The sequence below is a fragment of the Plectropomus leopardus genome, chromosome 12, assembly GCF_026936395.1.
Source record: "Plectropomus leopardus strain MGB_pleo_1.0 chromosome 12, ASM2693639v1, whole genome shotgun sequence".
Taxonomy (NCBI): domain Eukaryota; kingdom Metazoa; phylum Chordata; class Actinopteri; order Perciformes; family Serranidae; genus Plectropomus; species Plectropomus leopardus.
Genome location: NC_142187.1, coordinates 29826587 through 29951831, shown reverse-complemented (window position 1 = coordinate 29951831; position 125245 = coordinate 29826587). Strand labels below are relative to the sequence as shown.

The window sequence follows — 125245 nt, the reverse complement described above, 5'->3', positions numbered from 1 at the left end:
TTTAATATAACTAGACTGCAGTCTGCCGTAGAAATGCGTAAATACTTTTGAAATTGGAGCGACATGACCACAGAAAACAGAGAAAAGGGCTGTGGCATTCACTTTTGCTCAAGACTACAAGAAAAAACATACCACAAAAAATGCTCCCACTGGTGGGTGACATAATGCAAAGATGCCCATTTTACACAATGGTGGCCAGCTGGTAATAAACAGTTAAATGTTAAGTAGATACATGTTTCTGAAAATATTTGAGGCGAGAAATAGGCAACAAAATATCATAATCTTGATTTTTATTTTTGGATTTGGTTTGAGTTTGTAGTTCAAACCAGCAAAATACCACCAAATTACTTATTTTGCGTCATTCACTGTAGTGGGAGAGGGGAGACACAGTTATCACAGTTCATTTACACATATTATCCACATTGTTATGATACAAAGCTGGATGAAAACCAGCGAAACATCCCTTTGAAGTGTTCTCTGGACAGGCAAAAAGAGGTTGAACATCATGTGAGAGCCTGAAGCAACACAAAATGCACTTCATGTGTTTCATGTACAATTCATACCGTACATGCGGCTAGGCACACTAACACACCAACATCTACAGGACCTTCCGCCCTCTCCATCCTAATCAATTTGTCAGCTCCAGCGGTAGAAATTGTATTGACTCCATTCATGTGGCAACACATCAGGAATGGCAGTTATGGTGGGGTGGGAGCAGCATGCCATCTGTGGCTTTATCAGACTCCTATTCACATCCGTGACATCGCAAGGACAGCTGGTGGGTGGCTGGCTGGCTTGGCACACAGAGCCAGAGTACACTGGAATCAATAGACAGAACAAAGAGGAAGTTAAGCTGCCTCCGCTGAAACATAATGGAAATACCTTTCTCCCCACTGCTCTTTCAGAGGTCTTGGAACTGGCCAAACAGGAAGCAGTGCGTACACTCTGCTGCCATCCATTAGCTCAAGGAACATGTGAAAAATAGTATTTTTGAAATCATGCAGGTACAGATTTAAACTACCCTTGTATCGCTGAGGATTTATACTACAAATTTGTATTGGATGTAATGGACTCAATGTGGGTGTCAAGTGATATGCACAACAGTTATTCAAAAAAAAAAGAAAGAAGGATTTAATATAATTTATCCAAAATACATAGGCAGCTTTAAGCAGGGCTGTTTGAAGCTATGAAAGAATTTTGCTGTCTTGTCACGACCACAAACCAATCTGATGTCCCCTCATTTCAATACAATCTAGGGCAGCAATCGGCTCTTCGGCTATAGATGGTAATCCTATTCAGTGTCACACACGATCACAGCTCTTGTCTATTTTTTCTCAATGCCAAATCCAGCAGTTCTTGGCCTTCAGTGCCACACCTAAATTGCAAATCAGCCACGGCTGGGATTGGCACCGCAAGCCCCCAACACCCTGTTGAAGAAATTATTTATGTATCACACCGACACCGTCCATAAATAAAAGATACCATTCACAGTCTGTTCCAGAGTTCCCGGAGCTTGGAAGAAAACGGTTTATCCTCATTTTTTTCACGTGCTGGGAGGGATGTGTTGCTCCCTGGGTTGCATCATAAACACCTTTGACTGGGAAAACAAAAATAACATACCTGTAGAGTGTATAAAAGATTACACCCTGTTCCAAAGCACACTGCACACGAAGACTGCTGTGAGTCCAAAAAAAAAGTCATTCCAGTTTTAACATTTAGTATTTCTGCTCTGCTATTCTTACAGTGGGTTTTGAGGTTTGCCCAATAGGACCCCATCTAAGGACCAGAAAGGATAGTGTTTAAGTATTTGAGGTTAGGCTACTAATTTTAACATCTACAATCCTTATTAATTAAAATGAAAACGAAGACTGTTACGCTGTAGACATGGCTGTAGACTGCTTACATATATTTTGTAAAACGTGTTAATGATGATTTACATTTTGCATCAGAGGCGCAGTGTTCAGCCCTTTTGAAATCTCTTTACCTCTCTCTCTCGATGGCAAGAAATCAGTGGGTTTACCCAAAAAAAAAAATCCCTCACTCATCTAGCTATATCTGACTAAGCATGGATCCCAGCAGTAGTACAAACAACATTAAAAATGTAAGTGCAAAACATATTACTAGCGCAGCAGTGTAGCATCATTAAGACGCCTCAACTGATGTCCGCAGCACACCGCAAACCCAACAGAGAAAGTTTCAAGGTACAGCGGACAGACCACTCAGATTGTTGGATGTTGTGATAAAACTGCTGCTTTTCTGAGGAGTCAACATGCATCAAAGCTGTGAAAAAGGGCAGTGATGTGTCCCATTCCACAGTTAGTTTACATGCACACTTTATCTCAATCTGATTGAAGATTTCGAGTCAACTGTTTACATGGAACATCCTCCAACACGATCTGGTGTTTACATGCACCGACTCATGGAAAAAGAACAGCTGTGTGACATGCGCAAAAAATATGAATGTAGTAACTTGACAAGGCTGCCAAATCTCGCACTGACCATGAGAGACACACACTTGACATGTTCACACAATCTCATGCTACAAGTGCATTTTCTTTTCTTTTCCTTCTTTTTAAGTGCAGTGAAAAATAAATGACGGATAACTTCTGACAGCAGCAAAGCGCTCTCTCCCCCTGCGCGCACCTGGGCCGGAGTGAGCAAGTTTCTATGGTTACGTGGCCGCTCTGCCCCCCCTCCCCATCTAATGGCTAAAACGGATATTTATCATCTGTTCAGGGCAGTATTGGATGTTGTTTTGATGCTCTTACTCAACTAACAGTGTGATACGAACAGACTTCTTCTGGAGGCAATGAAGAGGAGAAGAAGTGAGGATGGAGCACGCGCAGAAAGATGGCAACCAGATATGAATCAGTTTCATTGTTTACATGATAAAAAAATTTCTTTTGATCAGTTTATGAAAAATTTTAAATGACCTCTCTGCAACCTATTGAAATTTGAATACGTTTGGGCCTGTTTAAGCTGACTGAAGTATTTTTATGGATTATGTTTAATCTGTTTGGGCTTTTAAACATATTCGAATCAGATTAGCAGGCTCTGTGTAAACGTGCCTCGTGACACAGGTCAAGATGCCGCCATTGCGCAGACTTACATCAGGAGGTTCTTAACCTACATATTTTGGAAGACTGTGATCACATCACCAATGCATTCAGTCGGTTCAAAAATTTTGGTGGCATCTCAATGTGCTGAACCACCATATGCATTAAATTAATTGACGCTTGATCTTCCCGCAAACAAAGCTATACAAATAGTATTCAAAAAGTTAAACTATCATCCAACAATCATCTTTAACTTGTCATAAAAGCGTTTTCTTCATCTGTTAACTGACATTATCCTACTGTGATCTTTTCATGATAATTCAAAGGTGCATATGCTTTTGCAGTGAAGTTTTTGAAAAATATAAATACAAAATCACTTCAGATTACATTAAATCATATTCATAGTTTCCTCATACTAGAAAACTAAATTTCTAAAAAAAAAAAACAGTCCTCAATAGGTTGTATGAAATTTTCAAAGGATTCCTGCTCAGGATGACCCTGACTATGATCATGTCATATTTCATATGGTCTGATGGTAAAGTTTTGGAGAAATGTGCAGGGAAATTTAGCTCAGATCACATAACATTTTCATAACTTCCTGAAATTCATATCATAGTCCCCCTCTAATATCATTATGTGGGAGACTATATTTTAGTATGATTTAGTTTGTTGTAATATTTCATTTTACATGTGAACTTTAAGTCATTTTAAGGCACGTCGTCAACATGTTTCTTTTACTAAACTTAACTACAGAAACTTTATTTGCCTAAACCTAAGCTCTATAAATTTATGTGAATTGTGTAACTTTGTGTAACATCATTTGTGGGACGCTAATACGTAGGATACCACACAAGTGTGATGTCCTTTCCAGAAACAATGTCCAATTCCTAACAGACCTCAGCTTTCATAGGGACTATTTCCTCTGTAAAACAACTCACCTCTGATGTATTGAGGTATCAGCAGAAATGTTTATCTCAAAAATAAATTAAAAAAATAAATAATTGCTATTATGCCGCCAATCTACAGCCTCTAGTATCTTCTGACATTATTTCAACATGTCTGTCATTTTAACAAAAAGTGTCTGTTCCACAACTGTTGCAAACCAGTGTTAGCGATAGTACTGGTTAATCCAAGGACCGTTGTCTTGTGTATTGGAAGAAAGAGAGGCACAGGTGGTGGCAGTAGCAGAAAATCCCAAAACAAAGAGCTGCTACAAAAGTGGTTAGAGAAGAAACAGAAACACAGAAAGATAGTCAGAAAGACAGACTGACGGGGACACGAGAAGAGGTTGTTTAGAGGCAGACAACGGGCACACAAAAACAAAGACACTGAAGTTACAGTGGGGAGAAATAAAGCGGGGAAGACAGAAGCCTTCATCACAAAAGCCCGCCATGAAACAATGGTTCCCTGATGGAAAGAGGCAGCAGTAAACATGAACACCCCTGTTTGGCAGACCTAGAGGAAAGGACTGCAGGAAAAGAGCGAGACACAGAAGAAAGAGGGAGAGAGAAGGAGCAGGAGGGGTAAGAGACAGACGGGCCCTGCCAAAGCGGCCCCCATGACGAGCAGCGCCACCTCGTTAAACCTGTCCGCAGGAGTCACAGGCAGATGCTCCGCTTTTTCTATGATAATGGCCGAGCTGCTAAGCAGCTAGCGGCGTCACGCTCCTTTGAACAACTATTGACCTCAAAGCTGTCACTCGGTTTCAAGCCAGCGCTGGTTCCAACTCGCCACACTCAGAAGGGGCTTGTCGCACCATAAGTTTTAATGCGGGCCTGGATGTATGAATATTGCTTGTTATCAAACGCTGTGCAAAATGCCTTTCTGCCAATATGGTCTCCATAAGTCTGTTAGGCTTCTGCGCTCAGCTGCGCTGCATGTGGGCATCAGATCAAGTAGCTACGGATTCATGATCACCAATTATGTCTTAAGACCTTTGAAAACACGCTCCCCAGCCAGTGCAAATTGGCATTAAGGATATGAAAGTGTTACCCATTAATGTGCATTTATTCACCATTTTACATTTAGGAGACCCACCGCTGTCAAGCATCAAAGCGCAGTCAGCACATGGTGCCATGAGTCAAGAGGAAGGAACCAGGGTGAGGGAGAGATAGAGAGGGGGAAAAGGGAGATAGACGGAGGAGGGGAGAGCAGCGGTTCTCTGAGGATTAGCTCATTTAGACTGCTTTGATCTGGGAGATCTTAATTGCTGGGTAGTACTGATAGAGTCCTCACAGCGACTTAGCAACAATATCCAGGCGAGGAGGGAGGAGGGTGGTCTTGTCCTTAACTTCTCTTCCTCACTTCTTTCGCTGGATAAAATCATCTGAATTCCTGGACATTATTATTTAATTCTATTTCTATTAATTATTAGACAGAATTAGCGCCTACATTCGCTCTGACAGCTTTGGGAGGCTGAACTTTGGCACAGCAGAGCTTTAAACGCTGAAATTATTGTTCATAAATGCTCATATTTAATGTTCACCATCTGCATTTAGTGTTTTTTATGTGCTATTATTTGCTAAACACAAAGTGCTATTGAGGAATATAATTTTTATAGGTAATTAGTCAGACTATAGTGTAAGTATGAAGTGTGAATAATGAAATTTTTACCTGATGATTGCAATTTATATAACATATTTCAAATTTTGTGACTTGGAATGTCAGTTAAGGTTAATTTTGCTTTTTTTAATACCCATGAATCAGCAACTAATCAGGGCTGTACCTTCTGGACCAAAATGTCCCCAGAAGTACACTGCACTGAAAAAAACGACTGCTCAACTTGAAACGACTGAGGGACTCTGATTAATTATTTGAGCCTCCATCTTTCAACCAGTTACATTTTTAAGAAATAAAAAAACGCAAAACGACGTGAAATGCAAGAGGCTTTTCCCAGGTTACCTGCACATTCATTTGTTTGTAGCGACCCACTACCATCACGTTTGAAACATCTGCCACCACATTCAGTTATTTTGCATCTCTTTGGGCTCACAACATACTGTGGGCACAGCCGGAGCAGCAAAATGACATGCACATTGAAAGTGAAACTTAACCGTTCATTGCACTGGGCCTAAAAGTCTGCAAGAGCTGCTCCTCTCATCTATAGATCTGATCAGCTCTGACCTGATCCACAGCTCAATAATCCACACCTTGATTCATACTCCTAAATAGGCTGCTGAGCAACAAAAAAACTCATGACGACATCCGCTTGCACTGCGTTTATGAACTCACAGAAACATCTAAATTTGGAGTGGGGACACAAAATGATATAAAAGGGACACAAATATTGCTTCCACTGCAATGTTGAGTTGTGACGGTATTTGTGGTAACCACCAAATGAGAGACTCCACTAGCCAGTCCACACCAGATTTAGTTGGTGCGCAGTGCATAAAACTAAGGAGCAGCAAAATTAACCTATAGAACAACATGTGTAACCGGTCAAAAATATTCAGCGGTTAACTGGGTAACAGATAATTGTTGACATCCGTAACTGTGTCTTGCCATAACAGATATAGATACATTTCACCAAATAAGTAATGAATTTGACCTGCCAGCTCCACTTGATGAAAGCCAGTATAACTACAGAACATAGGTGGTACCAGAATGACTCACGTTTACAAAAAACAATCCAAGAGTATTATCTGATCTGCCACCCATGTCACGATAGAGATGGGCCTACGGTTAAGATTTGTCAGCTAATGAGGCTTTGAAGTTCAGTGAGGAAGCTCTTTTGTCTCATTGAATATCTGCTTTTTCATCCAGCTACAAACTTATTTAAATGCTTTTGCAGAGCTCCTCTCATTCACACCCTTTTACATCACTGAATCTGGCCAATCATCATTCTTCCCAAATTCTATGAATCTTGCACTTAAAAACATTCCCTGTTGTCATCTTAAAAAGAATACTGTGTATATATTTCTAAATGATCTATCCTCGTTGAAAAAAATGCTTAATTAGGTTGAGGAAAACATCGTGGTTAAAGTTTAAGTTAGAAAAAGATGGCCTGTGTGGTTAAAAGAAACTGACTGTTGACGGAAGCAGGACTTGAACATCCACTATAAAGATGAGATGAGAAGAATCAGGGATGATTTGCAGATTAGGTAGACACAGATGTTTTCATTCACCACTCTGTCAGCTCCACTGCATTTCTGCGTCTAATTTCAAGTTTTGGTGGTGCTTTTTGTGATCAGCATTGGACAGTGGTGGCATGTGGCTGCGTGTCACTCATGAGGACAAGAAAATCAACTCACCAGTCTGTAATCTCTCCTGCTATTTTCTGCTAATTAACCAGGTGGAGGTTTTCAAATGTAAACATCAGTAACATCTAGAGAAAAGATGGACAAGAAGGGCACAGCCAAACTAAAACCCTGCAAGCCATTACACAGGCTTTTAAGAATAAACTGAATGAGCGTTATGGTACCAATATGATTATAACAATTACAATGTCCATTGATTCACCAAATTTTGACTAAATCTTTGTCAACGCCATTAAACTAGGGGGGTCGTGTATGTAAAAAGAGCATACAAATTTCTATGGCAAGAAAAAGAGAGGAGTGTGCTTAACGGTGAACATGGACTGGTGTGACGGTGAGAATGTGAGGTGCAGTCCTGTTCCTGCTGTGGATCACCGCGACTCTCTGTTCAGAGGCGACTGCTACATGGTGCTGTCTTTAAGAAAACCTTGTTGGGTTTGGGATAAATGGTCCATTAAATCATTCCACAACCAGAAACCATGATTTACCAGAACCATCTGAAAAAAGGACAAATACGAGGCAGCAGCAGCAGCAGCAGTTAATTATGTTATTGGAAGCAAAATAGAAAAAAAAGGACTAAATTACAGGGCACAAGGTAGAGGAGCTGATGGGATCACATTGTTCTGCAGTTGTATGTTGTAGAATGTGATGGGATAAATGATTGATTTTAATCAATGCAAATATTTATAGTATTCAGTTAAATCATAAGATTTCACGACATCATGTGGCCCTTGAATAGCAAATATCAGGAACAACACCTGCTATGGGTTTTGAAACAGGACTGTATTTTTTCTATACATTCCTCTTTTCTCTAGTGAGGCAGGTTTTATGTACCATGTCTGCATACAGAAAAACTCTGTACTTGTAGATTTATGATTTTGTAAAGGGGGGGTTGATGGTCACAAGTCAGCAATTGAATATAAATCTTACAGATAAAGTCTTCTGGAGAGTCGAGCCCTTCTGAGAGAAACTGAGAGCTCACCGTATTTGAGGGCAGCTTCAGCTTTTGCTAAATCCCTGTTTAACCCCCATATAGAGATCCAAAGGGGCTGACTGGCAAAGACTGGGGGTTAAGGAGATCATTCAGACAGATGAAGATGATGCATGGCTTTCTTCGCTCTCTCTCTCTGTCTGCCTTTTTCTCTCTCAGATCCACACATATTTACTTACACACCATCTTCTTTCTCCATGCACTTTATCTACTCCATGCAACCTTGTACACCCATTTCTCTCTCTCTGGCTGCTGTCCAACTGCTCTGTCGTCGCCTTTCATCTCTTTGGCTAAGACAGGAACAGGCAGATTAAGGAGAGGAAGAGTATTAGGGGAGCCATTCTTTTCTGCCTCTTTTGTGACGGGAGGGTTACTGTTAGCGCAACAGAGCCCTCCCTCTGCTGAGTTTGGTCATTAGAGAGGCTGCAGAGCAGTGGGGGGGAAAGTAAGCCTGAGGGAGTGTTTACATTACCAGAATACTGATACTGTGAGACTCTGGTGGGTAAATGCATCACAGAGGATTTCTGTTTAATCTTAAAATTCAAAATCCACAAAATACAAAAGGAATAAATTAATATAATTGTTCAAAACAGTAGACTGAGCTAATTTAAATAGCAAACAGATAACAAACAGCAATGTCATGAAGAAAAAAACTTCAGAGCATTACAACACTACACTGACAAAAACCATTACAGATATATCGTTATGGCAGACATAATTGAACGATAACTAGCAGCGTAAGAAGGGCTCAAGGATCCAAAACAATATTCCAACTGGGGGTGTTGCGGTATATTGGTATTGACAATAAAGGTCCTATTTAAAAAATGAAATAATGATATAATGTTCACAATACACAAATGAAAATATCATGTAAATAATCAAGCACCTCTCAAATCATTGCTGTCTTTACGTTTTTGTTTTGTCTCCCTCTTAAAATCCCCATACTTGAATTTTGAAAGCCATTTATTTACCAACACATAGACAAAACGCACAATAAACAAAGTTCAAGATAAATTTGACTGATAGCATTATTAGTAATATTTTCAATTTTTTTATAGATATCACGATAACAAAGTTATCATGAATCATTTTGATAATCCTGTTTAGTGAAAATCTGTTATCATGCCAGCCCTAATATTATAAACCTTTTATGAATTGAAAATAAAATAAAACACCTCTAATTGCTGGAGAGAATAATGTAAACCGTAATATTCTCTCGGCATGGACATCCATGCTCGTCTGTTCATTATGAACGTATTTGGATAAAGCCATGTTTATTAAAACATCCCATGGAAGCACACTGTTTTGGTAAAGCAACAACTGTACGCTTGCTTTTTGTAATATCTGCTTGTATGTAATATGTAGAGCAGCTGCTTATCACAGTCATTATTCTGATCTGATCAGCTGTGATTGGATCAACTAATAAAACATCCAACTTGTTACTCAAACTCTATAAAACTGCTGCTGAGGAATAAAATATGTCATGAAAAGTTCCAGTTTCACTGTGTCCAGGGACCCAAAACTGTCTGGTTTTAAAGAGGGGACACAAAATGATACAAAAGACAAAAAATAAGAAACGGAAAGTATGCTTAAGTTTGGAATCATATCCAGACATATGATGTTTGCAGTTACAGATTTGCATATCATCCAGAAGGCTGATGTTTTGGCCGATGGTCTGCGCTCCCTGGGTGCCCTTCTAGTTTGGAAAAGTGAAAGCACTGTTATTGCTAAAAGTTGATTTGCTCCTCAGCAGTTATGAGGATCCCTTCAATACAACATTCAGTGCATTGTAGAAGTTAAAATGTCCCCTTACAGCACACCTCCATTTATTTTATTCTTTATTCTGTATTCTTTTTATTCTTAATTTCTGCATGTAATATGAGACTGAACAATGCATGCAAAAAATGCATCAAAAACTTTGACCTCATTCAGCATAAAATAACTTCTAGATATCTGGCATGAGATGAGATTATAACTTCAATAACTATTTTCTGTGAGGCTCAGGAGGGTTGTCCAATAATCGCAAGATCTGCGGTTCAATCATCGGCTCGTCCAGTCCGCATGTCAAAGCATCCTTGGGCAAGAAACGGAACCCCAAATTGCTCCCGATGGCCGTGTTACTGCATATGAATGTTTCAACTGAGCATCAGGAGGCGCCTTGTATGGAAGCCTTGGCCACCAGTCGATGAACGTGTGTGTGAATGTGACATTATGTAGTGTAGTGTAAAAAGCGCTTTGAGTGGTCAGACGATGAGAAAGGTGCTATACAAGTCCATTTCACATTTTATGTTTAACTTTAGATGAGCTATTCCTTTCAAGCAATAGAAAGAGGGTCAGTGAGAAAAAGGGCTAGAAACAACTCCCACAAGCAGGTAGTTCTTACATGCAGACTGCAAACAATGCAACTGTGCATTTTCACCTCACCCAGCAAATGACAGATAAATATGGGAGTCCTAAAGGGCTCTCACGTGTTCATGCATGGGCTGCACATGTGGCATTTGTTTTAGCTGGTGAAATATGTACATTTTTAACACAAGAGGGTTTAATCTTGTGTTGCAATCTTGGAATTTCGACCGAAAATCTTCACTGACCTAATACATACATATATGTGTGTGTGTATGTATGTATGTATGTATGTATGTATGTATGTATGTATGTGTGTGTGTGTGTGTGTATATATATATATATGTGTGTGTGTGTGTGTGTATATATGTATATATATATATATATATATATAGTAAGAGAGAGAGTAGATAGATAGATTGATAGATAAAAAAAATATTCTCTCTCATTTTGGTCATTTGTGTTAATGACAATTAACATGTATGTATTAATATCTCAAATGGTTATATTTTGAAAATGTAATGTCGCAAAAAAAATTTTGCTAAAGCATCACAGACAGAGAACATAATAAATTTTGAACCTGTGTTTTCAAGAGGGGAAAAAAAAAGATGTTTCTATACCACAAATGCTTTTTGGTGTCTCTCTTTTCTGTTCTGTTGTGTTTGTTTAGCCATTATTTGAGCACAGCCAGCTCTCCACTGCACCTCCCCAACTGTGTCAGACTCAAATAGCGTCAATCACACTATGATTCGTGATGCAACCACAGAGCCTTTGCTCCTGCAATGTAACATTTGTCTGAAAAGAGAAAAATAGACGATCAAATTTCAAAAGTACAATTCAAAGAGTCTGCTTGTATTAAATATTGATGTCACACACATGGTTAGCGGGATGTTAACGTTTGAAGGAAAACAGCATCACTTAACGCCCTTGTGCTACCTTGCTCTACAGTGAACAGCAGTTACATCACCCTTGAATCATTCATTCTGAAACCAGAAAGAGTTGAGGTAAACATAAAATCTGTGGAATGTAAAAGGGCTCCCCAGTTTCTACAGAGAATGATCAAAAGATGAAGCAGCTCGTGGTGAAGTATCGACCTATACCTACAATTGCACAATCCCCCCCACACACATGCACTTTTCAAAACCTATTTGTCCTTGAATCCTTTTGTGCATATTATTTCTCTTTGATGACTCCACATGTATGAAGCCTAACATGAGAACAGGGTGTTCCTTTTTCGCTTTTAGTGCCATTAAATGGGAATAATGTGAAATATTATCTGAGCGTGTACTCTTTATTTTGACTCTCATGAGTTTTAGTCTCACAATGCTAGTCATAACTGTACTCAAATTTGGCTTAAATTAAACTTTGATGTTTTGGGAAATACGTCCACTCCTTTCTTGACAAGAGTTTGATGGGAAGATTGATACCTCTTAAACTGGTGTCCATTAAATATAAAGCCAGCAGACATTTGTTTAGCTCACAGATGAAGAGAACACTACAATATTTTACCTAAGTGCAATTAAAACCACGTGTGAAAATTTATTTAGAGACTATTTGTTATTTATAATGGGGGAAGGGGGATGTAAAATGTGGAAGGCATGTCAGATATCTTTTTAAGCACTGGAGAGGGATTTTTTTTTATCTTGGCTCAGGAGGTATAGATAAGTAGCTGTATTTTATATTTATTTTGCTGCCAAATTTTAAAGAAAAGTTCCTAACAGAAGACATAGTTTTGTTACAGATTGACAAAGTTACTCCAAATACTATATCAAGAAACTGTAAACGAAAGGCTTCTATCAAAAAAATAACCAATTCTGAGGCTAAAATAGTGGTATTTCATAGAAATAACTTTTTCTTGGTCTCATTCAAAATTTGGCCAAAAACAAAGTTGGCACAGACTAACCAGCATGCACAAACAAAAGTGAAAAAGGCTTGTGTCTTCAACTTTTTCACTTTCAAACATCAAATGGTATGCCTAAGTTTTAAAATCGAACAACTTTTTTTGGTGAAGGGAGGGTCATGTCACTCAGAGAGGCTTAAGGAAAAATATTTGTAGCTGTGGGTTGGGTCATGATGATGTATTAAAAAAAAAAAAAACAAAGACATACCCCAGCCACCCTTCTCTTATAGTAGCTAAAGAACAGTCCCTTAAACAGAAGTAGGTCACACTGACCCTGAGCAAAAACTAGTCAAGGAAGGATGAAAAAAAAGTATATGATGATGACATTATATGACAGTCACATTAAATCACAAAATAGGCCACAAAATAGCCTACAGAGCATTAAAATGTCAACCTACAGCCTGTACATCACACCAAAGAGACCTTATGACCAAACCAACACTGTATTTCCTCTCTGTATCAGGTGCATGCAACTAAAAATCACTTACATCTTCCTCAGAGTAGCCAATAATTTACCAGAAAACAGGAAAACATGAGCGACAATACACACAAAAAACAAGAACACCACGGCGGGTGTAACAAGCATCAGTAAGCCACATACATTAAATGACATTTCTGACAGAAATAACAACAGAATAAAATATAACCAGGGCAGAAACAACACGGACATGCACAAACAAACTGCAGAGAAACACTCACAGGCCTACAGCAAAAACACAGCTGCAAAGTTTTTGTACTACCTGTACTACATGCACGCGGACATACGCGCACAGCCTCCTCTGAAGAGTTACAACATTTTACAGTGAGTTTGTGGTTGTACTCACCTGTTTAAACAGCTCTGCGTGAGTCTTGTGCACAGCGAAGTCCTCCAAAATCTGCTCCATTTTCAAAATGCTTTAAGGTCCATTGTTGTAGCAAAGTATATCCAGTTCACGCGTCCTCTCTGTCCGCACTCCTCAAAGTTTTCAGACATAATGCTCCGCGGTTATAACATGACACCAATTATGTAAAAAAAAACAAACAAACAAACGCCGAACTTAAGTAAAAATACTCCTCAGTGAAGACCAAAGTTGCTGCTGAAGTTTCCATTAACACTTAGCATGTTAGCTAGGCACCTGTGCTACGTCAACAACTTGGGTGTGTTTGATTGTGATCACCTAGCGTGCCGGCGGGGCGGAGCAGTGATTTATTAAAGGGATAGTTCACCTCAAAACGATATAAATTGTATGGCGCTCACCTCCTGGTTCCAGAAAAAGTGTTGTATCAGTTAGTGTGCAGTGAGCACTTGAGGTGTATTATGCTCTGTTTATAGGGGTCTTATCCTGAGGTCAAAGGTTAAGGGATGGTTAGGCCTTGGGGTCTAATGCCTGGAGTACGGACACATGGCTTAAATGACATGGAATGTGTCCCCTTGGGGTTTTTGTGGTTGAACACAATGGGTGACTGATAAATGTGTAGATGCTTGTACCTATATAAGACACATGCATGAGTTGTAAGGGAGAGGGATTCACATTGGTCCCGAATCTTCTCCCAGGCAGACCATGGTGCCTGGTGGATGCTGAACTTTGTTGTAATAAATTGATTCTTATGCAACTAAGTCAGTGTCAGCGGAGGTTTCTTCATCGTCTACACATCATTGCTGCTTAGGAAACAACGACACACTCACGGTCCCCTTGTCTCGAAGTCAATGGGCTTTTTAAATGTCTTTTTGTTAGATAAGTGTAATAAATTCTGTGGTCAACACCACAGACTGTATATAAAGATGGACAACGCGCCCCCACTTACCCCCACTGTGCTGAAGTGAGGCTAAGATATCCACGATAGGGGCGTCATTTTGCGATGGTAAAGTCCTTCGAAGCCGGAGTCTGCACAGTGGGGGCGTTCCCGCCAAAACACCCGTCCAACCAGTCACAAGCAGCTCCATTGAATGCAAGCACACGGATTGACTGTCAAAGCTGTCAGTCATGCCGGAAAATCCCCTTTTTGCAGCTATAGTTTAATAACTGATTAAACCCTATCTTATCATAAAAACAAATACTTGAATAAACATTAAGGTGATGAAAACTACCTTCAGTGACAGAAACCGTCTTTGGTAAAAATTGATTTTGGTGAATAATTAAGACTTTTAGTTCTATTCACTAATATGGAGGGACGGGCTGTATGACCTATACTGCAGACAGACACCATGGGGCAATTGAGATTGAAAAGCTACACTTTTGAGGGAGCTGTCATGTAGATGCTACTTTGTTGGGTTTTTTTAAAACCTGTACTAAGGTACAGATATGATAACCTTAACCTATAATGACTTTCTTATGCTGCACTATTGGAGGCTACTGTTCACAAACTGCTTATCCCAGCAGTACTGCATCACACACACGCACATTCAACATGTATCGGTCATAGTGTCAGCGGACTGCAGTGTCACCTCTTTGGACACGGAGTGCTCTGGAGCTCTGTCCTCATACCATCAGCTTCAGACAGACACCAGCCGCTTCTTCTCTTCTGCAGCTGCTGGTTTATTTCTTTTTATTTTCTTGCATTCACACACAGTATATCAGGACTTTTTATGTGACTTTTGTTTTTTACTCTTTAAGGGACACCACTTGAAAAGTAGCAAAGTGCAATGCTTGAGATTAAGAACACTTAAAGCTGAAATGATAGCCCCTTTTTTGGCGAGATGCAATGACACGCCATCACAAAACGTCATCCGCCTTTGTCAAAGCAGCACTCAAACGTTGTTCAAAATTAGTCTGCACTAAGTTTGAAAGAGAAACTGAATTAAAAGAAGTAACAATCGTAATGTTTTCAGAGGCCTCCATGATGCTTTCAACTGTTTACTAACCTGTTTTCCAGCCTGTCCATGATGTCAAAGATGACACACCAAAACAAAATAATCAAAAAACACAGACACACAGAAAGGCATACTTGTTTACTGCAGGATGGCGCGCACAGCTCTGCTCTCCTGGCAATGAATGACTTAGCAGGTTTCTTACGTACATGTGCTAATTTTGGTGGACAAGGTGTATCATAAACAATTTCTCACAAAACCAATTATTTGTTTTTGGTACGGATGAAACAAGCATGTTAATTAGTGACTTTACAACGGGCTGGGGAGGCAGATTGTTCTACCTTCAGACATAGCTAGGCTGGCAGTTTCCCTCTGTGTGCAGTCTGCACATAAGCTAAGTTACCCAGCCGCTGTCTCCAGCTTCACATTGAACAAACAAATTGAAAGTGTGTTCTCAAAACTAACAAAATCAATCTATTGCTTTACATTCGGCTGGAAACAATAAAAAGGGGAACTAATTTGTAAATCCTGAAACAAATGAATTGTCTCATGAAAATGCTACTTAAAGTTGAGGTGGTGATAGAAACATAAACAATGATTTAAAAGAAACGATACCAGAATAAGACTTGGGAGACGTAGCTTTATCAAACTTTCCATAACAACATTATCGACTACTTTGTGTCCAGATGTGTTGCTCTGTTATGATATGATCAAATCACTTCTGGCTCCACAAGTATAATAGTTATCAAGATTGCACCACATGTGAGTGACAGATCCATTGTTCATGCTGTGATACTGAAATCTTTCCATCCTTTTTCCAAACAGCATCAAATCACAATTCAGCAAGTGCATTTAAAATATCATGTTGCTCATATCAGTCCAGTGATTTAAACTGTTACAAATAAAAGTCTTTGACAGAAAGTTGAGCACAAAAGTCTGAACAGCCAAGAGGGCCACAGTGCTCCAACAACAGTCAAAGCTCCTCCTGCATTTCAATTTGGTGCGGTACCTGGGCGGTGCGCTGTCAGCAGGATCTGTGTTCCAGTTGGGTGACTGAGCCTTCCTGGTATCGAAACATGATGACAGTGAAGGCAAGTCTCACCAGCCAATGGAGTCATCAATAATAAGACAAGGTGAGCAGGAAGGGAGGAGGGAGGGTTATCTGGGTACAGCACATGCACTTCCCAGAGGGCCGCAGGGGGCAGACAGGGCCGCTGAGAGGCGAGATATGGCGTGACGCTCCTGGAATCTGTGATTTGACATCTGCACTGTGTGAGAGTCTGTCAGAGGGCAGGAGAAGGTTTTTGAGGGCGCCGCCACATCCTCTTTAGTCCGAGTCTCTGGGTTTTATCAAAGAGATCTGACTTGCAGGGCACAGAGAGTGGCTGAGCAGCAGGGCGCTCGCTGGAGGTGGTCGGCTTTGAATGGACGCTAAATAGACGTTACCCCTTCTGCAAAGTCAGTCCTCCTCTTCCACGTAGGTAGAGGGGAACCAGCCCATCTGAGAAGCAACAAAACAGGAAACAATTCAAGCAGCAGCACATGTATTTGACAGGATATACATCTTTAGGGTACTTTTTGCATTCCCCACCTCTCTCTCCGAATTTTGAATCGTGAATTGTCCTCACACTGCAGCCCTTGTCACAGCCAACTCTTACTCTTGGCTCAGCCTACACATAGCACTAACAGTAAGGAGCTTCACAGAGGTTGCATAATGCACACAAAGTTTCAAACTAACCCTTCCCACTCCTCAAACATCAATCCACCCGCCATGCAGATTCCATGAGCCCTCAGGAATCCCTAAAAACTTGGCATTTCACCAAGTGGGCATGGCTTTCTAGGACGTAGAAGTGTACACTTTGGCAAGCTCTGTGACCATCTCAGCCTGTGCAGAGAGCACATTCATACCATAGCCTGCATATATAGCTGGACGACATGTCTCCCACTGTACAAAAGTGAAGCCAAAATATCTCAGCTATGGCTGCTGTCATCTTGCGCTGGTGATGTCATTTGGAGCCAGAGTCTGGGCAGTAGCAATCTCTGCGGCATTGGGTTTCTGCCGACCAATTGCAAGCCAAACCACTGATTGTAAGCCCACTTCTTGGCACACACAGCTGTCAATTATGTCCTCAAACTCCATTTTTAGAGCATTTAATGACCAATTAAAACCAAATTTATTGGAAACACAAATCCTTCAAAATACATCAGTATAATAATAACTACCTAAAATGAGAGAAAATGGTCACCTCTGGCCACAAAAAATTCAAGATTTTGACGGCTGAAAAACTGAACTCAAGTCTTCAGAACAGTAATCCAGCAGCCAAGGGGTGACCTCACGGTAACTATGTCCATTATGTACACAGTCTACTGTATGTGTGTGATGCAGGACTTAGGGAACCACCCCACCAAGTTTTTAGGGAGTCCTGTAAACCCTCACCATTTACCCTACACCACCTTGGCACCCAAATCTTACAATATGTATGGTCAAAAACGACTGATTGAGCCATAGCATAGGTTTAAATGCTAAAATATTTGTGAACTGTTTTCATCAATACATACTGTACACTGAAACTCTACTGCTCAGACAATTAACCCTCAATACTAAAAAAAAAATATCTTACTCCTTTTAAGCTCTAAGAAAGTAAAAATTAATTCTGATTAACTGACAGCAAAATATGATACCAAAATATGTATGACATTCAAGAGCAAACTGTTCAGTTGACTGAATGTGTAGTAATACTGTATGTATATTTAGGATAGATGTATAAAAAAATTCTACATTAGCTACCACTGTATAAGATAAAAGCAAAAATGGCACAAAAACATCAAGGTAAAATTAAATAAAATGTGTTACCAGATCCTTCAGCAGACCTACCCTGCCATCGACCTCTCCCTTCCACCACCCGTTGGACATCTTGGTATAGATCTTTATTATGTCTCCCTGCAGCAGGGAGAGCTCCCGCGTGTCTCTGGAGCAGAAGTCATAGCGCGCCACTGCAATCCCCACCACCCTGGGAGAAAACACTGAGACAAAGAGATCTTGTCTTATTATCGAGAGACATCTCTTATTTAAGTTTTTGGAGCAACTGTTGGACAAGAACGATATTATCTCTGGCACCTCTCATTGGTCCACCAATAACTATCGCTCTCACTAAATCAGAGAGTCACGCTCCATGCAACAATTTAATCAGAATCCAATCTAAGAGTATGGTTTCTCGATGCTCCTCTGGGTAGCCCAAGCTGACTATTTTTAAAACTTTAATACTCCCTAACTTTGAAGTGCACAATTGAATCTGCAGCACTCAGCCATTCAGTGTTTGGAGAACTTCTCACCTGTGTTAGGCTCCTGAAGCTCTCCAATCCAATCGGAAATCCTAGGCTTTCTAAAAGTTATGCTCTCACCCTTTAGGTTTATCACCTTGGGAGCACATGCAAGGGCAAAGATGTTTGGTGACTAACTCTTATACCTTGAACTAATCATATTTTTTACATTCTTGTAAAACTTTTACAAGAAAAAAGTTAACTCAAGGTCCCAAAATAATTACTTGAACTATATCAAGCCTTTTGAGACTCAAAGGGCAATCAGAACTGGGCTAAACAAATCAGTTTCAATACCTTAACCCTTTGAACCCTGAGCAAATTGGTGCGATTTCTTTCAAAGACATGGGAAGAAGGCAATGAGCAATGAAAGAAGAAACAATCCAAAAATTAGCAAGAAATTACCTGAAAAAATTACCTGAAAATTAGTTTTTAAAAAAATAAATAAAAAAGAGAAGGAAAGGAAATGTCCTGGAAAAAGTGCTTTTTAAATTATACAAATTTTGAACCATAATTGTATATATATAATTATGATAATTATGAATATAGTTTTCCCTTAGCTTTTTTCCTGATACATTTTTTTCCTGGCTTTTAAAAAATAATAATTTCCTACATCTACTAATTTCTTGCAATTTGTGAAACATTTCTTATCAAGTTGATCATTGCCTTTTCCCCCATGTTTCTAAAAGAAATCGCACCAATTTGCTCAGGGTTCAAAGGTTCGTTAAAGCGACTGAAAGCAACACAAGGAAAGTGAAATAATATGCAGAAGTATATTATCTAGTAATCTAGTAATTACTAGATATCTAGTAATATTATATTATCATTATCTTTCTTTGAAGTTTCTCACAGGTGTTATTGATAGCAACAACTATCTGGTAAGAATGACAGGGCAGCAAAGAGCCTTGACTCCTGGGCCTGAGTCATACAGGGTGTCACAGCAAAACCAAAGAGTCACAGATGAGGGCTGAACTCTCCTTATTAGTGAGCGAGGAGAAATAAATCGAGGTGCCCAGCTCAGCAGTGCCAAACACACAGTCAAGATGACAGGTCATGGGTTATCGTGGTCATGTGTTGATCTCTTTAAAAGTTAATGTTCAACGCAGCACTTATCAGGTTATACAAGGTTATTCCTACACATGCAGGTCAGGGCTCATATCATTTGTGAAAACATGTGTACATAGGTTTGTTTACCTTATCTGTGGAAATACAGGTGACACAGTTGGGGAGATATACTGGATGAAAGGCATTCATCTGCTCCCTCATGCACACACAAGCACATCATGCCAACACAGGAGTGCAGAACCACACATGCACGCATGCATATAGACTGAACAAAAATTTCAGTGCAAGACTTTTGTTTTTGCCCCCATTTTTTCCACAGTTTTCAGTTAAAGATCTAGGAGTTTTTTTTAATGTACTCAATGGATACATTTATTTCAAATCTTGGTCACAAATTTGTTAAAATCCCTGTTGGCACACTTCTCCTTTTCTAAGATAATCAAAAAAATGCCACAGATGTCACAAATTTTGAGGCCACTGGCATGCTGACTGTAGTGTAGGATGAGACTTATTTTCGTAAAGATTTATTTTATTTGGTGGATAACTTTATTTTATTCTCTGATTTATTTAGGCAAATAAGTCAATTTCATTTATGGTAAATTCATTCATTAGACTGTATGCTGCCTTTTAAGTTAAAATTAGGAACTACATAATGTGGTGCACCTTCATTTTAAGGTCAAGGATGGTTTAGATAGCGGAGTGATATGAGAGACGTAAAATGAGGAATTGCTGTGTGTTCAGTTGAGTTGTTGTCCTGCTGATGAAGCGGAAATTAAAGTGACGGAGAAACTAAGACATGGTGCCCATGTCTTCCTAACCACCGGCCTCAAGTAATTCAACTTACAAAGTTAAGACTGGAAGAAGACAACCTTACAGTAGGAATGCCCACCAGAGGTGCTGCATGTGAACTGAATGTTTATTTCACCATGATAAGACGTCTCCAGTATAGTTTTCCTGAATTTGGCAGTACATCCAACCGGCCCCACAACTGCAGAAGGCCATTACGATGACAAACTGCCGTCAGGTCGAGATCCTGGTGAGGACGATGAGCATGCAGTTGAGCTTCCCTGAGATGGTGTATTTTATGTAGACGTCCTGAGCCGGTGTGGCTACATATTGTCTGCTGTTATAAGGAAGGTTTGATGTACTGCCAAATTAAAGGAACTTGGAGACCACTTATAGTAGTGAAATAAGCACTCGGTTTGCAGGTAGTAGTGATGCTGTAAATAACTGATAAATAAACAACTTCAACGATGTCTCCTTTAATTTAGCCGAATTGATAATGTTATCACTGGATTGCTGTCAAATGTAAATGATGGCTTTGCAGCTCTTTGTCACTGATTTGTTGAAAATTCTGCAGTTATTTTTACCTCGTGGGAGACATCAGAGCTGTCAGAAATGGAATTACAGGAGACTGACGTGAATGTTTTTTCCCCAAATGACAACTTGTACGATTCTTTGCGATATGACGTAAAAGCGGCATCATTAGACTACATTATTTAACAGAGACAGGAAAAACAAGACAGTTTTGTCTTTGGAAACCTGGAAATGTGGGCATACAGCAAGGGAGAGACAAAGAGAGTAGAAAAGCTGTACCCGTACCTGACCAGAAAGGCGAGGAGGAGGGAGGAACAAAGCTGCAGCCGCCAAGAGGAACTACAGAGAAACGGAGCGAGTGATGGGAAGGGGGGTTCAGGCCGTAGTGGGAGCAAAGACAGAAGATAAGCAAAGTAAACACAAGTTTGACAGAAAGAGAGTATGAGAGAGGGTAAAGGAGAGAGAAAGTGGGGAAAAGTTGGCAAAGTCAAAGAACAAGCAGAAAGCAAGGACGGGCGGGAAAGAAGAGTGAGAGAGGAGGGCAAAACTGTGAAAGCATCAGATAATTTGTCATTTCACCTTGCATATGATTTTTAAGTAATACTGACCAATAGAAGGGTATTTAGTCATGAACATGCATACTTAAATTACTACTGAACATGTACAAAAGTATGCAGACATGTTCACATACTTTGGACTGGAGCTGTTTTCATCAGGCTTAGTTCCAATCAAGAGAAGTCCTATTGCTACAACAAACAATGATATTTCAGACAATAGTGTGCTTTTAACTTTTTGGTAACAGTTTCAACATGACACCATTACACAAAGCCAGGTCTATTAATGGTTTTTGAGAGTTTATGTTTGGAAGAGCTTGACTGGCCTGCACAGAACTTTAACCTCAGGCCCATACAACACCTATAGGACTATTTGAAACACTGTGACTGAGGCTCAGTGCCAATGCAGGAGTGACAAAAACTGCAGTTCTTTGAATAGCCACTTGAGGCTGGGTTGGCTACAGAAGCCACTCAATCTCCATTGACCCATATGCTGAAATGCAGAAATAAGCATGTCTATAGCCTTGTACAAAAAAGCAAAAAAAAAAACAACAAAAAACAATTTTGGTCACTAAAGCTAATTTCAACATTTATGACAACTCTATGAGAGAGAATATCTTATAAACTCCCCAGTTTATATTTTTTTAAGGCATTATGTTGCACTTATTGAGGGTAGGGCCGCTTTGAGCGGCAGGCTGATTGCGAATAGTGGCTTGGCTTCTCAGTTAGATCAGCCCCTCGCTCCACACAGCCACCCTCTCACCCAAATATGGTCACTTCTGGCTCCAAAGAAACCAAGATGACAACAGCTGATATGCTGAACTCGAGCAACGGGAGTCCACAAACCAGTAGGTGACATTACGGTAGCTACAGTGGTTTATACAGTCAGTCTATGACTGCCATTCACCGTGCTTGCTTCTACAGTCTATGGTTGCAATACATTCTCATGTCCAAATTGTCAAAAGCCGACGCTCAGTCAGTGGCACTTCAAGCTAAATAATAACGTGCTAGGTACCCCTCCTGCATCGGATCTGGACGCTCAGGGACAGCATGACAATTTACCTTCGTACATGCTTTGTGTTTTTGCAGAATTTCCACAGGAAATATACAGTTTCTACTTGTTAAATGCATATAGTCTCCTTATAAAAAACTTCAAAAACTGGAAAAAAAATGTCATGGATTGGCTCAAAATAAGTATGTCTGTTACTACATAATGTAATTTCATATCACTAGCACAGTATGCCACACATTTTAAAATACTATACTGTTATTTAGTAACTCGGCTGACTTTTGGTTTTACATGAGACACAAACAGCAGAATTCTGGAGTTTGTTTGACCGATTCACCACCACTCCTGCCTACCCTACTTTCTCGCTCTTTATATAGTACAGTAGTTGCCAGGAGCATCAAAAAATGCTGCATCTTATACTGCTGCTAAACGGTGCCTCTGTGTGTCACTGTCTAAAACGCTGAGGGCCACTGATGGATTAACGGTATTTGACGAGTTGGAAGTGAGAACAGGTTCTGCATTTCTACTGTTTGCTGTTGTGATAATATTTAAGAATTTTTAAATTGTGTCTCAGAGTATCATAAATATCGGTGCAATGTTTTACCTTCTGATGAGCCTTCAGACTCATCAATCTGTTACTCAAACAGGACTTTCATGATCGTTTTTTTTTTTTTTTAAATGATCCCACTGGTACCTGAAGTAACATGCCAAGACTAAGGCAACCTCTATGTGGTCATTAATATCTGTCTGTTTTTCGGTCTGAGCACCCACTTATTGCCCAACAGCAGTGGCTGACCTCTCGTGGCTGAATGGGAGCAAATCCCTGCAGCCAGGTTTCGAAATCTTGAGCAGAGCCTTTCCCAGTAGAGCTGCAGCAGCATATCGATGCCTGTGGTTTCTGAGGATCAGGTGTTGATAGGTCTAGATACCTATGACTATGTAGTGTAGCTTCTATTATCTTCCCCAGGTCATGCTGCTTAACACAATAATAATAACCTTTTGAGCTTCAGACTGGGCAAGCCAAAGCAGCAGTTTGGGGGTAGGTATGCGTCTGGGCACAGCATGGCACCCTGACAAGGCAATTCATGCCGCAGAGCCAACGACTTCTGCTCCGGTATGAAATCCCATCTGAGCCAGCAGACCCTCACACTGAGAAAACCACCTGCTGTCATCACAACAATATGTTTCCATGCCTTTTTCCTCTCCCCCACAGGGATAAGTAAATGCAGGGCCAATATGTGTCAACTGTTTGTCTGACCAGAGTGCACACTAACACAAGACTACACACAAACCTGCAGGAAGTATAAACTAACACAAACTGTATGTGTACATATATAAATAAGCATGTGCTGTACATACAACCATAAACTCACACAAGCATTTTATAAAAATCAAACTAAAATATCCTGTAGCAGTTTTTACAATTTCTCTCATACATTCTCTAATATTTTCAGATCTCATTTTGAGATTTTGTATATTTATGCTCAATTAAAATACCCCCCTTGCCCCTTTCACTTCGCCCTATCCCTCCATTTCGCATGTTCACATCTAGAGGAAGGATGCAGGGCAATTCTTGTTGAGATAGAGGGGTAGGGCGAAGAAATGTTAAGGACAAGACACACCAAACTGACATCAAAGAAGTAGCGACAAAGACAACTGCTTCGTCACCTCATGTCGCCTGTGTCTCAGCCAAAAAGTTGTACATATACACACCACAAAGACCACAACCACTGTGTGTTCTGCGCTTGCATGCGAGATAATACCCCTTCACACTGGCAGATGGAGGTTGTCTGTAATTGCCATTAAAAAAGAGAAACCGAAAGACAGTTGATGCCACTTAGCCAGATAGCACATTAACAGCACAATCCATTGTTAAAAGAACAAAGCACATTCACCGTGCGCCAGTGAACAACAACACAAACCATCAGGAAACGTTTCTGCTTAAGAGCCCAATGGCTAAAGAAAAACAATCTGACCTAATATAACAAGTTTGATTTGATCTAACTTCCTGTTAACTTTAGCTCTTTGTTTACATTCCCCACCTCCGTTTCTCTTTTTGTGCACTGAGCTAAACTACCAATGAGAGTGATTTTATCCACCGAGGGATGATCATCCCTAACACTGATTCTCTGTGCTTAATTGGCTGGATAAAAGTAGACAAAGGTATACAAGGGCAGACAAGGGCCAATGACATGGGTCACACCGCAGTGACTAGGGTTACGCTCATCAACGATCCAACACCAATGGCCGACCGGCCCGTCGGTCACCAGTAGCTACCAGCTATCTAACGTTCTACTGTTATTGCTAATTTGTGCATGACAGTTATACATTGTGACACATTTTCATATTGCACCCCCCACCCCACCCCACCTCCCACACCTTTGATAGCAGATGACACCCAAAATGAATCCAGCAGCACTGTTTTAGCATTTTAGCACCTTTCACCGCCTCTCCAAATATCAGTGCAGACTGGCAGGGTGGGAGCACGAGTTGCTAATATTAGCCTACAGAGCGCTATTAATGGCCTGGTAATGACACTGTGTTTTTTTTTTTAACTTACTGAGTGTAATGCAAAACTTAAGTTGCAAACGAAGTGTTCGTGCTTTTCTACCTCATTCGATAAAATGGCACGTCATTGTAATAATACGATTATTCCCATTGTCGCCTCTGTTAACTTAAACGCCTTTGATGACGTTTGATGTTTGACCTTTGATCAGGATCTTAAAGAGAGAGGAGAGGAAGATTTAAACTGTTACCTCTTATATCTCTTTTCTGAGGGGAAAAGGGGTGCTTGAAAAAAAACAGGTAGGGGTTAAAATAAGCGGTCCTGGGCCTTATAATCACTCATTTCAAACAATAGAACTGCATATCCTGACAACACTGGTACTTAACTCCAAGATGATTTTAAATTATTTCCCATCCCCAACATTCAGGCAGATACACAGATGAAAAGCACTCAGTCAGAATTAATTAAAGATGCTGGCTGGGGTTTCTCCAAACAAATTACTCCAGAGTTTTGATGGTTTTTCAATAGTTCTGCATCTTGTGATTGTTTACTCAGCCTTGCATTCTGTTTTCTTTGCTATGAGGTGTCTGTTTTGAGACTCAAACCATTTTGTGTGTGTGTGTGTTTTGTTTTGGCATGACATCTGTCTTTCCATGGAGGCTGTTTACCAGACAGAGAACGTGGTGCCCACACTAAGTCTGTCTATGGGGGTGGACGACTTAAGGCAATAATAATCTATCCCAGAATGCACTGAGGCAACGGCGGGTCTGTCAAGGCTTTCTCACAGAAGCAAGCACGGTGAATGGCAGCGATGCACAAACACACCTCTTGCAGAGCTGCTTTGAAGCGTGATGCGCTGGGAGACCGAAGCTGCCAAAGGAGGCTGAGGGACAAGGATGTAGCAGAATTTTACATCCGAACAGACACAAAGGGCTAACTTTGACTTTGTTCCGACGCTCGTTTCTGCTTGCCTCTGCTGCTGCTGTTGCAGCGGCTGTGGTTGTTTACACGTACACCTCTCTTAGAGTTAAGACAGTTTACCTCCAGCTGCTTTCTGCTCTTTTACATCAGATCATATTTGCAAACTTTTCCCAGTTTTGTGGGAACAGGCGCAGTCCCTCAGTTGGACCAGGGGTATCCCCCAGGTGTGTGTCAGCAGGCGGCTGTCACACAGTTTTCTCCGCTGCCAGCCCAAGTGAAATGTCATGTCCTGTCAGGAAAATTGTGAAGCCATCTCGGAGCTGAGCAGCGTGCAGAGTGTGACGTTTGAGGTAGCAGGCTCCTGGTGCTTGCCTGGGGCATTGGGCCTTAACTGGGACCTCTCCGCCAAGCCTGGTGAGCTGCCGAAGCTCCTTTTTATTTCTTTCACTCACTGTCTCTCTCACTCTCTCCTTTGTCTTTTGCATTTCCTCTGTATCTTACCAAATACCTTCCCTTTATAGCCTGAGTCTCGCTTTAATCCCATTCACACTTGGTATTAATACACCATCTGTATTTCTCTGGTTAAGGAATAACACATTAATTAGAGGTGCAAACACATGTGGAATACAGTGCAATCTGAATAGAACTGCAACACCACATCTGGAAGTGGTCCAGCTTGAATTACGTTTCTCTAAATATAGTCTGTACATTTTTTGAAGGATGGTTTGACAGTTTGAGAAATGCACTTATTTACTTTCTTGCAAAGACTGATTAATACCTTCCATGTGTCTGTCTGTTAGAGACAGGAGGTGCTTCCTTAGCTTTGCATAAAGACAGAAGGACATATGCAGGGAACAATGTCGGGGGCTGAAAAATAAAGCAAATGTGAAAGCGCCAAAAACTGCAGATCCTCTAATGGCCACTTGAGGCTGGCTCCAGAAGTGAGTCAATCTGCTTATACCCCCGTGTTAAAATATCCAACTTTAAGCAGAAATAAACATGCTTACAGCCTGGTACAAAAAACGATTTTGGTCCCTATAGTTAATTTCTCCCTCCTTAAAAAATGACAGGGGGTGAATTTTTATATAATTTACCCATTTACATTTAATTAAGGCTTAAAGTTACACATAATTAGGAGCAGGGCCACTTGAGTGACAAGCTGTCTGCAAGGCAACAAATTCTCATCTTAGCTCGTCAAATACCGCTGCTTAGTCAGTGGACCTTCATGTCTAAATATGATGCACTAGGTCCTCCTGCTTCTTTTTTGGACATTCTTGGATGATGTGTCAATTCATACTTATTACGTGCATTGTGTCTTTTCAAAATTGAGAAAAAAGGTTAGCATTTAAAAAGTATTCACTTCCTCCTACTCCTTTTCAGACATTACTTTACTTGCTGTTCTTTACTAAATATGTCTGATGGGAATTCTAGTATCATTTTTCTTGCTAATATTCTATTTTGTGCTCCTATTTTATTTGGCACGTTAGAAATAAAGATCTAACAACTACTATAACACGAAGTACACTTCAGTTTTGACAGGAAATGTACAGTTTCTGCTCATTACATGCATTCAGTCTTTTTTAAAATGAACTTACAACAAAGGTAAAACACTTTGTTTTTATGTTATTTCCTTAGGTCAAGGCACGTGTTTAGGTTTAGAAAAAAAACATCATGTTTTGGCTTAAAATTTCCAAAAGAAGTGAAGAGCAGGATCACAGGTAAAACTCCCTCCTGTCTGCCCAATAGGGACTTCATGGGTCTTTATATTACTGTAGTTGCTGGCAATATTAAGGAGTGCTGCTGCACAGTGCGTAACATACCACCATGAAAAAAGTCTGGTGCAACCGTGTCTGACACCAACATCCATGGTGGTATTTGACGAGTTAGGAATGAAAATGGGCTGTACAATAAGTCGGATCCACCCTGCACTCCTCAAAAGCATCAGCTTTTGTTCAAATATGGACACTTCTGGCTTCAAAACCAAGTTGGCGATGGGCTAAATTCCAAACTTGAAGCTTTAAAACAGGCGTCCACAAACAAGTGGTGACATTATGGTGGCTGCATCCATTCAGTCATCAGATCTGGCCAAATCATTCAGAACAAAATACTTCTAAAAACAATAATTTTATCTTTTCTGGGTTTTTTTTTTTTTTTACAGATTAAACAAATGAGATCTGTCCATTCTTGAGCTTTTTAGGTGCAGAACCAGGTTAGCTGTTTCACCCTGTTTTCTGTCTTTATACTGTAAGCTCAAATAAATAGCTCATTATTTAGTTTGGGGCAGCGGTGTCTCAGAGGTAGAGCAGGTCGTCCTCTAATTGGAAGGTCAGCAGTTCGATTCCTGGCTCCTCCAGGCAACATGTCGAATTATCCTTGGGCAAGATACTGAACCCCAAATTGCTCCCAATGCTGCGTCATTGGAGTGTGAGTGCGTATAAATGGATGCTGAGTGGCAGGTGGCGCCACATCCAAAAGCCTCGGCCACCGGTGTGTGAATGTGTGTTTGAATGGGTGAATGTGACATGTCGTGTGAAAGCGCTTTGAGTGGTCAAAAAGACAAGAAAAGCACATTCGAGCGCAGTCCATTTATCATTTACCATATTTACTGCGCAGACAGAGAGTGGTTTCAATCTTGTGATGTAACTTGGTTAGTTCAAAGACTTCACTCCAAAAAGCTACAGATGACTCTCCAAAATGGGGTTTTTGTCCTTTTCCATTTTACCTCAATTTCTTCCACTTTCCTTTTCTTCACTATCTTCTTATCTCCCATTCATCTCACTCTCACTCTTTCTTCCATCAATTTCTTTCTCACCCATTTCTGTCTCTCTCCCTCTCCCTTCCCTTCTCTTCTGACACCTTTTTTGCCGTTTTCACCTCTTCCTGCTCTTCCTGCTTTCCATCTCTTTCTCTCCCCCTCCTCCACTTCTTCTGTCCATTTCATTCTATCCACAACATGCTTTATCTTTCCCTCTCACACTCTCCATTCCTGACCTGTCACTTCCTTTTTTCTCCCTCTTCCTCAAGACCATTCTCCTCCACATGCCTCCTCACAGTGAATAAGCATCTAATTCTGTCTCCGAGGGCTTGAAATGACGCATTGATTGGACTTGTTGAACTTAAGCTCAACCGTGCGTTTGTTGGTGTCTGTTAATGCCAGCAGGTAGAAATCAAAGAGTTGCCACATGGTGACAGTACTTAGGCAATACACAACACTGGGAGCATGTTTTATTCTGACCCTTTGAAAGCTTCTCATGTTTGAGTCAAACAGTATTACTCTCTAATGTTTGTTGAACCAAGATGCACAGGGTCTGCAATATTACATGTGTAACATCTATCAGATAACCTATAATGATTACACAAAGAATGGTTACATTACTTAATGCTTAAAAGTGACTTTGTAAAATTTAAGTCCTTCCTGTAAAACTGTTTTATCGTGTCTATTTCAGGTACATATTTAGTAAAAGTCACTCTCAACTGAAATGACACCATTCTTTTCTTAAATCTATATTAAATTAGCATATTTCAGTACAATCACTGACATTATATATATATAAACAATATTTTGCATTTTGCCCTTTATCCGGAAAAAAAATAATCTTACTAGGCAGTTTGCATGGCTAATGAATATTTGACTAAAACTCGCGTGTACATGCAGCCTCTCATGCTCCGAGTGACCCTGACAGAAATCTAAGCAAATTGCTTTGATTTCTTGCAAACACATGAAGAGAAGGCAATGAGCAACCTAACATGAAATGGCCTCAAAAAATAGCAAGAAATTAGAAAACAGTTACAGGGAAAAAAAGAAAAGAAAACTACCTAAAAAAAATAAGCAACAAAAAAAGGAAAGGAAAAAAAAAAGAAAATTGGGCCAAAAATTGAGGAAAATCTATTGGACTAAAAAAAAAAAAAGAAAAATTGTCCCCATTACTATACTGATAATTGTTATGATTGGTCATTGAGATCTTGCAAAAATATTATAACTGGAATAAAGGACATAAACTCACCAAAATCAGTGTAATTAAATTATTATAAAGCCAATTTATAAAAAAATTGACTTTATTTATGTTCTAATCTGATCTAATCTAATTGAAGTGAACTATAGTAAGCCCTACTTGCTGGTTGGAGAACATTTTGTATCCACATTAGGTCTGGCTGAGCTCTAAATGATCTATCTAAAAAGCATTATATATGTGTAAAAATGATGTGTTGGACTTTGCAGTGATAAGGATCAACCGAGCAAAACTGAAGAGGCACATCTACTAAGAAAACACTGCTGCTGTCTCTCACCTAGCGCTGCTCCGGCGGGGACTCCTGTTAGCTCATTATGCTGTGCTAAATATTTCTAGCATGTCTCGCACGTCAAAGATGGGACTGCCTCGGGTATTAAGACACAATTTAAACCAGAGTGTCTAATAACTAAGGAAATGCTCTGTCACCATGACTTTGTAACGTAACATGTGCATACAGCACATTAACTGGTCTGAAATAACAAAATCTATCAAGTGAGACTTCAGGAAACTGTGTCTGACCTCAGCTTTTTTGTATTTGATGACCTGGAAAATATCCCGTTTCCATTGACTGTTTTGGTCATACAGAGAAGCTTTATAAGCAGGTCGGAGAAACAACACCCCTTATTTCATCAGACCTGGACTGTTGACTGCAAAAAAAAAAAGTCACCCCTGTGGTACTCCAACAGGTCAAAACAAATGCTCAGAATCACTTTCAGCTGTAACCGGATCAAGATCAGATCTGAACTAGTAGCATTTCCCTCTGTCAGACAGTCTCAGGGAGGGAGAGTGGGTGTTTTTGAGGCAGACTCACCACTGCCAGCCTTGGTAATGGCCTTGGGCATGTTTCCATTGGACAGTTCCCTATAGGGGACCTGCAGAGTGGTGTCAAGACTGCTGAAACCCTCCTTCAGTGAGTGCTGCTTGTAGTATTCCACCAAGTCCTGTGTAAAACAAGCACAAGCAAACAAACCTCTGTGATAATCCTGGGTGAATCTAGATAGTATTGTGTACAAATGTATAGAAATGAAAGACATGTGGGGGTGCTGGTTAGTGGCGACTTGCTTGTTTGATCTTGATAATTCAACATCAGTCGGTACTGAGGAAGTGATCCTGAGCAGGGCAACTACCTGCCATATATCTTTACATCTAGTACTGGAAACATGCTAATATTAAATACTGAGATACCACAGGCAGCTGCATACTATGCTCTTGTGCTCTGTAAAATCTATTTCTATAATATATAAATATATATATATATATATATACACACACACACACATATATATATATATATATATATATATACACACACACACATATATATATATATATATATATATACATATATATATATAAACGTGTAATATTTCAGTTGCAACCACTTTGTGACTTAATTCTGGAAACAAACCACTACTGGTATTTTATCATTGTACAAAACAAAAGAAAACCTTTTTGCTTGGATGCTGGGGTTTATCCCAGGGGACTGCTGCAAAAGCAATGTCAAAATGATTATACTCATTGATGCAAGAGTAGTTTATAGGGCACAAAATCCCTAAAAAAAAAAGTAAAGAATTACAACATCCATCCTTTACCAGCACAGTCTTGAAGAGGCGGCTGTCAGCGATGTAAAAGCAGCCATCCTTGGTCAGAATCTTAATGTGCTTGACTTTGTCGTTGAACCTGTGGAGGATGAATAAGACATGGGCTGCTAATCAACTATACATGCTTCCACATCAATCCAGTCACTATGGTGAAAGTGTCACGAAGGTCTGTTTAAGCTGACTGCTGGTTACAACGCTGAGCTGAGCCAAGCAACTCTGTTTGACAAGAACACCTTGTTTTTTTTCCTGCAGTGGATATCAGATCCAGTTCACTCATATCACACAATAATAGAAGAATATAAGGATTTCCCAGTCTTAGTCTGTAAGATGTCTTTATTCTGTATGTGTCTACCTGTGACCCTTCATTACAGGTAATGCTTTAAAGTTGTTAACAGCTATACAAAACAGTGGTTTTCCTTTTTCAATTATTTCATTTTAGATCTTTTTAGAGACATTAAGAGCTAAAAGTATCAAGTAATTAACAAGAAAAGCAACGCGTCAGAAAAAAACATAATTAAAAGTATTTCCCTCTTTGTTTCTCCCTTTCATGCTGTCTGAATGCAAGCTTTGTAAACTCTGCAGGGATAATGCATTGTTTTGTGTGGAAACAAACAAAGTATTCAACTTTAAAATAATGCAATTAAAGAAAGAACTATTACAGTTTTAAAAAAAATCCCTCAAGAACGAACAAGAAAGAAGTTCCTAAAATCAACATTTTTTTTTATTTATGTAAAATAACTAATTTTTTTATGAATTAAGTTAATTAAGTTTTTTGTTTTTTTTGCCAAACATTTGAGAAACAGCTTTTGTTCTACTTAGAGGTGATTGGCTGATGAGCATAAGGAAATGATACAAAAGATGCTCTTACAGACGGAAAAAGCAAAATGCAAAAACAAAGCAAAATGTTTTGATTGAATTCTTTTTTCATTTTGTTTTTTGTTGTGTGATGTTTCTGGAGCTGTCACCACCATTTATAATGAGCCTTTTTTCCACAACAAACATTTAAACGAACAGCAGAAAAAGCACATCAGTAATTAATGACAATAACAATAACTTTGGTGCATTTAAGTGTATCAGTAAGCCTTGTCAGTGAGCCAGCATACACATCTGAATCCCGAAAAGCTTAATGGAATGCAGCCCTTATTAATATTAATGACACCTGTGGTGTTCCTGCTGACAAGTCAAAACGTCTGCTGTGAAAAAGGCAGTTTTTCTTATTTTGCTTTGCATTTCTGTGTTTTATCTCAATTTGCCAACAAGCACTCCCATCCTTGAATACGCCGCATGAAGTGCTTACTCAATCCAAGATAGAAACATGTTTCACAATCAGCTGTTAAATATACCATACAGTACTTGAGATGGTATGCTATAGGCTTACTTAAATAAATAAGTGATTAAATAATCATATGTTATGTGAGAATCATAGTTCAGGCTACAGTAAGGCTGTCCAACCTTGAAAACACACATTCTGTAGGCTCCAGTGGGGATGTGCTGTCAAGACAATTGCAGGCGCTGTGCTGTATACAGCATGGCCTCCATATGGTGATGTGCTAGTTCCATGTGGAGATAGATCCACATTGTAAATCTCCTAATGCAGCGTATAACGGATGAGAAGAGTACTGTGTGATCAAGTTGCAAATTTGCAGATGCATTATGAATATACGGAGAGCAATACATTATTTATGTGTGTGTTGAGTTATATGGTGCATACGGTAACACACGGAGACAGATGAGAAACTTCACTTCCTCCTATAGGCTCTCGAGTCTGCACACAAACATGATTCAACACACACACACACACATACACAGACTGTATTGTTTGACACTCGACAGTTGCAGTTGATTAGTAGCAGCTCTCTGTATAAAGCTCCATTATCGCAAACGGCCATCCTGATAATGATCTTAAGCAGTGAGACAGGCAATTAGGATTGGAGCGTTCAGAAACTGGCCCTGTACATCAAAGCTTTGAATGAGGGAACGGTATGAGTCCACCAAACCAAATGGGCTGGAATGGTGTGTCACTGGCTAAATAGTCTTAACATCCAAACACTATTTCAGAGTGCACCCTCAATCGTTATAATCTCCCGCAGCCGTCATGCCAGGTCAGGAGGACGCGATGGTCCTTTTTTTTTAACGACTGAACAAGCTTTGATGTAGCCTGAAAGATATTCGCTGGTTAAATGGCCAGTGTTGTATTTCAAAAGAGGGATACCGAGGCACTCAACTTGCAGATAAAGCAGCCATTTATTGGAGCCTAAAGGGATAGATGCTTTATCTACAATTCGAGTGTGCTGCTAGCCTTCTTTTGAAATGCATTTCTAAGAGTGATAGCCAAAGAGCAGCAAAAGTATGATGCAAAGCTATCGGGTTGTCTTTGAATATGTGTCTGAGCAGAGGACTCAGACAATGGGTAGATGGTAAAATAGATCATCCAATGCCACCTCTCGCCGACGCCGCATTCAGCTAAGATGTGCATGGACAGGAAGGCCATGAACGGCAACAATGTTAAGGTATGACGCGGTTCAAACTCTTCCCCACTGTCACAGGGAGGACGAACACCCAAATTCGACTAACATTTTCTCATATACCATCAGTATCAAACCATGCTAATATGGATACTTTTAATACTTCTAAAAATCTTTTTAGTCGGGCTTTTATGTTGTGTCTTACTATTAAAACTTTATGGTTTATACTTATTCTATTTTCCATCATTTTTTTTAAGATTCCTTTTTGCTTATATCATATATTGCTCTTGTTTTTGTTTCTTCAGTCACACTGTAAAGTACTTTGAATTGCATTTGATTTGTTTGAAAGGTGCTACATAAATAAAATGTCATTGATTGACCATGCCTAAAAGTAGCAGCATGTATTTATAGATACAATATTCAAACTTTAGTGAGAGCTGTTGTAAAATGTTAGCAACCTGATGGGCAATAAGCAGATACTGATATGTGCAGCTCTTGAGGTCATATAAATTCAAATTGACAACCCCATTTTTAATTAGCTATCATGATGAGCTGACGTTATGGCAAATATAACATCCTGCTGGAGGCTTCATATGACCAAGTAACATTTGTTAAATGCAATAAAAACTGCAGGTATGCTGTCAGTTCTTTTAAATCAAGGCTGAAGTTGTTTCTGATTGCCTTTGCTTAGTATTAACTCAAATATTTATTCACTTCTTGCACTGCACCATAACTTTTTTCTTGTATTTTATACTTATCTTAGTCTTGTTTTTATTCTAGCTCTTTAATTATGTTTCTTATTGTATTTACATTTTCTTTGATAATGTGTATCTTTTGCACTGTCTTTAAGTTCATGATGTTTAATGTTAGGCACTTTAAATTCCCTTGTTGCCAATATGTGCTATATAAATAAACTGGCCTTGCTTTGTTAAGCACAATCGCACTTGAACATTGATCATGATTGTAATCAGCACAATTGCGAACCACGATTACCATAGTAACTTCAGGTGCCTACATTTGCTGACTTGTTGTTCTACGCCTTTTTAAAACAAATTCAAATGTAATTTCTAAAGCTAAAACTTTTACAACTGAGAAACATAAATGAGCAACATTCAGAGTCCGGACCAAGACTTCCAACTCGCAGCTCTAACTTTGATCCTGAGGGCAAACATTGGGGTGGCTTAGAAAAAGTGGCGGCGGCTAACAGTGCTAGCTGTTCTAACGCTTCTAACTGCATGAACAGTGCAAACCACATAGTTAGTGCTGAGAGTTAACAGTGTTAATCTGGGGGGTATGCCTAATGGAAACTCAATTTTCCACACTCACATGAGATGGTATTCAGGTGATTTGAAAAAGCCATATCTCTCAAAACTGCAATAAAAAACCCTTCATTCAAGAGGTGTAACTGCATCATGTAACTTGGAAACTTGGAATCTGATTTTCCTCTGTTAAATTGTGGACTATCATTTCCCAAAAATCCCTCAAATGTGGCTGCTCCCAGGTATAAGGGACTTGCCTTTCCATTACTGCTCACATAAAGGCCAGTGCGGTGGCTGCAAAAGAAATAAACCTGCTAATGTTTTAAACATCCGTCGCCAAGCTTGATGTCCCATAACACGACACAGTCATCTCACAATTGTGTTTTATCGACACTTCAAAAATATCGCTATATCTATATAAGTTTTGCCCAAATCTGTAATGGAAACCTGCCTAGCGGTAACTGCTATATGAGCGCAGTGCAGAACATAGGCAATTAGCTAGCCTGTGTTACATGAAGAGAGGGACTAATCAAGCCCCCAGGAACTGCGTCAGACCAAAGCCAAAGCCAGTTTAACATAGTAGTCAGATATAAAATTAAAAATCATAATTACATTGCGAAATCATTGGATACTTTTTTTTTAGCATCACAAATCCATGACTTGTTTCACTGTCAGAATTTGATTCATTTGGTTCGATAACATTTTGAAAGTGTAGAAGAGAATCATTTTATCCTCATTCAAGTTAGCTGAGCGCTAAACCAGAATCCTGTAGAAGCCTGTAAGTCTCTAGTACACTTGGGCCAGAGGATGCAAAAAATCTGGGCTGTTTCTACTTTCATAGGAATAAAAAGGGTCTTACGACAGAGGTAGAGGTAATGTGACATCAAAGCAACAGCAAATATCTGTTTGCTGCTTTATTAATGTTCAAACATCTTCAAGAACCTTTAAGACAAACAACAACGGTCCGCAATCCATTAATGTTTACTGAATGAAATACGATGGCATCTAATGCAGGGTTTGGTAGTGTGCAGTCTAAAAGCTCTAAGATATATATCTCAAAACTTGGGCAAAACTATTTGCTTTATATGACTCAACAATGAATGAGAAAATGTATTTTAGTTCAATTTTTGTAAAACAGCCCTTTGAACTTAAATCTGCTCCTCACCATCTCCATTTTAGACTCAACTGTGATTCATCAGACCAGGCAAACTTTTTTCAACTCTTCATGATTGTGTAGTCGCCATAACTTTTTGTTTTTCATTGGCATGAATGAAACTCAGCATGACCTCCTTCTGCTGCAGCACATCCACTTTTAACATTTGATGAGCTGCTTGTTTCCAGATAACGCACCGGTGTTGTGCGGAGCTATTATTTGCATGTGGGCATTTTGTTTGCCTGAATGATTCTTGCCACTCGCCTCTCACAATAAGGTGTTTTTGCCCACGAGACTGCCGCTGACTGCATGTGTTTTGTTTATACCACCAATTTTAAAGTGAGTGAAAATTGTAGGCAAGTCAGTATGGAAATAAATGAAAAAACATGTCACTTACTTTATACTGATGGCGTATTCGGTGCACTCTTTGCTCCTGTGTCGAACCAGATAGGTGCTGTTTCCTCGGTCCAGAAGCTCCACCTCAGCCTGGTATCTCTCCATCGGCCCTGCAAACCTGAACCACCCATGAACAACTACTGCACTTACACTGCTATCAATCATTCTGAACATGAGGATGAAAACGGTCAATACAATCAATAAAATAGAGTAAGAATGATTTGTGGTTATTGTTAGCAATCTGGAGTCATTTGTTTGCATTGCTTACCAGAGCTGGGCAGAGTAATCGACAGGTTTTGGAACCTGGCGTGGAAAACAATTGTGGTTATTTTGTGTTTTAATGGAGTCGATGCAGAGGGGTGGAGGTCATTTGTGGTAATGTGATATTCAAGCCACATCTAATGGCTAAAATCACTCTTCTACAGCAAAAAAGTGCAATAGAAAAGCACTACATTTCTTTGCCAAGACATCAATAGTAGCCATTATCCACTGACTGCATTGTAATCACACTAAATGTGTCTTATTGATTACGAAAAATATGCACACTTACACATGGGCAAGGCCTCACAGCATCACTTGGAAAGAAGCCAATCTTGCTTGTCGCCAGGATTTTTCCCTGCAATGGCAACTGGCTGTTAATCGCATTATATTTGTCTGGGAGCGACTACACCTCTCTCTGTCTCCCTCTCTCTTTCTCTCTCTCTTCCTTTCCTCTTCCCCTCCCACACTCGCTTCAATAAATCCTCAGCAATTAGCACACAACAAGCAGTGCATCTAATTTGCAGCCCAAGTTAATTATGGTTCAAACTCTGCCGGCAGTTAGATTTGTACTGCATCAAAACAAGAGCCTCGTTTAACACTAAATAATGGATCTTATTCTGGTCTTTGAATATCCAAACAGCGTGAGCTCTGTGGCTTGCACTAAAGACTAACAATTGCATTTGAGCTAACCCGCCTCTAGCACAACACAAGTTTTATATGAAAATCATTAATTCTTTCAACAAACATTGTGTAGACAGACTTTTTTCTGCAACTAAATAAACCACTTTGTTTACACAGATTACTTAATTCTATAAAGACTTGCTCCTACACAGAAGTTTATTCCATAACATTCATTCTCTATTATGTACATTATCTGGTAGACAGTAATATCAACATTAAGTTAATTTCAGTTTCCAGTTCTGAGTTTGCGGTCAATTTGAAGTCCATTGAGTCAATCTGAGAAGACAGTGAGTGTTGAGGGCATGTGGAGCTCCTCATTCAGCTTCCTGCCCTGTTTATGCTTTCCTCCTCACTCCTCTTTATTAGAGTATGAAATGCTTTTTGGGACCGTGCAAGCCCCGGCAGTAACTAGATTGGAAAGCGAATCTTTACCCATCTCTATGATTCATTCTGTGTAATAACATTTCATCAAAGGTTTTTTGAGAGCCCCTCTCTATTTGTTATGCCTTCGATAAGCGTATGATAAAGATTAAACTTATTACTCTGTTGGCATAAACAGGCAGCAGCCAAAGGATCAAATGAAATTACAGTGATTGATTGTATTGTTCTGCCAGTGGGATGGGGGATAATTGCCTCCTGGGTAACAGGGGATATGAATTCTCAATGTTCTGTAATTCCATCCTCTGGCGCCACTGGGGACGCTGAAGATTAAAGGTACCCTGTGGAGCTTTCATTGTAAACAAACTGGGTTTTCTTTAGATTCTGTGTTTCCCTCCAAAACACATTGTGTGCCACTGTAAGACCCAACAAACTTGTTGAAAACAGTTGCAGAGCCTTTTTTGCTTGCTTTGTTAAACTTGTATTGTTTATAAGGGACCTCTATTAATTTATGCTTTTTATATTTTGTGTTACAATGAAGAATTTTCATTTTAAATCTGGCCAGAGTGGTTCAAAATAATGAGGTAAATGTATGTAGAAGCAACCCCTCTGAACACTTTTAAAAGTTTTTCTACCATGGCAGTATGATGTCATAATGTGCTATGGATTTCTATATAGAGAAACCTTGTAATGAGTCCTAAAACCCAGAAATCCGTATTAGCAACTCAAAGTCAACTGGTTTTCTGAATGTTTTTTGGGGGGTAGAACCCTTAAATAGGTCTGTGGTTCACAATTACATAAAAGACTTTAATGTTTTGTTTCATGACAAAAAATACCTTCGGAAATGCCCCATACGCAAACTTTGACGCATTTATGTTTCCTAAAAAAGACGGTTGCTAAAAAGTGGATAAAAGAGACTACAGAATGTCGTCACGCCAAACTGTGTAGCCTAGCATTAGCTTTTTACTTCTGGTGACTGCATTCAGGCTTAAAAAATCCTGAAAGTGGTGTTCATTTGTGAAAATTATTTTGCTGAAGAAAACATGTAAGTATCATAAAACAGGCTGTTTGACGAGGGAACCAGGTTGATGTTCACTTCCAGGTTGACTTACAGAAAAACATCAACCCTCTAACACTGGGGCCACTGGAAACATGGAAGAAACTGAAACACCGATCATTCAAATAAACAGACACTAAAATGGAGAGTCTCAGACAGAGGGTGAATACAGGTGTTCCAGCACAGACAGTATAAGAAAAATCAAGTTTATTTTGAACCCTAAAGCATGTAAACATGTTCTGGTAGAAACCTTAGATAGTATGAACCAGAAAATGAGCATAATAGGTCATCTTTATATGAGATTTATTACTGCATTCTACATTTTTCAGCCCATACTGCCACCAGCTGTTGATATGCATTACCACCTCCTGGTGGGTTTTTTTCCCTTTTTTTGGAAGAAATGTAAATCTTAAAAAATATGTATAATTTCATACATCTGCAAACAGACTTAATGTAATGCGACGTTTTGGTGGATAGCTACAAGTGCCGTTGTTGTAGTATCATTATGCACGGAACAGGAATAAACACAAATGTGCATTATCTTTTAATTCCTTTAATTATCCCCCTCCCAGCAAGCGTGGTTACCATGGCAGCAAACAATGCAGTGCCATCAGGTCTGCAGCATGACATTCTGCTAGCCCTTCTATCGGCTTACAAGAAGTCTCCTGGCATTCATGTCCTCACCCTCCACCTTGTGCTCTGTCACAACAGAGAGAAACACGGAGCATAGGAAATCGGGCTGAGCGCCAACTCCCAGCCGTGCCGTTGGCAAAGACTGCAGTCTGATTGGAGCAGCACCAACAGCAGGATGAGGCTTTAATGCCGCCGTAAAGCAGAGTGAGAAACAGCTAGGGAGGCTGCCGAAAGACCCCAGATAAATCGCCCATCCTTTCAAAAATAGATAAGGTCAAATGCTGTCAACCTTTGGCTGACCTCGTGAGATGGTTGCTAAATGTGCCTGTACATGAGGTTGTGCACCAACCATTAAAACATCCTCCAGAGGCTCCAGTGTCTGCTGTTTTATTGTCTCACTGTGACACTCAATTAATCAGCTGAAGCCGCTAATTGGTTAGATCATCTGATGGAGGCTGTGATTCAATCCGAGGAGTGAAAGAACAGACAAATACCTATTTCTAATGTAACTGGGGTTCATAAAGTTCTTCGACTGATATTTCTAATTACTCTGATGTCATAATAATATCATATTTATGGCTCACCTGACAGCACACACAATGTGATAAAACGATATCATTTGTGATTTATAAACAATAATGCCCAAAGGGAGATAAATTGTTGATGTCATCCCATTCATATGTTATTTTTTAAAGCTTTTCCAGATAACGAGACACCCAGCAGGAAAGAGAGAAGAGGTGACACGCAGCACGGATTCAAACCCATGACACTGCAAAGACTTTGCTTGCACGCAGCTAACCCAGTGAGCCGTAACATGTTATTTTTTCATAGAGTCACAGATGTTGAGATAAAACGAGGATGAGCTAAGTGACACGCACCTGCCACCAGGAGCTGTGCAGGTCTGCAAACATCAGTTCAATGACATCCCCCGCATGAATGCTTAGTGGGGGCCCGCACTGGGGACAGGGGCTGCCACTGTAGTCTCTGATCACAACCATCCTGGGTAAACCTAGCAGACAGGGAATACAAACACAGTCATACTCATACTTTAAAACATTTATCTGAGAGGCTTATCCAGAGGAACATACAACAGGTGCAAGAGTAGCAATAACCACGTGTAGCCTCATTACTTTTAGGTAATAGATCAAAAATACTGCAACCATGAGACGCTTTTTGAAAATGACAAAGGAAGAAGGCACAGGTGATGTTTTTCTTTTCTTTTTTTTTTAAGAGAGAGGGCATTTGAGAGAAAGAGCTATTTTTGCTCAGGCTATGACTAAACTGGAAAAATCGGATTCCAAGTATTCTAGTAGACTTGTAGAATTACACTGTATGCTAATATTTACTTCAACTGATATTGTGATGCCTATTCTTTTCCATAACTATGCACTGATAGTATACATGTAAAACACTTGTGGCTTTGGCATTTTCTGTGTGCAGGGTATAGAATAAATTAATGAAACAATTATTTTCATTTTGGTGACATGCATCACGATAACCAAAAAAGGAATAGCCTGAAGCCCAAGGCTAATTTTTGTGTATCCTATATCAAACAAGAGAACCTAAAATAACAGCAAAACCAAAGAAAGAAATTGAACAAAAAAAAACATTTCAACCAAGAACTCAAAGAGTATTTTGAGTTGTAAACAATAGTTTTAGAATGTTTTTTCACATGTGCAGTAAACACACATACACATGTATCCAATGTGAAAAGTATTGACAGAAAAATTAAAATAAATTTAGTGCAGATTCACCAAACGCTCTTAACCATTCTAATCTGCTCTTCCCAGGTGTGCTTAATGATGAATCTCACTTGATCATTAGTGACCTATTAGCACAGGTAATGCACCCTAGACACTATAAGGGCAGGGGTTGTGTCATGTGCAAAGACTTTTCAAATAAAATAAAATTGGCAGATAGTATATTTTTAGCCCACAAATTTTAATGTGCCTTGCTTCCTCTTGTTGCATAACAATTTGTGAAGAGTGAAAACGAGATGTTTTTTTCTCTTAAACTATTAACGGTGCTCTGAAACATTGTAAAAAATAAAGAAAATAAGAACAAATTGTGAATATAAACAAAAATAAGATAACATTTGTAAATCGCTTTTTGCATGAGGCCCATTGTTAGTTTATGCACTCAGTAAAAAACTGTAAGTCAGAGACTTCTTACTCTAATTAGAGCTAACTGCAGCTACGGCCTACATACACAAGGATATGTTCTGATGCATTATCTGTTTTCATTTGCTTTGTTTTGTTTGGTTTTTTTACTTCTTCATACTGACAACAGCAAACTATGGTGTGCTGATGCACTCTGGAGTACACTTCTGTACTATTGCAGTAATGTGAGGTTGGAAAAAACAAGATTTCTGGCTGCTGTTAAGTTGCTCTTAAAATGTTTTTTTCCATGCTCTGAGCACGATAAACAAAATTTTTCCATCACAACTGCTTTGTGTTGGGTTGACAGCACAAATCTCAGAGGCGGATATGTCAAAACATGGGCAAATAAAACCAAAACTATCTGCATGACTAGATATCACTGGGGGTGGATGCATTTTTTTTTGTTTTGTTTGTTTGTCTGCTTCAATAATTATTATAAGAATAATTATTTCTTGCAATAATCGTGCATATAAATCAAACTGTATGCAACTGTCATCATCCCAAATGTTGCAGCACAATCGCTCTTCAACGTGTGCATAAATGTGGACGTCCTGACAGTCAATTTGATTGGGCTTGGTATAAACCATCAAAATGGCACCATCCCTAAAAAGCAGTGATTTACTCTCACAGAAAATTAATCTCTTTGATTCCTGTACAATGCAGCTCCAATCTTTCCTCAGCGTGGCAGACAAACACAGCCACAAGCATCCGGCTAAGGCTAAGACTAAACACCCCTGCCAACTTTAAAGACACAGCCACTTACTCTCCACAGACTCACACATCTAGCCCCCTCAGACACACCAGCCACAGCTCCCCTGCAAACCAGCCCGGGGAGACTATTAGCTGACGGTGACCTCAAATGAATGGAATATCTCACATTCATGTTTTTAATAAGAACAATAAGCACGGCTGTCTTTTTCATAAAGCCCCTTATGGAAATTGATTTATCATAAAGGCACAGCTCAGCGGTTGAGGCCACGGCATATAGACTGCTAGAAGTGCTTTTCTGCCAGCATTTCTCTCGCCATAGTCCTCATAATGATTCCACCCACTCCAATTCATCTCAATGCCATCTTGGATTTAGGCATCACAGCATGCGGTGAGAAAAGGGATTTTTTTTTTTGTGCATTGGTTAAGGGATCTTTCTGCATCCTATTATTCATTGGTTATTCTTACTCAAATCTATTTGTCAAAAGGAAACTGTTGAAACCTTCTTTGAACCCTGTATGTGAGCAGGAGAGATTCATGTCAGTGCATTTCTAAGAAAAACATTTCAGGGTTTTTTTAGGGCAACAAAAAAAAAAAAAAAGGAGTTGAGTAATATTTGATCAAAAATGAGAAGGGCGGGGGGTTTGATAACATCTGAGGGTTAGCTTTAAACCACCATCTATCTCCTCCAGGTCTCTCTCTGGCCTCTGACTAACCGTCTTCTTTTCATCCTGCCCATGTTTGTTTTGTTACAGGAGAGAGATGAAAGCAGCTTAAGAGGTACCACGTAAAGCCCTTAGCAGGTTCACAAAAGTGGTGAAGTGGTCGTGCCATACTGACCTGGGTCTGGTGGTGTTGTGCTTTCCTGTGGATGGAGAGAGAAAGTACGTGAGACAGAGGAAAACAAAGGAAACAAGGAAGGAAGACAGATTTACAGAGAAAGAAAAAGAACACAGGATCAGCCTGACCTGAAGAATGAGTCATACTAAATACAATCATCTGTGAATGTTGCAATGTTGTTTAAATGTGGTCTAACCATTTTTAAAGTGCAAGACAGACATCAAGAGTAAATTTTAGGAACTGTATTTCTTAGCATTTTGTCTTTTGGGGGATTTTAAAAGAAAAAATCATAAATACTGGATCTTTTTATCCTTTTGTCCACAACACACCTAGAGAGAGTTTCCACGTTTTAGATTTGTTGTTACAAGTAGCACAAACAGACATGTCTTGGAGGCAAACTTGAACTTTTTGCATTTGTTGCAAAGTGATTCATTTTCTCCATCTAGCGTTTTAAAAGTAAAAGCCTTCATCAGTTTCTGACAAGTGATATATGGAGCTTTCACATGAATAAGAATACATGTGCTTTTAAATAGTGTTGGGTGTGGCAGCGCTGTAATTCCACTACTTTTGGCGCTGACTGGACATATAAATAACTACTTTCTCAAATCAATAATGCAATTAAATTACTGATATTTATATTTACATAGGTCTATTACTCATGACTTTGGTCTTGATCCTAACAGTAAATTGCAGCATATTCCCTGAAATTGTTCAGTGCAAGGTGGACTATTGCATACAATAATTTATGTTCCATTATCCATTACATTTAAAGACATGTAAGCAATGCACCACCAGAAAATAAATAATGTCCATCCCACAGCGCAGCAGTAGGAGATCTGATTGGCCAGCTGTTGACAGGAGTAGAGCTAATCTTGTGAATATTATCTTTTGTGCTGTGTTGTGCCTCACTTATAATGTTGGTGTCTTAGCCAAAGAAGAGAAACGGTGCAGGTCTTACCTTGGGTTTCGGCTTGGCAGAATCTGCAGTCGGGTGAGAGACAGACACAGTGAGAGGAATACGATATGAGCGTGTGGTGGCTTTCTGACATACAACCTCAACTGTCAACCCCTGCTGGCCCTCATCACGCCTCAGAATGCATAAAGACCACAGCGCTTCTGCTGAGAAGGCTTGTCAAAGGCCCGAGCTGCCTTTAACTGTCTGTGTATTCAGAGAGGGTAATGTACCTGGACTGCAGCCTCGGACCAGTGACAAAGAGCTAAGGCTTCACTCGGGAGTAAGATGCAACATCTGCTGAATATCTTAAGGACATAATTTACCTTCAACTGCTAAAACACCATGTGTGATATGCTGTCTTTTGAATTTATTTAACCATTTAAAATCTGGACACCAGTTTTCTTTTGCTGCATTCAAATTTGATTTCTCTTCAAAACAAAGCTTAAACAGCAATGAGCAACTTGGCAAGGGATGTTCTGCAAATCGTAAGAAATTAGGAAAAGGTGGCAAGAAAATGACCTGAAAATTAAAATAAATGTAATTAAAGATTCAAGACAGAGAGAGAGAAATTATTAGAAGTTAATAATAATTTTAAAAAAGTTCATCATTATATCATTGTTATTATTATTATAGTTATTATTATTACTATACTATGCAATCTATAGCTTTATTTTTTATTTTAGTTTAATTTTTTTACCTTTTAATTTTCTTGTTTTTGCTTAGTTTCACATAATTTGCTTGTAACTCATAGCCAATTTGCTCAGGTTTCATAGGGTTAAGGAGAAAATAAAGGTGTGTTTAAAGGGAAATATAAGCCTAAGGGTAGCACAGATGACATCATTCAGAAAGATTAATCTTTTGGGGACCATAAATATTTCTAACGAATATACCTGCTGTAAGATATTTTATGTACAAGGTTGGCAATCTGGTACGAGTGTCGTGTTGGAGGAACTCATGGAGAGCCAAAAATGCAACAAAGTCCTCCTTTAGGGAGCACAAATATGCTCGGTAAATTTCATGGAAATCTGCCTTTTAAATTTTGATATTTTGTGAGTTTAAGTAGAAGTTGTGGCCTGATGGTGGCGCTAGAAGAAAAGGTCACCAAAAACATGTTCTCTGAGGGACATAAATATACACAGCAAATATTATGGAAATGACACCATTGGTTTTCACGATAAGCTGTTAAGGACAAAGGTTTGGGCTTCCATCTCACCTGTTCTCCCACAGACTCCCAGTCGACCCAGACACTCCTTATGAGCCCCGAGCCCACATTTCTGACAGAGATAACCCTGGTTAAAGATGCCCCTGGACACAATAAACCACAGGATATATTTCATGCATAACAGCGTCCTTAAGAGAAATACCTTGACATTTTGAATTTTCTGGCTTCTGTCACAGTCTCGAGATAAGAAAAATGACACAGGAAAATGTCCTTCAGCTTTCCCAAACCATAAAACTGATTCTGTTTGCTGAAAAACTGAAACAGCTAACAGTCTAGTTATTTCAATTAAACCCAGCGCTAATGAGCCATTTTCAGTTAATTTTAGAGAATTGCTCGAGGAAAACTGACTGAAAACTGAAATGTAAAAAGTCATGGTGTTCCTTTCATTCCATCAATAACAAAAAAGATTTGAAAGTGTAATTTTCAAAGAACAGTGAGTCCCATGTCGAAACCTTTACAGAGACTTCATCAGGTTCACATAATAATCCAAAACAGAAGAGTCTGTTCATGTTACCTGAGCAAGAGGTGACAGAAACTACAAGAGGTGATCCTTTCGAAGGTGTGCATCTTGAACTGGTGGGAGTTGTGGTTGGCTTTCTCTGGTCGGATATTTGATCTGAGAAATGATGGAGTAAGAACAAAAACTTGGTTTAATGCAGAAATGAGTCTATGGCTTTGTGATGCTGTATAGGCATATATATATATATATATATATATATATATACATATATATATATATATATATATATATATATATATATATATATATATAGTTTTCAGTGTTTTTCAGGCCAAGACCCTGTACTACATCTTTTGCATAAAATTGAGTTGCATTTCAAATAATTCTCTAATAGTAATTCTCTATGCAGCTGTAGCATGGCTAGGTGCATTAGCCCAGGGTCCCTACAGCTTACAGCAAGTGGAGTCAAGACTTTTTCAAAGTCAGTCAAAACGAAATTTGACACTGATTTCACGATAACTGAAATTTGGGTGAGAGAGGAGGCCCAAATATTTAATTCAACATACAACATGACTTTTGGGTGACAGCAATGCAAGCGTTTGTCTGTGAAATTCTTTATTTTTATTTTTTTAAACTTACCTTTATTATTTTTAGATTTTTACAATACAATTACAGAAAAAAAACATAAAATTGTATCTTTTATGTCTTAGTATTATTGAGAAAAAAAAATAAAATTAATTAAAGTAAAATTAATTGAAGACATTTGAAGGCCAAACAAGGCCTTGTTTTTAGACTAATTAATTCAATACCTTTTAAGACTTTTTAAGGATCCTCAAGGACCCTGTAGCCTCACCCTCAGCACTTCACTTTGGATGGTGGTTTTTGCAGTAAACAGTGTGTCAGAATCTGTTACAAAATTATCCAATGTGGCTAAGAACATCTTTATACTTGTACTGATAATACAGCAAAGTGCTAACATGTTTCAGTGAGTTCACCTCATCATTATGGAAAAGTGCCTCCCGGGGATTTAGTGTTATTTCAAATACTGTGTGACTTCAGATAAAAGCAAGTCCCAATTACTAGCCAGGTGTGGCTACATATTTTGACAAATAAAGACCTGTCTCAGTTAGAAGCTCTGGTTACCAAGCAGTTTATTTTTATAGAAGTTCTTTGGATGTATAAATGTTGGCTACCCGCTGGAGATAATGCTAGTTATCTGCTTAGATCACACTTACAAAAACCGATGTATTTCCGATGTGTTTAAACTTTTGTCAATATGGACATACTACTCATAAGATTAGTAAAATTCCCTTCTTTTCAATCATTCAGTTGATTTTACTGAAACTATAAGCACCAAAGAATACAGTAATAGTAGCACAGTAAATGAGAGACGCAAAAAAGAGGTTTAAATAAATAACTGTATTTGCCTAGCAATATTTTTCTGAAAAAGAAATTAAAAAGTCTCTCCTAAATATAAGTCTGTTGAGTTTAGTGATTAGAGCAAATAAAAGCCCGGGCTATTCATTAAAGTTTGACGGTAGTCACACACAGATTTATTGGTAACAGTTAGCTTAGTTAACTTCTTGGGGCTGAATGCATACCAAAGTTCTCGTGTGTCTCTGTAGTGGGAACAATTTTCTTTTAATCTGCTAAATACACAAAACAGTCTTAATCACTTTGCTAAATAAAACCACTTTGTCATGGCAAACACAATCTGCAATTTGTTTCTTCAAATTGGCCACATTACCCCCCTGCGCATGTGTAGGTGTAAATGAATAGGGCTTGAACCAGCCCAGACAAATTCAATTTTGAGCTGCATGTGTTTAAATTTGAGAGGGGAGACATGAATAGCAGAAGTAGGCAGCCTTTCTGGAATGTGAACAAACACAACTGACACAAAAACGTCTTTTTGCACTGAACACCACCATCCAGGAGCCACTTAAACTGAGTGCTCCCGTAAGCGAGTCCTTCATCAGGAGCCCACATCCTCTTTACAGGTTCAATTTTCTCTTTGTGAATGGACTCCTCCTGCTGTCATTACCCAATACAAACAGGCACACACAAAATCTGGATCTGTGTGTGTGTGTGTGTGTGTGTGTGTGTGTGTGTGTGTGTGTGTGTGTGTGGTGGTGGTGGTGGTGGGGGGGGGTTTGAGCATGTGTCAAGGGCCTGTTGGTCTTGTAGGTTTTAATAGTCATGCATGACAACTTTCAGTTCACGTCGGAGAGAGAAAAGCATTTCAATTGCACATGGATAGATGTACATCTCTACCAGAGCATACATCGGTGACACTTATGACCCTTGTGTCTCAATTCATTATTATTATTATTATTATTTTGATAATTCAGACAGGCCTGGGTGGATAATAACACATTTTTCTATGTATGACTGATTCATTACACATTTTTTCCCCTTATTATTAACTCCTTTATTCACCTTTATCAATATTATAATCTATTTGTCTGAGGGCCACAATTGGCCCCTGGGCCGAACTTTGGACATGCCTGACTTAACAGAAAGTGTTATCCATATATCAGATTTAATCCAGAATACTATAAAAAGTGAAAATTGTATTCAGGAAGGCCATAGTAAATAGTCAGCGTGCATATCAGGAATATTTTCTTTAAACATATCCACCCCAAACAGACAAGCGTTTGTTCAGTCAATCAGAGTGTAACGTCAAAACAACACCATCTACTCCTGAATCAACATAACAAAGGATGCAGACAGGATATCTGCCTGACAAAAACCTCCCACTGTTACAAAATAATACAAAAGATATACCTCCGTAAAGCACTGATTTGAAGAACCATCGAGGCAGGGTGACTTCTTTGTAGTTTTGCAGCTCTTTGGAGCAGTTTACGTGCAGTGTGTGGGTTTGTGTATGTGCGTGCGTGTGCGCGTTATCGTACTGTTGTCAGCAGTGTGTGCTTAATTACAGCAAAGACCTGATCAAACAGCGCACATGAAAGAGTCAACACCTCTGTCGGCCTTGGAATAACATGCATGCAAACAAAGGAAAATAAACACTACACACACACACACACACACACACACACACACACACACACACACACACACACACACACACACACACACATGCATGCACATAGCTGCACATGGTCATTTTTCCCTGTGATGTACACACACACACACACACACACAGGTATTCTGTGTGGTGTTCATGTTTCCGTGTACTTACATGGCCATTTCAAACTGATCCAGCCACTTCTTCTTCAGCTCTCTGGTCTTAAAAAAGAGTTCAAAGCCTGCGTGTCCCTGCTGGTGAGTCACATAGAACCCGTAGCACCACTGTGGAGGTCAGGAGGAAGACAGCAATCAAACTGAATGCATTTTCTCATGAATGCATATGCACATTTGCATATTAATGTGAACAGAGGGGAAACTACCATGGTTACATTTGCACTGTAATGATTAAGTACACTTTAGATGGTGGGTGGCTCAAAAGCTCAGTGTTATTTCACAGCAAGTGCAATCTTAAAACCAGACTGCCTCTCTTTTCAGACTTTGCATGTTTTTCTTTTCATTTGAATCATAAATCTCAGATACTCATGGCAGGTTGTTACATTTTGTTTGTAGATTTAGGTGTAAACATGATACTCTGTACTTGAGGGTTGCATAAATAGGTGCACTGTTTTAAATACCAAATGATGCCTTTAGAGCTAAATCCAGCTAAAGAACTGGATAGGAAAAAAAAACATACCCAAAAAAAACAATTTGCAACTGCAGGTAGTCTGACACACCAACATTAAAGATGCAATGTATAAGATATGGCTCAATTTGAGTTTTTTTTTAGTTTTATGATTTAATTTAGATTTCCATTTAATGTGACAAACATGTTTTTTCACATGATATTCATGTTATTTTGATTCACTCTTGGCACTGTACATCTGAAAACGAGTGCTATTCACATAATTTTTCGAATGATTTTCTAGTATTAACTAGGTCTATATGTATATATGTAGATATTTACATTTATCTATATATGTGTACATAGTGATTTTTGCAATTTCATGTTTCTTTTCTCTAATTATTGCATGTCTAATCCACATTAGCTGTTATCTATCTATGTGTTAGTCTTTATGTATTTATGAATGGGAGCTTACTGGGTGACCTGGTCTATTAGTATTTGCAGGTGGTGTCTGCAATGTTAACTTGTCTGATAAAGAACATCTGGCTTGAAACGTCACCTTGGTGGTAACTACATTAAATATTCATCGGAGCCTAATCTATTGTGGGGATTATATTTTTTCTTCTCTTGTATTATCTCTTGTGAATTAAGGGTTAATTTCAACCAAACCAGAGTTGGTGATTGTTGCAACATTGGAGAGAAGAACGAAATGTTTTTGTTTCTCTTTTTGAATGAAGATTGTTTTATGCCTGGATAGCAAGGCAGTGTAAAATACTACTTTTATTGACATCTTGTAGATTTATTTTGTTTATTTATTGGACTGAAAGAGGTTAGAGAGCTTGTATAGTTAGTTTGGACCAAATGGTAAAATTGACTTTTTAAAAAATTTATTAATTGTAGTTGTGTAGTTGTGTAATTGTAGTTTTTATCATTGTTGTGACTGTATGGGAGCTAAAGTATACAAGAATTTCCCCATAGCGATTTAATAAAGTATCTATTTATCTAAATGAAGCTCGTGCAGAAGTGCTAAAAACTGCAGTTCACTGCAGTTTACTATTAAGACCCAAAGGTATGCATATTTAAGGGTGGGGCAGCTTGAGTAACAGGCCGAGTGTCCTTGGTATCTCCCCTCACTCCTCCACAACGTCAGTCTCTAATATGGCCACTTCTGGCTCCAGAAAACCAAGATGACAATGGCCGGATGCAAAATTCGAGGTTTCAAAACAGCAGTCCACAAACCAATGGGTGATATCACAGTAGCTATGTTCAATATTTATACAGTCTATGGTATGGAGGTGACATGCTGCCCCCCAATCAGATGGAGCACGTAGCCAGGCATGACACATTGCACCTTAAATGCCGTCATCAATCATCACTGGCTTTACTTTCTATGTCTTTGTGCCACAAGGCTCACAGATCAGCCAAGAGAGAGTTGGCTGCTGTTTTTACTGAGAACATCAGGAGAGAAGCAGTTATTAGTTTAACCAGATTTCTGCCCAGAGAGGACTTAAGCTGTGATGATTGTGAGGCAGTCTGCTAATCTGCCTGACAGGAACCAAACATGACGTATGATCTTAATTTTCCAAATACTTTCAAAATTTAGAAACATCATCAAAACTTTGAAGCCACAGTTACAAAAATCCTCAACTGTGGTGTTTCAGAAATTTTCCAAAAATTCTGGGTATAAAATGTTCACACTCTTCAACTGCCGGCCACCAAATATCCACTACCACTGCACCACTTACACGTTAAACTCCTTGCCCGGGCATTTTTGGGAACGATTTTCAATCAATTCCCAAACCTCTCAGTTTGTGCCACCCTAATCTGTTCCAGCTTGTTGTGTCGTATCTAATAATAGGAAAAGTGGTGGGGTTTACCCGTCAGTGATTGGCCAGCCCTGCAAAGTCCTGAGTGTTTTAGAGCTCAGCTGAGTGTTAAATCATTGATGACTGTGTGGGTGCTCAGTGGCACCACATCCACACTCTGAAGTTTCATTTAGCAGAAAATGATATATAGCTATAAGCAGCCTTGGAGGACCGCGCACATTCATCACCTGATATTAGCATCTCGGTCCTTTGGTGTGTGTGTGTGTGTGTGTGTGTGTGTGTGTGTGTTTGTGAGTGTGTGTGCAGGTGGATGACGGTACACAGAATCAGGATGTCTGCGAATATTTGTCTTTTTCTTTGTTTCTGTGTCTTGCTGCAAATTAATTCTCACACGTGTCTGCGTCCTTTTGTGCGGCGAAATGTTGGAAGGTGAACAGAATACAAGATAATGACATATCCGAGCAAAATTACACCATTTGTGTCAGAACAAGATTGTTAATTTAGAAATAATGCTAGAGACAACCAGGAATAATGCCCCCAAACACATCAAGACCATGACCGTACTTGTTAAATACCAATCACTGGCACACACACACACACACACACACACACACACACACACACACACACACACACACACAAATCATGATTGCACAATAGAGTAAATGAGGATGATAATGGAGTCCCTTTGATAAAAACCGCACAACCATCCCATTCTGGCAAGCTGTCAGTTTTCACATTAGCAATCAGCAGCAGAGTGAGAAGACACCATCTGCGGGCATGCATCAACAAGACATCAACAAGTTCCCTCACTACGATACGGCCTGCAAACGTTCCCACGAGGCGAAAAATAGCTCACTGCATAAACTGTGTGGGGTGACTGACCCAACATCAGAAAGAGAGAAAATATCCTTCTCGATTACTCTAATTAGACATTTATTTCCACAATAATGTCTGTAGCCAGACATGTTTAATAGCAACATTTTCATACAGTAGTGTAGTTTATTGGTATGATCTGTAAAATCTAATCAAAATGTGAGGGTAGATACAGATAAAGAGGCAATATTTAATGGGATGTAAAGTGCACAAATACTAATATACGAGGGCAGCATCTGTTCATTATTGTCTTTTTGCAGCCAACTGACCTTTTTACTGTCTCTGTCTGTGGTGGGGTTGTTTGTGATTTTGAAGTAGCTGAGTTCCAGGATGTCCTTCATCTCATAGTTGTCTCCTCGTCTCTTGCACACAATGACAGCCACATCAAATAGAAAGATATGTCTATAAAACAGATGAAAGAGTGTTGTATTAAGTATATATACACACACACACAAATTTGCTCATGAACACTGTTGACCTAGAAAGTAATTATAATATTTATTGGAAAAATAAAATTATTACGCTACAACAAAAAACAACACACCACCGTCCAAAATAACCATTAGCAAATGCAATTATAATCATAGATAAACTTAACAAATTGCCTTTATTATTATTAATACTGCCTCCAGTATTACAGCGTACTGCAGTACTGTGTGTGGTTTGTCCAAGTGGTATTGCTGTAACCTGCTGTTGCTCAGCTGCTACTGTATTGTCTGTTTTATTCCTTTCAAATATATTAAAAAGGCTGTATTTGTCAACTGTTATAGCTTTTGTAAGAGCTCAGTATGTCATAAAAAATGCCATAAGAAATAATATCAATTTAATTTAGTAAAATATATATATCTATGTAACCAGTTTATTTATTCATTTTTATTTCATGTCTCCAATTACTATGCCATATAACTCTTAAAATGTCCTCTGTGAGACATCTGGAGGGTTTGGTCACAGAAGGCGAGTGCTACAGGGATAACGTTTTTCTGTAGGCTGACAAAAGGCCTATGGGATTTTTCCATTGGATTTTGGATTATTGCTTAAAATGAACTCTTATGAACGCTTATGAATTCTGACGCAAAAAGATTACGTTATGCTATTTACAAACTATACCCAGGTGCATGACTTACCCTATCACAGTGAGGCTGTAAAGCTGCATTCGGCACGATGACGCTCTATAGTCTCATTTAGCCACTTCTTAGCAATCGCCTTTTTTAAGACACATTAAAGCCTCAAAATTCATGAGTGGGGTTTTTACAGAAGTATTATAAGTCACAGAACGAATTAAATATATGCATGGGACTCTTATCAACACCCACAATATTTGCACGTAATATCACATGCTATCATAGAGTACACCTATCACTATTGTAATATGACATGGTATTGTTGCCATTATTGCTGTGCATCCCTCTCCCTCTATCTTTCTCTTTCTTTTTTGTCATTATTGTAATTTAATTGTTATTTACGACATCTATTGCATGTCTGTCCGTTCTGGAAGAGGGATCCCTCCTCAGCCGCTCTTCCTGAGGTTTCTTCCATTTTTTCCCCCTATTACAGGGTTTTTTTGGGGGAGTTTTTCCCTAGGCGATGTGAGGGTCTAAGGACGGAGGGATGTCATATACTGTGAGGCCCTGTGAGGCAAACTGTGTTTTGTGATAATGGGCTTTATAAATTAAATTGAATTGAATTAGAACAAAACATGAAAGTCTCTTAAGCATGTTAACCACAAACCTTTTTTCAGGTATCTTTCCAAAAACCCACTGACTTTAAGGTTTAGGACTCATTCCTGGGGAACTCTGTGTTGAGCAGGTGTTTACGGCCCTGCTGTTGACACTTACAATAACTGTGCTGAACAGCTATGTTTCAATAAAGCGACATTTATCAGATATTTAATGTGAATTTTTTTCTTGTCTGCAATCTCTCCGGACAATGAAGTCAAACAACCTGTCCTGTTTCCTCTTGTCAACACTGGAGACCATGCGCACTTCTCCGTCACCTTTTGGTCGACCGTAGCTGCTTAGAGGCTGATTCTGAAAGTAAAATAAGAGGGTGTTAAAATGAATATTAAATACGTATGAATTATGTATGAAATATATGCATTTGAAATAAATGCATTTATAAGTAACTAATCCAAGTCAAAAGCGTAATAGTTTAAAATAATTAAAATATGGTTAAGTGTGTCACTGGGGACACATTTCCAACCATCTTTTACATAATCAGCGTCTCTCAGTGACTAAATATAACCCAGATATCCAACATGACATATTACTGGTTTTCTTATTTTTTTGATACATATCGAGGTATTTCCAGGATAACACCATTCTGGCACCATCAGCTCATCAGTATTGGCAGACTCTTGTTATTACCAATGACATTCACCTCAAGTTGCCAATTCTGTTCAGTCAACACAAGGAGAAGGTCTTCATAACCTGACAAGCTCTCGCTCCCATGATGCCTCCGCTGCTGGTTGCACGTTTTTTTCCACCCTGCTACTGGTTCTGACAACTGATTTCTTCCTTCATTAACTCGTCACATCATGTCCCTGTTTCTCATTACCACATTTTGTGATGGCTTCTCTTGCCTTATGTATGAGCTGTATTCCATATATTTCACCATACATACGGTATGTTTGCGGTATGTTGTGTTCAGCTCGGGAACGCAGTTTACGGTACTGTATTCCACGCTGAAACCCACATTGATAGTGTCTCACAGAAATTTAAAAAAATAAAAAATAAAAAAAGCTCTTTAATTTGATATTTTAATTATGGTAATAATGACACAGCTGCTTCCTCCTTTAACTGGTTTAGGGCTGCAACTAACAATTATTTTAATTATGGGTTAATTTGCTGATTATTTTCTGAATTAATTGTTTTCCATAAAATGTAAGAAACTTACTGAAGCCCTGAGAGGAAAGTGAGGAAAAAAATAAATTCCGTTGATCTATTTTCTGAGGGGGATTTACATTAATTTCTCTTCTGTGTTTATGACAGAAAAAAAGGTGAAATAAAAAAAGTTTTTTCCTGGATAATCTTTTTAAGTTACAATTAAAATTTCCCAGAGCTTGAGGTAATATATTCTGATGTCCTGATTTTGTCTGTCTAGCAGCCTAAAACCTAAGGATATTTATTATCATACATGATAAAGAAAAGGAACAAATCCTCACATTTGAAATGTTGGAACCAGGGAATATTTAGCATTTATGCTTATTTAAAAAAAAAAACAAACAATTAACCAATTATAAAAAGTTGCAAATTAATTTAAACTAATTGATTATTGGTCTAAATATTAATGCTCTAAGCTGGTCTGCCATGTTGTTAGAGGTCCCATACTTTATAATCATATTTCCATGTCTTTTTTTTGTCATTATAAAGCAGGTGTAGGTGCTATATAAATACTGTGAAAATATCAACATTCTTAATCCAGTCAGTATTCAGAAACCTTTGTCTTTAAATGTGTTGTCAGGATTTCTGTAATGTTGTAATGTCACAACTATACTATGTAAAGATAGAAAGTGCCATTACAGTGCTGTTACAGCATAGATGTATTAAGAGAACTGGATACAGCATTCAAGGTGCAGCTCCATTCGTTCCTTTGAAAGTTGCTCTGTAGTGCATTAAGCCAAAAATCTCTTTTTCTGCAGTATGAAATTACCCGAAACTTTTAGGCCCACAAAGCAAGCGCACTGGAGACTAATAGCGGTCAAGCATGGCAGAGTGAGGCTGTGCAGCTACCTTTGACAAGCCTAACAGCTAACATCCGGTTTAGTGCTCTGCTAACTTCTTGCAGACCTTCTAGATTGTCAAAAGGTTACCGGACCAAATTGATAAAATCCTGATAGTGAAATCAGTTTGGCGGGGCTTTGATGATCAAAAAATGAACCACTGATGTACAGACAATGTAAATCTATGGGGAAAAGTCTTTTTGGGCCCCAATGGCATCATGTGATGGACTCTGGAGTCAACCGTCATTCCCTGGCAGTAATGAAAGTGCAGAGCACAGACAGGGAAGATTCACAAACACTTCAGACTGGGCAGACTGGGCTTTTTCTGGAAGGGGCCTTAAAGGGACATGCACTAAAATGGAGCATTTTAGACACACGGTAAATAGAGGTATATTCAACAGTATTTTTCATGAATGCATATTAACATGTTCTGGTAGAACCTTTAAGGTTTTCTCTACCTAAAATTTAAGGTTAATTCTATCTTTATTATACTTAAAAAGAAAAGTCAGAAAAAGTTAAAAAGTTAAATGAAAATTGCAAAAATGCACAGAGCGCCAATATAAACAATGATTAGGCTAATCTATATATCGTCTGCCAAATATGTTAGTTTTCATCTGCGTAAGCCCTTTAAATCTAAGGTAATTTCTTGTATTATTAGCTGATTCCTTCAGATGATACCAAAGCTGAACATCTACAAAAAGGAAACATGACTCTGATATTCTGCACTTGTATAAGAGATACACTAACAGCTGCTGACAGTTGTAGGAAAAGATTTTGGTTTACCAGATTTTCAATAGACCTCTGGTACTGGTCGATCTCCCTTAGTGTCTCATTATCTCTCTTCACCTCATTGACAAACTGAGCCAGGTCCTGAGCAACATAGACACACACAAACACATACAGACACACACATTTTATTGGGTTAGTTCAGTGAGGAGGCGGGAAAATGTCATATATTTGTACATTTTGGGAAATATTATCAAAAACACATTTATTCTCTTGTGAGAGTTAGTCAATACCACTCTTGTATCTTCAATATGAAGCTGGGGCCAGGAGATGTTTGTGCTTTCTTAGCTTATCATCACAAAACTAGAAGTAGAAACCTGTTTTTAGGGACTGTTATTTATTTATCAGAGGAGACAAGTGGCTGAGGTGTGCCTTCTATTTGTTTGTTTGTTTGGTTTGGTTTGGTTTGGTTTTGTAAACTAGACCCTCCCAAAGTCGTCCTTGAGCCTCCCTGAGTGACTGGGGGGAAATGCATGACCATCCCTTCAACATAAATAATGATATCTTTTTGTATAGTCACTCCATATATAGTTATGGGGCCAATGCAATGAGCAAACAGCATGGTAGTGAGAGTTTTCACCACAACAAACAAATACTCCTAAAAAAAAAAAAAAGGATGTCTTGAGGAACCGAAAGAAACTTGAAAATGTGATGATAAATTCGTTTTGACAGTTTCTGGTCATGATAAATGCTGTGATTTGGGTGATTTTTAAAGAAAACATGCCTTTTCAAACCTGCCAGAAGGATTTATGATTCAGAGGGTATTTAAAAACATATTCAAAATGTAATCAATTAAAGTTCTCCCTCCCTGAAGCCATTTAAAATATTCAAGTCCATCCCCAGTGCTTAAAAAATCATTTGACATGCGTCACCCATTTTGCAGCCCCCCCCCACCCCCCTTTATAGATAATCAACAGTCGCTTACACATAATTTTTGGAAGAGATTTAAAAAACAAGATTCACCATTCACCACCACCATTAATAAGTTTCTGCTCTTTATCTTAAGCTAAGATTATCAACTGCAGGTTGTAACTTCAGACATGAGAGAGAGATCAATGACATCTAACTGCTAGCAAAAAAAGCATATAAACATACTTCATGAAATCGCCACCTATTCTTGAAATTGTACATACTAATACACATGTAAATACTAATGTTGTAGGGTGTTGTTTGTGCTTCTGTGAGCTGTTAAAAGTATGACTCAAGCCTTCAAGTTGTCTAAAGCTATGCATTTCCTGTTTTTTTATCCTAAAGTCAACTGTCGATCATGCTGAGGTTCCCTTTCGCACTGGAGCGCTCACTAATGTGATGTAAATGCAAAGTTTTTATCAGTTCACGCCCATTTGTTGCAGAGAAACATGAATGATTTATGACTCTTTTTTTGGTAATGTAATAAAAGTTGATAGTTGAATGGCGGGGACTGTTTCCAGTAAATCAGCCTGCTGTTGGAAACAAGCTGAAATCACAGTGATTACAGACCATTTACCGTAAGCACTGCACTTACTTTCATGGCATCAAGAGCAATCTTCAAGTTGCTCTTGTCAGCAGCATCTTGAGTGTGTTTGACTAGCTCCTGTTAGAGGGGGACAGAAAGGGAAAAAATGTTCACACACAAAACTCACACTCACGCAAAAACACATTTAGCATGAGTAATCAGGTTATGATTTCATAATAAAGACTACTTTTAAATTGATTTTTTGTACTTGAGGAGAGGAGACCAAAATATATGATCAGTAGAAAATTGGTCCAGCCAGCTACAACACAAAAATGCCTCTCACACATTAGTGGATTGTAGTTTGGTCATGAGACTGAAAACTTTGACACAATACCTTAAAAAACACTGATACTGGATAGGAAAAATTGACATTAAGGGCTTAACATTAAAAATTTCTAATGAATTGCAATTTTATAAATATAACAAGGACATAACATGATGAAAGCGCCGGACGAAGAGAGGGAGGAGAGCCAGCATCAGGGCGAGGCTGACCAGACTTGGACCAAGAACTGTTCCTCCACCAAGCCTTATTCTGGCTAATGTCCGGTCACAGGAGAATAAAGTGGATGAGGTGTGATTGAGGCTCACTCAGCAACAGGAAATCAGAGACTGCTCTGCACATATCTCAGCAGAGACATGGTTAACCGCTAACATCCCGGATCTGAAGGAACTGAATGATGCCACCAGCAGCAAAACGCCCAAAGAACCAGATAGAGTTTTCATAGTGGCTGCTGATTTTAATCAACTCAACCCCTTAACTCTTAAGATGTAGCAGGATCAAGAACAAATGAAATTTCGTTTTTTTAAACTTTGTTTAAAAAATGACTAATAAATCTAACTTCTACCTTCTGCCTTCAAAATGATGTTCTTTTTCTTGGCTAGTAGCAGAGAATCGAAGAATGTCTGCAGTTAACCTTAACATTAAGAGAGACCAAGAAGAGCAACTGTGTATTGATGCTGCAAAAATGGAGTGTTTAAACCATTTCCAATCATCAGAATCAATATTTTTCAATAAATTGATTTTTTTGGTGTTTAAGTTATAATTATTCACTCATATAATATATAATATTATAATGGGACTTGCAAAGTTTTTCAGTCTACTTTTGCTACCTTTATTTTCCACTGAGAGCCTCAATGTAGTTCTTATAACAAAAAGCAGAACTTATACTTTTGTAATAAGAAAATTATCTTAAATTAGTCTAATTTGAGTTCAGAAAGGGGATTTTAGGCAAAGATGTAGCACATGCGCTTCACTAGTATTATCATTTATTTTTAATCAACTGTAGAATAGAGCTAAATAGACAGATAAATGGAACTTTTCTGCTGTCTGAATTCACAGAACAATTAATAAAACATGTGTAGGAGCGAGTTCGTGAAGCTGTACAGCTTTATACAAAAACTGTCAAATGTCTGACCACATCATGCTGCCAACACCCACATGTCTGTTTTATTAATTGACATGTGGCAGTTGTTGCAAGTGTAACCTGCAGATGCACCGTGAAATCTCACCAAAACACCAGGCAAACAACAACGAAGACATGAGACAAATAACCTTATACTAGTCTAGACTGAGACATTACTGCTAATATTGTTTTTGCTGTGTAACGTGAAGTTGGGTGAAGTCATTTTAAGCCCTTCATTACCTCTCAGATAACATTATAAAATGAAAAGATTAACTCTTCAGTCATGGTGCTACAGTACTGCTTCCTTGCTGAGCTGTGTCCACTTCATTTCCTCTTCCTTTCTATCTCTTCACTCACTTCCCAAAGTCTTTCCTCGGGGGCGTCTGGGAACACTGAGGATCACCACCATTTACCACAGAGGCCTTTACCCTCCTCAACAATTTAAAACAGCTCTCTGGTCATTGTCCTCAGCTGCCCTGACAGCTATAGTCTGACCTCTGATTCATACTAACCAGTGGAGACAGTGTCACACAGCTATCAGAGGGTAGTGAAATTGGGGGGGATTAAGAAAGGCTGCATGTCTGGTTTCTAGGAGGCAGACACAAATGTAAGACAAGATAGAAGCATGTATAATCAATATGGGGATATTTACACCTCGGAATCTATTTCATAATAAGGTGACAGACACTAAAGAAATAAATGATCTCCTCTAAATTGAGGAAATTCTGCACTGAGCCAGGCCGAAATGATGTAACTTCAGTCATTTATTTATTGTATTTTTTTGCCAGATGTGAAAAAAGTAAATGCAACACCTAAATGACTTGTCAAAATAGATGAGCTTTGCAGTGTGAATGTGAGATGCTGGCAAACATTAAGCAAACATGTGGAGAATGTCGCCCTCAAGTGGCCACTTGACAAAAAAAAGGCATTACACAATTTGAGTCAACTGAGATGAATAACAGAATCTCCCAGAGCTCAATCTCTGAGGAGTAAATTACATTCATAGACAAATGTAATACAACAAAATATGCATGTGTGTGAAATCCTCTGAAAAGGTTCAAAGTTTGAATCTCTTCAGAAACAGGTCAAATTTTGGCAATGTTGTCACTTATTCTTGCCTCAAATGTGGGGTCCTGGAGTGAGGCAGTGAGCCACAAATGTTCCAGATGAGTTGCCAATTAAAGCTTTTAAATGTATAAAATAAATGTACTTTGCTGTGGATTGCTAAAAACAAGCATATATCTCAAACAAAATGATTTTAGTGATTTACGAGAGCACAAGATTAAAACAATAATGGGGTCCTCCTCTTGTTTGCACAAGACAGGTCAAGAATGAAAAACACGGCCTTTTATACCTGCTGATCTTGGGGAGAAGGTAATGGTTACAGCATGGAGAGGCCAGATCATATATTATTACAGTATTTTATATTCATGTGATATCCATGGATGTATTATAGGAAGTCTGATATCTGATATCTGGTGATATCTGGAAAGACACATTGCAATCTGGATTTATAAATAGAACTACAGGTAAGAGGAGAAGTATGTATTTTTTATTTTGGGGTGAGCTGTCCCTTTGACACACCACAGGGATTGCTGATCCCTGAAATAATATGATTTTTCCTTAAAAAAAAAACAAAAAAGAAGCACACTCACAGACGTGGTTTGACACTCGAGCTTTAAACTAGTGAAGTGAGACATTCATACCTGGAGAAGTAGATGGTACTTGAGGACTCTCTGCATCGGGACAACCAGCAGGTCCCTCAGCGTAAACTTCCCATTGTTAGCTCTCTTTGAGCACTCCTGTAACAATACACAAATACATAATAATAATAAGAAGAACTGACAGGACTTATGTAGCACTTTTCTAAGTACTCAAAGAGGCTTAAAATGCAAAAAGAAATGACAAAATAAAGAATACAATATACTGAAAGAGACTTACATGAAACAGAAAAACAAATACAAATACATAATATAGAGGATATGACAGTTCAGATTTGGGGAAGCAGTGGGAGATAGATATTGTCGGTTTGTTTTAAAAGGTGGGTTTTGAGTTGTTAGCTCTGGTTCTTGAACTGTTTCCACCGGTCTCAGGTGGAACCATTGTAATTAAGGATGTGTAATCAATGAAGGGCACTGCACAATGCACAACAGAAGTAAAGCGTAGATGAAAATCACGGATAGCAATGATTGCAGGTGAACTTTTGTTCTGTTATCCCTTTTAATGAGACCACTGCAAATTCTTTTAGTCTGACGATTTCTCACTTGAGCTTTCCATCGTTGCTTTTTCCATCCTGTCTTGCAAACCTACAGAATATGACTGATCCACTAATGTAGTCACAGTTTGCAACTCAGGTCAATGTAAACCTGCTATTTATTTTTTTTTTATTCCAGCTGAAAACCAACTTTTTGGATTCTGTTCCAATTTATCGAAATCTACGTTATCATTTGGTCTAATTTTATGATGCTGGTCGGTTCTGTGAACACCTGTTTGTGCAGAAGAAGAACAGATGTGCTCCAGTTGCTCCTCCTGAAGCTTCATCCAAACTTTCCCCATTAAAGCTTTTTTTCAGGTAGGTGCCATATGTTGAACAGACTGTAAAGCCCAATAAGACAAATAGTGACTTCTGATATTATAAAACTGACTTAACTTGACTTCCTAAGTTAATAATCTAACATTTTCTTTAACTTAAAATCTGTCACATAAAATCTGCTATTTTAATTAATTTTTACCACCATAAGATGGTTTATCATGTTTTTTAGGAGCAGTGAGAACCAGAAGGACAAAAATGAATTAATTGAAAGCTCCCAGTGAGCTCTTTCTACTGCCGAAGGGGTACTTGTGAAGTCAAGAGATATATATCAAAAATCAAGATTTACTGATTACACTCAACTATTCTGAGCCAAAAAGGGCCTAAATGACTTTAGTACTTTTAGTAAAAATTAATAAATGTTAAAAATTTTGTCCATTAGGTCTATTGTCACAAGTGTGTTTATTAGGTTTTAACATTACTTAAATCAATAAACAAAATTGGGACAAAATGTGGTAATATTTTGTTTTGGCTGTCTTAAAGTCGGTCAAAGTTTCTTATGTTCCTCTGGATTTCACCCCTTATGGGAAAAAAAAGTAATATTTATGTAATGTGCAAAATAAACACAAGGGGTCGCTGGAAACTGGATTTGTGTACATGTGTATGTGTTTGTCAGATGTCTCACCTCCAGCTTTAGACGAACATCTTCTTTCTCTTTGCAAATGAGGTCTAAAACAGCGATGGCGATCTCCACCCGACTGCAGTATATTCCATAAATGAGCAGTCTACAATTCAGAGGAAAGACAGAAAGGGACAGTGAGAGTGTGTAGCCAGATAGTCAAAACTAACTCACTCAAAATTGGAAAGTGTAGCTCGTGATGTGTTGCAATCAACATGGTAAAGATGGTATCAAGTGATTCTTTGATACAGAATTCGTTGCAGGACAGTCATCACAACATCATAATATGACTGAGAAGAAAATCCAATCCTCTAATATGTAACGATCATTTTGTCGTACTTTCAGTTTGACCAAGAATTTTATAGAGAACTAAAATAGAAAAATAGCCATAAAATCTGAGGCAACATGTAGATGTAATTCAGATATAAAACTGGCAATTGGCTAACAGCCCGTGTGCCAGAATGATCCACATTTCAAATTTTCTGATATAAATTTACCCTTTGAAACCTGGAGCGACATCACTTTTCGTGGGTTGCTTTCAGATGCATTTCACAACTATTTAAAACTGTCTTTAAAAAAAAAAAAGGAAAAAAAGGCAATCAGCAACTTGGCAAGACATTTGTTTTTAAAAGCTATGGGGAATTTCTAGGGGAAAATAAATTAGCTAGGGAAAAACTATATGTTTAATTATTATAATTACATATTTAAAATCATGTTACAAAATTCTCATAATTTCTTAAGCACTTTTTTAAGGTAAGGTTATCTGTTTGTTCGTTTTTCTTTCTTTAACTAAATTTATTTTACTCACTAAAGGGTTAAGTTTATATGTCTGCCTCAGTATTTCAAGAGAATGTATTGCAATGTTTGTGCTAGTTTACTGAGAGCAAATTGTGAAGGGAAAGTACAGTGAGCTACTGGCTAGTGGAAATTAAACTTTCTGTCCACATTCAGCTGAAGCGGAGGGGAAGTTCTGGGAGATACCGCTGCGGTTGCCACTTTTATACCTCTCTTTGTAGCTGATAAAAATCTGGTACAGATTTAAGGCATTTTTGTTTAAGATGGAGTCCTGCACGTCGACCATCAGGCTCTTGTGAAGTTTAACCAGATCCTGCATTAGAGAAAGAAGAAATCAATATCTGTACATTAATATTTTATTTCTGTGTCATGTGAAAATAAGGGAAACTTACTGGGATGTTGACAAAAACTTTGTCGATTTCAGCAGCAGAGAAAAATTTCTTCAAAGGATTCAGGAAATACTGAAAAAAAATAATAATTGAAAACCTGAATGAAAATCTCAGCGTCACTCCTCAGAGTCTTTAAATAATTATCTAACTAGAATCTATAAACAGTAATGAAGGTCATTTTTGATTACAACAGCTAGGGTGCACACATACTGAAACTATTAGAAAAAAAGTCATCACACTAGATATCAGATAAGTGATTGCAGGTGAAGTTGGAGAAATGATAACTGGGGTTTCCCTGAAATACCCCTTTTAATGACATTAAGGGCTTTTTTTTACAGATTTACAGATGCTTGATTTTTCCAGACATCTCTCAACTTTGCCCCCATTACAACAAAGTTGTACAAAAGTTGGCACCGGATTTATGAATTTCACACTAAGGAAACATTTGTCATATAACATTATATGATCTTAGTGCACTATAGAACAGGAAGTTTATGTACTTTTTCGATGGACTCCAGGGTCTCTGTGTATTTCTCCTCCGTCTGTTTGATCTCCGTGAGGCAGCAGCTGCGGACATCCACCTCAGCCTGCTTCTAGAAATAACGTACACATTAAAAATATGGTTTGACTGTCTTTACTTCTGTTTATCAGCTACACTAATATGAACTCAGAATACTCATATTAAATATCTGGCATTACCAAATTTTGAAACTCAGATGTTTTCCTTTTTTTCATTTTTCTGATACAAATTATTTTCAGACAACAGTATTTCTTAAGCAGCATGTGCACACTTCGTGCGTGCGTCTTGCACAGCAATAAGGTACAGCAGGAGGCTGATGAATGGACGGACATTTAATACTGGATCACGGCTAAGTTCCACCGCTGTAGGTGTGTTTGATATCAACAAAATCATTTCAAACATAAATCAGGGAATGGGATGATTTCTCTTTGGTTTGCACAGTGTCTGTGTTTTTGTCTAAAAGATTTATTGGATTTATAGGATGACTTTATAAAATATAATACATTTGTATAGATTGTATCTTATGATACAGTATTGATTTAAACCTTTTTTGGTTTAAATCAGCTCCAACTAAATTGGCTACAATACTAAAATGATGCTGACATGCTAATTGCTTCTATAATACTTAATATAATATAATACTTAATTTTGAATACAGGACTTTTTCCATTATGTATTTGTACTTTTATTTCAGTAAAGACTCAAGAGTTGCCATAAATAAAGATGCCGAGTCACAGAAGAAGATTCATCTGCTTAATTGCATCAGATGAGAAGTTGAGGTGTTATAGGTCATAGACCAATAACTTTCACCCCCTGAAGTTTCTGTGTGTGTGTGTGTGTGTGTGTGTGCGTGCATGTGCATGTGTGTGTGTGTGCGTGTGCGTGTGTGTGCATGTGTGACTCATTGTGGTACCAATGGGGGATGCTGCTCCGTTCTCATGAGGTCTTCATAAATCTCTCCACCTGCATAGTCTTCCTCCAGCCCGTACACTGCTGCATACAAGTCGTCCTCATCCTCGGGGGCGTTCTCGCTATCGTACAAACACACACAAATACACACATTTGCATCTCTGAAATGTGTTGATTATCAGTCACAAATTAATTTTTGCATTGTGAACGTTGCAAGGCAACAATTTGTGGCTAACAGAAACGATAATGCTTAACACATTTAACGGTAAATATTAGACACAAATAAAAACAAAAGGCAAAATTCTTTTGATGCAATAATACATCAGCAATCAAGATTTGGGCTCCCTTTTTCACATAACCATTAATTCATCATCAGGGTGCAAAATTAAGTCGTTCTAATTTTGTTCTATACATATTTGATTACTCTTATTCATCTTTTAGCTATCAATCAAACGGCCAGCAGCACCCATCCAGACCCTTGATGTGGGTGGTATGCAAGCACTCAGCAAAAACATGCAGAATTACTCATCTGTTCCCTCTGACAGTAACAGAAAGACGGAGCCAAGCCTTTTACCAAAACATGTGGGTGTCCAGACCCCTGGAGAGCATGGATGATGAGCAGAGCTGGTTCTGCTGCAGAGTGAAATAATCATGTTCTATCAACACCAGTAATGGCCCCGCAGAGAGGAGCCTCATACATACTCAATCAAGTCTTCCAGATTATTGTAAATGTCCTCGTCTTTTAGGCTCTCCTCTGTTGGAAACGGCCTGGAAATGACAGCAAAGCAGCGTGAGGCTTGGTGTTTAACAGAAAAAATCACATTGAAGAAACTATTATCAGTGAGTGACTTTGGGCAGGAAACTAACTTTTGATGTATTTAAATGTATTCAGATATGCAGGTCTGCTTGATATGCTTTTGCACAGCAGAAAAGGACACAAATTGGTAAAAACTAGTTTGGACAAGTGCATTAATTTATCAGTGCAGCTTGAAAAGCAGCAGTTGGGGCCAAAAGGCATGTTTTATTGAGATCTGCAACTCTCCTATTCTCACAGTCAGTGGACGCCAATAATTATTAAAGATGCCAAAATAAAAAGATACACACTGAAAGAAAAGTCCACATAATGCAAACGTTAAAGAGTGTACACAGCGTGTATTCCCATGATAACTCACATGATAATTATTTCTCTGATATCTTACGTTTTACAAACAGATGTTTGTCATTTCTACATAAAACACCTGTTAAAACAGGAAGTTAGTTAGCCAGTTGTGGCTAAATGTGGCTGTGGTCTGGGTAAGGAGATGAAGAGATGGAGGTGAAAATTTAGTACAGATTCTCAGGGGTTCGAAAGTGTGTAACTTTATGAAAATTTCTACTGACATCTGAGTCTGTTTGTTTTTTAATATTGGTTGAAGTGAACTGGAAGCCAGCCTGGAAAATCGACTTGCACACACACTCACACTCATAATTTGTATTGATCTTTGTGACGTTTATAACTAACCCCATTTTAAATTGCTTACATTAAAGTATTGTAATTTATTGTATTACTTTCTGTTACTGTTTTTATTGGTGCGAATAAATAAATGAAAATGAAAACTTACTTGAATCCTCCTTGCTGTGCAATTGGTGTGTAGGAGAGCTTGGATAGAGTGTCCATAACCTGGTGAGAAGAAGAGGAAGAGGAGGAAGAAGAACAACAAGAACAAGAAAAGAAGAAAAAATTCAATTTTTGTCATGTTACTTACATATAAGATACACACAGGCCCGAAACACACACACGCACGCATGCACAAACAGGACCTATACACATGGACACACACAGGTTCAATGCTTTGCTCGAGGGCACCATGGCAGCGTACAAAAGGTGAAGTGGCATCTCAAATATTATTTTAAAATGGCATAAAAATGATTTAAAGCATTTGCAATAAATTGCAATAAATATATAGCACAGCATGAAATTTATTAGATTAAGTATGGTGCTCAACATGATAAAACAATGTTCCCATTGAATTATTTGATTGAAATCAAGTGATTTTGATTAAGACACATAGTGGTTGACATATCTGATATGATTTGTTATTCAAGAAATGATTTTTTTGGTAGAATTGACTAACATGATTTCTTTTTCTTTTTCCTTTAAGGTTTTTTAACCTAACACACTTCAACAATCATTGCTCATCGTTGCTCTTGTTTTTATACTAAATAGTTACAATAGTTACTTAAGTTACAAATGTTCAATCATTTTCATGCCAATAAATAAACTTCAAACTGACAACAAGTGACAGACAGCAGACAAACAGACAGAGAGACACAGGAAGGTATGCATGGTCTGCAGGAAATGGTCACACTGCCTCATCTCACACCTTTGCATCTGACTGTGTGTGTGTGTGTGTGTGTGTGTGTTTGTGGTGGGGATTTATGTGTGAAATAGAGAGAGAAAGAGAAAAAAAGTGAGAAAAGTCCGATCAGCAGACAATAATAAATCCTTATGTTAAAACCTCTAGTTACATGTTGCGTCCTTCACCAAAATGAAATATTGTTAAAAAAAAAAAAACTTTCACTTTCACTTTCATTCACTGGTTTTAACAGACAAAATCACATCATCCCAGTGTTGTGATTTTAAGATTTTACTGATCACGTTTAAAGCTTGTTTGGGTCTGACCCCAAGTTACACGACAAAAATGTTGACCCCATAAGAGCCAGTTCACAACCTCAGATCCTCGAGTGGGGCCCTTCTGGCCGTTCCACAGTCGAGGCTTTGCAGTCAGGGCCCCTCGGCTTTGGAACGACCCGCCTGAGGAGATAATGCTGGCAGAATCAGTCACTTCTTTTAAATCACTTCTTAAGACCAATTTTATAGACTTGCTTTTATATATTATTATTTGTATTTCATCAATATTAGTTTGTCTTTTAATTTATCTTCTGATTTATTATTTCATTCTGTCTTGGTTGTGTTTAATTCCGTTATTATTACAACTATTTCTGTGTTTACTGCTAATATTCTTTGAATTGTATTAGCTCTTATTGGTCCGCGTTGTTATTGATGTTTTTGTTGAATAATTGCTTCTCCCTTGTTTAATTATATTTTCAAATTTGTCTGGCCTTTTTGGCATTATTTTTTGGATTTTATAGTTATGCTGCCTCTGAAAAAAAACCCTTCTTGCTTCTGCTTTAGCTTGTGTGTCAAAGCACTTTGTAAACTGTTTTTAAAGGTGCTTTATTGATTGATTTTTTTATTTATTTTGAACATGTAAAAAAGGAAATAAAGAAATATTGCACAAAAACAGACCGACAAAAAGCAGAGCAATAATTACAAACAATGAAAAACATAAAGCAAAAGAAATGTCTAAATACAAAATGACTCACTTTACATATTCGCAAAAGGAGTGATAATTAATTTTATTTAACTAGCTTCCTTATCCATTTATAAATAAAGTTATTGATAGTAATAGTAGTAGTCATAGAAAGTCACTTTTTTCCCCGTCACATTTGAAGTAAATATACACATTGTATTTCTGAATGTGCAAAAATACACAGTAAAAACTGTTAGAATGACCCGTAGTGTTGTTCCTTTAACTGAGTGAATGTACACTGAAAATACGTTTCACATCATTACTAACACATGAGCCACAGGATGTTAAAATCAACGTCGTCCTGGTCAATGTTGGAACAAACAGTATTGACAGTTCATGCAGTGCAGTCAGGAGAAATAGTTAAATGAAACATAACGTGTGTTTGATAAGGATGATAAGGTGCCACAGTAAAATATGCATTAATAAGATGCATTGTGTATATCTTATGTGTCATTACAAACACAGCTAATATAATCATGTCATGCTTCTATCGCCAAAAAAAGCCCTGGTTAATTTATTCTCGGTTTGATTTGAAAAAGTTTCAAGAAATGATGCTGCACCTGTTCTTAGGATTTGGATCAGCCGTGGTTATGAGAGATAGTCAGTGGGGTTAGTATGAACAGCCTGTCTATCTGCATTTTATCTCCTCTTCCTGTGTGACTGAGTGCTGTGGCTGAACCTAGGTGTGCTTGTGACTTGAAAAAGTCCTGTTTGTAGTGTGAGAGACCAGCTTTCAAACTGCAAAAGGCCTCATCACAAGTTATTTACAGCAGCCAGAACTTTCTTTCCTGCAATTAAACAAATATTCTGCTTTTGAAGTGAGACTTCCTTTATTTAGATTATTACTTGCACCTCTAGTATTTAGTTGTGTATCATTATTTCAAAAATGTAGACACCTAAAACACACTCTGGCCCTACAGGTCACATTCAGTCAGTTGATTCAAGGAAACAAAATGTTGAAAAATGATTCTCCATTAGAATCAACATTGACTTTTGCTTTGCCAAGATTGCTAAGAATAAAAATTACACAAATGATTTGATTTCTGTGGTATCTTCACAAGAGGAGGAACTTTGTTACCATCAGTATGAAGTTCATTGTACCGCAAACATCACACTCGTCACATCAGATTTAACACTGATGATAACTGATGCTACGAAGGACTAATCGGTTGCTTTAAAGACACGTGAGTAGGAGGAATAACTTAAGAAAGTGTAGAACATTAGTTCTTCAAGACAGAACGAAGAACTAAAAAAATCAAGGATTAGTTTATGTGTAATGAGTTATAAATCCTTTGAGGCTGTCCTAAGAGCACGCTGTTCTCACACCTTGCGAAAGTTTAAGCCACATATGGCCTGAAAGGCAAAGCCACAAGCTGAGCTGAAGTCAAACCACCGTGGCGAGTGTGGCCTGTTTACTAAGTGTAGCTTAAATCCCCTGAGCACTATTCAAAAAAGAAAGCTTAAGAAAGAGAAGATGAAACATAATGTCATAGCTCAAATGTGCATGCCTGACCCTCTTATTTTGTTATCGAAATTATACAAGCAGTAGTATTTAAACATGTTAATAATAAATGTTAAATTATTTCATACCAAAAAATGTTTAACCTTATTGCTGTGTTTAGAGAGATGTTGTACAAAATGGGAACATTTTGTTAGGGTATTGGGCATGTGCATTCATCTCAAAATTATCAAAACATCTTTTATGTGGTGGTGCCCCATGTGCAGAGGTTTTGTCCTCGCCGCAGCGGTCACAAGTTTGATTCCAGCCTCGGCCCATTGCTGCATGTCAGTCTTCTCTCTCCCCCTTTCAAGCTTGAGCTTTTCTATCAATTAAAGGCATAAAAAGCCCAAAAAATAATCTTAAAAAAACAATCTTTTATGTAATGACAATGATTGTTAATCATACGGTAAATGTTAAACTTTTATCTACAGTTACGTGTTTGCTTATTTAATTTCAAATTCTTAAGACTAAAATTGACACATTTTTAACACAGCAATGTCCCTATCACAAATCTTGCATAAAACAATACTTGTATAATAACAGTAAAAATTTAACTTCAGACCCCTGTATGGCACTGAAGTAATCCAGTGGGAATGATCACCTGTCACATATGCCAAAATAAATGTCACGCTTCCACTACATATGCACAGTGGTGTTTCTCCCACTGACCCCACCAACGAGCTCCAGCTCAGCTCATCGACTCAACATTGTGATGATACCACAAATTTTGGCTTTTCTCTGCTCCAGGAATGTTTTACAAATTTAAAACCTCCATGGATTAAAAATTAATAAAAGAAAGATCAATAATTGACCTTGTTTGCAATTCAAAGTGTCCTGTCAAAAATTTTACAAATGTCATTTTACCGTTGTGGTCTATAGGGAAAATGCTTTTTGGGCCGCAGATGATTTTTAATACTGCATGAAAGTGAAAGTTAACAGAAAAAAAAACTCCAAGTCCAGACACAAAAATACTTGTAATGGAGTATTAATACTTCACTATATCACACCATCAATAATACGTGCATCTACTAAAAAATAAATGATCTATTTATTATAAAGACAACAAAAAACAAACATTCCTTCAATATAAAATGCCCTTCTCTACTCATCCAAATTTAGTAAACAAACATTTCAAGGTTGACATCATTAAGTTTAGGGAAGAAGTAAACACATTTTTGGCCTTCAGGCTGCTGCATGTAGTCAGCGTGGCTGCCCGGGGTGAAGCCTGTAGTAACTCAGCAGAGGAATGTAGGTTAGAGAGCTCTCATTAGATATTCAGTGGACTAATGCTCGGTCTACGGGCAGAGTTGGCACAACTCAACCCGAGTGGATTAGAGTGGCTGAGATTTGAGATGTTCTCTTTTGGATGTTTTCTGGAGAAGAAGGAAGAGATTGAGCATTTACTCGTTCGGCTGTACAACCCTACATGGAGCCAATCCAAGCCAGTGGCTGAACCTGCAGACACCCGCATTTTTAATGAGGAAAAAAAAAAGTAATGATGCGGCCCAATCTTTCCCCACCGGAAGCTTGTTTGTTCGATTGACAACTCCTGAACATGACTGAGATTATGCAGCCCGGCTTGGATGGGCTGTACATATTTGCAGGCAGCACCTCCCCTGTGGGATTATCAGCAGCCAGATTAACTGGAAGCTTCTTTAGAAACACAACACACTGAACTGAAAGAAAAGAGGGTCTGTGTGGGAAACTGCACGCGAAGCTCAGCAATTCCTCACAAATATAGAGAGCACCACTGACCACTGTCTATTCCCTGCAGGGAAGTGAATTAAAAACGTTTATAATGTATAATTAGCCTCAATTCTTTGAAACCGGAGAATATTGGCTTGAATTCCCTCGAAAACATGGGAAGAATGCAATGAGCAACAAAAGAAGAAATTACTCAAAAATTAGCAAGAAATTAGTGAAAAATACAAGAAAATTACCTGAAAATTAGAAAAAAAGAAGAAAAAAGTTAAAAAAAACAAACAAACAAGGAAATTATGTAAAAAAAAATGTGCTAAAAAGTATAATCATTTTGTAACATAATTTTGATTATGTAATTATGATTATTATTTCCTCCATACATTTTCCCTAACTTTTTATCTTTTTTCCTAGATGTATTTCCCTAGCTTTTTAAAAATATTTTTCTAAATCTACAATTTTTTTGCAATTTGCCTTTCTCCACATGTTTCCCCAAGAAATCGCATCAATTTGCTCAGGGTTCAAAGGGTTATTGATGCCCGGAGAACTTTTTAATCAAATCACTTTTTTTAATCAAAATTTGCATGTAGTATAAAATGCACAAAACAATCCCCTTAGGGTTTACTTTTTTTTAAAAAAAATCTAGTGAGCTGGCTTCTCTGATATCGGTAGGTAGTGTGCTCCATAGCTCTGGGGTGTAACTGACAAAGGCTGCATCCTCAGATTTCTTTCATTAGTCTTATAGGTTAGTATATTGCAAAGAAAAACACACCGATCACACCCAGCTCTGAAGAGCCAGTGAAATACACTATTCGACTCAGTCTGCGGAGCCCTGAATCCCCATCAACACTGCTACACAGAGCCACAGCCAGCTGATCCCTTGTTTATTAAAATATATTAATATCGATTGTGTCGCCTGTCCAAATCGCAACAAATTCAACAGTGCACTTCTTTGGGTCCAAAGTAATATACCCAACAAGTGAGAAGCAGATAAAAGTAGATAAAAGGAAAATATTGTGCATGTTAGTTTAGTGGAGAGCAGTTACACAAATTATGTCTTTGTTAAATGATGATAACACTTGTCCAGACTTAATCCTCTGTATTTTAGAAACTAAATTATGAAATAAATATGTTTAGCACAGATTAATACAAAAAAGAATAAAAATTCAAAAACAACCTCAGTCAACTCATACTGCTCCCAGGCAAAGTCATGCACCGGATGAGCTGAACTAAGGAAATGTGGGAATAAGGCTGCTGTTCAGTGTGTTTTCTTCAGCTGAGTTAAATCAGGCTCCTGCGCTGCGAGCGAGAGTCCGCTAAGTAGCTAGGAGGAGCGCACTACAAACCCACTGACCTGGTAACACTGTGTACACACACTGAAACCAGCTCCCACAATAACACAGCAATAAAAAGAAGTGGAGCGATCCCTCCAGAAGTGCACCAGAAAAATGCAAGACCAGGCAATGAGTGGACACATAAACTCTCTCTCTCACACACACACACACACCATGCCTCCAACAAAGGAAAAGACATCACACCCAACTCAGACCGGCTCTCTATCATCCAGTTGTTTTTTTTTTATATTACTCACATTCTTCATCTAAATGCGTAACTAGATGTTCAGGCGGTCAGATGTGTTACTCTTTCTCTAAAATTTTCAGATGCAGATTGCAAATGATGACTGTTCATTTAACGTTAAATTGTTTCTAATGGAGATTTTGCATGAAAATTCACTTTTTCTTTTAAAGAAAAATGCATTTTGAAACGTGGAGTGAAATCACTTTTCTTGTGCTGATTTCAGACACACTTTCACAAGTATTTAACCTTCTCTGAACCATGAGCAAATTAGTGTGATTTCTTTCTAAAAGAAATGTTGTATGCACTGCACTGATAAATCTGCCTGTCTGTCTGTAACAAATTGTTGTTATATTGTATGTTGTCCAAAACAGGTCTCTCTTGAGCATGAGATCCCTTTGAAACACAGGGAGCACTTTAGTGAGAAAAGCTCCACAAATTGTGAGAAATAAGTAGATCTTAAAAAAAAAAGCTAGGAAAAAATATGTCTTGGGAAAGAAAAGAAAAAAATCTAGAGAAAAAACTACATTTATAATGATCAGAATTACATATTTAAATTTATGTTAAAGAATTATTATAATTTTTAGACTTTTTTCTGGGTAGTTTTACTGTACTTTTTTAATAATTTCTTGCTAAATTTGGGTCTTTTTTTTGTTGCTCAGTGCCCTCTTCACATGTTTTTGAAAGAAATCAAGCCAAGTTGCTCAGGTTTCAAAAAATTAAATTAGTTAGTTGTTCTTATACATATATATGATAACAATATATATATCAAAATATATATATCATCCTAGATTTTGGACAATGCAACATTATAGGTGTTGTTTTTGCCCAGCTTTACTGCATTACAGTAAATATGTAATTTTCTGACTTTTTCACCTGTGCCTTTACCCACTTAGTCATTATATACACACACTGATGATTATTTATGAAAAATCTCATTGCGCAAGTATTTTATGAGAGCACTTAAACTTAACCTTACAATATCTCTGCAATATAAATATCAAGGTATTTATTTACATATTGTGATACTTTATTTTCTCCATATCACCCAGCCCTGCTTTTATCACCTCTCAGTAATTGCAGCTGCAACACAAGTATCTGATGTGCAATGATTTAAAAACAAAAGTTATTTTGCTGTCTTTAGGGATTTTTTTTCACCATTATTAGATTTTTTTATGTAAGTAGTTCTGACAATCCAAAAAAGCAAAACTGTAACACTGTTTTAATGTATGTGTCACCTGTTTTTGTTTTGATTCTCACTATAAAGTCGTCTAAGTCTAAGTCTAAGTCTAATAACATTTGAACAAAAGAGAAAAACAGTCAGATGCACTTTACGATTAAAACCAAGTTCATCATCACCACTCAGCTGTAATAGATATCACATGACTTTAACACACTAAATTCCTAGTAAACAAGCGTGTGAAGGTGCTATATCCTGAAAAGCTTAAAGACATTCGTAAATCGTTGCAACAAGAGGAAAACTGCTAAAAGACGGAAGGAGAACAGAAAAGAGGAAATGGATGCATTGGTAGAGAATATCATGTGCAGAATTACATGCTTGTTTTATGGTGTTGTGACAGGAGACGGAATGATAGGTGAGGATATTACCTTTCCAAAGTCTCGAACATCGAAGAGATCAAAGGCATCAAATAAGTCACTTTTCTTCATACCAAACACTTCATTGCAACACGTCAGGAATGTTCGGATGTTCTTCAAGCAAAGGAACTGCAAAGGGGAAAAAATTGAAACTCATTAGGTTTAGTATCATTTGGCTTCATAGAGCACTTACAAAAGTCTGTGCATTCTTTCATTTGGGAGAATCACATTCAGGACAAATTTTTCAGTTACTCGTCCATAATTAGGAATAACATAAATGGTTCACGTCTTCCAGATTGAAAAAAAAGTTTTAAAAAAAAAAACATATTTTAGTGGTGCCTATGCAAACAGTTCTAGGTTTACGTGCTACATTTTGTTTTTCTTTTTGCTATCATAAGAAAGAAAGAACATTTATTGACTGAAAAATAGTATTGTATAGTATTGTTTGACAACCACCTGAACCAAATGCAAAATAAAGGTTGTTTTCACCTGAACGACATTAGTCCAGGTTTTAAGGTCATGTCTCGGATTTCCCAGAGCTCACAGCATTGCAATACTGCAAAATTAAAATTTCTTCACAAAACAGAGTCACACATCAGTTTTCATTGGAAGTACTTGAAAACTGCTGAACTGTTGACAGCACGGTCTGTGGATTATCCAGAGTAACAGTGACATTATTTCTGGAAAGAGATGTTGATATTCTGTGTTTTGAATATAATTAAAAGAAAGGTCAAGTATTATGTATTTAGTTTGATGCTTTATATGTACTATACTGTATGAACAGTTTGCAAACGGTTGTTTTTAACTGTTTGTATTATACTGTCAGCATGTAGTTTGTGTGTTTTCTTTTTCATTTATTCCTGCCTAGAAACTGCAGATGCAAATTAGCTAACTAGTTAACTCCGACTCAGCAGTTGGGTTGTGCATGGCCTCTATTCAAAAAAGTAACAAACTAAACTACAACATAACTACAGTGGTGCCAGTAAACACCTCTTATTTTGTTATCATCTTATACTTTCATCGGATATTGTATTCTTTCATTTTAGTTTTATTCTAGTTGTCTGTTTTTATATGCCTCAGTGCAAACCCTTTGGGCACAGACTTGCCAACTTTGTTTATAGATTGTATTTATGTTGGGGTTGCTGTGTCTTTGTTTTTCTTGATATTGCATGATCTATTTAATCAACCTTGTAAAGCACTTTGGATCTATATATCTATATCTATATATATCTATATTTGTACCCAACCTTGTAATTCTATTTAACCGATAATAAACCTACATTAATACTATAATGTGAGCATGGAGAAGTTGATGTTGCCTTTTTAAATGTGAAAATGAGCCACACAAACACATGCTTGCAGCAAACTGAAAGTGAAAACGGAGAGTTTCCCAGTGCGAAATGAAACCACCAAGCATGTGCTCCTTTGGTGTCACTTCCTATTACAATCTGTGTTTCGGTGGGAAAAGTGCAGTCAAACAACTTTTATAAGGACAATTTGCTTATGGTTATAGATTCAAGCTCCACTTGCACTAAAAATCCATCCACACAAATAGCCCTGTAAAAAACACCCATAAACATGCACGAGTTTGGCAGCATAATTTGCCCTTTTGCACACCAACTAATGACTAAACCAGGAACTGTGTATATGATAATTTGCAGTAAAAACAGAGCTGATTCTTGAGAATAGATAGGCTCCTATCACATCAGCTCATCATGGAGACGCCTTTAATCACTCCACCGCCCCCCGGGGGCCCCGTGTGTCTGCGGAGGAAGTGCATGAACATGATGGTTTTGCACCACCAGCAGCCTCACACTCCTGATTACTGTCACAGCCCCTCTGCATATCCACTTTCTTCACATCTACTCTGTGACAACTAAAGTAAAAGTGAAGATCTTTCTTGGTACAGGATGTTTACCTTTAAAACCTGGGTCAATATCAGTTTTCTTGTGCTGGATTCAGATGCCAAGCTTTTAAATCTTAACCTGAGCAAATTGGTTTGATTTCTTACAAAAACTTGTAAAAGGCAACAAGCATGAGATTGGTAAAAGGTGACAAGAAAATGACCAGATTTTTTTGGAGAAAATTAGAATATATGTATGTGTGAAAAACAAAAATAGGAAAAAGGTCCAGGACACTATGATCATCATGATTATATATTTAAAATACATTTATATTTAAAAATATTTTATATTTATATGTTTATAAACTATTATGTTGTTTTTCATTTTCTTGGTCATTGTTCGATTTTTACTTTTCTTTTATTCCTAATTTGCAGGTAATTTTCTTTTCACTTTTTACTCTTTTCTTAATTTTATTTATTTATTTTTTGATAATTTCTTATGAAGTTGCTCTTCACCTTCTTCCAAAGTTTTTGGAACGAAGCCAATTTGCTCAGGTTTCAAAGGGTTAAACTGATTGAAGGAGGGCTAATTTTGGGGTTGCTTGATGCCGTGTTTATTGGTTGGGATGATATTTCTGTTGATCTGATACTGCATTAGATATTGAGCTTTTCGTTTGTATCTTGACACTATTTTTTACCTTGTTTGTGCTCATTTATATTGATATTTTGCTGCATTGATTTGTCTGATGCTAAAGTCTCCCTTGAGAGACTTTTTGGAATATCAGCTGCTTTCTCACTTTTTCTGTGAAAAAAAAGCAATAAACTCAGACATGATACTGAGTGCCTGAGTGCCTATTCATGATCCATGCATAAAAAATTCACTCTCACACTGTGTTTTGCATTTGCACATATGCCACGATAAAAATAGCACTTCTGGGCGCATTTTCACCACAGCACACTGCACTCCCGTCCCCCCATTCCATTACCTTCATGCCCTTGTTTCCATTTCTGAGACTGGTGGTCAGCAGGGCACAATGAAAGGGCCACTTAAAATCTGGAACCCACTGACACACATGCCTTTCTTGACCATATTCCAACCCATATTCTGACGGCCTACAGCTGCAGGCTGTGGTTACCCATTGTTCAGCACGCTATAGCCTGCTTTTACTGTCTATCCAGAGCATAAAAGAGGGTGGACAGAGCACACACACCGCACTGCAGTTTATAAGGCAGAGCACAGTCTACTGCATCACTGAGAAACTGTTTTTATTTATTAAGGAAACAGAGATTTTTGAAGCCAAAACTATTTTGAGTACATGTTTCCATGTGTTTATGGCAATTTGTGGATTTGTGGAATTGTGTAGAATTAAAAACAGGTTTTAATTTAATTATTTTTAAGCAATTTGTTGTGCAGCATTTCAATCATTAATTAAAGGAACTCCAAAAATGTTCAATCTCATCTTTAAAAAAACTTAACATGTGATCTCAGCGACATTATTAGACCTAGTTATGTAAAAAATTTTGTGTGTGTGAGTCATATCATTGTCATTGTTATTAATGTGTCATTTGACCTTAATAGGTTAGTAATGAAAAGTGTTGTGGTGATTAACCGAAATTAGGTATGCTCCTAGTCTGAATGTAGATGATACATATTCACTTTTATCACACGTTTAAAAAAACCTGATGAAGATAAAATCACCTGCAATGTTTCCTGAATGAAGTGAGTACATGTGTGCACAGGAAATCTTGTTCTTATAGTGACATTTTACATAAAGCCATGGAAATTGTAAGTGAGTATTTCGGTAAACACTGCATTTATAAGTTAAGTTTGCCGGCACCTCAGAAAATAATTTACGATATCTGTCACATATATAAGAAGTGAAATATGCTTCTAATTACATTGTTTTATTTTATTTTATCAAACCCATATTCAACCACTCAGATTACAATACATTTCTACTTCAAAAGCGTGCTGGCCGAAGTAGTGATCTGTGTGTTTAAATGAAAATGTTTTCAGCTTTAATTATTGATCACATATATAAAAGGTAAATATATATGGATTTTACATTTTTATGTAAAGTACCCTGAACTGCATCTGTATGATATGGTGTCATACAAATAAAGGTGAATGAATTTAATTTTGAAGTGAATTGTATTGAACTGTATTAAATTAAGTGAGTCACAAAAGAAAATAAATCACACAGTCTGCTGATGGGTAACTACCAGACTACCATCTGCTGCACACATAGTAAAAGTTCTCTGACTAATGGGTGGATCAAAGTCAGGATTTTATCAGGCCTCTCTAGCGGCAGAGGGAAGAATTTAGGCAGACAGAGGTCAAGTCTTGGACTATCTATTTGGGTTTTACAGGCTGTGGTACATTAAGCACTCCCTCAGTAAATCAAAAAGAGTTTCAATTGCTTAAAGTAAGATTTTAATAAAAACACAGACTTATGGAAAGATAAATAGTCTAAATCTGTCTGGATTAATTATGACTTAAAGAGGAGGCAGACTAATAATATCCGTCTGTCGGAGGTCATTCTATGGCCTTATTTTCTAAAAAGTTTGCACTTGTCAGTTTGACACAGAGGAGAGAGGATAGGTCTGTGTTCGCAAATTCCAGATTTGAACATAAAGCTGTTTTGGCCTTATGCTTCTAATCTTGACATTAACAGTGCAATTTTGAAATAATGGAATAACACTAAAGTGAAAATAACACACATGTATCTTTGCATCAGACTTTTAAGGACCCTGGAATAAAGAATCTATATCCAAATTTTCCTGCTGGTGATCTAACAAAACAGTGATGATATGCTAACATAAATTTTACATTTTTCAGACCTTATGTGCAAAAAGCAGCTGTCTTGTGTCCCTACCTCAGGCATATCAGTGGCATCATTAGGCTTGGGCTTCCACGGCTTCAGCCCCAAATGTTTTATAAGTACCCCTGTATCTAAGTATAAGGGATTCTCTTTCTTTTTTTTCTCTTTTTTTCAAAAATAAGAATAAAAAAAATGTTTTACCCTAAAAAATAAACTTACATTCCACTATTGTTAACATAAATACATACATTTAACTATTTTTCCAACTATAGCCAAAAGATTCTCTAAGGGACCGTTTATATTGCAGCAATTTTTGCATAAAACGTTTAATTTTTTGGGGGGTTTGGCCATTTAGGGGATCTGAAAACACAAACTTTTGAAACCAGGTTCCAGAGTGTAATCTTTTGAAAACGCAACCCCTTCTGTTGCCGTGTAAACTGGCAATGCACAGATCCTGTAAGCCAGTGGCGTCACGGCCGAAATTCACACATGGCGTGGTGTTCTTCTGTGGTGTTTCATTACAACGTTACACCACCAAGTACTGGCCTGGCATGCACACTACAGCGCTTTCAGTTGTTTTTGAGGCTCTGTGCACAGGAGGATCGTTCTTAATGTTATTATATGAACACAGATTTTTTTTTTAAATGCATAGGAAAGACTTTTCTACTTTTAATAGGGCCATTCTCGTCTTAATGTGGCCTTAAAAAACTGTTTTTATTGGTAAATTGGGTTGCAAAACAGCTTGTTGCCCCAATTTCCCCAAATCAGAACTGAACTAGGAAAATGTAATTCTATAAATGCAACTTATACATCTGACAAGAAACTTAAACTTAACTTAAACTCCTTCACCATTACAGCAAATGCCATATTTCAGATCTTGTTTTAAATGAGTGTAAATGTTTTTATTATACTTTCAGATCATAACACCTTTGTTATCCTGTATTGAAATTTTAAGATATTTACATTATTATTGCTCTTTGTTTTGTATAATTTTATTTCTATTTTAGCTGTCATTAGTTTGCTTTTAATGTCTTGATTTAATGTCTTCATGTGCTCATGCTCTGCATCAATGAAAATCAGAGTCTCCCTTGATCCCAAGTTTTAATTAAAGATTTGACAAGAATGTATGAGGTGCCAGTGTGCATTTAAAAAATAGTTTTTTCATTAAAAAAAAAATGATGATCTGAACAGGAGATCCCCCTGAGGTCTGGACTAAGCCCACAATGCCCTCAAATCCTAGAAATGCCCCTGATACAAAAACACATTTTAGGTAAGCATAAGTGAGACTGATTCGGCTTCCTCCGGCTAAATTGATTCTTAAATAAATAAACTTACACTGCCATGATCTAAGACTAAAGGTTAAGGCATGCTTTTAAAATTCATCAATGTCCAGGGACAATAATTTGGATTTCACATCAAGTTTTGCAGTTCCTTTGCACACGTTACAACCACAAGTTGCTCTGAAAGCAGCGTATAAATGACTTGTCTACCTGTGACATCTGCGGCCTCAGATTGATCTCCTTCAGGTTGATAGTGTGACGTCTCAAGTTGTTGAGCAGCTGGCAGAGCAGCACCCCGTCCCGCAGGGTTTGCGCCAGGTCAAACACCTGCGCCGTGTCCGCAGTCACCCGGTGGTTTGCGGGCAGCACGTTGCAACTGATCAGCCACATCGCGCATTGCCTCCAGTACTCCATGTTGGCGGAAAGAGGTGAAAACAGCAGGTTAGTGCCAAATGCAGAAACTTTTATCTCTATCTTAAGCCCGTGCACGACATGACAGCTGCGCTCAGCGCGGTCAGCTCCGCTCGCCAAACTCCAGCATCGCCTCTGGAGGACAGACAGAGCTGCTGCAACTTATGAGCGCTGCACAGCTGGAGGAGGCTGCCCTGAAACCCCCTCTGTCTGTGTCGACTTCCCCTTCCTTCTTCTGTGATATTTCCACAGAGGTGGTCGTTAAATAGTCATTGCATTTCCCTTTACTTCTTCTGTGACAGCCTATTTCTGCATTGGTGGTCCTAAAAAAATCTCTCTTAAACTTTCCCTTACTTCTGAAATGAGGTGTCAGTAAATAAGCTACATTTGCTGAGGGTAGGCTGCACTGTAAAATCTGACGAGTTGATTTTACCTAAAGAAAATCTGGAAAACGGTTTCCTTGAATGTCAGTAAATATAACTATTAAACTTAAGTTATGTTTACTTTGTATCTAAATTCAAATTTACTTTAAATGTTAGTTATAATTACTTAATTTTGTGAAGTTGCTGCAACTGTTTGTTTTTTTTTTTTTGGTTTTTTTTGGCTTTTGCCTTTATTCTGATAGAGCAGGTTAAGTTTGAAAGGGGGAGAGAGAGGGGATGACATGCAGCAACGGGCTGAGGCCACACACACATTTTCAATTTATTTTTACAAAGTCAATTTGCTTTGTTTCCCTTTCTTTCCTCTGCTTTTCTTTGTTTATAGAAAATAATACAGCAGCATAACGTGCATCACTCGACTCTAGCTGCGTTTAGACACAAATCCTATTAAGGGGTGGAGTAAAACATTTGGCGGATTTCAGTGGTGGGAAGGGCCTCAGAGAGCTTCTACTTTTACTTCTAAGTATTTGAACTGTTTTATTCAGCCAATGTTAAGTCAGATGGAATAAATTACTTTTCAAAAACTAATCAAAATCAAACTTTTCATTTCTGGATTTTTTGGGGATTTTTTTAGACTCAAGTAATGAACTGATTGTTTAAGTTTTTGGCTATAGTGTTTTGTCAGTTGACTAACCTTTTAACCAACTAAAAAATCCTGTGCTTATTTTATCATTCACACACAGTGTCTCTATGAGAAAGTGTGTTTGTTGCAGAGTAATCTTTTCCCCTCAAAGTCTCAGCTGACATTCCACGTGGATTATAAACAGCTTTGTGTTCATTGTTGCATGTATGCTGGGATGCTGTGATCTCTGTTTCAATACATAGATTGTGTTTCTATACTTCAGACTGTAAAGAATTTAGGAATCTAAGATAAATGCAGAAACACATCCTCCTGCAATAGGATTTACTGTAGATCGCTGTCACTAAGCTCATGACATAAACACAGGAAGGAAGCTGGGGGATCCCATCTTGTTTAACCCCGAGTTAGGGAGCCAGATGTTTCCTCACACATTAACTCATAAACTTAAACTTTTATAAGAGAAAGTAGGTTAAACAAGAAAACTTGATAACTTAAATACAAAAAATATACATATTACAATGCAAATACGCACCAGATAGGACACATCCAGTGCTGCCCACAGGATCAGATAATTTTCCTAAAAAAAAAATGAAGGACAACAACTTATATTCATAAGAGATCAGTAGTAGTAGTAGAACAATAGTAGTAATAGAAATATTTGTGTATTTAGTTAGCTAGTTATTCTGCTGGGGCTGCTAAACCATAGCCAAGAAAAGTAAATTAAGAATATAATGGATTCAGAATAATATTCAAAATATTTCGTTATTAGGGTTTCAGAAGCTGTGCTATTGTTATTATTATTATTATTATTATTATTATTATTATTATTATTATAACAACTAATGAAGAATTTCATTCATTAAGAAAATACATTCTAAAATGATACATTAAAAGAGTAATTAATAACCTCAACATTAAATAGCCTAAATATTAATAAATAGGGGATATACCGATGTTTCAAAACATGTATTATTATGATTATTATTTTATTATTCTTTGCTGTTGTTTTTGTCATTTTTATATGGCCTCGCGCACCTCCTATGTAAACTTCCGGTGAAAAAAACGAAGCAAGCACGACACCGGAAATGGAACTAAAAAAAAAAAAAGAAGAAGCTGAACCGTCAAAACATAAACAGAGCAGTCAACCTTGTGTCAACGCAGTTAGCTCGGGTTATAGTCTGTCTTTTACCAAAAAACTCTTTATGCACGCATTCCTAATGTCGTGTATTTACGGTCAGAAAATCCCTAGTCAAGGCACTTAGCTCAGCTGCTAAGTAGCGAGGTGGAGAAAATAAATCTGCAATAAAGATTAGGACTAAACTAAGAAGTACGCCTCGTCGGGCCTTCAAGTAGAGGTAACGCAAGCTATGCTAGTTAGCCACTACAAGCAGTGCTAGCTCGCTTTTTTTGGACAACCAGCTGTTTGGCTGCTGCTCTGACATTTAGTCTCAATTTTCATTAGCTGCACGTAGGCTAGTTAGCATTAGCTCGCGGTAATAACACTGTCAAGTAGTCGAGCGCTGCAGAGGACAATGCATTACATGGTATCACAAAGCAAAACAGGGCATTAGTCGGGCCTGTGAGCCAGCTGCCAAGCGAGTTGGATTGTTTTTGTGGTCGCAGGCAGCGGTAGGTAGGTGTTAAAATTAGCCTCGCTGTTAGTTTGGAAGCTAACAGGTAACTTGTGCTCTACGGCTTTCAGTGCGACGTCCGGACTTGACAACAGTTCAGCGAGTGCGAGCAAATATGTCGGCTTACTTATGCGCACAACTTGTCTGTCGTCTTATTCAAACTCGTAATTTTGTTCAATAAACAACCTAAGTGTTGGTTTTCTCTTTCTAAGGTTCTTCCTCGGGTCGACGCAGGACAAAGGAGACAGGATGGCTGAGGCTGACGGCAAATCCACTGCGCTTAACGGTAAAGGATCAGTGCAAGAAAATAACTCACTATTTATACTGACCATAACTGTGCCAGCTGTCATGCTCCTGAGCGCCGAGAGATAATCAGGAGGACATGTTTCGGTTTAGGTGGCTCTGAAGAGAAAGAACCAGGAGAAGATCAAAACAAAGAGACAGACGCCTCTGCAAGCAAAGAGGGACAAACACAGTCTTCTCAAGATGGTAAAACCTCATTTTTGTAGTCTTCATCAGCTGCTGACATCGTTTGGTAATTTGTTAATATTTAAATGCATTTGTTGCTGGGATACTTTATTTTGCTATTCCTAACGTTATTGGAGTTTTATCTTCTCTAAATTTTTGCAGCCTGGTGGAGCTCAACCAGTGTTGTATCAGCAAATTCTGGGCCCTATGCATAAGCAGTCTCTGCAGGCCCCCAGCCCCTCATCTCTTGATCTATATCTCTCTCACGCACCTTTTGAAATGTTTTAATGCCTGTTTTCCACCAAAATTAGCGAGTGCACACAGGGTTTTTTAAACACAGGTAAACGTGCTTACCACACTTGAGTATGATTTATTTTTTTTTTGTTGTTTTTTGTTTTTTTTGTGTGTTAGTTCATTGTCGCAGACAGGCCAGAGAACAGGTAAACAGCAGAAAGCAGCATGGAAAGATGGCTGTGAAAATTTAAAGGTGGTTACATCTCTTTATATATACCTTAATTATTCAGTGTCTCTTTCAAACTCAGGGACCATTTACACCGCAGCCGTTTTTGCATGAAACTTTTGTTGCGCTTGGCCATTTGTTCACACGACAGTGGCCTCAAAACACAGACTTTTGAAACCGGGTTCCAGAAGGTAATCTTTAGGAAACACAACCATTTAAATCATTTTGCGTTTTTAAGGGCTGAAAGGGGCCTCAGAGAGTTCCTACGGTTTCTTTGTACAAAGTTCAGTCCCTCAACAGGTTTATTCAGCCATTTTGAATTGATTTGGCACTAATTATTTGAAATAAAAAATTGCAAACAGAATCCAAATTTTTATTGCAGGGTTTTTAAGGGTTCCCTGCCGATTTGGGCCCGGGAAATCAGTCCCACTTTTTCCCCCACTATGACGCCCCTGATTGAGCTCATTGAGTGCATTCACATGGACATGAGTAACACGTTTATGATGGAATATGTTTAAGTGTTTGAACATGCAAGCACCTTATTCCATTTATGAAAAACCCAAATATGCTAGCTAGAGTACTCTGAAAGTAACTAGGAATGTGAATAACCCAATTTCTTTGGGCTCATGTCAACACCATATTCTGAAAATGATCAGAACCAGGATAATCCTCATAAACGGGTTATTATTATCACATGCATGTAACTGCAGTCACTGATATAGTATACAGTAAAGATTGTGCAGCGGTTTCACAACTTTCGTTGATCTCCCAGTGAGGCAGTGATGTCTTAACCTTATCCTCCATGGCTCAGGCTTTTTCCTATTTCTGTAGCTCCCAAAGAAACAGGAGAGGCGTCTGGAGACAAGCCTATGCCAGATGTGGATGTAGAGACCGGCGCAAACAGAGAGGGAGAGGATGAAGAAGACACAGACAGCATGGATGGCAGCGGCCTTTATTCCCTGACTGAGGACGGTGAAAGAGAGAGCGAGGGCGGCCGACGGGAGAGAGCAAAGGATAAAGACGGCGGGAAAAGGGCGGCTAGAAAGAGGAATAGACCTGGCGGTGGTACCAATCACTCCACCAGCTCAGAGGACGATGACGATGAGGATGAAGAAGAGCAGAAAGATGATGACGATGATGACGAGGCTATGGAGGCGTGGCTGGGAGCAGAGCTCCGTGACCTGCGTGGCCCTATATGGCGGGCCATACCCTCACTGCGCTCCAGGGAGATCGGCAGGGACTCGCATCAGTTTGTGAGGCGTGTGTGTGGGGCCCGCGGTCTAGTGCAGAGGCTGGAGCTCCAGGGCCGACTGGAGAGGCACACGGGCTGCGTCAACACGTTGCACTTCAACCCATCAGGCACACGCCTGGCTTCAGGCAGCGATGACCTGCGGGTCGTGATCTGGGACTGGGCTATCCGTCGTGCTGAGCTGGAGTTTGACAGTGGCCACAAGAGCAACGTCTTTCAGGTAAAGGAAAAGAAAAATATTTACTTTTTGAGAGAAAAAAAAATCTGCCTACTCAATATTAATCAATACTAAATGACAGGTGAGTAGACGCACTTTGAAGTGAGTGATTGAGTGACTAATAACAGTGACTGTCGTGATGACAAGTTTAAAATAAGTCCTCTCTCTGCCCTCAATGTACACAGGCAAAGTTCCTGCCTCACAGTGGTGACTCCACCTTGGCCATGTGTGCTCGAGACGGTCAGATCAGAGTGGCTGAGCTCTCTGCCACACAGCGGTGCAAGAACACCAAGCGGGTAGCACAGCATAAAGGGGCAGCACACAAGGTGAGTGTTTGTACTGCATGTGCGAATGTAAGAGTTAAAGACGTATTTCAATGCCGGAAAGATGCACTTCTTGTAAAAAAGGGCCGTCTCTGCAGCAGGAAGACGCAAATACTTTTGAAATTGATGCTACATGACCAGAGAAAACAGAAAAGTGTGCTTTTGCTCAAGTGGTAGAAAAACTACAACTACCAAAATTCAGTGCGCTGCACAATAAAAGCCCTGCCGGGGGGGTGAAGCAGTGCAAACTCGTACATGTGAAACAGTGGTGGCCGGTCAGCAAGAGATAATCTTGGAGAACTATTAAACAGTAAGATAAAACTTGTGTCCGGAAACATTTGAGCCCAGAAATATGCAACTCAGTAACAGAATCTTGGTTTATATATTCAATCAGCGCTGCTTAGTTTTACCTTTGGATCAATTTTTTTTTCACTGTGAAAGCACCTGAGTGAGTGCTCTTGACTTTCACGCCTATCTTTAGTACAGTGAGCTGCAGGTATGCAGGCAGCGGCACGGAGGGGGAGCAAAGAGAGACCTTTTGCTTAAAAGGGGTTTTAGTTTTTTAAGTAACAGCTCACGAAAAGTTAATACAACACGGTCTCTGGCTCAAGACAGAAAAATGTTGCGCATTTGCAACCCATCATAAACGCAGTTAGCTTGTTTGCTATATTGCGTTAAGGCTGCCGTCACACTGAACGTTCTGCAGAGCCAGTTCAAACTTTAAAATTTAAAAACATCATCAAATATCCACTTTGAACAGCCAAATCTGATTCGACTGGCATAATTCGAGTACAGCCCCACAGCCCTACCCAAGAACCAGCGAAACTCTGCCGGAATATGTCTTTTGCATCAGTTTACATTATTCAGCAGTTTTGCTGTGGAGGGAGGAGGGATATCTAGGTACTGCTGAGATGGAGGGAAGTTTACCACAGTTGATTTACACATACAACTCACATTGTAATAATAGAGTAGAAAATATGTAAAGTATCCTTTCATGGTTTTTGTGCCATAGGTTGCAGCTGTTGTAAGTGTATTTAAGTCTCTGAAAGCCTTGTGATTAAGCACAGTCTCCACTCCGGGCGTGTTTTTTTTATTTTATTTTTTTTGTTTCAGCTTGCCCTGGAGCCAGATTCCCCCTGCTCCTTTCTTTCTGCTGGAGAGGATGCTGTGGTGTTTGGTATTGACCTGCGTCTTGACCGCCCTGCCAAGTGAGTAATTCTGTTAAAGTTTACCGTTAGATTAAATTTAATCATCTCAGGAAGTAGATTTTATGTTGGTTTTCTGACCAGACTAGCATTTAAAATAGTTGGACAAAATATCATAACCCACAACATAATACTCATTGTTTTCTATTAAGACAGTCACTGGTATTGAAACAACTCTGTCCTGTTTAGGCCACAGTTTTCAAATATCCTGTGTTTCAGTGTTGGTGAACACCCACTGTTTAACATGTTCCTCTTTGCCAGCCAGTTTTTCTGTGTTTGCCATGTTTCGTCATGATTTTTACAACTTCCCCATGCCAGAGCTAATACGTGTTTTTCCTTTGTGTCTCCTTAAATGTGTGCGGCAGTAAACTGGTGGTTGTAAAGGAGGGTGATAAAAAAGTGGGGCTGTACACCATTTTCGTCAACCCAGCAAAGACACACCACTTTGCTGTGGGCGGAAGAGATCAGTATGTGAGGTATGAGGCCGGTTGTGGTTCTAGTGTTGGTTATTTTAAACATAGAAGCAGGACAGTAATATTTGATATTGTTTATTACTGTCTCTTAGATGTTAGCTCAGATCTTTTGTGGTGGGGTTGTATGAGGTACTTATCCATAGTCAGCGTGTTACATACAGTAGATGGCAGTCAACACGCCCTCAGTTTGGAGAATGCTGGTGTTCGGCACAGAAGTATAACAGCTTTAACCTTTCGGGAACGTGTGGTGCGTTTTGCATGTCATTCTTAATTTTTTGGTCATATATTGTATTATTTCTGGGTGTCATTCTGGGCTTTTGCCTCGGAATTTATAATTTTTTTTTACTGTTTTACATCTTATAATGTCTTTTTTTTTTACCATATTTGGCAGACAGAGAAAATACATGTTATTTCCACCGGGTTCCTCTAAAACATAGTGGCATCATGAGAAAAACCTGACATTTTAAGGGTTATGATACTGAAAATTAATTAATATTTGATATTTGTGATAAGGACTGATATTGTTTAAAACATAAACTCAATGAAAGTAGAAAATAACATTAATATAATGTAATTTTTAAGCGATACGAGTATGTGTACTATTAAAGCAGACCCCGAGGGTTAAATGTATGCTCTTTGGAATATTTTTAGTACTTTATCTAACTCTCAGATAGTGATTTCCAATGAGGAACTGCGGCTGTTTTATTGAGTTAAAGTTACAGTTTTGTCAGTGAAGTCTGGTGGCTTTGACAAGAGCATAGATGGGGAACTGAAGAAGTTAATAACTCCCCTGTCAGTACAAGCTGTCTTATGGAAAGGTGAAGCAGTGAAAAATACTGTCAATACAGCATACACTTAAACTGATATAGATTTTTTTAGGTGGTTAAAATATGATTTGCAGCTGTCCTTGTATGTTGCTCAGCTCTCATGTCAGCACTCCTGTCACTTCCCTAAATTGGAGGCGTGCCAGCTGCCATCTGCTGTGTGTAATACACTGACCCTGGACAAGTACACCATATAACTCCACCTCAAAAAGGCAGAACTACCCCTTTAACTTCTTAATTGTTTTGCTCTTCTCTCACTTTCTCCTCTCTTCGCCCCCTGTAGGATTTATGACCAGAGGAAGATCAATGAGAATGATAACAATGGTGTACTGAAAAAGTTTTGTCCTTCACATCTGGTATCCAGCGAGTCCAAAACCAACATAACTTGCCTTGTGTACAGCCACGATGGCACAGGTAAAACAATAAAAATAAAACTTACATTATTCTATCATACACAAAGTAAAAATACATGAAACAACTTGCATGGAAATTATTCTACATCTCTATGGTGTGATTTCATTTCCTTGCAATCCCCATAATCTTGTTTCACATTTATATTTGAATGAATTGTGATTATCTTTACCTAATTATACCATACTCTGAATATGTTTTAGAAATATTGAAAATAATGAGCCCTACACCTCACGCTTGCTTAACTCAATGTCCAAAAATGGCCAAACTTCTGCCCTTCCTCCTGATGCAACCACACTGCAATATCAGTGAGACTCAAACAGAATGAGATCCATCCCAGAGAGCCTTAACAGTGTTCTCGTATTTGCCAAACACCAGTAAGATCAACTTTAGAGACAGTTATGGGATTTTACTTATGTCCAATTAAGATTTTTTCTGAGATCCACAACTCAACTGAGCTTGAATCTTTGTGATGAAAAGCTATGTCCATCTTCTGCCTTTATGGAATTGAAGGGATTTTTTTGACTCTCTTTGTGTGTGCAGAGCTCCTGGCCAGTTATAATGACGAGGACATCTACCTGTTTGACTCCAACCACAGTGACGGGGCTGACTACCGCAGGAGATACAAGGGACACCGTAATAATGCTACAGGTGTTAAATTCTGTGTCAATTACAGCACAAATTTACTACAGTAATAAAGTGCTAACTTATCCAAGATGGCCAGCTTTACTAGCATCTAGCTGACGAGTGACTGTTATGATTTGGCCGATGAAAACTGAGCATTTCTTTCCTCAGTTTGCACTGCAGGACTGTGGTTATCACACAGTATATAATTCTCATCTTCACCTCTTTGTCACAGTGAAGGGCGTGAACTTTTACGGTCCGTGCAGTGAGTTTGTGGTCAGCGGCAGTGACTGCGGACACATCTACCTGTGGGACAAGCACTCTGCTCGCATCGTCCAGTTTATGGAGGGAGACAGGGGAGGAGTGGTGAGTCAAAAAGAATATTAAATGCTTTTTTTGGTTTTCAAAGATGACTTTCGAAACGCTGTATACATGACTTTATAGGTTTTCTTTTGTTAAAAATGCACTTGTCGTCTTACTGAAACAGAGTTTGGGTTGACAATAACAGGTTTTATCGTAGCGGCTCAGCTCATTCTGCGTAACTGGACGAGCCCACATAGGCTGGCGATTACAGCGTGGCTTAAACTCATGAAGGAGACTGCTGCTGTACTCAGTTTCTTCCGTTTTTATTTAAATTTTCAATGAGCTTTATAAAAAATGTTGCTGGGAACTTTCTGTATATGATGTTGAGTGTTTCATTTGCTAAAGGCATTTAAGTAAAGGTTTGTGTTGAAGTTTGTTATATTCCAAATTCAAAATTTTGACAAATATCAATTATTAGTCTCATTAGTACTAATAACCGGTTTCAGCCCTTAAAAACCAATATTCGTCGATCCCTAATGCATATGTCTGTCGAAGAAGGATTGCAGTGCCGCAGTGGGTTGTGGGTAGCTGCCTGTTAAGTTGGATGGTTTTTTTTATTGTTTATTTTATTTTGGGGTTTTTTTTCCAAAGTTGTTTTTTTTTTTCGTTCAGTTTGTCTAATTTGGTCACACACTGTAGATCCTTTTATATCTATTTAATTTGTATTTTTGTGTAAACTCCAAAAGTCTGTTGACTGATAAAAACTGCACTTGCACTTTGCACTACAGGTGAACTGTTTGGAGCCACATCCCCACCTGCCGGGTATGGCCACCAGTGGGCTGGACCACGACATCAAACTGTGGGCGCCCACAGCTGAAAGCCCCACGGGACTCAAGGGTCTAAAAGAGGTATTCTGTCCTGCTCTATTTTATTCCATCCTGCTTTTTATAGTTCTGGCCATCATTCTGTTGGTTGTGGTAACATTTTGTCCGCTCTTTTGTAGATACATAAGGATGCAGAGCAACCACTGAAAGTCTTTGCGCATCAAAATATTAGTGGGACATTTAAGAAACCCTGCTTAACTTCTTTGTCTAAAGCACTTTTGAAAGTGAAAGTGAATTTGAAAGTGAATTAGTCACAACTATCCATTGTAATTCCAGCTTTGGTAGCTCTGTATTGTAATAGATATTATAATTACTATTTGGGGTCATTTTAATTCTTTTGATTGACCAGGGTAAAGTTGCATGTTATAGTTTCTGCAGTGGCTCTGCAGGTTAAAGTGTTATCATAACTTTGCATAACAGGAATGAAGGCCAAAACTACAAAAAATAAAATCCAGGATGTAAAACATATATTTTCTTATGCAATGACTGGCTGTGTTATATAGATTATGGTGGTTATGGTAAGGCTGTTTAACGGCCTCACTTTGGTTGCAAAAATGTTCTCTTTTCTAAGTTGCATGTTCCTTTCCCCATTTTCCTACCTGTTTGTTGTGTTCGTCAAGGTGATGAAGAAAAACAAGCGGGAGCGGGATGAAGACAGCGTGCGCCACGGTGAGCAGTACGATACCCAGCTGCTGTGGTTCCTGATGAGACACATGAGGAACAGACGGCCTCCGAGGGTGAGCTCCCCAACACTGCAACAAACCAAATGCAGCAGATGTTATTTGTGTTTTGGGGGGGGGTGAGTTTGAAAAGACATGAGCATTGAACATACAGGTAAGAAAATACCCTGTTGATATTCCAGTGTAGCCCGATATCTCCAGACCAAATTGCAATTTACACAGCAACAGTTCTTGCATTAAACATTAAACTTTACACAGCAAACACTGTAACTGTTTTTTGTGGATCCGTGTATACAACGATTGTTCTAATAATACTATCATATCAATACAGATATTTTTTTTTAGTAGGGCCGTTGTCATCTCTAAACATGGCCTTAGTCTGAAACATCTCAATTAAGTCTCAATTTAAAATGGGTGTTATCAATGGCCATTGTTCAAAATGCATTTGGGCACAATTAGATAAACCTACAACTAATCAAAGCAATGAAATGTGATGTAGCCCTGAGCGACGGAAAAGTGTAAACAGACTGGAGTGTGACTACTGCTATAGAGATGAGCTGTGATAGTGTAGCATCAGTATAACCCCCTTTCGACCTTGCATCAACATGCATTTTGGGTGTTTGGTCTGCAGTCAGATAGCACTTAACCACATGAAAGTGCAGGACTAAATGCATCGAGGATGTATTGTGATCCAATCAGCCATACCACCTCCGGAGGTGGTCAGTGAGCATTGTGACCACATTGAACATGGGTAAATACGATTGCATTTTCAGTCCACATAGAACAACTATTTGGGCAGAAATGCAGAATTGCGCGTGGCCATTTCAGACCAGTGAGGTAGCAGCTATTAGCAAGCTAAGTAAGACAGTTATGAGAAAGCTTATGGATATTCAAGACACTCGTGCATAGAGTCAACAAGATGAGACGAAGTGTCTGCTGTCAATTTGACAATCTGGATATGAGACATTTTAATGAAAGGTGTAAAAGGGGTCTATGTCTGTGAACGAATGTTGCCGTTTTTGCCACCCAAGTGTGAAAATAGTACTTCAACAAAGAGTTCCCAATAAGCTGCGTGTTTGTTTTCAAAAATGCTCCAACGTTGCTCATCTTTACTGAGCTATGTTTGTGCTTGCTGTCGTGTCCCGAGGGTGTGCGAGCCTAAATGATACCATCACATATTTTGCAGTAAGCGGGAAGGCTCTGCTAGCTGGCAGTTGTCGTCTTAAAGATGCCCCATATTAGATAAACGTTTTTAATTGGCCCGACTGGAAATCTGTTTAAATAGGAGGGGGACCAGACGCATCTGCTCGAGCAAATTAAACATGAGTTTGCAGATTCGTCTGGTTCCCAGGCTAAATCCAGTGTGGAATTACTGGTAATTTTGCACTGAAAATGTGGAGTAGAGTTTCCAACATTGAGAACCAGGTTGACAAGTCTTCTTACTTTTCTCTGTTTTCTTCTCCTTTGTCTCGATACAGGCTCGCCGTGAGGGTGCAGACGCAGACACAGATGAGTCCTGGAGCTCTCCAGATTCCTCTGATGAAGAGGAGGGAGGTCCAGACCACGTCCAGTGCATGTCCTCCTGAGCCACACACACACACACACACACACACACACACACACACACACACACACACACACACACACACACACACACACACACACACACATACATACATACATACATAAATACACACTTTATTGCCCTTGAATTGATGCACATAGGCAAGCACTATTGACACACTGGCACACTCAAACACTGACGAGCCACAGACTTTTTTTTTCTTTTTTCGGTTTTTACACACATACAAACATAAAAACACACATTTACTTAAACATACTTTTGAGTGACAGAGATGCTTAACGCCTGGTTTCCCAGCAGTTGTGAGTGTGCAAAAGACGACTACAGACTTGCATACACACTACCAGAATCCTGATTTTTGAGAATTGTACAAAGAGGTGTCTAGTGAGTGCTTACATCCCTATAAACCACTCGGAGGCCCCTGCTTGTCCATACATTATCTATATGCTCTGCATAGCCCCAGAACAATGTACTGTGAGTGTATGGCAACAAGCACCTCCTCTTTAGATACCCTGTAGGAAGCTATACATCACCAGCACACGATCCCCCACTCTCTTAGTAACACACCTCTCGCTCTCCAGCTCTCTGTGCTGATGAAGGGAGGTTCAGCAGGGAGGAAGGGTGCAGAATCGTACCTTCAAACTATCCCCTAAATGTGACTTCTTTTTAAGATTTGAATTCAGAGGGAAACCCCAGCGTCCCCTCACGGCATCGCCCCAGTCTCTTACTGATTTCTGGCCCCGAGTTTGTGCAGCAGGTTGCATTTTTCACTCATTTACTCTCCGAGGACTACTAAATCCCTACATGCTGCATCACCCTACATGCTGCCCCTCGAAGCTACTCCCTCGCCTCCTCTTTCCATCACGCCCCCCACCTCACTACTGAGTGCACTTTGAATCAGGGACGCTTTAGTTTGAGACACAGACAAAACGTGCACTGAGTGTGTGACTTTGGGGGGAAAGAGCTGTATCATTCATTGGAAAACCAACAGTTAAGTTTATTTCTATTGATTTTTTTCTTTTCTTTTTGGAGTGGGGAGACATTTTGCACTTAAGAGTTTTTTGACTGAGGAAAAGGAGAGTTTTTTTGCTTCCACCAGCCTTTTCCTCTTTCTCCTTCCTCTTCTTCCTCTCTCTCTCCATCCTGACACCCATCTGACAGGAATTCAGATGTTGAGGTAGATGGTGTTCAGCATGTGCAAAGGACAAGGACTGATGTTGGTATCTGTTGGGGGAACTTATTTTAAAGAGCCAGAACCAACCTGGATCAAATCCCAATTGAACACTGCCTATGTGCCAATTGAGATTAGATTAATAATGTGGTTCCTTAATCCTTTAAAACCTGGGCAAATTGGATTGATATGTTTCAAAAACATGGAAAGAAGGCAATGACTACATCTAAGAAGAAATGACCCAGAAAGTAGCCAGTCACTAAAAAGTACAAGAAAATTACCTGAAAATTAGAAGAAAAAAAAGGGAAAAGTTAAAACAAACATTAAAAAAACACAAGGAAATGACCTGAAATTAAAACAAATATATATATATATTTTCCGTCAAAAAATGAATAAATACAGTTATGGTAATAGTTGTCTGGACATTTTCTGGCAGCTTTTATAGAATTAGATTTCTAAATCTTATAATTTCATGCTGTTTTCAGGACATTTCTTGCCAACTTGCTTATTGCCTTTATTCCCCCTCTTTTTTTTTTCTTCCAAAAATCAAACCAATTTGCTCAGGGTTCAGGGGTGAAACACATCTGAACACAACGCAAGAAAAGTGATGTCGATCCAGGTTTCAAAGGGTTAAAACCCACCTGTGATGCTAAGAGTCAAAAATCAATTGCTGAATTACTTGGGTTGTTTGGGTTTTTTTTCAGACAAACATTTGAACCAGGTCGTGTGTTTGCAGCCAGCGCACCGCTTGTGAGGAAACGTGTGTGTGTGTGCTGCATTAACGGCTCAAAGAGGACGACTGGGAGGAGGGAAGGGGGGCGGCGGGGTCAATATGCTTGCCAGTCATTTGTTGTGTGAGAGCGATAAAGTCCAGCTTTTCTCATTTTCTATGAGAACTCTAGTTAGTTGAATTTATATGTACATATATAAATATATATTAAATCTGTAAAAAAAAAACTAAAAAAAAATAAATGAACTTTAGCAAATGCTGTTTGACTTCAAAGAAGAAAAAAAAAAGATGTCAAAACATTTGATTGGTATTGATGCAGAGGTTTATATTCTATATAAGGATAAAGTACTTTTAAAATCCAGAGAAAAAAGTCCACTTGAGACACCATTTTTCTTCAGTTTCGTTCCTTTTCTGAATGACTTCCCTCTGTTACGAACAGAACAGCTTTCATTTCAAGTATTAAAGTTCTGATTCAAGAAAAAAAAAAACAACAAAAAAACAGTATTTCCTTTCTAGGTCTTAATCCATCATTTGAAACAGTTATATCCAGATTTTTTCCCACTGGCTATTTTTGGCATCTTGTATACATAATAAGGCATTTGATGAACAATTTTTTGTCCACCACTGCCTGTTATTGCGTTCTACCAGTTGAGTTGGAAATATGTACGATTCGTGCAATAAACAAAAAGACAGTGCTCTTGATGTTGTTGTTATTTTATGGTCTCATTCTGTCTCTTATTCATATCATATGTATAGATTTCATTCAGTGGTTGACATAAGAGGTACTATTCTTATTTTTTGCACGCTGCCAGAAACATTCACATCTACAACAGTTTAAGCCATGCAAGTTTCTGACAGCTCACACTTACAGTTATGTCTTTGGATTAATCCAAGAGATCGATATTTTGTGCCCATATTTGTCAGGTATTTAAATGATTGCGTACTGTGCTTCTGTTAAGTTAGCGATGTTTTTGAAGATTTTTGAAAGAATGGCCACAATCTGTGCAGCAGAGCCTAAGAAAGTGATACTAAACTTGGCGGGGGGGCACAGGGGCCACAATAGGGTGCCAGGGGCCCTGCCAAACAATAAAGTCAAAATTAAAATTATTTGATTTGCACAGATTTTGGGGGGGGCTTTGAATGGAAATAAGGCACACAGAGTGCATTAAAAAAATAGTTTAAAAAGAGGATCTCACAAGGTGGCTCCAAAGAGAAGTCATAGTTTCAAATTAACCAATTGGGGTACAACACATGCACAGTGAGATCTGGTCTGCAGGTGCTGAAAGGCTCAGTAGCTGGCAAACTGCCATAGCAAGAAAAAGTCCATAATAAAAGACCCTAAATAAATGCTTTCTCAATGCAAAAACTATCCACAGTCTCAATTTCATTACAGACATCACACATTCTGCTTGGATGTGAGCCAGTAAGGTGCAGAGATGAATTCAATTTACTGCGTCCCCCACTGATTCTACTGATCAGGCACTTTCTTATTCTTATATATAAATGCCTTTCCTTATTATCTATGTACCATAACTTCTGTTGCATCTTCCTTTTGTGCAGTGCAAAAGTGTTAGTTTTTGCTTTGCTTACTCACCTTTTTCACAGCAGAAATTTGGGCTTTCCATCGAAGTAAAAAGCACAGGTGTAACTGATGACATTAATCAAGGACAACTGCATTCAGGTGACATAGTTCCAGAGTGCTGCTGTTGTGCCTGCAGCTTCACCGGGACACTTTGGATGGAACTGAGCCATCGTTACCAAAAATAGTTTTACCTGTGTTTTCTGGAAGAGCCCAACAGGCAAAACATCTCCCAAGAGCTTTATTCCTACTATGACAAGTTAAGATTATTTGGGGAGTTTTAGGGTGACAGTTTCAGTACTTAGTACCCTGATGAAGTATATGTGCATAGTCATGAGCAGAAAGCGTTGATAACACCAAAGCTGACTCATCCTGCAAACTCTTACATTAAATGTAAAGAAACCCAAGCAATCAACACTTTATTTGTATGCTTTCATCGTCTTTTGTTTGTTTTCCCTTTTTTTTCAAAACTTTTTTTAAGCATCTTTTATGTTCATTATTGTTGTTGCTTTTTTACTTTTAACCAGTACCCGATCCAATATCATTGTTGACTTTGTATTTAGTTATATGCATGCACTAAATGGTGAATAAAGGGTTAAAAAAGAAAGAGAAAAAAGGATAATAGAGCTGACCACCGATTCTTTGTGATTTCTAAACATTTTAATACCATTTTTAAAAATCAGTTTCCATTATTTCACGACTTTCTGCATCTTCTTCAGCACTTCAGGGACTCCCAGGTAACTTTTGTGTACAGAACTGCCTTTAGGTCTGTCAACACCCTCCACTCTACCTTCATTTGTGTTTTCTATTGTGTAATAGAAACTCAAATGTGGTAAAACTTCATCTACATAAAGAAGGGTGCAGATGATCATTTGTAATTGGCTTGTTTGAGCCAAGAAATTACAAAAAAAATCCTGGCAAATGATATTTAGATATTGTTTTATTCAACAGGTCTCTGAGTGGAAATTTAAACTCAATACTTGTTACTTGTTACCAAATCTCCATCCCTGATCTGACATGAAAAACACCCTTATATCACATGAAAACTGACAAAAACAAACAGTAAACATGTACAAACAAGAGGTGTCTGATCTGTGAATCTGGTGTATTTTTAAGGTAGAGAACCTGGACTGATGCGCACAGCTCACAGTAAACTAGTTCTCCAGGCTGGTGTTTAGAACAAAACCAGATCTAAAAAAGAAAAAAAAAATTTCCAGACCACATTTCAGACACCAGTGAAAGTTACAAGAACACAGCTTCTTTTCTAAACACTCTGACACATCCCACTTCCTCTCACTCCTCACAAAAAAAGCAAAATGTTTTGAAATGACAAGAATAAAAGAAAAGACAGCTGATGAAGTGTGAAACAAAAAAACACTTATGTAATTTAGTACGAATGCAGCACAAACACCTCTCTACAACTCATCCCAGTCGATGAAAATCAAATTTAAACTGATTTGATTTTCTTGTAATACAAATGAAGTATCTTTTTGAGTGAGTTGCTTATTTATACAGTAAGACAGTTTCAATCTCTCGAACACGGGAGGCAACAGTTGGGCTTCCAGCCTGTTTTCAGTCTGTTAGTTGGGCAGGAAGCTCAACACGTCACATATGTAGGAGATGTGATCTAGCCTATCAAACACAATCCGCCATGACGCAGTGCAGACATAAATATTAAAAGAGGCACTACCCTGGCGTTAGCGTGTTGCCTCACTAATGCAAATGCACACACACACACACACACACACACACACACACACACACACACACACACACACACACACACACACACACACACACACACACACACACACACACACACACACACACGCAAAACTGAAGGCACAAGAGTCGAGTCTCAGGTGTTTTATTCCTTGTACTCCAGAAACTGCTGCAATCTTTTCCGGTGCTCTGCAGACATCTGAACAGCACTGAGGATTTAAAAAATATACGTTACAAATGACTAAACTCAGCATTATCTTTTTTAATGATTTGAAGACTGTTAATTCTAATGACAGGCCTTACTTTAAGTGATTTCCAAAAGTGGTTGTTATCCTGTAGATGGCGGTCTTGAGCGTGGCCCTGAGAGCAAAGCGCAGTGTTTTGTGAGTGGAGTCTCCCATGCTGCTGGCCGACCTGACGGGTTTACTGGAGGCGTGAGGCAGCTTGAAGTGGCGATCTACTGCCTGAAGACAGGAAGGACAGGACACAACTGCTGTCAGTGGGTGCACAACGATCTGTTGTTGCACTAAGTGCAGTATCTGTATAACTGACTGTTTCCCTGAAGTCTTTGCTACTTGTGAAAAGAACATGTAATAATACTTCAGAATTGAATCTGTTAACTTGCACCTGTAGAGTGAATATCAACAGTTAAAATTTAGTTCAAACGGTGTGTTACACAGATTCAGAAAAACTCTTGCTTGTCTGAGCCTCCTGTTTGCCTGTTAAGCTCTTTCTCACTGTACAAAAAAACCCACTAACATCTGGCTTTTGTATTTAAGGTTACAATCAGCAGTCACTCCCCAGACATATGGCTCTCTAGTGGTCACAAGTATTTACCAGTTCTGATAAAGCACCCGGCTGGAAACACTAATTTTAACTCCTTTTCCGGCATGATACAATGACACAAAATACCAGCTGTCTCCAAGCAGCACTAAACCTTTACAAATTTAGTTGGCAAAGAGTCTGAAAGAGAGATTGGATAACTAATATATAAAAAACAAGTAGTAATATAAGTAGTAATAGTAGTATATATCATTTTATTTACTTTTATAAATATATTTCCCTGTTTTAAAAGAAAAAAGAAAATAAAACAAGAAAAGAGGAGTATAGATGTAATGCAGATGTAAAACAGTTTCAATTAGACCAAAAGTGTAATATCATAACTTTCTGTAATTAACAGCAAAGAAACTGGCAGTGTCATGAATGTATGCTCTCCACCATACACAGATTAACACCATGTTTAAAAACAAAATGTGTGTAGAATAACTGGCCCCTTTGATTTTCTCAAATCTCAGAAAGCACAAAACACTGAACAGTATGTTTGTTTTAAAGGCACAAAGTTCAGCTCCAGATTTGTACTCGCAAAGCCAATTCACACACTCAGGACAATACAGCTGGACAATGAAATCTGATAGCAGTCAGGGTTGGTTCATCATTGCTGTTACACCAATATGTGCTCTCGGGACAGCTGCAATAAAACCATCTCTGCTTACCTCTTGTAAGGCCAGCATGCAACTGAGAATGCTGGGTAATGTAGTCTGTACAACCCCAAACTGGTCCTCTGAGAAGGAGGCTTGAACAAGGTAAGACAGACCTGCAGGAGGATGTTTAGAGGACACAGTGATGCAAATGTTGTCTCAACAGTTTGTATGATTCATATCAAATGAAGTTCACCATCTCCTCTCACCTTCTAAAGCCCAGATGTGAGCCTGGCTGTCTGCAAACAGAGCTTGACTGGAGGCTTCTGGAAGCTGTAAGAGACGATGTTAGCTGGTACGAGTCTCTACTGAAGACAAAAGCACGTTTACCAGAAGATGGACAGGTTTTAGTGAGACTACACTACCACTAGGGATGCAGGATATAAATTTTTTTGCCAATATGTGATATTTAACAACTAATTTGGCTGATGATTGATATCAATATATCCACTTTTTCCCCCAAACCTACTTTTAATGATCATTAAGTCTCTTCTGTAGTGAAATAAACATATTATGCAAACTCTTATTGTGATGGCCCACCAGCAGATGGAGACATGAAATTTTATGCTTTTTAGTGTATGTAATATTCTTTAATTGTGCAAAATAAGAAAAATACTTCAACTTAAGTTTGATGTTTTGTACATGTTTACTTTGTCAATAAAAATAAAATTGGTTTGTGATATCAACAGAAATCAGCATATTGGCAGAATTTTGATATTTGAGTTATTTTTATTATTACGAAAGCCAGTATCTGCAGATACCAACGTTGTGTCGATATTATCGTGCATCTACAACATGCATATGGCATATACAGAAACCTCAGAAAGCACAGCTACCCAGACTAATTTCTACATATAGGAAATGGTGCAATGCAAGTACAATATTTGGCTGTGATAATCAGTACCTCACATTAATGATAAGATCACAAGGGCATGAGTTCTCCACATTTGATTGGTACAGACAACACTTGCATGACACATGTATTGCACAACTCCTTAAATCAAGCTTTTCAAGTAATTAGTGAGGCTCTTGTGACAGCTAAGGGGATGGAAAAGAGCAACATTAGTAATGTGTGCACAATCAAGCCCAAAACCAGGAGTTAAATTAGTGATGCGTACAGGATGGGGTTGTTAGATTTGCTAAAACTACATGAAAATCTACTGTGTATGTTGAGAGCATGCAGGGAGCCCCTCACACTGTGCAGAAGACACCATGCACATGCCACACATCCTTACCTTGTTAAACAAATACATTATCAGCACCCGCTTTGCCAAGAAATTTTTAACCTGAATGGAACAATTCAAGTATAAAATTGTTTTGTTTTCACATCCACTGAAAGAGTATGTAACACACATGTAGAAATAACGACTTTTCACACTTAACCTGAAGCTAAGACCACCCCAAAAAGTCCAAATCTTGGACTCTTAATATGGATGTACAGTCTATCAGAACAAAAGCGGATTATTTGACCTTTGCTTTATAAGGCAGAAGTAATAATGAGTGAAAGGACATCAGTAACCAGGCTACAGACAGGACACATTTCTAATTTTCTCCTGTCTCATCTGTCTGGTGCCAGCACAGAAGTGATTGGTGCCACTGAGCTGAAAATGAGGAAAGAGGAAAAAAAAGAGCAAAAGGAGCTCTTTCCATTTTCACACCTGTACACAACCTGGCCAATCACGGCGTAAAGCAGGAGATTACTGTCAGACTGCCAGTTTTGCAAAAGTTACAAAAATCATACAAGACAGATCTCTTTGTATAACTATTGTTAGCCAGAGGTTAATAAAAGTTAAGTATGAAAAGCCTTTTGTCAATGCTGTATAAAATATACTCAAATCTATATTGTAATTCCATATTGTAACAAGACTGAAGTACCTGTTCTTTTCTGTTCTGGAGGAACTGAGCCAGGAGACTTGGTTTAGACGGTTCCTGTTTGGGACTAGGAACTGAGGCGGGGGATGCCATGGGACTGCCATTGGCCTGTGAATCTGCAGAGACATTAGGTCATAAATGGGAACCAGCAGAGAAAAAGCTCTTTATGCAGGTACTGATCAATCATCTACCTGCTGCGAAACTTATGTAATTAGAATTTTTGACTTATTTTCAGGTAATTTTCTTGTAACCGTTTAACCAATTTCTTGTTGATGTTATTTTGCAATTTTCTTGTAACTTTTTACTTATTTCTGGGCCATTTTTGTAAAGTTTGTCAGCTTCTTCCAATGTTTTTGATTGAAATTAAGCCATTTCTGCTCAGGTTTCAAAGGGTTAAAATGCTGTGTACAATGAACATGCATTAGTGCGGATAAAGCCTCTGTCATTTGGGGTGAAAATATATAAAAAGGTGAAAATTACATCTAAATATTACTTCTACTAATCTAATAACTTTCACACCTACAAAGAACAGATCATAAGAGGTAAAACGTTGTCATTTACTGGCTAAAATCGGACTTTAAAGTGTTAATCTGAGTGACATGTCTTTCATTAGCCTCCTCTTACCTGTGGAGGTGGACCAAAGTTTTGGCACTCTCCTCATGACGTGTGGGCTCTGCACTGTGCCGAACCACGGCGAGCACGGGTCCACAGGAGCAGTGAGACGCCGCAGGGCCGGAGAAGCAAAGGGGCTGTCCAGATCAGGAGTGAACGGTGCCGTCAGAGGGCTCTGTGGAGCGCCGCCAACAGTGGAGCGTGCAAAGACTGAAGCTGGAGTTTTCATCAGATAAGTGGGCCTCGGGCTCATCAGATCCTCTGTACCTGAGGTTATTTTTAAGAGAGAAAAGTGGGACTAAAATGATAAAGGAGACTGATCATGAACCATTAAGTTTATGAATGTTTTGTAGCAAAATACCCGATGTCTCAGATGAAGTCTTCCGTTCGCTCCCAGACGACAGTGATTTGGCTCTGCCGTTGGTTGCTACAGTGTCGTGATACGCTACGAGTCTCTGGGTCAGATCAGCCAGCAGAGACAGACACTCCTTACTGATGGCGTTCCAGTTATGAGCATGCCCACCTGGAGAAGACGAGGATGAAAAGATACATACATTTAGATGTAATCCAAACATCAAAAATAGTTAAAGAAAGAACCTCATTTCTGTGTAGACAACATGACAAACCTGGCTGACTCAGACTGAAGACCTCACAGCGTCGAGATGGGGAGTGTTGAGACAGTAGAGCCAAGTCCTGCAGAGCTAGAAACTATAATGTGGAAAAAGGACAAGTTACTACACCCAAACTTAATAATCAGTAAGTATCAAAAAAAGAGGAGAATATATTCTTTTCATCTACCTTTAATATCATCGGCTGCTTGTCGGTAAGAACTTTAGGAAGACACTGGTGGGCGTCCTCAGTAAAAGACGACTGCACAGGAAAACTGTACACCTGCACATAACAGAAATATATTAGAAAACATACTTCCTTAGAGGTAACTTTAATGATCACGTGAGATGAATTCTGGGGATTTTATCATGAACATTATAATCCAGAGGAGTGCAGGGCTCCTATAGCTTACAGCAAGTGGAAGGCAAGTTTTTAAGACTTTTTCCATGTCAACAGAATTAAATTTAAGACTGATTTCACTAAAGCCAAAACTGGACGGAGGGGGAAATGAAAGAAAAAAACAGACACCAGTTACTTAGGGTTAGGGAGAAAATATTTGTCCAAATATTTACTTAAATATAAAACATGACTTTTGGAAAACAACAATGCAAGTGGTATTTTGTAAATTCTTTTTTTTTAAGTTATTTATTCATTTGACATTTAACAATGTAATATCATACAAAAAGACTCACAAAGTTATACATTTTATATCTTAGCGCTTTTAAAACTTTACATTAAGACATTTTAAGACCAATTAAGGCCTTATTTTTAGAATGATCAGTGCCTCTCAAGACTTTTGAAGGATCTGCAGGGACCCTGTGCACAGCACTCCCTGCATACGTAACATTCAAAGCAATGACAACATTGCCCCCTAGTGTTACTACATATTTTAAAAAGGCAAAGAGGTTATCTTTACAGCACAGCACTCTACATCACAGACACCGTCAGATTTGATTATTAGAACTGGGCCGAGTCTATGATATTTTATGTCGTTCACCACAGCCAGCTGTCACTTTCATCTTTGGTTAAGTGGTAAAATAAAAGAAATAAAATAAAAATGTGGAAAATTCACTTAAGCACAGTGAGACCTTTGTATTTGATCTTATTGTGATTGTATAAATTTGACCTTTATGGATACACATACCTCAGTTACAAAGATCCTAAAGAGCAGCAGTGTGATGTGCCACGTGAAGAGCAGGAAGCTGGCACTGATCCACAGGTGGTAGAGCAGGGACAGGTCCAGCAGACCAGCTATACTGTCAAGAGGGTGGACAGAGCTGGAGGTGGAGATAACACACAAATAACACATTAAAGCAGTCCAGGAGGCAGCATTGTGTGGCTGCGAGTATGTTTAATCATATCTAAGATAGTATTTATACTGACCTGTTTAAATTAAGATTCAGTGTTTTACAAATCCATGCTTTTGGAACATATCCTGTTCAAAATAAATTGAAATCCTGTGTTTAACACTGGTAACAACTCTGTACAGAAAAGGTTGAAAACAAAATGACTGAACAATAAATATAAGCATGCAGGAAGACTTCAGCCCCACCTATTTATATATCAATTACTCGCCCCGTGTTGTGTTAAATTGGTGGAGAAAAGTGTTTTTCTTGAATGCTTTTGGTGCTTTTGTAAACTGATGCTTTTATGTAGTTTTGCTGTTGTTAAACGTCATCACCTATGACTTCAAATTCATCAAAAACTTTCTAAATTTTTGGATTCTTTGTTTACTTCATGAATTCAGTGTAATGCTAGTTGAGTAAATGATGGACAAATTTTTATTTTGGGGGTGAACTATTCCTTTAAGAGTCTACTTGGAAGACGATCATTAACATTTTAACTCTCGCAGTTTGTACTAAGGTGTAGGATTGCAGTGTTACTGAAATTACATTTTTTACATAGAGATCACTTACCCAAAAAGAAATACACAACAATGAAGTTCCTGACAGAGTAAAGTGCTTGAGTGGCGCTGCACTTCACCACCAAAGGCAGGGATCCCTTAAATCGAAGGTATTTGTATTGCTGGGGGAAATAACAAAGGGTGAACACAGACCGTAAACCACCATAAACACCATAAAAAGAGATAAAAAATAGCTTTTAAATGTCAAATCTTTGCATCATCATGTGTCAGATAAATGAGTCAACGTTTACATATTGTAATTGTAGTATTGATGATGATGGCAAAGTTGATGTGAGAGTCACAGTAACAGCACATATTCTACTTGTGTGCTAGACTGCAGTGTCGGCCTGTATGGTATCGGTCCTGATGCTGCATCATTGTTACTGTCAGGACCTGTTGAAGGTTTGTTTGTTTATTAAGATCCCCATTAGCTTCTGTTTTAGCTACTCTTCCTGGGGTCTCAATTATTTTCATTTACAATGTTACATAAATACACATTACATAACATTCATACTCGCAGTTTGACTAAACACGACACCAAAACACACAGCAATCAACACAAACTCAAAAACTGTAATATATACAGTCACTCTGCATAATGATTTATCTCTTCAATACCTGATAAAAAAAAAAACTTAACAAGTAAATCGCAAGAAAAATTAGATAGCTAGCCCAAAGTCGACTTCATATCTTCAAGACCATCAAAAATATCTAACATATAAAGTGTTTTACACTATTCCTTGTGTAATTAAATAAAAGGTGAAGGTGCTGAAAATGGTTTATGTTATTAGGAGAAGTCATTTTTAACACCTACTTAATTGTTATTGGCCCTATGGAGTTATGGTGGACATTTATTAATATGCTGCCGTGGAGATTGAGTGTGCATAGGTGCAAGTCACCCTGTGTACAAATTAATGTCAACTGTTGTATGTTTCTGTGTCATATTGTTTGTGCTTTTTGTGTTTTATTATATTTTACACTTACACTTACAATGGGACAAATAACAAATGGAATTTAATTGAGTTCAACTAACATCACATACCTGAACAGTGTGAAAAGAGACATAATTCATGTTGTGGATCACACCCAGCAGACTGTGAGAGAACCCAACAAAGGCTCCAGCCAGCAGAAGAATGAGGTGAAATTCATTCAGACACATCAGAGGGGAACCGTCAGTGCTGAAGACAAATTAAGAAAATTAGACACTGGATGAAGCATGTAAAGCTCAACATGATAGCTTCATGTGTTAACTGCTTACCCATTGGTCTGTGCGACTGTCTCATATCTGCCCCCGATGGTGACGGCACAACACCAAGCCACGATTATTCCCATGATGCAGTGGACCAGGGAGTTGACAAACTGACGAGGGTGGAGCAGCTGACCCAACAGGGCAATTTTTGAGCATGCAATGGTTGGGATGACTGAAGAGAAACAGATCAAACAATCAAGTTACAACCAAAGACAATCGTGTGCTGGCTGTCAGATTTTCTTGTATTTGGCGATCTGGACACCGTTTCCAGCGCAGCATCATATGAATGTGCAGGTATATTATTTAGACTCAACACTGACGAGAAGTGCAATTTTAGCAATGTATGTCACACTAAATGAGTTGGCTAAGATTATACTGTGATCATATATTAATACTGGGGAATTTTTTTTTTTTAAAGTAGCGTACAATGGCCACAGAGGGATGATGAAACCTAGGAAAAGAAACATATTAAATATAAATAAATGCTTTCGCATAAAAGAAAGTCTTAAGAGAGGATTTAATAGATGTTAATAATGTAGCAAGTCTGATCTCAGGAGGCAAAGTATTCCACAGTTTGGGGGCTCTGACAGCAAAGGCGTTGTCATCTTTCTCTTTCATAACAAGCCGAGAACAGGGAACAACGAGCAGAGCTGCACCCGCTGATCTGAGGCAACGCCCAGGTACATAGGGGGTCAATAAATCCCTAATGCAATGCATTAAGTAACAGGCAATTAGTGCAAGCAAATTTGCTATGAGTAATGTGTTCAAATTGATTATTATTAAGCAGTGCACCAGCGCACTGAAAATGGAGCGGACCCAGCACTACCTAGCAACTGGAGGACCATGTCAATCATACCAAGGTAAACAACAACAAATCACATAGAGGAAATTTTCCGTTTACTTTCTGCAGCATTTGCTACTCACCTGTGTAATACTCCAGGTTCAGGAACCCCACCATGATGATCACTCCACACAGCAGGATGAAGGAGAAGATGGCGCTTGCGCTCGTTAAGAAGGAGAGGCATTCTGTGATGGAAAAAGCGGTTTAGGTTGAGCTTCATGTAACTTTAGAAAGCCATGAGTCAAAGCTTACAATGAAGGTGGTGACTGACCTGATGTCGTCTGGATGGGGTGGAGGAGGCTGAACCTGCTGAGGATTACAAAAACTGCTGTGATGGGAGGCAACAACAGGACAGCCCAGGCAATACTGGCCACAGCCCTCCAGCAAATCACCTAAACAGAGCAGTCAGTCATTATGATATACATAACAAACACACAATCATTAACAGAATGGTAGCCGTTAAGACTATGACTCTTCTCCTTAAAATCCCTGTTACGACTTTGCCTACTCTCAAAACCTGTGATGTAAACCTGAGTGATAGGAGAAGCAGTAACACACTCATGTGTGAGGAGTTAAGACATGACATTGCTGGTCGTTTCAACCATTCGTTTATATAATGTTAATAAATGTCTCAAACACAATTAGGGACACAGATTGTATGTTATGTTCATCTTTTAATTGGTCTTTTAAATTATTGTTCAATTTGTCTTTACATTCTGTCTTGATCCTGTTCATTAATATTAGTAGTAGAAGTAGTAGTAGTAGTAGAAGTAAAAGTAGTAGCAGTAGTAGTAAATCCTGTGTTTACTGCTTTTATTCTTTTTTTTTATTGTATTTACTTTCATTGGTATGGTGTTTTTATTTTTTTTTTCTCTATTTCTCATTATAATCGGTCTTCTTTCTAATATATTTTTGCCTCTGATCTGTTAAATTCTATCTTAGTTCTTGTCTGGCCTAAGTTTGGGATCATCGTTTGGCTTCTGTTGTTATTTACCTTTGGGATTATTGCTTTTACTTTACTTAGTCTGTCAAAGCACTTTGTAAACTCTGTTTTTAAAGGCGCCATAGAAGAAAAGTTATTATTATCATTGTCATCATCCAGGACTTTTTACATCCAGAATTTAGTTTAAAATTGAACTCATTAGCATTTCAAAATACTTTTAAAAGGCATTATTTGGCATGTCAAGAAAATAATCAAGAGATGAATTAATAATGAAAGTAATCGTTAATTGCAGCCAAGGATTTTTTTTTTTCTGGATATAAACTTCTGAGCAACTTTTCTTTTTTTTGTGTACACCATAACATACACGTCTGAAAGACCTCCAGATTATGGTAGAATTACAATCATCAGTTACAATGACACTTAATGAATGAAAATTCAATTTAAAACGGAGAAATGTATTAAAAGTCTCCCTTTTGAAACTGGCTAAAACTTTCGCTAAAAATTTCGCCTTTTTCCTATGCCGTAAATGATCATTATAATTCCTCGATTTGTTTAATTTTTTCAACATTAATCTCTAAATTATATAAAGGATTAAGTTAATAGAAAACGTATGAACTGTATATTGACATGTCATGAAAACATCACATATTCAAAGTTACTTTGTTCTTGATTATCCCCTTTACTTTTCACTTATCCGACTCTTTTTCTCGATCTAATATAAGCTTATATAATCAGCCAAATGTTTGTTTCTCGGGTGTATTTTCCTTTCTTGTTCTGTCACTTGTTTTTGTGTTTTTATGTCTAAAAACAAACGTTAGCTTCGCTCACAAAAACTAGCATAAACAGACAGAGGCTACTTCGATTAGCGCGCTGGATCACGCGACACATTTCTATAGTTTTTATGAAAGAGGAGTTCACAGACTCACCTTGCGGACAAACCAACAACTTTGCTCTGCAGAAAACATGTTGTTTGGATAAACGGAGAGCTAAACGACGTTAAAAATCTCCTCAGCTGTCCTGCTGTCAAACTATTTTCCACTGTTTCCCATATCGCGCGCCACATGCATTCAAAGGACCTCTGAAGGACCCCCGACTGAATGGTGTCCGTATTCCTGCCTGTTGTTAGTGTAACAGCCACGAGTATTCAGTTTAACCCTTTGAAACCCGAGCACAGTGGCCTGATTTCTTTTAAAAACATGGGAAGAAGAAGTCGATAAGCCCCTTAACAAGAAACGACGGCAAAATTAACAAGAGACCGGGACCAAGTTACAAGAAAATTACTTAAAATTAGCACAAAAAGGAAGTACAAAACAAAAACAAACAAGTAAATTACCTGAAAAAGGTAATACATTTATATATATATACATATATATATATATATATATATATATATATATATATATATACATATATATTAGCATTTTTAATATATAATTCTAAGACTCATAAATATAATTTCTGGACATTTTCACAATAAATTATTTTATTTTATTTGTTTTTATTTTTTACATTAATAATTTTCTAATATTTGTTTGCTTCTTTCTCCTATTTTTAACAAACATTTTCGTTTTGTTTTGTTTGTTTTTTTTTTGTCACCTTTTACCCATTTCTTGCAATTTGCTTACTGCCTTTCCCCCCCATGTTTTCAAAGACAATTAAACCTACTTGCTCGCTCAGGGTTCAAAGGCTGAAATAGTATGTGTGTCTGTATGCATCACAAGAACATCTGATGCTGATCCAGGTTTCAAAGGGTTAATGAGCTTGTCCAACAAAAAATATGTGTACATTTGTAAAGTCTGGCCAATGCAGGCATGGTTAAATGAAATAAGCTAACAAACAATATACTTTACAAGCTTCTTCAGTTAAAAGTTGCCTTAAACCCTGCTTTCAAATGAATTTATTTTGAGCAGCCTAAAGTTTATAGACCTATGTGAGTATTAGTATACACATATTATCTCGGATAAGAAAATAAACTTAAAAGAAGCCTGCTGCAGATGGTTGACGTACTGCAGTGATTATTTAGAGCTTCTTTTCATGCTGCTGCAGCAACATTACCACCTAGTGGATATTTCAATGTACTACATTTGCAGGGGTAGCTGCAGTTATTGTTGGAAAAAGATTTCAGTTTTGGTATTGTAGTATGAAACTGTTAAATCAAACCCATCATAACAGCTCTCATTCAGACAGCCTATGGCCAGGGCTTCACATCTGTACATGTTATTTTAAGAATCCTCACATCCCACTTAGACTACTGACCACAAATTGTACAGTCTAATCCTTAATCCTTCTTTTCCTTCCATCTTGAAAATAATTGAAGTACACAATAGACTGTATAGTTTATGATGAATGTATTTAGTCTTTGTGACTGCAAAACATCACCATCAGTCACAACATGTACTCTGTTAACAGAAAAATCCTTCAGAAAAGACAAATAAATTCCAAATCTCTGAAATTCAACAAAAATAAAAAGTTTACCTGACACTTCATATTAATGAGTCAACCAATCAGCTGAAAGCCAGTCGCCTGGCTCTAAAATCTGCAGCCGGCTCAAAATCGCGAGATTATGAGATCATGATGTCAGATCATGAAGTCAGGCTAGGGTAAAATTACTTATTTTCACAACTAGCCTGCAAAAAGTGCAAGTACACAAAAAAACGACTCTGTTAAAGTAACAAGAGTAAATGTATGTAATTACCTTAAACAGGGCTGACAACCTTTCAGAAGAGTTTGGAGTGAGATTTAGGAGGTGAAAAAGTGTTTTTGGTGGTGGCACTGCACGCAAATGTTCAGTGCAGCAATTTTTTCCTTACACACAGCATGGCATAATCTGGCTCATTTTTTTGTAAAAGAAGTTTTGATTTAAAAAGTTTTTATTCTTTCAAGTGTTACAACAACATATAAAAATGTGTGATTCACACACACAGACGTGCATTGAAAAACAGAGTGAATGTCAAACTGCACTTAATTGAACTAAAAGAGATGGAGCGATGCACTGTCGTATTTATAAATAATTCCATCTAAAATCTGACTAAAACTGAGACTTAAAGTCTTCTGTTGAAATCTGAAGATGTCACTTTCCCCTTAAACAGACGCTTTGGCGCTGTGAGGAAAAACTCTGCTGTCTGTCTCTGTTACTGCGCTGTCCTGTCAGTCTGCTGCGATCTATTGATCAGCTGTGTGATCAGCAAAATGTGGTTGGCATATTGTTTTCATTAGTGCTTTCTGTTTTCTGTTGGTGGTCAAACATAGTAAAATTACTCTCTTGGGCTCAGTTACTTTGGTTTGGACAGGAATGTCCGACCTGACTCACACTCTAGTATCCAAATGTGGACACTCATGTATTTAGGCACGTTTCATAAAAACAAAACTATTTCTGTGTATTTTCAGTATTAACTCTTTAACCAGCTGCTGCATGCCAGTAAAACACAGGACACAAAGTGACATTTTTGGAGCGGTCAAAGGCAGAGATGACACCCGGTTCCCCGCAAAGTTAACACGCATTGTTGCCGGGAGGACACCGAGAGAGGGCAGCATAAAACGGGAATCTCTCCTGAATTCGGGAAGGTTTACGGTATGGTTGTGACATGCTGGTCATGCACGCTGGCGCTCCAGCTGGTTGTACTGTTGATGTGATGAGGAAGGGTCCAGGATGGTAGCCAAACGAGCCACAGCCTTGCAGATTTACATACCCTTTGTTTGCACTGATTAATTTTCATGTCATGTTAAGGAACCGATAAGCAGAATGGAATTTATTTTTCCACGAGTACCCGTTACATGGCGTGAAGTACTCGGTTCTAACTTGGAACCAAGTTTCGGTTCCCAACCCTACTAGTCAGGCAGATCAGTCTTAAGAACGATATTGCTGGTGGCTTGACCAGCCCTCTTCAGGAGTTCGTAAACCTTTTTTTTTCTTGTTTTGGATTTGTTGGTGTGAGAAATAGGGGATGTGGCGTGAGAGCATGTGTCTCACCTTTATTGCATGAGAGCTGGCAGCTCTGATGTATCTGTAAAATTAGGTTAAGTGATACAAATACTAGGACTACATTGTCACAGAATTAGTATAAAGTACAAAATGCGCCTAAACAAGCCATAAATCAACTTTTAGCTGTTGAAATTGTATTCATTTTACTCATTTGTGATTTACAAATATATCACACTTAAGTCCAATAATTATTTGCCTTATCTCTGCTCAATGTTCTCATAGTGGCTGTCAGTCAATGAATAGAGTCAGTTCTTAATTCCTTTAGTTTCATCATGCACAAAAGCTTTCTTTTCATGATGGAAGCCATTTCCATAAGCTGGAAAACTGTGTTTATCCAAAACTGTCTTTTTCTCATTTTCCCGAGAGAAGGGCTTGCTCTCAAAAGCATTGACTGGGAGCTTTTGGGATGAACTGACTGACATCTCAGTTTGAACTGCTTTATGGACCACTGGTTTCTGTGCAGATTTCTGAGCAATTGCAGGGAGGGCGAGCTGCTCCCTCTGGACCTTTTTGTCTTCCCACAGCTTCAGCAGGCGGCGCTGATTATTCGTCATATCCTTGAGGTTTTGCTGCAACGATTGCACTTGATCCTCTAAAAGTGTCTTAGAGGTGACTGTGTTTGCCAACTCTGAAGTCAAATCATCAATGGTCAGACTCAGTTTCCCAGCTTTCTCCACCAGAGAGCTGCACTCACGGTCCTTGTCGTGCAAGTCATTGATTATGTCCTTTGTGGTTTTTCCATTGAATTTGGGGCTGCACTCGAGTCCAAGCTCAGTGCGGAGAGTCTTCACTTGTTTCCTCAGCTCCTTGTTGTCCATGGTCAAGGTCTTGAGTTTTTGTTTCAGAGCTTCAGTTGAACGCATCCTCGACTCGTACTGTCTGAGCTTCTCCCTGAGGATGTTTTCTCTGTGCATGGCATCATCTCTTTCCTTTCTGCATTTCTCCAAAAGCTTCAATGTCTCAAATTTGGACACTTTTTCACCTTTTCCATTAGAGGTGGCCATCCTTTAGCGAGAATCCCCAAATCACAATATCAAAAAAGTTAATATTAAAAAGGCATTTTCTTTAAATTATTACTCTCAAGCTTCTCAAATAGTCCTTGCGCATGGTGTTGGTAAATCCACTTCACAAGCACGAGCAGCATGTCTGAGACTGAGGCAGGTGACATTCCTCTAACAGGGTTATCTGTTTGACGGGCAGCTCCTGTGTAACTCAAAGCTGGGGCTAGAATGACCATTAATTAGGGCGCCACCATCCCTTTGACACCGTTTCAAGTGACACAATTTTTTTTGTCTTCTATTTTGTTAATTAATCTAAAAACTTTGCCCTTGTTAATCAACGGAAATATGAAACACAGACTTCACAGAGGTCCCTTTGCGTGTGAGCTGCCGACCACACGCGGTGTCCCTGCAGGCTTTACATACATAAGTAACATTTTCCACTGCAGGTGATCTGTGCATCCAAACAGTGACACAGTAGATTCTATCAGTTTGCTCGACCACACGACACTTTTGATGGATGAGTCGGAAAACGAGTCGCAGCAGCCAAATGTCCAATTTTAAACTTAGACGCTGACTTTGAAATGTTGAAGATATACCAATTAGAGAGGATCTCACCCTTTAATATTTAAAATGTTCAACTGTTGAAATGTACTGGCAGCCTTTAAAGCTGCCAGGAGCAAGCAGAGAAGAGTCACGTTGCATGCACGTGTGGGAGCTCGGGTGATTTAAGGTTTTCCTTTCTGAAACTTAAAGTTTACTGACATTTCAGCATATACATGATGTAACTATCCAGAGTAAATGGACATTTTTGTAAAGACTTTTGAAGTACAAACACTGTTTTTTACAGATGGCAAGTAATGAATCCAGATGATTATGATTATTATTATGATTGTTATTTTCATCATCAGTAAACTAAATGAACAAACATTCTCCATGATTTCCATCTAAGTGGAAAAAATGTCAACAAAATAATTTTAGTGTTATTTAACCCTTAGGGCACACTTTAATATTATGCATACTTGTATTAATCTGCGCACAAAATGCACTTTTCAAAATCAAGCTTTATACCTTAATATGATCTTCTAATTTAATTGAGTTTATTTTTGTTTTGTTTGTTGTGTGGTTATTATTTATTATTTATTTCTTGCAAATTTTTGGACCATGTCTTGTTAAGATGCTAAGTGCCTTCTCCCCACATTTTTTTTTTACAAGAAATCTAACCAATTTGCTCAGGTTTGAAAGGGTTAATGCATGTCACCCTGCAAGACAGTATGTCAATAATCTATTCAGAGTTTAATATGTGCTTGAAAGTAGGCGCCAGCTTGACTGTAAATTAGTGTTATAATACCTTTAATAATGATGTTTTCATTAATAAAGGTGGGTCCCACAAAGATCATGATTCATTTTTGATTTTGAAACAGTGTATATATTAAATCGTATACATTTTATCAAATGCTTTTTGTCACAATAAAAACAAATTAATTTAAAAATAGTTACACAAGTTGCCTTGGACATCAGAACGAGTCTTTGGCATTAATTGAGGGCACTTAGGGTTATCAGTTAAAGGAAAATATAATATTTGTACATAATAAGCCCAAACCTTGAATATCACCTGTTATTGTTGTGCTGTTCAAACCCAATATTCTTTACACAGAACATACAAGCCAGTAACCATTAACGGAATATAAAAAATGAATATACAAAATGCCTTTGATTTTATCAACATTACTGCACAGACTGGTTATCTAAATATTTTAACAGAGAAAAACTATAAAGCAGAAAACTACCATCTTACAGGAGATCTTTGTGCTGTAACACCATATCCCATTCATCTTTAAGTTTAGAACCCATTCCATTAGAAATGACATAGCTGGTACCAGTGTTCATTTTCAGAGGTCATGCACTTGAACCAAGTATCCGCACAGGGTTTTAAGGTCATGTGCCAGAATGTGCGAGTGCAGGTGAAATCCAGACGACCAGTGACTTCATCACCACAGCAACCCGAGTCTCTCAAATAAGGCAACAGGAGAAGCTGCAATTTAAAAAAGAATAACACTTGCTTTGGGAAGGAGAAATCATGTAAAGGAAGTCCGGTGTCAGATGTTGTGCTCTTAGCAGGTCAAAAAACAAACACAAGAGCCAAAGCCCCTAAAATAGGACAGCAATGAGCTGCTACTGAAGTAGGAGGTCATCATACATAAATGTGAACAAAAGAATGACCATGAGAGAGTACAAGGTGGAGGAATATGACCAGGGTTCCCACACATTTTTACCAATGAATTTTCAAAACTTTACCATAATAGTTTACTGTATTTCCACGACTCTGGTTAATGTGTTTAAAATGGGTAAGCCTATATAGCGATACAGACATACATTTTAAAACACTTTTTTTTTTTTTTTTTTTAAGATTATTTCTTGGCATTTTTGAAAAAAGGAGATTGCTAGTGTCAAAGGGGCAGAGACAGGGGATGACATGCAGCAAAGGGCTGCAAGCAGGAATTGAACCCGCAGCCGCTGCAGCAAGGACACTGACTTTATATATGGGGTGCCTGCTTTATCCACTGAGCCACCCGACGCCCATTTTTTTATATTTTGACATACTTCTTATTTTCTTACATCTATTGTCTACTTTTGGATAGGATTTGTGATTTGCTTCAGTGTGACTGTATCACAATGTATCATAATTTCCTCCAGGGAATCTTTAGGTATTTCTGATTCTGTAGTCGATAAATAACCGACCTGTTAATAGGAAACTGTCTGATTTAGGATGAAATTTAGCTGGAAACGACAGCTTGATGCTGCTATACTGTATGACTGTACTGCAGCAGCCTCCCACTCAAGGTAATGTTAGTTCTCCATCAGTTTTAACTGTCACCAGCAGCATTTAGTGCTTTCCCACACTGACAGTGAATATTATGTGCATGATGTGCATCAAATCTCAGTGAAAGCCTTGGTTATCCCGTTATGCAACAGCTTTTCAGCATTTTTTGTTTCTCTCCAGATGTGACGGCGCATTTCTCTGCTGCAAAAGTGGGGCGGAGCCTTGTCGAAGACACATTGCTGTTTGGGTCTATGTGTTTGATGTGATACCCCCGACTTTTCAGCAGTCACAGGGTGCAGCATTGTATTTTAAATTAGCGATACAAGGAATGTATTTCACTAAACACTGGATAAATTTGAGGTTTTAATAAAGATTATTTAAACAACAGCCAAAACAAAATGTATTCTAAACTTTTTAAAAACATTCTGTTAACTCCAAACCAGTTTCATAACCTCTCCAGGGATTTCATGACCGTGGGAACCCTGTACGGCTTACATGTATCAGGTAATACTGTATTTGTACAGTGGGATCAGGGCTTAAAAAGCTTGTGTGTCACTATTGTTTACCTTTAGACAATGAAAGGCTTTCATGTCGAGGACGGCGCCTTAGCCACCACAGTCACAACAGACTTGTCAGGTGGTAGCTCTGGTTGTGGTGAGTGAAAGAAATAGGCCTGAAACAACAAACAAGGGAGGGAGAGGATGAAAACCCCAAAAAGAAGCAATTGCAGTATGAAGAGAAACCACTAATCATTCATGAGTTCAGTATTAGTTAGAGTTTAGTTTAGGGTTTGTTTTTTTTATATATTTAAAATACACAAAATGACATGGTATACAGTGCAGCAAGAAGCAAAAAACCGAGGGTCTTTTTTGAAGCCTTCACCCATAAAAAAAACAGGTGTGTGAGTGAGTGTGCTGCAAATGTACAGTGTTACAGGAGAGAAAACAAGCATGCTCTCCTGCAATCCATTCGTCTTGTTCAGCCTTCAGACATGGCTTCGTTGTAGACTAATTACATGAATGTGACCAGACATACGATACCTCTGTGCACCTGACAGTGTTCACATTAACAAGCGCACTAACGGCCCGTTCTCACACCAGTTAGCCAGTGCGGTCACAGTTTCCAGTGAAGAGAGTCTCCCCAGAGGGAGCAACTTGACACTATCAGGTATAGTAATTTCCCAGAAACAGGAGGGAGAGACACGCAAAAATGTCCGTGTAGTGTTGTGTCTGTGATTGACACAGACAAGTTGGGTCAGAGTTTGGCCACGCTACTGAGATCATTGGGGACAAATGAGAGTGAGTCAATCATTGCTGTTATCTACACCGACATGGACAGGTGGCTCGAATCAACTGGATTAATGAAAATGTAGTTTGCCAAAGCAGGACAATGAACGTTGTATCTCATTTCCCCCGAAACAGATTTGTTTTCCATATCTCTTAAATTTGTAATTAATCCAAACAGTTATGTAAAAGCGGCACCATAAATACAGCCAGTGCAATTACCTTGCAGCCGACAGCAAGCAGGGCGTTGAGCACAACAATAGCAGACATGACTGCTATCATAACTTTGGGGTGGTCATCCCTGACTGCAGGCCAGAAAGTCAGCACCAGAACTGAGCCAGAGAGGCAGAGCGCCACTACGATGGTGCACCACTGCAGCCATTCAAACGGGAGGATCCACAGGACCTGATGTAGGAAACAACAGTGCATTATATACAGGGTTCCCACACATTTTCATGGACAAAAATTCCATAAAACAATCTATCAGACTTCATTTGTATAGCACTTTTCAAATAAACAAAGTGTACCACAAAATGCCTCATATAATAAAAACAAAAACAAGCATGCAAATAAAAAAACACACAAAAAAGTAGCTGGCGCACATGAAGGGAGTGAGGGGCCACGGGGAGAAAATGGAGAAATGTACGTGACAATAACAAAATGTTGTCACACACTGTAGTTAAGTTACATCGACAGCAAAATACATTTTCCAGTATGTTACATTAAGTGGAAGGTAATCAATGCAAGTCAGGATTTATAATTAATTTACTAACAATGTCATACAAGTAAATGTTATCAGAATATTGTAGCTAAATCTGGTGATATTCTATGTTTTCTTTTTGTCAACAAATCTGGAAGAAAAAAAACAAACATTAATTTAGTTACCCATTTTTAAAAATTATATTTTCAAGAGGAATCAATGGGCTTTGGGCTGAGTGCCACAGACTGAAACTTTTACATCTGTTAATCTGAGATAAAAAATCAGGTCTTACCACTGCTGGTATGTAAATTGCAAGAGAATATCCATACACACAGACGATCTCCATAAACGAGTAGGACACCAAGTTCATGATCTTGTTGTTTCTCCATAGCAGGAAACCCCAGAGGGCGAGGGGCACAAACCAAGCATAGCTGAAGATCACTGTTGCAGCTATGGTCACTGGAAAACACAGAAAATTCAAAAACAGAAGGCTCTTTAAGCAAAATGCAAGGTATTTCTCTTAAATTCAACCTGAACAAGTGAGCCATGAATATCAAAGAATGGCAGCACTTACCTTTTTGAAACTCAGGGGTATACTTATAATGTGGTTGGCCAAAGTGCACCAGAAAGTTGGAAATGTTTCCACTGATGGCGATGGCAAACACAAGGGTGGTACAAATCCAGAATGGTCCTGAAAGCACAAATATCGCGCATTAATGCTTCAGTCTGTATGCACCTTTATTTCATTCATTTTAAATATTAAATCATTTAGGAAATAGCACAGAACATGAAAATGATTATCTTTCATTTACTAAGAAAAAAAATCACAACCTCTTATTATGTCATGCATGTTAAACTGCTTTAGTACTAACCATAAAGATCAGGATTTCTGCGAAGGTAAAGATGAATGAAGTTCTTTCCAGGCCATGGAAGCATTGATCCAATGATTCTTTCCCTCACCTGAAAGAAATGGGAATAATCATTACATTTGTAAGTAAATCAAAGCTATATCTGTTGTGAACCACGTAATAAGTCATTAAAATAAGTTGTAAATGTATTACGTGATGGGTCTCGATGTCAAAAAATCGTTGGTAGTACTCAAATGTCCAGAAAGGGACACTTTTCTTTTGCCCAGAGAGAAGCTTCAATTGAAAAAGAAAATGGATAAAAGCAAAATTAATAAAATATATATTTGAAGCAACATTTTACATTTCACTGAAATTTGTTGGGCTTTTTTTTTTAAGTCTTGTGCAGACCTCAGCCTTGTCATCACTGGCAAGTGGGTCCTCATCATTTACATCAGGAGAGAAACCAGCTGCTTTTCCCTTCCTCTCAGGTTGGATGTCGTCGTCTTCAATGCTTATGGTGATAGCATCTCTGTTGGCTTCCAATAGATTGCCAGCTTCTTCAAATTCTTATTTCATGGCATGAATAAATGGAAAATTTGAATCATTTTTAACCATTTTATGAGTGAACTATCATTGTTGCAACTAACGCAGCACAGGAGGAGTTCTGAAAGATGTGCTTTTACAGATGCCATACAGCAGGGATACCAGTCACAGCAGCTCCATACATGTTTCCAGGACTTAAGAACGCTTCTAGATTTTAGGACTTTTCTTGGATTTTAGGCCAATTATAGGATTTTAGGACTTTCTGAAATTTCAGGACATTTCTATGATTTTAGGACATTTCTAGGGTTATATGACACATTATGTTTCTTGGATTTCAAGACGTTTCTAGGATTTTAGGACATAAGGGGCTTAGCTAAGACCTCTGTTGGCACTCAACTTGTCACTTTTTTTTGATAACCAAGCTCTATTTTGATACTGTTTTATGTACTCTGGCACCTTATGTACACCGAAAGTAACAAAACAATTCCTGTTGTGTATCAGTATATTTTTAACATGAATTAGAAAATGGTTGGAGGGAGCAATTTGACTGTCGGGCAGTAAGTTGAGTATCAGTGCTGTAGAGACTGGGAAGAGCACCATTACCATCAATGAAGCAACGTCAGGACTCACCTTTAAACTGGAATGGATCATTTACCGACGCCATTTACACAGATTCACTCCCCGTGAAAGCTGTTCGTCACACAAACTTGTCGGCAACTTAATGTTGCTCACAGACAACAAATGAATGTTAGAAAGCTGTGGAGGAAATGAACATATCGTGTCAAGCTTCTGCGGTTAATTATTAATTCTCCGTTGTTTTAAAACACTGTAAACTATGAGCAATACGGGAAAAAGGTATCAACATTAGTTAGCTTAAGTTAGCTTCCAACTCCCATCTTGACAGCTCATCAACGACGAACATTAGCTAACGTTACTTCCTTTTGCTAATGTCTATCGTTACTCTACGAATGTGAAAATTACGAGAGCCTCGATGGTATTTAAAGCACTGTGTAGCTTATGATTACTTTCTTAAAACAATGAATGCTTACCAAATTATCTACTAATAAAAATCATTTCACTTCTCTCAGCTACGTTAGCATCGGCAGAAACAGGATATACTGGTCATGTAAACAAGGCTTCTTCCTGCTTCTTAAGATTTTCAAAGTAAGAGTGTACACTTTTTGAATTAAGTATATAATTAATTGCATCGCAAACTGTTATATGTTATGTTTTCATATGATCATTTTAAGTTGATTCAAGTTATAATTTTGCTATTTATTTTGTTTGGGGTATATTTAAACGAGTATCTATTAGCAGTTGACTTTTATTTTGAAGTTAGGAAGCAAAGACCACAACTGGGCAAGGTGGTAACGTTAGGCTATATCAAGGAACTCAAAATACGTAGTAAATATCTTGGTGTTACAAACTAAAAAAGATGAGAAACGAAAGCAGATAATATACGAGTCTTACTTAGGACTTAGGCTCCTTTTAGTGTTGGTTTTAACTCAGTCAATGAGCATGGATTAGCTAACTAGCAAGCTATTAGTGCTTCAGGTGTTTAGCCGGCTAGCCTACAAAACTTGTTAAAGACTTTTGCCCTTGTGTGACTTTTAGTATGGACAATAGCACCGTTTATGTCCGAGAAAGAGGCAGCCTTCGTCGTGTCGGTGACATAGTCCTAGCACAGCCAAAGCCAGTGTCATCATGCAGGAGGACAAATCCATTTGTGCTGAGAAAAGAGCACTTCATATTCACCTATAATGCAGAGGGGAGTCTGAGATACACCACAAAATCTCTCTTTAACATCACTCTGTTATTCGTGGCTGATAACATCCACCACGTGGACTCTCTGGTGGGCTTCCCCGAGCAGATAGGAGACAGACTTTTTGCAGCAGCAGAGGAGAATCGTGTGTTTTTAAACGCAGACGTTTCTCCAAAAGCCTTGCAGTTATTCAGTGATGCATATGGGGAGATGGTGCTCGGATCACTATGTCTAAGAAATAAGTAAGTTACAGTGCTAGTATATTCCCAGCCGTCCAATTTGATTTGCCAGCAACAGCATCTCATGTCCCCTTTTATTCCTGCAGATTTCCACTTTTGCACGAAAGAATGAATGAAATCAAAACATTTCATAGTTTGAAGTCTCTGGATCTGTTTGGCTGCAGACTGGGAGATGATCATGAGATATTTCAGCATCTAACATCCAGCTCTTTGGCGAGGTAATACCCTGATTGCACAATCCTAACAACATGATGTGAAGAGTTTTAGATGCAATGTTGATAAGGAGCTGTACTTTACTTATCTTCATTTCTTTCTGTTATTTTATGTTAAACGGACAGTCTGCCTTGTTTAATTGTATTATTGTTTAAAAGTAAAAGAAGCCAAAAATCAAATAATCCAAAAAAGAAGCTGAATAACCCTTAACTAACTAAATGAAAAAACATTACACCCTCCCAAGTTCTTAAAAAAAATATCTGAATTGCCACCCCCTTTTGCATCACCCCTTCCTCTGTCATAAATAACAAACAGTGCATAACACTTTTACTTTTCTTCTTCAGCAGCCTGATTCAGCTTTTCATTGGCGGGAACAGTCTGTCAGATGTCGGTCTACAAAGACTGACAGCACCTGTCCGAATGCTGAGGAAGGGACTGGACCGTCTTCAGTTACTTGATGTTTCCTGTCAGTCACCAAAATATTATCTGCTTTCTCTCTGTAGTTGTAGCGCAAATATCACCACCTTCAAATTTAAAGAATTTTGAAGTTGACACCCATCATTATTCTGTTTCTTGCATAGACAACCCTATCTCAGTGAGGGCTCTCAGATATCTCACATGCCTCCCCAAACTTGAAAATCTTGATGTATCTGGGACCAGTTTGAAGGTACAACAGTAACAGAAGTGTGTAACACTTGGCTGCAGCTTATTGCGATGATGACTCCTAAATTTAATTTTCACCTCCAGCTTGGCACAGGACTGAAGGCCGCCATATGGGACCTGTTGGGGCTCATGTATTCAGAGAAACCACTGGACACCTTTGATCACTCAAGATGTAAAACAGCAGGTTGGGCAGAGCAGGTAAATATCTTCAGATGTTAATAAAAGTAAACATATGTGTCTGTAATGTAAACACTGTTTTTAACCCTTTGAAACCTATTGGATTGGATTGATTTCTTTCAAAATTATGGAAAGAAGGCAATGAGACACTTAAGAAGAATGACCAAAAAATTAGCACAAATTTAGTGTGCAAAAATAACTCGAAAAAAATTAAATAAAAACACCAAGAAAATTACCTAAGAATTAGCAGACAAAAATAAAGTTTTTAAAAAGCCAAGAAAATTACCCTTAAAAATTAGGAGAAAAGTTTAAGTTAAAAGAGCCAAGAAAATAACCAGAAGAAAGTTTTGGAAAATAATATGAACTCTGTAACATAATTTTTAAATACCTTTTTATGGTTTAAAAAAGGGGAAAGTAAAACAGCCAAGAAAATTACCCCAAAATAATTTGAAAAAGTAACGCTAAAAAAATAAGAACGTTTTCGCAACGTTTTTGAAAGAAATTAAGCCGGATTGCTTAGGGTTCAAAGATTTAAATATATGTGAATGACATATTAACCTAGCACAAGAAAACTGATGTCGATCCAGATCTTATTGGGTTAATTATAGGCTAAATGTTGCAGAAGTAGTGCTGTTTGACATCTCTTAAAGAAATGCATTGATTCATTTTCAGGTTGTAAACCAGTGGGAAACAAACAGCTCGCAAATGCCAAAACAGAAGAAAATTGACGAATCCAGAACATCAGCACTTCGCTTTTGTAAGTTCATTTTACATTGCAATATACAATTTTTAAAAATCAATATTATGACATATTATCTAAAATAGATTTTGAAGTGTTTTTGTTCTCTAGTCGGCAGGCAGAAGTTTGTCAGAGAAGTACTGAACGCAGCCCCTTTGGTATGTGAGAGCGAGGAAGACGCCAAAACAGAGCGACTGCATTTCTTCAAACCTGCAGAAAACAATCACAAACCAGAAAAACAGACTCCTTCTACATCAAATCACCAAGCGAAGCCTTCCTGGCACAATATCAAAAAAAGGCAGCGTCAGTCAGAAAGGCGTGACAGTTCACATCAAAGTCCTCCACCAAAACGTTTGTCCTCACCGTCAGCTCTTACTGCGGAGGACATGGACTTGTTGAACAGCTACTGAAGAATGCTGCCATGTAGCATTCCTCAAACAGCAATTTAGGTGTGTTGCTAAATCGGTGACATCTAGGCTCAAGTGAAAAAGAACATTTTCCAAGATGATTCACACTGGTAAACTGTAGACACTTTCTCTTGGATACAGGTGCTGTTGTATGTATGCATGTATGTATATTTGTAAATAAAGTTGAGCATTTTTTATGTGTTAACTCCTTTGTCCAGCATTTTTTTTATTTGGTTACAGATTCATGTGGATTTTCATACAAATTTTCCACCAGACTACATATGGCAGAGTTGGAAGCAAATTACATTTATACTGGATTACTGACTTTTTTCATTTCTGAATTTGTACAGCCCAAGACCTGTAAACAGACTGCGATGTGTAAAAGCGGCGCGGTTCCACTAAATCAAATTACCACACGACAAATCAGGAGGCTAGTTGGTATTTCAACACAGAAAAGATGTACACAGTACATAGAGTGGGAGAAAAGGGAGGTTAATAGGGGGCCTCGCATCTCGTTTTTGTCCCTGGTCAAGGTTAATTAGCAGGTTAATTTACCCATGAATTAAATTTTTTATGAACTGTGTAATTGCTGCATCTCTGACCTGTCACCTCAGAGCAGTCCACACAGTCATTCAAATCATCACATACAAAGAAACAGTTCTGAGGGTAATCACACATAAGCAATAACACACTCAGAAAATGCCTGGGGATGCTGAAAAACTGACAAATGGAGTACATAATCCTAAAAATAATGTAGTGTACAGTAACAAGATTGTACCCCTGAATTTCCAGTAAAAATCAAGTTGTGTGATTACTCATAAATACATTGTTTAAAACAGTTTAGTATCGCACATTTTTTGTGTGACAATATTGCCTCGTTACTGGGACACT

General features: G+C 38.4%; 6 protein-coding genes across 12 annotated transcripts; 2 read left to right on the top strand and 4 right to left on the bottom strand.

The window, feature by feature from the left end:
• Positions 1–15364: 15364 nt before the first annotated feature.
• On the bottom strand, positions 15365–92742 carry LOC121951493 (guanine nucleotide exchange factor VAV3-like). 3 transcript variants are annotated; one of them, XM_088085777.1, is made up of 30 exons: positions 92605–92742; positions 84894–84966; positions 83466–83510; positions 81713–81910; positions 75570–75686; positions 67436–67494; positions 66537–66602; positions 65839–65956; positions 64906–64998; positions 64409–64477; positions 64226–64329; positions 63228–63327; positions 61719–61814; positions 58619–58687; positions 57112–57198; positions 54552–54637; positions 52880–53012; positions 49459–49568; positions 46311–46412; positions 45788–45879; positions 44578–44600; positions 43620–43644; positions 40791–40921; positions 37453–37518; positions 37171–37205; positions 36904–37020; positions 31621–31708; positions 30840–30969; positions 18207–18355; positions 15365–16832 (listed from the first exon to the last, which is right to left on the bottom strand). In XM_088085777.1, the coding sequence occupies exons 2-30, from the start codon at positions 84912–84914 to the stop codon at positions 16791–16793; spliced, it is 2571 nt and encodes an 856-aa protein (XP_087941903.1). In that variant the 5' UTR covers positions 84915–84966; positions 92605–92742; the 3' UTR covers positions 15365–16790. The 3 variants fall into 3 exon arrangements, with proteins under 3 accessions (XP_087941903.1, XP_087941904.1, XP_042353762.1); XM_088085778.1 differs by lacking the exons at positions 83466–83510; positions 84894–84966; positions 92605–92742 and adding an exon at positions 21314–21367 and having other exon boundaries at positions 81713–83406; XM_042497828.2 differs by lacking the exons at positions 83466–83510; positions 84894–84966; positions 92605–92742 and having other exon boundaries at positions 81713–83401.
• On the top strand, positions 84024–96870 carry dcaf8 (DDB1 and CUL4 associated factor 8). 2 transcript variants are annotated; one of them, XM_042497833.2, is made up of 13 exons: positions 84024–84288; positions 84777–84850; positions 84961–85053; positions 86324–86961; positions 87144–87284; positions 88395–88489; positions 88852–88962; positions 90067–90197; positions 90738–90845; positions 91054–91184; positions 91910–92029; positions 92626–92742; positions 94164–96870. In XM_042497833.2, the coding sequence occupies exons 2-13, from the start codon at positions 84814–84816 to the stop codon at positions 94269–94271; spliced, it is 1830 nt and encodes a 609-aa protein (XP_042353767.2). In that variant the 5' UTR covers positions 84024–84288; positions 84777–84813; the 3' UTR covers positions 94272–96870. The 2 variants fall into 2 exon arrangements, with proteins under 2 accessions (XP_042353767.2, XP_087941906.1); XM_088085780.1 differs by lacking the exon at positions 84024–84288 and adding an exon at positions 84304–84566.
• Positions 96871–98669: 1799 nt separating this feature from the next.
• On the bottom strand, positions 98670–110095 carry ndc1 (NDC1 transmembrane nucleoporin). 2 transcript variants are annotated; one of them, XM_042497831.2, is made up of 18 exons: positions 109903–110095; positions 108305–108425; positions 108117–108218; positions 107202–107364; positions 106986–107121; positions 105957–106065; positions 105424–105475; positions 105185–105317; positions 104230–104322; positions 104058–104139; positions 103793–103954; positions 103444–103698; positions 102823–102935; positions 102183–102233; positions 101157–101220; positions 100963–101063; positions 99773–99933; positions 98670–99678 (listed from the first exon to the last, which is right to left on the bottom strand). In XM_042497831.2, exons 1-18 carry the CDS (start codon positions 109939–109941, stop codon positions 99615–99617), a joined length of 2001 nt encoding a protein of 666 aa, XP_042353765.2. In that variant the 5' UTR covers positions 109942–110095; the 3' UTR covers positions 98670–99614. The 2 variants fall into 2 exon arrangements, with proteins under 2 accessions (XP_042353765.2, XP_042353766.2); XM_042497832.2 differs by lacking the exon at positions 102183–102233.
• Positions 110096–111439: 1344 nt separating this feature from the next.
• LOC121951208 (uncharacterized) lies at positions 111440–115147 on the bottom strand. The gene has a single exon (XM_088085776.1). It carries the CDS (start codon positions 113960–113962, stop codon positions 113204–113206), a length of 759 nt encoding a protein of 252 aa, XP_087941902.1. The 5' UTR covers positions 113963–115147; the 3' UTR covers positions 111440–113203.
• Positions 115148–115294: 147 nt separating this feature from the next.
• yipf1 (Yip1 domain family, member 1) lies at positions 115295–121323 on the bottom strand. Its single transcript, XM_042498502.2, has 10 exons — positions 121204–121323; positions 120785–120910; positions 120020–120177; positions 119825–119905; positions 119636–119723; positions 119338–119454; positions 119056–119222; positions 118286–118468; positions 117347–117453; positions 115295–115991 (listed from the first exon to the last, which is right to left on the bottom strand). The coding sequence occupies exons 2-9, from the start codon at positions 120816–120818 to the stop codon at positions 117367–117369; spliced, it is 915 nt and encodes a 304-aa protein (XP_042354436.1). The 5' UTR covers positions 120819–120910; positions 121204–121323; the 3' UTR covers positions 115295–115991; positions 117347–117366.
• A 150-nt stretch (positions 121324–121473) lies between these two features.
• Positions 121474–124559, top strand: lrrc42 (leucine rich repeat containing 42). Of its 3 annotated transcripts, none has more exons than XM_042498020.2 (7): positions 121474–122158; positions 122242–122373; positions 122716–122834; positions 122950–123035; positions 123116–123229; positions 123881–123965; positions 124059–124559. In XM_042498020.2, exons 1-7 carry the CDS (start codon positions 121770–121772, stop codon positions 124355–124357), a joined length of 1224 nt encoding a protein of 407 aa, XP_042353954.2. In that variant the 5' UTR covers positions 121474–121769; the 3' UTR covers positions 124358–124559. The 3 variants fall into 3 exon arrangements, with proteins under 3 accessions (XP_042353954.2, XP_042353955.1, XP_042353953.2); XM_042498021.2 differs by having other exon boundaries at positions 122713–122834; positions 124043–124183; XM_042498019.2 differs by having other exon boundaries at positions 121475–122158; positions 122713–122834.
• The last annotated feature ends 686 nt before the right edge of the window (positions 124560–125245 follow it).

Coding starts and splice junctions, on each gene's coding strand:
- dcaf8 (XM_042497833.2), top strand. CDS start 84,814: ATGGCTGAGGCTGACGGCAAATCCACTGCGCTTAACG. Junction 87,285..88,394: donor ATAAAGGGGCAGCACACAAG/GTGAGTGTTTGT, acceptor TTTTTGTTTCAG/CTTGCCCTGGAGCCAGATTC. Junction 88,490..88,851: donor CGTCTTGACCGCCCTGCCAA/GTGAGTAATTCT, acceptor TGTGTGCGGCAG/TAAACTGGTGGTTGTAAAGG.
- LOC121951493 (XM_088085777.1), bottom strand. CDS start 84,914: ATGACAGCTGGCACAGTTATG. Junction 49,569..52,879: donor CAGACAGAGACAGTAAAAAG/GTCAGTTGGCTG, acceptor TGACCTCCACAG/TGGTGCTACGGGTTCTATGT. Junction 37,519..40,790: donor TGCACAGCTCCTGGTGGCAG/GTGCGTGTCACT, acceptor TTGCCATTGCAG/GGAAAAATCCTGGCGACAAG.
- ndc1 (XM_042497831.2), bottom strand. CDS start 109,941: ATGTTTTCTGCAGAGCAAAGTTGTTGGTTTGTCCGCAAG. Junction 104,140..104,229: donor AGCAGCCGATGATATTAAAG/GTAGATGAAAAG, acceptor TCCACATTATAG/TTTCTAGCTCTGCAGGACTT. Junction 103,955..104,057: donor CTTCAGTCTGAGTCAGCCAG/GTTTGTCATGTT, acceptor CGTCTTCTCCAG/GTGGGCATGCTCATAACTGG.
- LOC121951208 (XM_088085776.1), bottom strand. CDS start 113,962: ATGGCCACCTCTAATGGAAAAGGTGAAAAAGTGTCCAAATTTGAGACA.
- yipf1 (XM_042498502.2), bottom strand. CDS start 120,818: ATGGCGTCGGTAAATGATCCATTCCAGTTTAAAG. Junction 120,178..120,784: donor TGATCCATTCCAGTTTAAAG/GTGAGTCCTGAC, acceptor CCATGAAATAAG/AATTTGAAGAAGCTGGCAAT. Junction 119,906..120,019: donor CCAGTGATGACAAGGCTGAG/GTCTGCACAAGA, acceptor TTTCAATTGAAG/CTTCTCTCTGGGCAAAAGAA.
- lrrc42 (XM_042498019.2), top strand. CDS start 121,770: ATGGACAATAGCACCGTTTATGTCCGAGAAAGAGGCAGCCTTCGTCGT. Junction 122,159..122,241: donor TCACTATGTCTAAGAAATAA/GTAAGTTACAGT, acceptor TTATTCCTGCAG/ATTTCCACTTTTGCACGAAA. Junction 123,230..123,880: donor CAGCAGGTTGGGCAGAGCAG/GTAAATATCTTC, acceptor ATTCATTTTCAG/GTTGTAAACCAGTGGGAAAC.